Here is a 144,179-nt window from a genome sequence, read left to right as displayed (position 1 = left end):
AGCCTGGGACACTGGCTGAGGCTTAGAAGCTCTATCAAGGTACCTATAGTCCTCAACTTTCCCCTCTCTCCTGCAGCCACTCACTTGGCACAGTGCCCTGAGGAGGCTGGTTTATAACTCTCAAAACCTGGTCCTGAACTTCCCAATACAAAACAGCTCTCTTCAGCAGATGTGCAGACCCCAGAGTGCAGCAAACAAACCTCTGGAGAGAGGGGTTCCTGACTGGGAAGTAGAAAAGGAGGGGGGTGAGATACAGTTTAGAGACTAAATTAGAGACCAGAAATTGTGAGGTCTATAGGCGATAGAAGGAGATAAGACCAGGTGCCCACATCACATGAGCGGGCCCCAGAGGAGATCCTTGGGGTGTATTCTCCCATCAGGGACTGGCAAGTGCTATACCCCACTTCCAGACTCTCAGTTCCCAATACCAACCCTCCCACCCTAATAACCTTCACTATCCTGAGGGTGCAGATACCAGCACATAACAGACAATCCCACCTACTGGATGAGAAGGGAAGCAGGACAATGCTGATCTCCAACAAAAACAATGCTTATATCTTCCCTTGGGATTGTTTTTTTTTTTTCCCCTCTTTTCTCTCCCTCTCTCTTCTCCTGCCTTCACATCCCCAACATCTATGAAACCAAGTACTTTTCATGAATTGGGCTACTGAGGACTGGAATATCTGAATAGTATATTACAGTTGTGTTGAATATTCTTTTTATCTTTTATCTTTTTTTACATTTTTATTTTTACTTAATATTTAGGTTGTTTGTTTTTTGTAGCCTCTATTGTCTTCCCACTTATTTTTCTCCCCCAAATCATTTTCCCTCTTTTCTTGTGCTACTAACCAACTTCTTTAGATTCCTCTTTCATACTTCCTAAGAACTAATAATTCTATATCTTCAACAAACTTTATTTTTAGAACCACACACGCCAAACAAAACAGCTCCTCAGGAAAAACCCTCACAGCCCAACTGCCACCACCAGCTTCCCACAAGCCTCTCAACCTCCCCCACTCCTCCTGCTCTTGAGGCCGATTGGCTGGGTCATGTGGGCGGAGCCAAAAATGTCCCCCAATGAGCAGCTCTGTAGTCTGAAAGGGCGGGGAAACAGCCCAATGAGCATCACCACAGAGGAACCAATCAGCTAGAAGTTGCTGGGGCCGCTGTGAGCCAATCATCAGCTGGCAGTCTGAAAGGGTGGGGAAACAGCTCAATGAGCATCACTGTAGAGGAGCCAATCAGCTAGAAGTTGCTGGGGCCGCTGTGAGCCAATCATTAGCTGGCAGTCTGAAAGTTTGCTGGGGCCCCTTCGGCTGTGGCTCTCAACATCTCCCCCTCTCTGTTTAAACAACAAGCATGTGGCTTAGGGACCGTGCCTGCCTTAGGCTGTCCAATAGTACATATGGTCCTTACCCGTTGTCGGATGAGCTGACCTCAAGGCGTCAGCCTCCTGTCTTAGGTTAGTACCATTGCAATTGGATCTTACCCATCACGGACTACCAGTCCAGTATACAGCCACACCTGTGGATAGGTCTTTGTACCAGCGCGGGGGGTGAGGTTCTTTGCCTCACCTCTGTTGGCCCCCAAATTTTAGCTGAACGATCATGACAAGCAGAAGGGAGGAAGATACACCAAGACAATTGAGGGCTCCTTTTGGAAAAATTGTACCACCGATGACATCATCATCAAAAATACCCCAACACTACCACAAGTCACTGAACCAACAGATAGTTCCCAATGCATACAGGTGAGTTCACAATGCATACAAGTGATACATAGTCCAGGCAAGTTCTGCAAGCAGTTCAGTGATGGCTATTGCAGAAGCTGTAGATTGGTTTTATCTTTGTCTTCACCGGCACTGGGATGAAGATAGGAATTCTGGCAATAATGGCTAAAGAAAAAATTACGTAACATTCCAGAAGGCACTAAAAGAAAACAATTTTCTTAACAATTTACATTATCTTGAACAGAATTATTAAATATAATGAAAAGGAAAGGTGAAAGTAAACAAAAAGATCTGTTAACCTCCTTTTTTGTTCACATATTAAAACAATCCTCAACAGCTGTTTACCAATTTAAATTAAACCATTTAAATCACGTGAATAAAAAAAAAAATATTTGCATCCATTTTTTCATGAGCGCTCATCATATATGATATATGGACATACGTACATTCAAACATATAACACAAAACACAAGTGTGCACACATAACATAATACATATAACACATAACATAATAGTAAAGGCCTTATAACTTTTTACAGGTGAAATCTTCATTGCAATGTTTAAAAACTCTATAGTCAATAAAATAGAACTGATCAGCAAAACATTAACCTAGGTCTGTATGAGCTCAAAAACAAAATAGAACTTCATGATGTGGGAAAGGGCAAAAATAAAATAGATATTGAAAAAAGCATCCTGGTTCTGTCGCAGATGTAAGAAGAGCCAAACTGGAGTTTTGGATATCAGTTGTTATGGATTTGAGCCAAATCATCTTCTTTTTGGTCTGTAGAAATCACTTTAGTTAATCTTTCTGGAATCCAAATCTGCTGCTGTTCTCCCTGTGGAAACACACAAACAGACCCCCGACTCCAGACAATTACTGGGTCAGGACCTTTCCATTGTCCTGTTAGAATATCCTTCCAAAGTACTTTGGGCTTATGTACATTTTTTGGACACATATGCCTTTCCGCATCACTAAGCCCTGATGAATCCAAATTTAAAAAGTTTAGAGTAAAAAGGGTTATTTTAAGTTTATCTTTGGGGAATATATACCCCTTCCCAATTCCTTCTTTTTGCTTTAATAAGTACATTTTAATAGTTTGATGAGCTCTTTCAACTATGCCTTGTCCCTGTGGATTGTATGGGATTCCTGTTATATGAGTAATGCCAAATGATGAGCAAAATTGTTTAAAAGAGGTAGAAGTATAACCAGGGGCATTATCTGTTTTTAACTGTTTTGGAACACCCACAGTAGCAAAATTTTGTAAGCAATGAGCTATAACATCTTTAGTTTTTTCTCTGGCATGAAGGGAGCCCATCAAAAATCCAGAAGAAGTATCAACTGTAACATGCAAATATTTTAATTTTCCAAATTCTGGCAAGTGTGTGATGTCCATCTGCCAAATATGGTTAGGTATCAATCCTCTAGGATTGACTCCAGGATTAACTTGTGGTAAAAAGGTCACACAATTTTGACATTGTTTTATTATTTGTCTAGCTTGTTCCTTAGTTATTTTAAAACACTTTTGTAAAGTATTAGCATTGACATGGAACTTTTTATGAAAATTTGTAGCTTCTTCTAGGGTAGAGAAAATATGTATGTCATGTGTAGTTTTATCTGCTAAATCATTGCCCAAACTAAGGGCTCCAGGAAATCCTGTATGTGCCCTGATATGTCCTATAAAGAATGGATCTTTTCTGTCCCAGATTAGACTTTGTATAGTGGAAAGCAAAGAGAAAACAGTAGAGGAAGGGGAAATCCTACCAGCGTTTTCAAGAGATATTATAGCATTAACTATATACTGACTATCGGAAAATAAATTAAATACAGAATCTTTAAACATCACAAAAGCTTGTAATACTGCATTAAGCTCTACCTTTTGAGCTGATTGTTTGGGTACTAAAAATGTAAAAGTTTGATCAGGTGTAACTATTGCTGCTGTACCATTATTTGACCTATCAGTGAATATATTTGGAGCATTCATAATAGGTGTTTTTCTTGTCATTTTTGGAAAAATTACAGGATGCGATGACCAAAAAGACAATAAAGGATTAGATGGTAAGTGGTTATCAAATGAAACATTAGATTTGCACATGATTATTGCCCAAGTATTTAACTCATTAGCTAACTCATCAATTTGATTCATAGTATATGGAGTAATAATTTTATTGGGAGAAATTCCAAACACTCCCTTTGCTGCTTTTATTCCTTTGAGTATTAATTGTCCTACAGCCTTAGGATACCTAGTAAGAATAGTGTTAGGAGAATAAGATAAATGTATCCATAATAATGGACCTCCTTGCCAAAATACTCCTGTAGGAATATTTTTTGTTGGTAGTACAATAAATAATAAAGGCAAACTTATATCAATTCTATCCAAATGCATATTTTCCATATATGTTTCAATGATTTTTAATGCCTTTCTTCAGGCGTTAACATTCGGGGTGAATTTGAATCTGATGGACCTTTTAGGATATCAAATAAAGGTCCCAACTCTCCTGTTGGTATACCTAGATAAGGCCTTATCCAATTTATGTCTCCTAATAACTTTTGAAAGTCATTAAGTGATTTGAGTTGATCTACTCAGTGGACGGACCATGGTTGAGGATAATAGAACTCCTAAATAATTAATTGGAAAATTTAATTGTACTTTATATATTGCTATCTCTAGATTATAATTTTTTAATAAGTTTGTAAGTGTGGCATAACATTCTAACAATGTGTTTTTAGCTTTCTGCGCTAAAATTCAGTTATATAATATTAGACAAAGGTGCCAAAATCATATATTGGAGAAAAGATGACCTGTTCAACAAATGGTGCTAGGTAAACTGGAAAACCTTTTGCAGCAGAATGAAATTAGGCCTCTATCTGTCACCATGCACAAAACTCAATTCAAAGTGGAAAAACGACCTAGAAATTATACCAGAGACCCTATGCCTAATAGAAGAAAAAATAGGCTCAAATAATCATTATGTTGAATTAGACCCTGACTTCCTTAATAAGACTCCTATAGCACAATAAATAAAATCAAGAATCAACAAATGGGATGAATTCAAACTAAAAAGCTTCATCTCAGCAGAAGAAACATTCAGTGAGGTGAACAGAGAGCCCACACAATGGGAGCAAATTTTTACCACATGTACATCAGATAGAGCATAATTCTCTAGTATATAGAAAGAACTAAAAAATCTTAACATCAAAAAACAAATAACCCAATCAATAAATGGGCCAAGGAACTAAACAAACACTTTTCAGAACATGATGTACAATCAATCAATAAATATATGAAAAATATTCAACATCTCTAGGGAAATGAAAATCAAAACTAAGATTTCATTTTACTTCAGTCATAATGGTAACTATTAAGAATAGGAAGAAAAAGTATTGGCAAGAATATGGGTAAAAAGCACACTCATACATTGCTGGTGGGACTGCAAGTTGGTGCAACCAATATAAAAAAATAGTAGGGTACTTCCTTGGAAAACCTGGAATGGAACCACCATTTGACCCAGCTATCTCAATCCTTGGTTTATACCCAAAGGACTTAAAAACAACATACTACAGTGACACAGCCACATCAATGTTTATAACAGCACTATGTACAATAGCTAAGTTGTGGAACCAACCTAGATGCCCTTCAGTAGATGAATGGATAAAGAATGTGGTATATACACAGAATGGAACATTACTCAGCATTAAAAGAGAATAAAATCATGACTTTTGCAATGGATGGAGTTGGAGAAGTAAACCAATTCCCCTGCCCCCGCCCCCTAAAAAAAGCAAATCTGAATGTTTTCTCTTTTATTTGTATGCTGATCCATAATGGGGATTTGGGGGGAACTTTGGAGGAATGGAGGAACTTTAGAGAAGGCAAAGGGGAGGGAGGAGAAGATAGGGAGCATAGAGATTTGAAAGATGGTGGAATGAGTTGGACATCAGTACTCTAAGTACATGTAAGAAGACATGTATAGTATGACTCTACTTTGTGTACAACCAGAGGCATATAAAACTTCTACACTATATATGTACTATGCATTGAAATGCATTCTGCTGTCATATATAACAAATTAGAATAAATAAATAAATTTTAAAAAACATGCATATACATTGTTTGTGTGCCTGGAATATTTGCTATTTATGGAACTTAATGTACTTAGCATAACACTTCTCTTATTTTCAATGCGTACTAACTAGCATGTGTTATTATGTTAATTGTTTTATTATATGTAAAAGAATTCATCAACTTGCACACATTGTAAAATTAATGCTTTTATTAATTTTTATATAACAATATTAATAGTCTAAGACTTTTGAGATTGCTATTTATTCTTAGTCAATAGTGTGTGTTTCTTAATCTTTAAATTAGATCTCCACAGTATCATTTTAACAAAGGAACAATTTTGTTTGTTTTCAGATGTAAGATATAATATGTTTAATAAAATAAAATGAAAATATTAATCAAAATATTAATAGGAAAAACACATTCAGTGTGGCACAATAAGGATCTCCAAAAATCTGCTGCTTCATTAGAGGAATAAGATTATGGCAAATATGTCAAAATCAGCTTTTTCAGAATTCTTAAAATTAACTAACTAAAGGCTTAAAAGCGTCCCTGGGGTGTCTATTCTAGACACAGCTGAAACTAGAAAAGAACAGTGAAGTTTGTGGTATTTTAATTTACCCTGATCCCATTATGCTCTTCTGAGCAACATCCTTGAAAACTAGCAGTGTCACAGTAGCTGTGACAACCAACAGCCTATTATCTTTTGGGGAAGTGGAGAGTTCAGACTGTTACCGGAACTCCCCGAGTGTGGAGCTCAGAAAATTGTCATCATTTGACCTATCTACCATCTTCTTGGAGTTTTATTTAACATGATTTATAGATTGTTATGTAAAAACAATACTCTCCACATGATGTTTATTTTTTAAGTTTAAAATAAATCAAGGAAATTGTTTTAATTTGCAGATGCTTGAGGTGGCAATAAGAGTGGGGGCAAACAAGAAGTTGAGCTAAAAACTTAAAACAAAAAGATGAATATAGAAACGTCCATAGAGAATAGCTCTGACAGAAAGCTCAGACAAATTCCTGGGAATGTACGAGGTCAAGTCCATATGCATGGCTGTGTGAAACACTAGGAATACCAAACAGACACTAACACCTAAACCTTGGCTAACCATCAGTCTTCCTCTAGTAAGGAAGGCTGAGGTTTACATGTTGACTTACTGTTATGGGAGTCAGTCTGTAACACACAGGCATAAAGTCCCTGGGCAAAGGCTGAGATATGTATTAATCAAAGGCCTTTAAGGAGACTTCTCTCCAACTACTATTAGCTCATGTTTAAACAAGCAAGTCAAGACATTACTGGCCACAGATGAGAAAGAATATGGACCTTGTAGAATTAATCCAGAAAAGTCACTAACAATGAGCAACAACAGGAAACCTAGGAAAGAGAGATCTGATTACCAGAGTTATCATGCTATGTTATTTAAAATATTTAATTTGAGACAAAAGAAAATTGACACACAAAGAAACAAAAACACATAGTTCACATATGGAGGGTCCTAAGTTAGTCCAGACATTGGGCTTATTAGACAAAGTCTTTAACTCAGCTATTATAAACACATCCCTAGAACTAAAGAATATCCTTAAAGGAGAAAATGAGAATGACAACTCAGAGATAGAGAAAATTGAAAAAAGAGACAAATTATTTTAAACAGAACTACATAAAAATTCTGGAATTGATAATTATAGTAAGTGAAGAAAAAGTTTCACTGTAAAAATTGACAGATTTGTACTTGCAGAAAAAGAGAAAATGTTACTTAAGTCAATTAATACTATATATTTGTAGATATAGGAAGTCAGTGTGATAATATACTTAATGAAAAAAAAATCTAACAATAACTAAGAGAATTTGTATCTTTCAGGCTGGCCCAACAAGAATAAAAATTGCTGTCTCTCAGGCTGAAATGAAAATGCTACACAATAACTTAAATGCACATATAGAAGTAAAGAGACTAGTAAATGTAATTACATAGGTAAATGCAAAACCAAGAAAAAAATATATATATATATTTGATTATAGATCTTTACTTCTACATAATTTAAGGATAACTGCATGAAGTAATTATAAAACTGCATTGATGCACTTATAATGTGCAATGCTATAATTTGTATGAGCATGATAGCATGAAAGATGGAGGGAAGGAATGGAATAAGAGTGGAAATGTTTTCACATAATGTGGAAAGTAAATTCACATACTGTTTAAATTAAAAAAAAATAAATGGATAGTAATTTAAATCTTTAGGAGAAACTCTAAGAAACATGGATATTAAATGTTATAGTAAAATATCTGCTTAAAGAAAAAGAAGGCAGTAATGAGGGAATGAAGGAATAAAATGCATCAAAGGTGTACACACCCTAGAAAAATGGTGGATGTAAAATTTAATTCATTAATTAATGAAATTTCAATGATCTAAGCACTACTATAAAAGGCAGATATCAGAAGACATATAAAAAATTCATGATCTAACTATATGGATATATTTTAGAATTAAAGAAACAAGTAGTTTAAAAGATAGAAATATATATATACCACATAGATAGTAACCTAAGTAGAAATGGAAATGCAATACCAAAATCATAAAGAGACCCTTAGATGACTATTGTTACTAGAGACAAAGAAGAAAACTTAACAAGTAAAAAGAAGCAACACATCAGGAAGTCATAGCAGGAAATATAAATAAATAAAGAGCATCCAAATTGGAAAGGAAAGAAGCAAAACTATTTGCTTAGAGAGAACGTGATCATATGTAGAAAACTTTAAGGAATATACCAACTAACTCTTATAACTAATAAATGAGTTCAATGAGTTTGCAGAATACAAGATTGAGACACACCACCATTATTAATTGTACTTGCCATTCAGTGCTTTAGGTCTCTAGTACTTACTCATATCTGAAAAGCTGGACCTTTAGCCCAATATCCTCTCTTATCCCCTTCCACCTCAACCTCTGGTAATCACACATGTTAGACTTTTTTTTTAAATGATAAGCCATATTTGTCCTCTGTGTCTGGCTCATCTGACATAGCATAATGTCCTCAAATGTGTTGTATACATGAAATTTGTGGATAGTAGATCCCAGGTGTTTTCAACACACACACAAAAAAACCTAACTATGTAAATGATGGATAGTTAGCTTGATTATAGCAGTTATTTGTAATGAATATTTATATCAAAATGCCACAGTTTACACTCAAAATATAGACTTTTTTTATTCTTTATCATTCTTCAATAATGCTGAGGAAAAAAGTAAATATAGGAAAGTCCACTGTGTATATATTCACAAGCAAGTAACAATCTAAAAAATATTAAAACATCAAAAAGAACAAAATATATAATAATATTTTTGAAAAAGGAATTTCAAGACTTGTACACAGCAAACTAATAATAGTGTTCAGGGAAACTAAAGACTGAAATGAGGGCCCGCGGCGGGACAGAGCTTCCAATCACTCCTGCAAGGTAGGCGGGCCTGCGACTCACCAGCAGAAGAGGAGCAGCGGCCTGCTGAGAGGCAGAGCCGCCCCCCTCCCCCTGCGCCGGCAAGGTAGACTGAACTGTGACCACCCACAGAGCAGGCCCAGCGGCCTGCTGAGGGGCAGAGCCGCCCCCCACCCCCTGCGCCTGCCAAGTAGGCGGAACTGTGACCGCCGACAGAAAAGGCCCAGTGGCCCACGGAGGGGCAGAGCTTCCAATTACTCCTGCAAGGTAGGCGGGCCGGCGACCCACCTGCAGAAGAGGAGCAGCGGCCTGCTGAGAGGCAGAGCCGCCCCCTCCCCCCGCGCCTGCAAGGTAGACGGAACTGTGACCACCATCAGAACAGGCCAGACCTGCAACCGACAGACAGAACAGGCCCAGTGGCCTGAGGAAGGGTAGAGCTGCCCCCACGCCCGCGCCTGCAAGGTAGACGGACCTGCTACCGACCGGAAGAGCAGGCCCAGCTGCCTGCCGGCGTGGTAGGCACATTGCCCCAATTGGAGGAGGGGTAGAGCCGCTGCCCGCGCCTGCGAGGGAGACTTTGCAAGTATACAAGACCAATATAAATATATAGGGGGAAAATTCAATAGCACAACAGTTTCACCAAGTAGAAAGGAACGCGAACAGTATGAAGAGACAAGGAAAGAAAGGACCACAAGCAATGCAGGTCAACTCAATGTTAGAAGAGGTAATAGCTGCAGCAGATGGAATGTCAGATAAAGAATTCAGGATATACATGCTTCAGATGATCTGGAGTCTCAAGGAAGACATCAGACAGCAAAATCAGACAATGAAAGATCACTTCAACAATGAATTACATAAACAAATACAAGAAGCAAAAGATCAACTATACAGGGAGATAGAGGTTATAAAAAAACAAACAGAAATCCTAGAAATGCAGGAAGCAATAAACCAACTTAAAAACTCAATTGAGAATACTACCAGCAGAGTAGAACACTTAGAAGATAGAACATCAGACAATGAAGATAAAGTATTTCAACTTGAAAAGAACATAGACAGCTCAGCAAGACTGTTAAGAAACCATGAGCAGAACATCCAAGAAATATGGGATAACATCAAGAGACCAAATTTAAGAGTCATTGGGATACAGGAAGGGACAGAGTTTCAAACCAAAGGAATGAGCAATCTATTCAATGAAATAATACAAGAAAACTTCCCAGACTTGAAGAATGAGACAGAATCCCAAATCCTAGAAGCCTACAGGATGCCGAATGTGCAAAATTATAAGAGACCCACACCTAGACACATTATAATGAAGATGCCCAACATACAGAATAAGGAGAGAATTTTAAAAGCTACAAGAGAAAGGAAGCAGATCACATTTAGGGGTAAACCAATCAGGATAACAGCTGATCTTTCAACACAGACTCTGAAAGCTAGAAGATCCTGGAATAACATATTTCAAACACTGAAAGAAAATGGGTTCCAACCAAGAATTGTGTTTCCAGCGAAATTAAGCTTCAGGATGGAAGATGAAATTAAAACCTTCCATGATAAACAAAAGTTAAAATAATATGCAGCTAGAAAACCATCTATTCAAAACATCCTTGGCAAAACATTATAGGAAGAGGAAATGGAAAATAACAATGAAAACCAACAGTGGGAGGTAGGACAGTAAAGGGGGGAAAAATAATCAAAGAGGAAAACAAACCATGTTTAGTAACATAAATAAACAAATATGGCTGGAAGAACAACCCATATCTCAAAAATAACCCTAAATGTTAATGGCTTAAACTCACCAATCAAGAGACACAGGCTAGTAGAATGGATCACAAAACAAGACCCAACAATATGCTGCCTACAGGAGACGCATTTGATAGGAAAAGACATACATAGGCTGAAGGTGAAAGGTTGGGAAAAATCATATCACTCATATGGACTTCGGAAACCAGCAGGAGTGTCCATACTCATATCAAATAAAATAGATTTCAAGCCAAAGTTAATCAAAAGGGATAAAGAGGGACACTACATACTGCTTAAGGGAACCATACACCAACAAGACATAACAATCATAAATATATATGCCCCAAACAATGGTGCAGCTTTGTTCATCATACAAACTCTTCTCAAGTTCAAGAGTCTAATAGACCACCATACAATAATCATGGGAGACTTCAACACACCTCTCTCACTACTGGACAGATCTTCCAAACAAAAGTTGAATAAGGAAACTATAGAACTCAATACCACAATTAATAACCTAGACTTAATTGACATATATAGAATATACCACCCAACATCAAGCAGTTACACTTTTTTCTCAGCAGTACATGGATCCTTCTCAAAAATAGATCATATATTATGTCACAGGGCAACTCTTAGACAACATAAAGGAGTAGAGATAATACTATGCATCCTATCTGATCATAATGGAATGGAACTGAAAATCAACAATAAAAGAAGGAAGGAAAAAGAATACATCACTTGGAGAATGAACAATAGGTTACTGAATGATCAATGGGTTATAGAAGACATCAAGGAGGAAATTAAAAAATTCTTAGAGATAAATGAAAACACAGACACAACATATTGGAATCTATGGGACACATTGAAAGCAGTTCTAAGAGGAAAATTCATTGCTTGGAGTTCATTCCTTAAAAAAAGAAAAAACCAACAAATAAATGATCTCATACTTCATCTCAAAATCCTTGAAAAAGAAGAGCAAAACAACAGCAAAAGAAGTAGAAGGCAAGAAATAATTAAAATCAGAGCTGAAATTAATGAAATCGAAACAAAAGAAACAATTGAAAAAATTGACAAAACTAAAAGTTGGTTCTTTGAAAAAATAAACAAAATCGACAGACCCTTAGCCATGCTAGCGAAGAGAAGAAGAGAGAGAACTCAAATTACTAGCATACGGGATGAAAAAGGCAATATCACAGCAGACACTTCAGATATACAGAAGATAATCAAAAATTAATTTGAATCCTTATACTCCAATAAATTAGAAGATAGTGAAGGCATAGATAAATTTCTTAAGTCATATGATCTGCCCAGATTGAGTCAGGAGGATATAGACAACCTAAACAGACCAATATCAATTGAGGAAATAGAAGAAACCATGAAAAGACTACCAACTAAGAAAAGCCCACGACCGGATGGGTATAGAGCAGAGTTTTACAAAACCTTTAAAGAGGAACTAATACCAATACTTTTCAAGCTACTTCAGGAAATAGAAAAGGAGGGAGAACTTCCAAATTCATTCTATGAGGCCAACATCACCCTGATACCTAAACCAGACAAAGACACTTCAAAGAAAGAAAACTACAGACCAATATCTCTAATGAACCTAGATGCAAAAATCCTCAATAAAATTCTGGCGAATCGGATACAAAAACATATCAAAAAAATTGTGCACCATGATCAAGTAGGATTCATCCCTAGGATGCAAGGCTGGTTCAATATACGGAAATCAATAAATGTTATTCACCACATCAATAGACTTAAAAATAAGAACCATATGATCATCTTGATAGATGCGGAAAAAGCATTTGACAAAGTACAGCATCCCTTTATGTTCAAAACTCTAGAAAAACTAGGGATAACAGGAACATACCTCAATATTGTAAAAGCAATCTATGCTAAGCCTCAGGCTAGCATCATTCTGAATGGAGAAAAATTGAAGGCATTCCCTCTAAAATCTGGAACAAGACAGGGATGCCCTCTCTCAGCACTTCTGTTCAACATAGTTCTGGAAACACTGGCCAGAGCAATTAGACAGACGAAAGAAATTAAAAGCATAAAAATAGGAAAAGAAGAACTTAAATTATCACTATTTGCAGGTGACATGATTCTATACCTAGCAGACCCAAAAGGGTCTACAAAGAAACTATTAGAGCTAATAAATGAATTCACCAAAGTGGCAGGATATAAAATCAACACGCATAAATCAAAGGCATTCCTGTATATCAGCAACAAATCCTCTGAAATGGAAATGAGGACAACCACTCCATTCACAATATCTTCAAAAAAAAAATAAAATACTTGGGAATCAACCTAACAAAAGAGGTGAAAGACTTATACAATGAAAACTACAGAACCCTAAAGAGAGAAATAGAAGAAGATCTTAGAAGATGGAAAAATATACCCTGTTCATGGATAGGCAGGACTAACATCATCAAAATGGCGATATTACCAAAAGTTCTCTATAGGTTTAATGCAATGCCAATCAAAATCCCAACGGCATTTCTTGTAGAAATAGAGAAAGCAATCATGAAATTCATATGGAAAAATAAAAGACCCAGAATAGCAAAAACAATGCTAAGCAGGAAGTGTGAATCAGGCGGTATAGCGATACCAGACTTCAAACTATACTACAGAGCAATAGTAACAAAAACAGCATGGTACTGGTACCAAAACAGGCAGGTGGACCAATGGTACACAATAGAGGACACAGAAACCAATCCACAAAACTACAACTACCTTATATTTGATAAAGGGGCTAAAAGCATGCAATGGAGGAAGGATAGCATCTTCAACAAATGGTGCTGGGAAAACTGGAAATCCATATGCAACAAAATGAAACTGAATCCTTTTCTCTCGCCATGCACAAAAGTGAATTCAAAATGGATCAAGAAGCTTGATATTAAATCAGAGACGCGCTGTCTGATAGAAGAAAAAGTTGGCTACGATCTACATTCGGTGGGGTCGGGCTCCAAATTCCTCAATAGGACACCCATAGCACAAAAGTTAATAACTAGAATCAACAAATGGGACTTACTCAAACTAAAACGTTTTTTCTCAGCAAAAGAAACAATAAGAGAGGTAAATAGGGAGCCTACATCCTGGGAACAAATCTTTACTCCTCACACTTCAGATAGAGCCCTAATATCCAGAGTATACAAAGAACTCAAAAAATTAGACAATAAGAGAACAAACAACCCAATCAACAAATGGGCCAAGGACCTGAACAGACACTTCTCAGAGGAGGACATACAATCAATCAACAAGTACATGAAAAAATGCTCACCATTTCTAGCAGTCAGAGAAATGCAAATCAAAACCACCCTAAGATACCATCTCACTCCAGTTAGATTGGCAGCCATTATGAAGTCAAACAACAACAAGTGCTGGCCAGGATGTGGGGAAAAGGGTACACTTGTACATTGCTGGTGGGACTGCAAATTGGTGCAGCCAATTTGGAAAGCAGTATGGAGATTCCTGGGAAAGCTGGGAATGGAGCCACCATTTGACCCAGCTATTCCCCTTCTCGGTCTATTCCCTAAAGACCTAAAAAGAGCATGCTACAGGGACACTGCTACATCGATGTTCATAGCAGCACAATTCACAATAGCAAGACTGTGGAACCAACCTAGATGCCCTTCAATGGATGAATGGATAAAAAAAATGTGGCATTTATACACAATGGAGTATTACTCTGCATTAAAAAATGACAAAATCATAGAATTTACAGGGAAATGGATGGCATTAGAGCAGATTATGCTAAGTGAAGCTAGCCAATCCCTAAAAAACAAATGCCAAATGTCTTCTTTGATATAAGGAGAGTAACTAAGAACAGAGTAGGGTCGAAGAGCATGAGAAGAAGATTAACATTAAACAGGGATGAGAGGTGGGAGGGAAAGGGAGAGAGAAGGGAAATTGCATGAAAATGGAAGGAGACCCTCAGAGTTATACAAAAGTACATACAAGAGGAAGTGAGGGGAAAGGGAAAAATAATACAAGGGGGACAAATGAATGTCAGTAGAGGGGGCAGAGAGAGAAGAGGGGAGGGGAGGGGAGGGGAGGGGGGATAGTAGAGGATAGGAAAGGCAGCAGAACACAATAGACACTAGTATGGCAATATGTAAATCAATGGATGTGTAACTGATGTGATTCTGCAATCTGTATATGGGGTAAAAATGGGAGGTCATAACCCACTTGAATCAAAGTGTGAAATATGATATATCAAGAACTATGTAATGTTTTGAACAGCCAACAATAAAAAATTAAAAAAGAGGAATTTACATGCCACAATTAAAAAAAAAGACTAAAATGAATGGAAAGACATAACATTCATGGATTAGAAGATTTAGTATTATTAACGGAGCAATACTCTCCAAATTCATCTATTTATTCACTATATATATTATCAAAATACCACATTTTTGGTAGTATAGTTTAGCTGATCCTAAAATTCATACAGAAATACAAAAAAAAAACAAAAGAGTCAAAATTGTATTGAAAGAATAAACCTAAGTTATTTACACATCCTATTGCAAGACTTAATAAAGCTAGAATAAAAAAGAGTATGGTCCTAGAATAAATATAATTACTTGGGTTTATGGAACAGAATGATGAGTGCACAAATTAACCCTTATATTAATGGTTAATAGATACTCAACAGGTGCCAAAAGTTGCAATGGGAAAAAAAAAATGTGTTTTTAACATGATGGTACCAAGAAAACTAGATATGCACACAAGGAAAAATGAAGTTGGGCTCCTAATTTGCAACACATAAAAAAATTGTTAAAAATAAATAATGAGAGCTGGGGATGTACCTCAGAGGTAGAACATGTGCTTAACATACATAAGATCCTGTGTTTGAACCCAGTAGAACACACACCCACACACACATACACACACACATACACAAATCACACACACAGTCATAGACTTACATGTAATAAGGTAATATTATATAATAAATAACAGTAAAACTCTTAGAATATAACAGGAATAAATCTTTGTGGCCATCTATTTCTTATTTTTTAGAGATGGTTCTAAATTCATAAAGATAAAATAGATGTCCTGCTTTATCAAAATTAGAAAATATACTTCAAAGATAGCACTAAGCAAGTGAAAATCAACTCACAGAATGGGTAAAACTGCACAACATATATATGATGAGAGATTTTTTTAAAGAGAGAGAGAGAATTTTTTAATATTTATTTTTAATTTTTTGGCAGGCACAACATCTTTATTGTATTTTCATGTGGTGCTGAGGACTGAACCCAGTGCCCCACGCATGCCAGGTGAGCATGTTACCTCTTGAGCCACATACCCAGCCCATGATGAGAGATTTTATTTAAAACACATTAATAACATTTACAATTTAAAATAAAAAGTCAATAACTTAATTAAAACCTTGGCAAATGATTTGAGTGAATATTTCTTCTAACATGATATAAAATTGGCTAATAAGCTAAATAAAAGATGATCAACATCTTTATTCATTAGAGAAATTCAATTCAAATTCATAATGGTTTTGACTGTGGGTTCATAACCTTTATTATGGCTAACATAAAATAAGATAACACCAAGTGTTGCAAGAATACGGAATCATTAAATGTCTCATACAGTGACGGGATGGCAATAGAGCAGTGAATTTTAAATATTGCTTTATCACTCTCAGGAAGTTAAATATACAATTACCATGCAGTTTAGTAATTCCACTTAGGTGTACACTCAAAAGTATTGAAAACAAATATTTAAATGCAAGTTTATATATGTGTATTCTTAGCAGCACTATTCACAATTATCCAAAGTGAAAAAAAACTAATGTTCATCAACTTCTGAATGGTTAAATAAAACATCTGTATTCATGCCATGAAATATTCTTGACATTAAAAAGGAGTGATATACTGATACAACAACATGAATGACGTTGAAAACACGCTAAATGAAAATAGTAGTCACAAAAAGATGACTACTATTTTCATTTAGTAAATGAAAAGTAAAATCACACTATGATTTTATATATATATATATATATATATATATATATATATATATATATATATATATATACATACATACACATACACATAAACTACTTATATCAGGAACATCACAAAAAGAAAAGATACTATAATTTTATACACACACACACACACACACACACACAGTACTTAGATCAGGCACATCCAGTGAGAAATAAAGTAGATTAATGATATTCAGGGTTTCAAAGAGGACAAATATGCAGTCACCAATAATAAGTTTGGGATTTCTGTTTGGGGTGATGATGATGTCCTAATATTAAGAGAGTTTTGATTTGGGAAAAAAAAAATTATACACTGTTGCTGGGATTGGAACTCAATACAGAACTTTGGAAAGCAGTATGGGGATCCTCAAAAGATTAGAAATTGAACCACCACAAGACCCAGCTATAGAATTCCTCAGTATATATCCCAAAGTATCTAAATCAGCATATTATAGTGATACATGTATACCAGTGTTTCCAGTAGCACAATTCACAATAGTCAAGTTATGGAACCACGTAGGTGTTTGTAAAAAGATGTATAGGTAATGAAAATTTGGCATACATATAAAATTGAGTATTTTCTCCAAATGTGAATATGTTGGAAACCACTGAACTGTGGATGCTAGTTCATTGCTCTTGAAACTGGATCAAAACTTCTGAGTTTTGTGAAAACCAGTTTGAACAGTTTTGATTACATTATTATCTGAAAGAAGATCATTCATTTGCAAAATATGCCTTAAAATGGTTAATTTATATTTGGTTACTTAATGGCCGTATGTGTAAAATTAGAACCCAAAGAAACCCTTATTATGAAGGTATGATTTTTGGTGATACAATTTTCTTTCTTTATTTTCTTCTTTACAGTGTCTTTTCCATATTTAGTCTCAAAATCCCAATCTTTAGAGCAAATTCGACTTCAGAATGGAAATTCCACTAAAAAGTTGGTAAAACATGTTGTAGTTTTTCAAGAGCATTTAGATTGAAATCTCCTAACCTTGAGCAGATTTCCACATTGCTTTTCAGTCAAGAAGTTTCTCTAAAATAGGACAGGACTGCAAGTACATTATCAGCTGCAAATTCATTCTTGATGGAGTCCAGCTTTTCTATTCTTTTTCTAGTCATCTCCCCATGGGGATTGATTGCCAAAGTGGATTCCTAGCACTTATCTTACTCTTTGAAAACTTCCAAACCATTTCTGATTAAAATATATAAGACTGTGCTCCATTTTCTCTTTCAAATTTTAATGGAAAAAATTACTAGTAGTTGTCAGTACATAAGAAGTAAAGTAACTAAAAAGAGGTGTTTTCAACAATGTTTGCCCAATATTACAATTGTTGCTGTAATAATCCCCAAACATAAAGAACACATCTCTTCTGAAAAGGTCATACACTAATCTTCCAAACTTTAGACCTACTCTATGTTACCTCTTCTAGTTATCACAAAAATATATTATGCATAATAGTTTGTTAGCCTTTCTGATATTTAAAAAAAATATATTCTGGGAAACATATTGCACATAAATCCTGTCACTATCTTATTTTCACTTCATTATTATCACTTGAAAATCCTTTAAAATTGGAACAATAATTATGATATTGCTTATCTCTGTGTATTGTCTATGAGCAAAACTGCAATACAATGCAGGATGTAAAGTAACATCATTTAGAGAACATGTGATGTGGTGTTTGGAACACCCTGCTATCCATTACCTACTGACTATCTGGCTTCCTTTTCCTCATTTTTGAAATAGCAAGGGATATATCCAAAAATGTTTGGCATAACCACATCTGATATTCAACGTGATGAATTTGGTAAACAACAAAACCATCTGCAAGTGCCAAATCTCATTAATATTTTAATCAGAGCAGGGAAAATAAAGCAAAAAAACTGCAAATGTCCTAAATATGTATGACCTCTCCAATAAAAATTACTGTTCTCACATATCCTTCTTTTCCCAACATAGATCTTTATTTTAAAAAGGAACAACTGCTTTGATTTTACCTATTCTTTATTTTTTTATTTTTATTTTTTTTAATTTTTTATTGTGGGTTGTTCAAAACATTAAAATTTCTTGACATATCATATTCCACACTTTGATTCAAGTGGTTTATGAACTCCCACCTTCACCCCATACACAGATTGCAGATTCACATCAGTTACACATCCATTGATTTACAAATTGCCATACTAGTGTCTGTTGTGCTCCGCTGCCTTTCCCATCATCCACCCTCCCCCCTCCCCACCTCTCCCCTCCCCTCCCCTCCTCTCTCTCTACCCCCTCCACTGTATAACCCTGAGGGTCTCCTTCCATTACCATGCAATTTCCCTTCTCTCTCCCTTTCCCTCCCACCTCTCATCCCTGTTAAATGTTAATCTTCTTCTCCTGTTCTTCGTCCCTACTCTGTTCTTAGTTACTTTCCTTATATCAAAGAAGACATTTGGCATTTGTTTTTTAGGGATTGGCTAGCTTCACTTAGCATAATCTGCTCTAATGCCATCCATTTTCCTGTAAATTCTATGATTTTGTCATTTTTTTAATGCAGAGTAATACTCCATTGTGTATAAATGCCACATTTTTTTTATCCATTCGTCTATTGAAGGGCATCTAGGTTGGTTCCACAGTCTCGCTATTGTGAACTGTGCTGCTATGAACATCGATGTAGCAGTGTCCCTGTAGCATGCTCTTTTTAGGTCTTTAGGGAATAGACCAAGAAGGGGAATAGCTGGGTCAAATGGTGGCTCCATTCCCAGCTTTCCAAGAAATCTCCATACTGCTTTCCAAATTGGCTGCACCAATTTGCAGTCCCACCAGCAATGTACAAGTGTACCCTTTTCCCCACATCCTCGCCAGCACTTGTTGTTGTTTGACTTCATAATGGCTGCCAATCTTACTGGAGTGAGATGGTATCTTAGGGTGGTTTTGATTTGCATTTCTCTGACTGCTAGAGATGGTGAGCATTTTTTTCATGTACTTGTTGATTGACTGTATGTCCTCCTCTGAGAAGTGTCTGTTCAGGTCCTTGGCCCATTTGTTGATTGGGTTGTTTGTTCTCTTATTGTCTAATTTTTTGAGTTCTTTGTATACTCTGGATTATTAGGGCTCTATCTGAAGTGTGAGGAGTAAAGATTTGTTCCCAGGATGTAGGCTCCCTATTTACCTCTCTTATTGTTTCTTTTGCTGAGAAAAAACGTTTTAGTTTGAGTAAGTCCCATTTGTTGATTCTAGTTATTAACTTTTGTGCTATGGGTGTCCTATTGAGGAATTTGGAGCCCGACCCCACCGAATGTAGATCGTAGCCAACTTTTTCTTCTATCAGACGGCGCGTCTCTGATTTGATATCAAGCTCCTTGATCCATTTTGAATTCACTTTTGTGCATGGCGAGAGAAAGGGATTCAGTTTCATTTTGTTGCATATGGATTTCTAGTTTTCCCAGCACCATTTGTTGAAGATGCTATCCTTCCTCCATTGCATGCTTTTAGCCCCTTTATCAAATATAAGATAGTTGTAGTTTTGTGGATTGGTTTCTGTGTCCTCTATTCTGTACCATTGGTCCACCCGCCTGTTTTGGTACCAGTACCATGCTGTTTTTGTTACTATTGCTCTGTAGTATAGTTTGAAGTCTGGTATCGCTATACCGCCTGATTCACACTTCTTGCTTAGCATTGTTTTTGCTATTCTGGGTCTTTTATTTTTCCATATGAATTTCATGATTGCTTTCTCTATTTCTACAAGAAATGCCATTGGGATTTTGATTGGCATTGCATTAAACCTATAGAGAACTTTTGGTAATATCGCCATTTTGATGATGTTAGTCCTGCCTATCCATGAACAGGGTATATTTTTCCATCTTCTAAGATCTTCTTCTATTTCTCTCTTTAGGGTTCTGTAGTTTTCATTGTATAAGTCTTTCACCTCTTTTGTTAGGTTGATTCCCAAGTATTTTATTTTTTTTGAAGATATTGTGAATGGAGTGGTTGTCCTCATTTCCATTTCAGAGGATTTATCGCTGATATACAGGAATGCCTTTGATTTATGCGTGTTGATTTTAAATCCTGCCACTTTGCTGAATTCATTTATTAGCTCTAATAGTTTCTTTGTAGAGCCTTTTGGGTCTGCTAGATATAGAATCATATCATCTGCAAATAGTGATAATTTAATTTCTTCTTTTCCTATTTTTATGCCTTTAATTTCTTTCGTCTGTCTAATTGCTCTGGCCAGTGTTTCCAGAACTATGTTGAACAGAAGTGGTGAGAGAGGGCATCCCTGTCTTGTTCCAGATTTTAGAGGGAATGCCTTCAGTTTTTCTCCATTCAGAATGATGCTAGCCTGAGGCTTAGCATAGATTGCTTTTACAATATTGAGGTATGTTCCTGTTATCCCTAGTTTTTCTAGAGTTTTGAACATAAAGGGATGCTGTACTTTGTCGAATGCTTTTTCCGCATCTATCGAGATGATCATATGGTTCTTATTTTTAAGTCTATTGATGTGGTGAATAACATTTATTGATTTCCGTATATTGAACCAGCCTTGTATCCCAGGGATGAATCCTACTTGATCATGGTGTATAATTTTTTTGATATGTTTTTGTATCTGATTCGCCAGAATTTTATTGAGGATTTTTGCATCTAGGTTCATTAGAGATATTGGTCTGTAGTTTTCTTTCTTTGAAGTGTCTTTGTCTGGTTTAGGTATCACGGTGATGTTGGCCTCATAGAATGAATTTGGAAGTTCTCCCTCCTTTTCTATTTCCTGAAGTAGCTTGAAAAGTATTGGTATTAGTTCTTCTTTAAAGGTTTTGTAAAATTCTGCTGTATACCCATCCGGACCTGGGCTTTTTCTTAGTTGGTAGTCTTTTCATGGTTTCTTCTATTTTCTCAATTGATATTGGTCTGTTTATGTTTTCTATATCCTCCTGACTCAATCTGGGCAGATCATATGACTTAAGAAATTTACCTATGCCTTCACTATCTTCTAATTTATTGGAGTATAAGGATTCAAAATAGTTTTTGATTATCTTCTGTATTTCTGAAGTGTCTGTTGTGATATTGCCTTTTTCATCCCGTATGCTAGTAGTTTGAGTTCTCTCTCTTCTTCTCTTCGCTAGCATCGCTAAGGGTCTGTCGATTTTGTTTATTTTTTCAAAGAACCAACTTTTAGTTTTGTCAATTTTTTCAATTGTTTCTTTTGTTTCGATTTCATTAATTTCAGCTCTGATTTTAATTATTTCTTGCCTTCTACTTCTTTTGCTGTTGTTTTGCTCTTCTTTTTCAAGGATTTTGAGATGAAGTATGAGATCATTTATTTGTTGGTTTTTTCTTTTTTTAAGGAATGAACTCCAAGCAATGAATTTTCCTCTTAGAACTGCTTTCAATGTGTCCCATAGATTCCAATATGTTGTGTCTGTGTTTTCATTTATCTCTAAGAATATTTTAATTTCCTCCTTGATGTCTTCTATAACCCATTGATCATTCAGTAACCTATTGTTCATTCTCCAATTGATGTATGCTTTTTCCTTCCTTCTTTTATCGTTGATTTTCAGTTTCATTCCATTATGATCAGATAAGATGCATGGTATTATCTCTACTCCTTTATATTGTCTAAGAGTTTCCCTGTGACATAATATATGGTCTATTTTTGAGAAGGATCCATGTGCTGCTGAGAAAAAAGTGTAACTGCTTGATGTTGGGTGGTATACTCTATATATGTCAATTAAGTCTAGGTTATTAATTGTGTTATTGAGTTCTATAGTTTCCTTATTCAACTTTTGTTTGGAAGATCTGTCCAGTGGCGAGAGAGGTGTGTTGAAGTCTCCCATGATTATGGTGTGGTGGTCTATTAGACTCTTGAACTTGAGAAGAGTTTGTTTGACGAACATAGCTGCACCATTGTTTGGGGCATAAATATTTATGATTGTTATGTCTTGTTGGTGTATGGTTCCCTTAAGCAGTATGTAGTGTCCCTCTTTATCTCTTTTGATTAACTTTGGCTTGAAACCTATTTTATTTGATATGAGTATTGACACGCCTGCTTGTTTCCGAAGTCCATATGAGTGATATGATTTTTCCCAACCTTTCACCTTCAGCCTATGTATGTCTTTTCCTATCAAATGCATCTCCTGTAGGCAGCATATTGTTGGGTCTTGTTTTGTGATCCATTCTACTAGCCTGTATCTCTTAATTGGTGAGTTTAAGCCATTAACATTTAGGGTTATTTTTGAGATATGGGTTGTTCTTCCAGCCATATTTGTTTATTTCTGTTACTAAACATTGTTTGTTTTCCTCTTTGATTATTTCCCCCCCCCTTTACTGTCCTACCTCCCACTGTTGGTTTTCATTGTTATTTTCCATTTCCTCTTCCTGTAATGCTTTGGCGAGGATGTTTTGAAGAGATGGTTTTCTAGCTGCAAATTCTTTAAACTTTTGTTTATCATGGAAGGTTTTAATTTCATTCTCCATCCTGAAGCTTAATTTCCCTGGATACACAATTCTTGGTTGGAACCCATTTTCTTTCAGTGTTTGAAATATGTTATTCCAGGATCTTCTAGCTTTCAGAGTCTGTGTTGAAAGATCAGCTGTTATCCTGATTGGCTTACCCCTAAATGTAATCTGCTTCCTTTCTCTTGTAGCTTTTAAAATTCTCTCCTTATTCTGTATGTTGGGCATCTTCATTATAATGTGTCTAGGTGTGGATCTCTTATGATTTTGCACATTCGGCATCCTGTAGGCTTCTAGGATTTGGGATTCTGTCTCATTCTTCAAGTCTGGGAAGTTTTCTTGTATTATTTCATTGAATAGACTGCTCATTCCTTTGGTTTGGAGCTCTGTACCTTCCTGTATCCCAATGACTCTTAAGTTTGGTCTCTTAATGTTATCCCATATTTCTTGGATGTTCTCCTCATGGTTTCTTAACAGTCTTGCTGAGCTGTCTATGTTCTTTTCCAGTTGAAATACTTTGTCTTCATTGTCTGATGTTCTATCTTCTAAGTGTTCTACTCTGTTGGTAGTATTCTCCATTGAGTTTTTAAGTTGGTTTATTGCTTCCTGCATTTCTAGGATTTCTGATTGCTTGTTTTTTATAACCTCTATCTCCCTGTATAGTTGATCCTTTGCTTCCTGGATTTGTTTGCGTAATTCGTTGTCGAAGTGATCTTTCATTGTCTGATTTTGCTGTTTAATGTCTTCCTTGATACTCCAGATCATCTGAAGCATGTATATCCTGAATTCTTTATCTGACATTCCATCTGCTGCAGCTGTTACCTCTTCTAAAGTTGCGTTGACCTGCATTGCTTGTGGTCCTTTCTTTCCTTGTCTTTTCATACTGCTTGCGTATCTTTCCTGCAGGTGCGGGCGGCGGCTCTGCTCTCTCCTTATTCCAATTGGGGTGTCGTGGCTACCACGCCGGCAGGTCACTGGGCCTGTTCTGGGAGCTGGTGGCGGCTCTGTTCTGCCCCTACTCCAATTGGGGTGACGAGTGTACCACACCGGCAGGCCACCGGGCCTGATCCGCCGGTCGGTTGCAGGTTTGCCTACCCTGCAGGCGCGGGCGGCAGCTCTACTCTGCCCCTACTCCAAATGGGGTGACGTGTCTGTCGTACCAGCAGGCCACTGGGCCTGTCCCGCTGGTCGGTCGCAGATCTGCCCACCTTTTGGGCACGGGTGGAGGCTCTGCTCTGCCCCTACTCCAATTGGGGTGTCGTGACTACCCCGCCTGTAGGACGCTGGGTCTGTTCCTGGCAAGGGAGGCGACTCTGCTCTGTCACTACTCCAATTAGGGTGGTGTTTGTACCACGCCGGCAGGCTCCTGGGCCTGATCCGCCGGTCTGTTGTAGGTCTGCCTACCTTGAAGGCGCGGGCGGCAGATCTGCCCTGCCCCTCCTACCACACCTGCGGACCCCTGGGCCTGATCTGTAGGTTGATCACTGGTCTGCTCACCCTGCGGGCACGGGTGGCGGTTCCGCTCCGCCCCCACTCCAATTGGGGTCACGTGACCACCACACCGGCAGGGCCTGATCCGGGTGTGGGAGAAGGATCTGCTCTGCCCCTACTCGAGTTGGGTTGACGTGTGTACCACACTGGCAGGCCACTGGGCCTGACCCGCCAGGCTTTCACAGGTCTGTTTACCTTGCAAGCGCGAAGGGCGGCTCTGCCCTGCCCCTCCTACCACGCCCATGTATACTGGGTCGTGGGTCTGCCCACCTGGCGGGTGTGGGTGGTGGCTCCGCTCCGCCCCCTCTCCAATTGGGGTCACGCGGTCACCACGCTGGTGAGCCGCTGGGCCTGGTCCGGGGGCTGGCGGCGGCCCGGCTCCTTCCCTCTGGCTCGAGGACAAATTGAGGAGACTCGGTGACTGAGCCTCACCCCCCTTACCAGGAGACCAACTGCTTATGTCACCGCTGGTATTGATGAAGATCTCTCCTCCACCGCTTTCTGCTGACATCAGATCTCTGCCATGTTGGTATCCTATGCGAATGGCAGCATTTCGTTCCCCTTGCTGGGCAACCCAAGCAACGGGTGAGTCCTGACCGGCCCTCAGCAGGACCCGGACCGAGACGCAGTTTCCGCGGGCTCCTAGCCCCGGTCCAGGGAAGTTCCGGGAGCCGGAACTCGGCCGCTCCGTGCTCGGTGTAAGCTCCTATAAGTGTAAGCTCCAAGAAGCAGCCCCCGCGGGCTCAGTTCCGGGAGCCGGAATTCGGCTTCTTAGTGCTTGGTGTATGCTCTGATAGTAGCAGGGTCCAAGAAGCAGCCTCCGCAGGCTCCGCAGCCCTGAGCCAGGGCGGTTCCGGGAGGGTTCCGGGAGCCGGAACTCGGCCGCCCCGCGCTCGGTGTTCACTCCGATAAGATCATATTTTAAGAAGCACCCAGGTGCTGAACCCTAGCAATCTGTCTGCGAGCCACAGGCGAATTGCAGCCTGAAATTACCTGTTCTATGGCTGAATGAGCTGCGGTCAGTCAAAAACAGGTATGGTGACGTCAGTTTACCAACATGGTGGCTGCTGGCCTCCTCTGTGGTCTGACCGGTGTGGAGAACCGAGATGGACCGCTTCCTTCCCCGGTCTCGAACCCAGAATTCAGCCCTGAGTGCGGTGCTTGCGCGTCTGGCAGAAACTGCAGCACTGTAACCCTGCGTCTCTATCCCAGCGCGCGTTGCAGACTCTAGCCGCGGGGCGATTTGCTGAATAAGCAGTTTTACCCTCCGTGCGACAAACCTCTCACGTTTGAGTCCCCGTAGCCGATCCTCGTGTGATGGAAATCCTTCCTCCAGGTTCCGGTGCACCCCACTATTGCTGGAAATTCCTAACAAGATATCCTTTAGCCGTCCTGACTTGTCATACTCCCACACAGTGAAGCAGCACACGGGGGTAATGCACTCCCCTCGCCGCCATCTTCCTTCCCCCCCTATTCTTTAAATAAATACTTTTAGTAGCTTCTAATCAACAGTTACTTTTGAAATTATATTTGCACCCAATGACTAGTACGAAAAATAATTTTGAGGCATATTTCCATTGTCCTTTACAATGTATGAAAAGAAGCATATTATCTAAAACTCTGGCACTTATTTTTGATAGAATTAAAGGCATCTAATTTTTCATATGAAATCAATAAAGGAAACATAGTATCAATTAAGTTTTCTGATGGAAAATAAACACTGAAAATTGGGTACACAAATAAATTTCCTTCATTACTGGTATTTTTTTCTTCCTCAAATTAGTTTTCTGATATAAGGACCAAAAAAAAATTCCTCTTACCAATGTACACTTACATGGCACTTTTCAATATTTTAGTTTAACAGAAATACGAGAAATAAACTTATATGGGACAAATCTTCTAGATATTCAACTCATTTAAATGCAGACAGAATAATATTCAGACTATAGTTAACTTGACATAATCATGAGCAGGCATAATTGTAGATTTACTTTATCATATCTTTGCAACTTTTCTTGGGTGCATATGTTATTATCTCTATAGTTAGTGTTTCAAGATAGTATTTTATTCTTACGACTTTATGTACTGGAGTTTCCCATTTTCATTTCTTATATCTTGTCTTATGTGAATGTATATTCAAAACTTAATCTTATCATCTATTTAAAATGCTTTTACATCACCATGACTTTAATTTATATGTTCGTATACAATAATCAATTAACACATATATAATATAAAATAATCTGAAGTTATGTGAACATAAGACTTTAAATAACAAAAGATCAAGAGTTTTATCACTCTGTTGAAGACATGTGCAACTGGGTTTATCTGGGTTAAATCTTCAAGGCAAAGACTTTGTTGTTGTTTTTGAATGACGTTTTCCCAGTTAGAAATGAAATCAGTACCAGGAAGATCAGAATAAAGCAGTAGGAGATCATTGACCTAGAACTTGGCTCATATTCCAAAGACTGGGTTTGTTCACGGGGCATTGGTCACCATGTGGTGCTATTGTAACACAGCAGTCCAGGATCTTTTTTGCAGAATGAAAACTAGCATTATGCATTGGTGGAAATATGAAGCCTTCATTCTTTATTTAATGCATCTATAATAGCACAAGAAATAAAACAAGCCAATGAAAAATTATCAATAATAAATTGAATTTTTCTTCTAATGTTAATGTTCCTGATTTAACTTGACAACATATTTAAAATTCAAGTATATTAAGAAAAAATGACACCAGTTTTCCCCCCACACTCTCTTCATTTTCTTTTCTCTCTTGCTCTTACACAAACAGACATGGACACACACACACACATACATATACACACAGATGCAGACACAAATATGTATCTAATTAATTACTGAAATAAATGATCTCACTAGTTTTTTGAAAGAAATATTCAGCAGAACCTCTCAAATTCTCCAAATGTATTATTGGTAATGGGAATGTATTGTAAACTGGGATGTTTGATAATTTTAGAATTCTGGTTTAAGCTTGAACAAAAAGTTTATCAGAAGAAAATATTTTTCTCAAAATCTAGGTATTTCTTTTCAGAAATGTATAGTCTAGTGTCATATATAGCTTACTTTATTTCTGGTAAAAAGCAAAAATACTTTTGTGTTCTTGGATTCATTTTGGTGAATTGAAGAAGAAAATACCAGAAAAAAATACAAAGAAACAGACACAAATATTTTTTTATTCTGGTTCATTTGAACATCCTGATCATTATTATTTCTTTCACTCCATCCAGTTTCTGGATAATAATTCTTGCTTACTTGTGCAAAGCAGGAAATCATTTTTATTGCACCCATTTGCATAGTTAGTCAATGCATGTGTATATTAATACATGACATACATTCAGGAGAAAGCTACCAGTCAATTGTAGTATGAAGCTAAGTTAGAGAGAGAATTCTCCACTTTCTTGTGTGAACGAATGTAACAATAGAATCAAGTGACTCTTTAGGGCCTTTTTATGGCCACAAAGTCTATAATGGAGAATATATGATTATATGAGACTCTAGATTAGTTGTTTTAAGTGGAAGAGATATTCAGGAGATAGCTTTACAGGGGATAGGTACTCATTTGGAGTAGTGGTGACATTTATTCTTTTATTTATTTTGTATATGTTTATCCTATGAATGTAAGCAAGGCATTTGGACTGATTAATGACAAGGACTAAATAAGGCATGGGTGTGACCTACAGGAGTAGATTTAGTAGCTCTGTTGAGCTCTATCAGAGTGAGCATCTCCTGTTTATATTTTCAGTGCAACAGTTGTAAGAGTGAAAAGAGAGAAAATAAAAGAATCAGAGGAACATTCCCCTTGCCCTGGTCTCTGCAGTTGGCAGTGTGAATCCCTTCTGATAAGGAGAAATTAGGCATATGTATGTTCACTTCCATGTGTTTTGAGATTACTTATAAATGCAAACATAAAACACAAATACTCTATATTACAGTATATGTGATTATCATTTGTTCGAATTTTGGAAAAGCTTCAGAAAAAGCGAACATATTTTCTAGGTAGAAATAAAAACCTACTAATTTCAGACCCTCTCTGGTCCCCAAGATAGTCTGTCATTTCAACTTTTCTTTGCCAGTTAAGCCAGATGTTGGAAATATGAAAAAAAAGAGTCAGTGCACATAGTCAGAAGGGAACCCGAAGGCCCATAGCAACACCTTTTTCCAAACTTCCAGGAAAACATTTCAAATGTCTTTCAATTGTTTTGTATGCATTTGTGTGTGCATTTGTACAATGAGAATTCCTCAGGAAGTGAAAGGTTGACATTAAAAAAATTGGAGTAAAAGGGGATCTGATTAAAATTAGTCATTCAGAATTGCTAGAGTCCTCTATACAGGTCCCCAGAATGTGCACTATGTGTATACTGGGACACTCTGAATTTCTCCAGTAAATTGCTTGCATACCTGTAGCTCAATGTTGAGCCCTTTAGGATGGGAATAACATAGTTGTTTCATGTCCTTTATACTTGCAGTATTCAATATAAATTATCCCCTTACAGAAGTTTTTCTGACTACTATCTACTCCACACAAATTCCAAGCTGACACACTACAGTGATTTCCAGTGTTAAAAGAGGATCAAGGGTCTTCAAAATATCTCTATATTTTCATATCCTCGCTCTCCATTTATAAGCTCACTGATTTTGAATATATTATGTTCTGTGTCTTCTCATCTTTAAATGGAAACAATACAGTTAATGTTTAACTTCCTTGCAGAGTTCCTCTGCAAATTACTTGAAGTGTTATGCAAATTACCTAAGAAAACACAGTTTTAAACAAATGTTAATTTCAATGGAATTCTACATTAAAAACTTTACATTCTATTTTGTTGAACAAATATTAATTGAATACTACATTTGCTTATTATCCCTATTGTCTGGGTAGTCAGGAATCTATGTAAAGTGTTATTGATCCAACTTAAAAATTGCTTCTGGGGCTGTAGCTCAGTAGTAGAGCATTTGCCTACCATGATCATGGCACTGGGTTTGAACTCTAACACTGACAAAAAAAAAATAGAGGAGGAATGAATGAAGAATGAACCAAATTAAGAATTCCGTTGTACGTGCAATCCAGTTAGTATAGTCAGACTTTGCTTGTATTACAAATTGATAGATGCTTATGTGTTTCCAATTCAATATAATTAAGTCTTCGCATAGACCATTAGTTTCTACTTCTTTAGCTAATTTTAATGATTGTCTTCATTATATTGATAATGTGAATACATAAAAACTCATACTAAATTTTAGTGTCTTTTATATTAAAATTTATAGCTAATATTTTAATGAAAATGCAATTCATTTTTTAAACTAACAGAGATCTGGAAAACTTTCAAAATTACATTCATATATTTAAATGTATTATTTAGTTTGGTTTTATATTTTTGTGGGCTACATATTCCATCCTAAACACTTTATTGTCTTTTGATATCAAAGACTATAGTTCTGAAGTACTTGTTATTATCATTTGTTTAACTTATTTTTTACTTTTTCTTTACTTTCCTTACTTCTTTTCCTTCTTTTTGCTCCTTATCTCAGACATGTTACTAATTATACTCTACTTTAGAATGATATACATTTTCTTGTGGAAAAGATTTCCAGAATGGAGTCTTCATTGATATTATTATTATTATTATTATTATTATTATTATTATTATAGAGGGCATATCTTATAAATTCAGGTCATATTATAAAATATGTGACTGTATTTTAAAAATATATTTTTCATGAAACTATTAATACACTTATTATGATTCCTTTCTTTTCTTTATAACCATTCTAATATTATTTTACTTTTTAACTGAAGTGGAAATATGCTTATTAAAAATTTATAATTTAAGAGTATGTCGAAGCCCACTTTGGCAAGATGAAAACAAGAGTTGAAAATAATACTGATGTTTATGGCTGCCTCTCTGGAAGAAAGCTGATGTTCAGTTTTTCAGAGAGCCTATCACCCTCTCATTCATTCTGTGAAACAGGAATGTTAAATATGCATAGACAGAATGAAATTATATCTAACATCATGGGTATGGATGGTAGTGCATTAAGAGCAAAAACAGAATCTAGGTCCCATTTGATGAGGTCAGTACATTCACTAGAACATTGTTAAGATAACAATTCCATTGGTGATGATAATCTGTTAGAGAAACTTCTTCACTTTACAGGTAGCTCATATTTCTATACTTCTTCTGATTATGTTTTAAGTGTGAAGAGATAAAGTAAAACTCTAATAAATACTTTTGCCTTGCAGAATTACTCTTTCTATGTTTTATTTTAAATATTAAAATTATAACAGTAGAAATAAAATAAGGAACTAAAATTCAAATTTAAAAATGCAAACAGGACTTCAACACTATATATAATGTTTCACCTTATTTTACATTTAAAAAATTATTTAACACTATATATATTCAGACATATGTATATATATGCACATGTATATATGCACACAAAGATTTCATTTATTTATCTATATAATAGCTAGTGAAGAACTCTCTTAATCTTAATATTTAAAATATAAGTATGAAGGGAAGGATAAAACAAATTGTATAGTATTTGGAAAGAAGCAAATTTCTCTAAGGTTCAGTGTCTAGAAGTAGATATATATTTTTTATACTGAGTGAGCTGAACATAATGGTCTGTTTTACGCAGCATAGTCATGTGATCTATCGTAAACTTTAAGAAAACGTAAGATTTTTACTGAGTGGATATTCTATAGTACAAAGGTGTCTTGAGTTTAACTGAGGTGTTGAAGGTAGACATCTTGGGAAATGGTCACATTTTTCTCTAACCTGAGTATAAAACCCACAAAATATGCTAATGAATGTATTTGGAGAAAAGGAAAGAAGTCAAGATTGATAATCTGCATGAACAATGTAAGAATGGAGTTAATATTTATAGAGATAAGGTAGACTGTGGGAGATAGTTACTTGAGTATACACTATCAGATTTAAGGGGAGAAACTCATGTCTTATATAGAGTTCTTAGTTGTATTAGAGTATACTTCTTGGATTTTAGCCATAATCCCTAAATGACACATTCTTATATGCCATAATCCCAAGGGTTGAAATCTAGAAAGATAAAAATGTCTAATGCCTAAAATCATGAAAGATCAAAATGCAAAAAATATAATTCTGAAAAAATAATTTTGAAAGTTCTCTAAAAGATACTTGCTTATATTTTAAAAATGATAATTTATTTGAGAAACAAAAGACATCAGAGGTTATTTTACACAATAAAATAGGCAATATCATACAGACTCAGGCATATTTAAGACATTCACATGAGTTAAGAATTATGAGCTAAACTTCTTATAAGGAAATAAGTCAAAATATACAATATATAAACACATATCACTATGGTTGGTGATTATGTGCACACAGCTTTAAAACCAGTGTCATCTAAAATACTATGACAAGGAATCTAAGGTTTTTGCCAACATATGTCAAAGATGACAATGGATCACTTCCACATAAGCAGTTGTCCAAAGAAAATAATCTCAAAATTTTGTCCTTCACAAATGCAAATTTATGATATCTCTTTATTTATTGAGGAAGTTTCAGTGTTTTTACATACCTGTACAATGCTGTTGTAATTTAGATACAAAGTGTCCCCTGAAAGCTCATGTGTGAAACAACACAAGAATATTCAGAGGTAATGTGATTAGTTCACAAATGTAATCATATTAGATAAATAATCAAAGCCATCTAAACAGTGGATTTACCCATTTGATGGGTTAATAATTTGAATGGATTAATGAGTGGTATCTCCAGGAAGATAGGACCTGGTAGGATGCAGTAAGTCACTGGGGATGTGTCTTGGGTGTATTTATTTTGTCACTGGCAAGAAGATTTCTCTCTGCTTCCTGACTGTCAGGTACTAAGCAGATTTCTTTCCTGCCACACCTTCCATGATGTTTTGTCTTACAAATGTAGAGATATAGAGGTGGCAGACTATAGACTAAACCTCTGAAACTAAACCAAAATAAACTACCTTCTTTAAGTTGTTCTTTATCAGGTCTCATACAGTGAAGAAAAATTGAGAAACAGATACTTAAGCACAAAGTCAGTGTTGTAATAATGCACTTTGGCAGAGTCAATTTGCAAACAAAAGAATAAAATAATATTCTTTAAAAGTCTTTACATAATTTACAGTTATGTAATATTGGAAATGATGGGAAGATGAAGTATATGTCATAGCAAATTAAAAAAATAATGTTCACAATTTAAAATAGTGGAAAAAAATAAAAGAAACAAACCAAAATAAAATAAAGCTGAAAATAAAATTTTATCTGTAAAAAATATTACAGGGGTACATTATGGTCATATTTCCAGAGGTAATTCATTTTAACTGGTCAACTTTTAATGATCATTTTTAAATTTTGATATATAAGACCTTAATGATTCTCTGTTAATTTTTCTGATTTTCTGTATCATGCTTCTGTGTTTCTTAGGTATGCAGAAATCCATTCTACACACACATACATACACACACACATACACACACACACACTCTACAAATGTTTGTATGTATTCTTTTATTAACTTTTAAACAAATCATCTAGCATGATGCATTTACCTTAACTGAAATGCTGACTATTATTTTTAAGAGCAAGTGATATCATGGCACATAGTTATTTATAATTATTCAATAGTTTTCACTTTTTTTCAGAGGAAAATCCAATATTATTTTTATGGCATATACCATACACACTGCCTTCACTGACCTCATCTCTTTTAATACTAATAGTCTAATATTCTTACCTGGCAATTAACTGTATGTATCTCTATGATATATTTTGTAGCTATATTTTTGAATTTGCACATATTCCTATACATAAATAGATTCTAAGTTCTGTTAAATTAAAGATGCAACACTTCCTTGGACTTAGCAATAATAATCAAAGTATATACATAGCAGATATGCACATAAAATTTTCAATATATAAAGGAAATGACACAATGAAAGTAGTTGCTTCCATGATTTAGTATAATATTGGAATAATAGACATGCATTTCCAAGTGTTTCAGAAATATAATGTTTCACTGAACACCTAATATCACATTAGAGACCATGTAGGTTCTCAAGAGTCTGTTGGCTAATCCATCTTTTTTTCAACCACAAAATTAGTTTGACATTTCAGATTTTACTTCTGCCAAATAAAGTAGATGGTAAACTATGCTCCTACTAAAAATAATGTCTAGTGTATGTTTCCAATAGTAGGAGCCACTTGCTAATAGCTTAAAGAAGAGCACTATGGGTTCCACTGCAAATTACATTACCTGTAAAGGAGATTTCAGAAATATTTTTATAGGAAAATTAAACCATTTGCACGTTATAGGACAAAAGCAAACTAGGAGATATATTGTGAAGAACAAAACCAAATTCTTTATTTAACTTACATTCCAAACCACTTAGAGATTTATATTTTTATAAAAGAGCTAAAACAAAGGGAAGATAGATGGAAAAAAATCTGCAGGAATAACAAAGGATCAAAAATCTTATATAGAATTGTCAGATATTTTAAATATAATATCTTAAAAGGATTCAGCTAAGAATTATAAAAAGCAGGTGTTTGTTCTATAACCAGAATACCAGAACAATGAAAACTTCTAAAATAAAAATTAATGAAAGGAAATCTCATAAATGTGTCAGAAAAAGATAATTATTATCTCAGATATAAGCCAGATGCTCTCCTGTGAGCTGCATGTTAATATTCACAGTTCTGTTTACACCGAATCTATTTGATGGGTTATATATGCAGTATGTAGAGAAAGGTGATAATAACTGGACCATAGTAGAAGCATGATTTCAGATTTGTAGATGTATTTGGATACTGAGTATTGCATCTGGCTTTAGAATATGCTTTCCTTTTTAAGGCATGAATGATCGATCATAATTTTGTGACTTTTGTAAATTAGAGTTTTGTGGAATTCATCTTGCCTACAAAGTTCCTGCTTTTATATGAATGATAAAGTAGGTTATAGATGTATATTATATACAGCCTTGCAATTTGTTCAATTGATTCAAATTTTGTTATTAAAGGTAAATAAACAGTTATTTGGAATTATGTAAATTCTTTAGGAAATTAAATTCTATTCAATTAAATACCTATTTAAGTTTCTTAATATGTGGCCTGAGAAGGTGTTAAATAATGGTAGCTCTGGATCAGGCAAATGATCAGTGATCCTAGGCAAATTAACCCATCAAAAAAGAACAAGCTCCAAATACTGACCAACGAGATGAACATGACTCAATCAACATCAAAATCAATGAGGTGGAAACAGTCTGCCTTCAGTGAAAATCAATGATGGTGAAAATGAACTATCTTGAACTTGACTTTTACAAATTCAGAGCCTGTCTTGAATAAGTGTATGTCAGGCATAATGGATTCCTATCTCTTGCTAGTCCCTTTCTAATACCATAGAATTTAAGAATGATTCCTCATTATTGTACTTAGAACCTCTTATTATAGAAATCAACCAAAGCCATAGACCTGAAGAGTTGAAAATAAGAGCATCATCTATAAGCTCTGAAGGGCGACACCATTTAAATGGAAAGAATGAGCACATCATTAATAAATCTATAGGTGAACAGTTTACCTGTCATGTTAAGAATCTCCTTACTCATTTCCATCCTTTTTCAACAGTGTAACAATACAGCAAAATATCTGTTCACCAGGTGGCTTAAAACAGGCTTTTTAGATGACTAGTAATACAGCATTATTTTGGTACCCTAGGTTTCCCCCCAAAACAAAACAAAATAACTTTGTTTTGTTTAAGTACAGTCTGAAATTTCAATCTTGATTCTTGGAAAAGGGGTGATGGAAAGGGGTCTGCAAACTGTATTCATTACTTAGTCTTGCAGTCTAAAAAATTCCTGCCATTCAACCCTCTCACTTTCTCCCCTAATGTTGAATAAAGGAGTGCCTATGTTACTGATTCCAAAACCATATTACCTGTATACCCTAAGAACAATAGTTTTTTTTTTTTTTTACCCAAAGCTATCTATGTACCTCCCAGTGAGTTTTCTGATTTTTCTAAGATATCAACCTAAATAATTTTGTCACCAAAATACAGTAATTCCCAGACTGTATAAATTCTTTGGAAATTGTAGCTTATAATTAATATTTATCTGATGTAGTATAGAGGATGTGTTACTGTAAAGAAATAGATGGTAAATATTCTTGGTTTTGTTGTGTATACAATTTATCAAAGTGCTTAATTCTGATGAAGGACCCCATAGATACTGCCTAAGAATGAATATGGTTGTGTCCTAATACGGTTTTTAATTTTCATGTGTCAAAACATTATTCTTATTTGATTTTCAGTCATTTGAATTTGCAAAATTCAGTAAGTTGTGAGAAGTACAAAATGAAGTGGCAGGCCAGATTTGCCTTGCAAGTAGTTGTGTATTAACTAAGGTGTTCATATTGTGTACTGAGGTGTTCATATGGTGAATTTTTATATATTTATGGACATATATATTTTAAGTTCTTCTTACAAACAAGTGAAAAAATTAAACATATTAAAGATGCTGAAGCTCTGTTTCCTTTACTATTCCATACAAAATATTAATCTATAATTAACTAACTTTGCTGATTAAGATCTTCTCTGGAAACATTGGTTGAGTTTTCTTAAAATACAGATTGAGTATCCTGGATAAAGCAAAATAAATGATTACTGTTCTCAAGGGTATCAGTATTAAATTTTTGTATTTCAGCATAGATTGATTTAGATAGATTTTTGATTCTTCCATCATAATGAAGAGATTAAACTATAAACATATATGAGCTTGTTGTTATCAAGGTTATCAGTTTCTTTTTTTCAGCATACTGTTAGTGTTTTATGGTTGAATTTTAAACGAACATATCTTCTATTTCAGGATATGATATATAGCTATGAATTTCTACTATATTCTTTACTTTTTCTGAAGTGGATATAATTTTCTTCAACCTTATTTCCATTTAGAGCCTGTTGAAGAACTACTTAAGACTACTCAGTTGCCCATTCAATGGCCTGAACTGTAGGAATTTCAGATGTCATCAGTGGTGGGGCTTGGTGCTCTGGTTTTCAGAGGGGAACTACTGACAAGGCACAGAGTGTACCTACTCACCCACAAATCAGTCTGCAACTTCAGATTGATAGAAATGAACTCAGGGCTGGGGCAGCCCATTCACCATGAAATTCCTTCATGGTTGCAGCTTTCTCAGCAATGGTCTGCTTTTCCTTTCCAATTTCTTCAAGATTTCTGTATAAGTAGAGATCAGGCATAACCTCTTGTGATTATTCACAGGAGATAATATTATGGCTGCAAAGAACTTCTGGGGTCAATAGAGACCATATCAGACCTACTGAGAGAGCTCCCATTTTGTTGCATGGGATGACAATGTCCACACAGTGCCGAGGAGAATCTGCGATACACAGAGCAATGTTAGGCATGTTAACATGAGACTCCTTGGTGAGAGGCTGGTGAAGTTTCCTGGAGTTAAGTAGCCAGCAAAAAGAATGGTTCCAGTGCAGCATCAAGCTTCAGCACACTGGACTGGAATTCCTAGAGGATATGACACCAACAAAGGTAGGGGTTTCAACCCACAAGCTGCCAGAAGAAATTTCTCCCAATCCTCTTCAGATTCACGATGTAGATACCACCACTTTACATTTTGTAGATGTACTATTCCATCTGGAAATCAAGATTGGTGCCAACTAAGTTGGTTTTTGCTCCAAATAATTTGAGGATGTCCTCCTTCATTTCTAGGACATCCAGGGATCTGAACATTTTGAAAGTTTCCCTTTAAGTTATGATGGAAATTCAGAACAGTGACATATGGACCACTCTTTGGATAGCTATATTACATCATCATATTCATTTACTGAAAATGTAACAAATTTTATAATCTTCATTTTTTAAAACCGATAGGTCAATAGGATGATCACTCTTGTCTAATTTAAAATACTTTGTTTGGACAGAGTACCCAAAAATAACAATTTGAATTTCGATTTTGTTCATTTTACTTATAGTTATTACTTAATTGATTAATTCAACAAATGTTTTCTTGGTTCCTACAAATTATTAGATACTATTCTATAATATTGATGTACAAAATGGCTTTTTGTTCTTGTGTTGTTTGCTACTCTCTAGAGGCAGACTGGAGGTCAGAAGAATATTCATTGATGCACCAAGAAAAAATTTAAAAGTGCACTTTTAATTACAGAGTGATGACAGAAGAAGGCTTGATCAAAATGATCCCATTAACATTTTTAGATCCTCCCTTAGGGAAATTTTTTCTACCTGGGAAATGAGGAATGTAGAAGCTGGATTTGCTAGGGCCCAGAGCATTTCAAGGAGAATTCGTCAAGAGTAGTATACCATTAAGCAGAGTAGAATTAGAGATTAATGGTAGAGGAGAGCCAGAGGATAGAACAATAAATTGGGACTCAATTTTTGCTTCTAGTTGATTGTAAAGAAAAATTGAGCTCATATTAGTGTAAATGATTAAAATAATTTGTATACCTTGCTTCCCTTTATGTTTTTTTTTTTTAATTACTGTGTTCCAAGTATAATATTCTACAGGCTCTTCAAGCAACTTTCTATAAAGATAAAGAAAGACTCTTGACCCCCATGAATCCCCAATAAAATTCCCCTGTGTGTCTCAACCCCAGACTATATTTGATGTCTTTTTCTCTACTAACTCAATAACTATGAGAAAGTGGGCAGCCATTGGTTTAGGCCTGACTTTTCTGAATCAACCACTGGTAAGACCATGTCTCAACACTGGAGAACAGGGACAGTATGGTGACTGGATGATTACTTGAAACAAAACCCATATTTATCTGGCAATAGACAATGATGTGTGAGAAAGTGATTGCAATAATAAAATATCTGGACTTCGTCCTGTAAAGTGAGCAACAGAAAGATATCAGTTTGTATTTCATAGGGAGTGTTCATGTAATCACATTTGTAATTCTGTAATATTTTTGTGTATTTATCTTACTTCCTTTCTTTGTCAGTAGTTGCAAAAGCATGTCTAAATTGACCATATTTCAATTTTTTAAAATTTGCATATTTTAATAGCTTTATTAAATGAATACTCAAGTACAATTTATGCATTTAAATTATATAATTCAATGACTTTTACTATATTCACAGGTATGTCCAACCATTACCATAGACAAATTTAGAACATTTTTATTATCTCAAAAGAAACCACCTTAAGCTCTTCTTTCTTCCTTTTTCTCCAGCATTTATGCAGACACTGATCTACTTTCATCTCAACTCCTTAACTCCTGACTTTTCATATGAATGGGACCATACATATATGTGGCCTTTGAGACTGGCTTTTTTCACTTAGCATATTCATCTGAATTTTAGCATGCATTAGTACTTTATTTATTTTTGTGACTGAATGATACTTCATCGCTTTATTTTATCTATTTGTTAGTTCATGGACTTTTGGTTTGTTTCCACCTTTTGATGATTAACATTTTATAATTGGATCATTTGGTTTTATGATATTGACCTGAAAGTGTCTTTTTTAGATAGTCTTGATGTTAGTCTCTAATCAGATACACAGTCTGCAGATATTTTTATTTTCCATATTCTGTGTCCTACATGTTTCACTGAGGGAAAATTACATCATATTTTTGTAACTTAGGTTCCTTAAGGGTATAATTTTTGTAATTATAGTACTTATCTCATAGAATTTTATAAAGATTGAATGAGTTAGCACTTTTAAATTGCTTAATTGAATATTCATGACAGTACAATGACCTTAAAATATCATACATTTGAATCAGATGGGATATAATATCTCATTTTTCTGAGTATATAGGTTGCAGAGTCACATTGGTCATGCATTCACCATATATACACACAATAACAATAATGTTTGTTTCATGTGTAACTAATTAAAACAAATAAAAAAATAAAAATTAAAAAAAGAAAGAAAAAAAATCTAAAATAAATAAATAAATAAACGAATATCCAAGTCATATGGAGTACCAAGAATTTTTTTTTTTTTTCTTGAAGCCCAGAAGGATCAAGATGAAGTTATTTGTTCTGGAATTGTAGTGGAAGAGCTAATCTAAAACTAGAAAGTTCTGTACTCCAGACTGTATTAAATACATTATATTGTTAAACCCTCCTTTCTGATCTGCTATCAGTCTTAAACATACTACAATTCTCAAAGTAAAAATGTATGACATCTCTCTGAATAAAGTCTTTTAACCTGGTCTAACATTCACATAGTGGCTTTAATTAACAACTTCTCCTGAAGAGTTACAACTATTTTTTACCCCAGATCTCTCTACTAAAACTCCCAAACAATTATAAAGTTGTCTATTGTAATCACTACTTTTATATCTGATCAACCTAAAAGGTTTCAATCTTAATATGTGCAAAATTGAATACCCTCTTTTTATCCTTTGTTCACTGTTTCTAAATTTGTATTTCTGCCTGGTCATCCAACTCAGAGATCTAAGAGTTCTCCAGGAAATTCTGACCAATGTCTAATACAGTGTGGGTTTTATGTATACATAATTTCCTCAAAAACTGTAGATAATTTTTAAAATTGTATTCTAATTTATGTCTAAAATACAAGTCTGACTTCTTTTTTCAGATCTAGCCAAAATAATAACTGTTCTTTATTAAGATTATTAATATGTTGTTGTTGAAGTGCATTTATTTATTTTTGTTCTTTTTAGTTATACATGACACTAGAGTATATTTTGAAGTATTTATACAACCATGAATTATTTTTTAATACTTTGCCTCACTTAACCATCCCAGTGTTCCATTACAAATGGGAATTACAAATGTGTATATCTGGCAGGAAGACACAAATCAAGCACAGATTTTTAATCATGAAACCAGAGTTACAGGAAAGCCAGAATATAGATCTAGAATTTGAAACCAGCTCCATCTCATTTCTAAAATAGTCCATATAACATTGTTTCTCCTCTTAAATTCTTCTACTGACCATTCTTCAGAGTTTCCTGTGGAATCAAGCAGAAACCTAGAAACCTCTCGGTATGACTTACAGCTAAGGCCTTCTGAGTTGTGGCTTCTCTCCAACATAGCCTGAGAACCTTTACAGACTGAGTTCTTCTCATGTTAAAGTCTTGCCTATATCCTTTCTTGGCCTTTGTTTCCTCCATCTACAATCTTCTGACCACCTGCAGAGCCAGCTACATAATTTACCTGGATCGGTGCAAAATGAAAATTCAGAGCCACTTCTTCAAAAAGCAAGAAAAAAATGCTATTAGTAGCACTAACACATAAAGGTTTTCTTTCTTCTATGGCCTCTGTCCATACATTTGAAATCATTTTAATTTTCTATTAGACATCATTTTAAGTAACGAAAAAGTTAAATTAAAAGTTAGTAAAAGGAATTTTATGAGTCATCTTTCTATTGTACAATATTAATTCTTAAGACTACTCTAAGGAATTACCAAAAGGGGCTAGGGATATACCTCAATTGGTAGAGTGCTTATCTTGAATGCACAAGGCCCTGGGTTCAATGGCTACTATCTCAGAAGAGAGAGAGAGAGAGAGAGAGAGAGAGAGAGAGAGAGAGAGAGAGAGAGATATCAGCAAGATTACACAATTTGTATTTTGTAGCTCATGTATCTCACTTTTACTAGAATAATGGGAAAGTTGCATGAAGGTAATTTAGCTGTTTTTATTTTTCTCTCTTTGATATGCACAGGTTCTACTAACATTCTGCCTTTGGCTTACTGATAACTAAGGAAGCACTGAAAGAAATAGGAAGTATGATTGCTCTCTTTAAGTTTTTCCTTATGCCAAGTTGGGTATTACTGAATAGTAACACATGTAATAAATAATGTAGTGTTCTCTGATAATTTGTGTTTCTTGTAATACTCTCTCTTTATGCATTTGAATCAAGCTCTGGGTTGGAGGGAAAGCAAAGTATCAACATAATGTGATTACCTTCATTTACTGAGTCTTGCTGTATTCCCACACAACATAGTTTCACCAGAATATTGTGTTCTGGGGGTGTTGTGAATGCTACATACAAATATAGTTACAAGGAACAATGGACTCACACGCTCTATGTATCTCTGACATCCATGCTCTGAGGTCCCTTAAAAAACACGAGTTTAGGGATAAAATGATAAAGAATTTCAAGGTGGTCACACCAGAGCATTAAATAAAATGCAGAACTTCTACATTGGCTCTGGCTGCCTGGTTAAGATTAGTTCTCTTTAAAAACTCTGCTTAGCTCAAGCTTTACATTGTTGAGCAGTCCCTCAATTCCCACTTATTGAATTCTCCATAATTTCTCTGAGCACAGGCTATACCTCAGCAGTCATTTATTTTAGAATCTGTCACTTATTTTCTTTATAGATTTACTAGCCTCTTATTTTATAAGAGTGTAACCATTTGACAGCAGAAAACTTGTTTTACTTCCTTTTGAAATTTTCCTCATAGCAGAGTAGGAAAATATATACTTATTAATATATATTATAGAAGATGAAAAAATGTAGGCATTATATATATACTTACTATATAAGTTTATAAACTTATAAAATAAATTTATATATAAGCTACTATGTAAACTTATATATAATAAAATATGTATGTAAAACATATACTTATATATACATATAATAAGTAAACATCTAAGTATAGCTTCCAAGCTTGTTCTTAATTCCTATCTCAAGACTAAATTATTCAATCTACGCTTTTCCCTATATTTCTTTTTAATGCTCAGCTGTTAGTAAACATTTGCAAGAATATTATGAAAAAATATGCCATATTATAGAATGAAAATTTAATGTCTTCCCAACATTCACACGTTGAAGCCCTAATCCCAACAAATGATATTTGAAGGCTTTGTAAAGGAACTAGTTATAGATAAGTTATGAGGGTAGACTCCCCTTGATGAGATTTTTGTCTCTTACAAAAAGGGGAGAATAGAAAATGTTCATATTCTCTCCCATAGGTGAAGACACAACAAGAAGACAGCCATCTGCCATTTGCAAGTCTGAAGGACAGCCATCACCAGGAACTGAATCTGTTACCACTTGGATTTAGACTTCTAGCCTCCAGAAATATGAGAAATTTTAACTACCCAGTCTATAGTATTTTGTTATGGCAATCTGAGCTAAGTAATAGAATATTTAAGCTATATAATTAGTTATGTAATGAGTTGGAGAGTTTACAAATAAATATCATTGTTATTCCCTACGCTTCTTACTTTATTATCTCAATATGCTTAAATACCATGTTTTCTAGTCATGTTTAACTGTAAGCATCTATCTAGTCTTTTTCCATTTTGTCATTCAATGTATATACAGCAATAAAATGGAGAAAAGTCAATTTGAAAGCACCATAAAAGTTGTTAAGATTTTATATGCTATACAATTTTAAATCTGAAAATATTCAATGCTGATCTTTATGATAAATTTTTAGTTGTGGGTTTCTTAAAAATTATTCAAATATATAAATAACCTAACTTATTTAGTTCCAAAAATTTTATAATTCAAATCATCTTTAGTGGAATATATATGTCAGCATTCATATTATGTTTTATATATAAATATATGACATATACATCAATCTATCTCTCAATCCATCTAGAGGGAGAAAGTCATAGTATGAATTACTGTTAAAATTAATTATTTTTCTTTAATTATAATTTTTTTTCAAGACAATAACATGTTCAGTAAGATCTTTATTGGGATATCTTACAGAAAAATGGCCCAAATGATTTAAGAGACATTGCTTTACCCTATTCTCAGAACTTTTAGGTTTGCTAGAGTGTCATTATGCTGTCATTTATTTACCCTCATAGATATAATAAAAATATACATCACTTAAGACAATATATGGAGATAAATATCCCTTTGGGTGGATGTTTCTCTTCAAAGACCCAAAGATGAATTATTTTGAAACATATCTTACCCATTTCACCAAAAACCTGGTCCATTTTGAATGACATATTTTTCCACACATAATTTTACAATTAGAGGATAAGTATAAATATGTAATCTCTTAACAGATTGGATACATTTTTTACACAAAATATTTCTTTTAGCAGGAAATTCTTTTCAAAGTAAAATAAAATCTCACCATATTGTGGGAACACATTTTTAAATACTGTGTCAGACAAATATTTTCAAAACACATTGGGCTGTTAATTTAAAATTATGTCTGGCCTGCTAACTGTGGAAAAGCACAGCTTTCATTATTCCTCTCAGAGCAAGTCTGTGAGCTCAGCTCTGCTGGCCCAAGGACCTTGAGGGCCCAGCCAAACTTTCCTCCTCCCTCCTTTGAAATGGAACAGTTCCCTCTGCTCAAATGGAATTTATGTTCAGATTCTTTTAAGTTCACACTAAATATCTCATTGAAAATCAAGTGAACACTTCATTAATTGGAGTATTGGGTAACTAAATTTCTTTCTTCAAGGCCATGCAACCGTATCGGAGGAAAAAAATGCAACAATCATTTGCTGACTTTTCTATAACCTGGAAAGGGAGGTGGAGGTGTGTGGTGATGGAAGCCTAAAATCCCAGTGACTTGGGAGGCTGAGGCAGGAGGATTGCAAGTTCAAAGCCAAGATGTGTTGAGAAAATAGAGATGACAGGACTTGACGTTACACGTGAAATTGCACAGGGTTTGATATTCTCAGCAATTTAGCAAGGCTCTAAGCTATTCCTTGAGACCCTGTCTCAAAATAAAATATAAAAAGGTGTGGAGATGTGGTTCAGTGTTAAAATGTTCTTGAATTCAATCCTGGCACAATAATAAATAGATAGATAGATAGATAATAAAAAAATAAAGTGGACATTGACTTACTTCATATGACAAGAAATATGTGACTCTGATGAGGGAAAGAGTGATGGAAATTTATATATTCCCAGTAAAAACATATTATTATTGTTTGGAAATGAAGTATACCCCAAAAACTTGTGGAAGGCTTATTTCCCAAAGCAGTGATGTCTAGATGTGGGGGCTTTGGGGGAGTGAATGGACCATGAGGACCCTGACCACATCAGTGAATTAGTTCACTGGTGTATTAATAATTTGATTCAATTTGAGAGATGGTGGAAATTTTAGAATGTGAGGCCTAGTTAAAGGAAATAGTTCACTGTGGGTTTACCCAGTAAGTGCATTTTTTGTTTCTGGTCCTTTCTGTTTTCTCTCATTTTCTGCTTCCTGGCTGCCATGAAGTGAGCAGCTTCCCTCCAGTTAGCCCTTTTACCATGATGTGCTGCTTACTCAGCCTGGCTGACTACTGAGTACCCTGAATCCATGAACCAAAATCAATCTTTTTTTCCTCTGAGTTGTTTTTCTCAGGCATTTGTCACACAACAAAAGCTGACTACCACACAAGTTGATAGATACACAGATGTGTAAACTGGTAGGGTTTTTTTTAATTGTTTTTTGACAAAATGGAATAAGATAGGGACTTTACATTCAAGTTTCTAAAAGAATGGCCAAGGAATTATATATGGCAAACTTGGTATGCTCTGGGCAACAGACTCAAGGATTCTGAAACATAGAAGGTAGATATCCAGGAAGTTAAAAATCATGGACCCTGTAAGTCAAGATCTCTTTTCTAACCCCCTTTTGCAATATTCCAGATGAAAACACTCCTAGCATTCTCCCTCAAGTATTTGGATCTCAGCTGTGACTTTAACAAGTTGGTTAGTGACTTTAATAGTGTAAACTGACATGGCCAAATGACTGTGTGTGTAAATCTACAATGCAAAATTGTTTAATAAGTGTGTTCATATTTGGCAGGACAAGTAATCCTAAGTTATCTCTTAATAAAATTAAGAATTCCATTAATTTACAGTCCATGTTAATAATATATTATCCTATAAGTAATTAATCTGTCAGATGAAAAAATTGAATAAGTTTAAAATTCTGGATGCTATTTGACCATGTCTCAAAGGATGGTTAGACTTCATCCAATTGAGTTTTAGTGTTTAGTTTATTCTAATTTATGGTAGTATGAATATAGGAAATTGTCATTTAGTTGGATTAAGTGGATGTTTTCTTGCATATTTCTGCACTAGTAAGGGTCCATATGGTATACAAAAGAACAGTGAATAATATTCCAAATATTAAATATTTCCAAATAATTTTAAATATAATAATTCTAAACATTAAAGCGATGCAAATATATTGAGCCATAATAACACTAACATATGTAAAAAGTGGTTTGGTAGGATTATACATATTATTAGGATGAAATACTAAATCATCCTGTGATTACTATTCAAAGCCTTTGGAAAATTATAGATCTCCAAAGATATTTTTAGTTCAGTTTCAGTAGAAACATATCTTCACACCTACACATCATTTTTCTTGTATCTAAATGTTTCTTGAAATTATAGGGTGCAAAAAAATTATAACAGTAAAATCTTAGGTTCATGTTTTAATGGAAATGAAAACACACACTATAGAACATATATGAGAAAAAATTAATTTTATATAAATACTGAAATTTTTTATATCAAGAACATCTGTGCACTTAAAATTTCTATATGGGTCATATATGTATTCAAATCAGACTTAAAACATCAGAAAATTAATATTCTCTAAACTACCCTAAGATTTTTTTTCTCCAATGGAACAAATTAATAGCCTTGATTAGAATAATTATCTGATAAAGTAGCATAGAATGGCCTTAGTGTACTGTATAAAATTTGCATCTCAAAGAATAATGTAATATGGTATTGCAGAATTTTGCCTGATGCTTATCTTTTATTATGGGATTTTTCAACTGGTGAATAAGGAAAGCTGTTTTAAAAAGATTTCTTAAGATAATATGTATTGACAAGATAATTTGTCTACAACATAGTTAAACCACCTGCTTTACTCCCTGGTTTTCTTTTAGGAATATAACTATTCTGCATGTGCTTTAAATTATTCTGAGGGCAAATGCTCTTTTCATGAATACCAGCTGTGCTGAGTAAATGCAAATATGTGTCACATTACAATTTACTGAAGGGACAGAGCAAAAGCAAAACCTTTTGCTGTACTAATTAATTGTGAATCAAAGCTTCATCAGAGACTATTGTCTGTTGCTGTATGAAAATCTTCTAGGTACAAGGAACAGTTTCACAACATGCCAATTATATAAATCTAGAGACATGTAAGAGCTAATAAAGCACTAACAAACTACAACACACTGAAAAAAATGGTCATTTTTAAAAACCAAAAATACTTCAATCAAGAGCTTGCATCATGGTAGATTATATACTAGTGCACATCAGTACCTACTGCCTTGAGTGGTGACATCATTAAGAGTACATATTCATATTGGCTGGTAAATACTGCTTTTATAGATTCAGGAAGTCATTTCAGTAAAAATTCACTATTGTTGGCATGTTCTACAAATGGACAAAGCAGTCTTTTTATACGGCGAGTTCACATTTTGTGGGAAAATATTTTATCAGGGTTGCTGAAAATCTTTAGAGGGCATCATTTATATAAATTATGATTAGCACTATATAAACATAACATAGACTCTTCTCTGAATGGAATGTCCTGAATCTGTGTAGCACTCACTGCATAGCAGTATGATGTTCTTTTGCAACAAGAATAATTGCTTAGAGATGACTAAGAATATATGGACTCGGCAATTAATAATGCAAATGTTTCTGAAAAAAAAGTTAGGTAAAGGCTTTTAAATGGTATAATTATTTTGCTGGTTCTTGAACTGTAAGGAGGGACTTTTTACCATGGTAAGATGAGAAAGGCATTTCAGGAAGAATGTGTAATATGTGCAAAGGAAACAGAACTGAGTTTATCATATGTTCAGGAAGTGAGCAGAGATCAAGTATGACTCTAGCGGGGAAGGGTAGAAACAGATACAGGCAGGAGTTAATATTGAGGGATTTTTATGAAAGACAATTAGGAGAATGAGGTCATTATTTTGTAGACTGAAAAAAATATTCAGTCTGATTCCACTGTTAAAATGGAATGAAGACACTAGATGGAGGGAAACCAATCAAGAGGTTGTCATAGTTGAAGCAAGAAATGATAAGGGCAGGAAACTTGTCTCTCCCTTTCATCATTATATTCCCAGTGACAAGAGTAGTACTTGGAACATAGAGCTGAACTAATGAGCAGACAAGTGGAGGGATCCAAGATGTGTCGAGAAAATAGAGCTGACAGGACTTGACGTTCCAAGGGATAAGATCAGAATCCTTCAAATTACATCCTTTAATAAGCAATATTAATTTAAGGGAAACTAATATGCTGCCCAAAGTTGGATTATTATTTTTGGTCAAATTTTGATGACCTGAACACCTAGATTGATCAAACTGAATCACTTCCCATATGGTTTGCAACGCATTTCTGAGAGTGTACAATGGTTTTTTTAGGCTTCTATATGTTGCGGTTCATCTGCAATTGTAAGGACTAGCTGTGTGTGTCTTGTATTGATTTGCATGCACTGATTCTGTGAATCTCATCTGAACTCTGTTGGACAACTTCATGCCTCTAGCAACCACAACTTTACTCTGTCTCCATGAGGTTGACTACTTAGCCTAATGTTCAACCTATTTTTTAGTTTATTTCCTGTTTTTTTAATTGTTTTTCTTATTTATTGTTACATATCTTTTTGTTCTTTTTATGTATTTTAAATATCTTGTTCCCTCATTTTAGTAGTTTTGTATTTAATGGTGACCAATTCAACAGTTTTCTTTATGGTGAATATTTTTTGAGTCTGACCACTTCACAGTTAAAAAAAAAAAGTTTCACTATATATAGGCAAATAGATATTTTTGATTATAGGACCTTGATTATTCAATTTTTCACTTTTTGATCAATAATTCCCCTGGAACTGATTTTTTACATGGTATAAACAAGAGTTGAAGCTCTTCTTTTCTTTTCTTATGTATCTAATTAATTTACCCAATGCCAATTACAGACAACACAGTTCTTTCACAACCAACCTGAATATCTATCAGTGTATCTGTTAGTGTTTGAACACTTTTTTCTTTCCATTGGTTTAATTTTTATCACACAATTTGTACTAGTGCCCAAAGTCATAATTACTGTTGCTTTACAAAATTTTGTATCATTATAATTCATACTATTTCTTCAAGATTGTTTGACTATATTTTTCCATATAAATTTTAAAATCATTTTTTTTCCTAAATAGCACACACAAAAGATGCAGGCTTATCACTAAATCTCTGTAAATCTGGGGACAACTGACAATTTTGTAATGTGAATCTTCACAAATATTGACATGATTTATCACTATATTTACCAAGGTCTACTTTAATTTCTTTTAATATTTTATAGCAGTCTTTAGAAAGGACTTATATATTCTTTACTAGGTTTATTTCTAGAATTTTACAGCTTTTATTCTAGTATAAAATCTACTTTTATAAATTATAATTTGCTAATGATTTCTTCCTTGTATATAAAAATATTTCTATGTATCAATCTTGTATCTAGTAAACTTGCTACAATAAATTACTAATTCTTATAGTTTATCCATAGGTTTACATAAATTATCTTCATAGACACTTGAGTTTTCTGTACATAATTACAGTTAAATCTTTCCATTTCCTGTTATTTATTTAACTGATTGCAATGTCTATAATGTCAAAATATAAAATAAAAAGATGGTAACAGACATTAACAATGAGACTCATATTTTATCTTAAAATATTATGTGTGTTGGAATTTTAAAAATTGTTTAAGCAGATTATGGAGGGTACCTTTATTCCCAATTTGAAAACAAATTTAATAATACACAGGAGTTTATCATTATGTTTTTATGAACCTGTGGAGATAATCATATATAGTTTATCTTTTAATCTATTAATGTGATTAATTAAACTGACTAATTTTGAAATATGAATCTACCAGTTTAAATAAATATTGATGGCATTAAAATATTCATTTTCAATGTTATTTATTTGTACTTAGTTATGATTCTAGCATTAAATATTAATACTATTAATGAAATTGACAAACAAGCTTATATTCCAGAGAAATCATTACAAATATCTGCCTGAATATTGTTCAGAATGGAAAATAAAGCAAAGGGAAAAAAACTACACAAGAATAATGCCTCTTCACTGGGAGCTGTGGCACATGCCTGTAATCTCTGTGGCTCAGGAGCTGAGACAGGAGGATTATGAGTTCAAAGGCAGCCTCAGCAAAAGCGAGGTGCTAAGAAATTCAGTGAGACTCTGTCTCTAATTAAAATACAAAGTAGGGCCCCGGGATGTGCCTCAGTGGTTGAGTGCCCCTGAGTTCAATCCCTGGTAGCTGCCCCCCTCCCCCAAAAAAAGAATAGTGCCTCTACTTTTCAATTCTGTGGCACCAAAGCCATTACTAATAGACCATTGTTTCAGGTTTGGGCCTTAAGAGATATTAAATGAACTTTAATATAATTAAAGTTTAAATTTAATTTAAACATAATTAAACATAATTATCTATAGAAATTGGTGACTGACTATATGCTAGGAATGAGTAGAAATGAAGAATCTGGAAGTGAGTGGAAATGAGGCATTCATATTTGGTTAGATGCTAGAGAAGAGCAAAAGCTAGTTCCCTAGGTCTTTGTCCTCAGCAGTGGCAAAGAGAGTGAAGATCTGGGATGTGCAGAAGGGAAAAAAGGAGCAGAGAAAAAACTAGTTTTTTTGAGATATTTAGAAATGAATGTGGTTTTGAGGCATGAAAAAGTTATTTTGATAGTAGACAAGTACTTTTTCATTGTTTCTTACTTCCCAGTACCATTTAAATTCTAAAATGAGCCTAGAAACATAATGAATTGTTTTATAAATGGAACATTTGAGAATGTCCATTAATTCCTATGGATTATAATTTCTATTACCTCTTAATCACTACTAAAAATAATTAAATTGTTAATATAGTTATTGAAGTAGATATTTAAATAACATAAAAATATTGAAAGCCAGTTAGAATATTCTTCCTCCATTACATACTAGCCATGTTGTCTTGGAAGTCCACAAACTTCTTAAAGCACTGATATCTTTAATATTTGCCGCAGTCTGGCTGGGCACAAATGCCGCAGTCTGGCTGGGCACAAAATCACGAGCCACCACACAGCTTGTAGATTCAAACAGCAACTCTTTATTCCCGAACTCACACCAGCCGTCTACAATCACGTTCTGGGGAAATCCACATTCTCTGCCCAAATCCACATTCTCTGCCCAAATCCACCTCCTCTGCCCAAATCCACCTCCACTGGGCTTCTGTCTCCCAAAGAATACTGTCTCAATCCCATGAGAACTCAAGGGGAACTCAGGCAGCAGGATATGCCCTATTCCCAGGAGGAATAATCTTAAACCTTAAACCTGGAACCTAAACTGGGAACGCCCTAAACCCGATTATCTTAAACCGGGAACACCCTAATCCGCCCTGGTCCTTGAGCAAGGTCACCTGCATTCAATGTCACTGCAAAATGTCAGCAACATGGGGTATGCTGGCAAGGAAATTGTCATACCTACTTGGCTAATGGCTCCCAGCAAATATTGAAGAAATAATTATATTGCCTGCTTCTGATAATTACTATAAAGACAGTATCTGATTAAACCACAGTGATAAGTAATTCTTCATTATTGACTATTTGGTATTTAATCAGAAAAATGGAGAAAATAGTACAAAATAAACAAAAGGAATATTTCTAAATTACCAAAAAAAAAAAAATGCCAATAGTTGTTAAGAGTAATTGCTTAAAAGTGCTTTAAATGTTGGATATTCCTTAGTAGCATCTAAGTTCCTGATCTTCTATTGATTATCTTTTTTATTGTTGGATTAAAAAAATTATAATCAATCAAAGTTAACAATGATTGAGGAGGTTGAACATCATTTTAAAAAATAACTATGGGTAGATTGCAGAAAAATCAATAGAGGGAAGGGAAAGGAGACTGATTTAGAATAAGATATATTCCATAATTATATCAAAATGGATTCTACTCTCATGTATAATTAAAAAGAACCATTTAAGAAAAAAAAAAACTATGAAAATGTCCTATTTCTATGGTATAAGAAAGACTTTATTCCAGTGTTGGGCCATTATACATATTTCCATACTAGTTTCAATTGATTTTTATGTGAGATCCTGGATTCAAAACCTAGCACCGAAAAAAATAAATAGATCTTCAGTTTTAAATCCCAAGAGATACTTCCCTGTCCTAAGATTCAATACAGAGATGTAGACTTTCAGCTGCCAATATGTAGTATCTTTTACACTGCCATTTTTAAACAAAATATTCCTATTTCCTTAGCTAAGATGGCATATAATTACTTAAGAAATGTGTGTTGAATCTAAGCCAAATTTTGTAAATGATGAAAAATAAGAAAATGCTTCCAATGTGAATTTAACAAATTTAGAATATTAAAAGTTATCCCCCAAGCTATACTGAATACATTGTAACTTTTTGCTTAAATTATACTTCTTGGAATTATCAAAATAATGATAATCATTTTACTATAATTCAATTAGAACATTTAGTTGAATGACTTTTATAGTATACCACAGAACCTGGGATTAACATATTTTGTGACTTGAGAAACATTATTTCTTTTTAATTTTGAAATAGTATAAAGTTCAAATAAAAGGGCTGGGTTGGGGAGCACAGTACAACATAATAGTCTATGTGGTAGGCTTTGCAGCTGTCCTGTCTGGTCTTCTGTGCTACTAGTTCTACCGCCTTGTACAAAAGATTCAATCTATTTCTCTTCTCTCTCCCTGCCCTCCTTCCCTTCCTTAATGTTATAATTTGTAAAGCATTAAAGCATTTATTAATTCAAAATATGCACTTAACACATTTCCTGGCAGAAACTCCTTGCCTAAATTGAAATTAATGTTCATTTAGCAGATGAATAAAGGAAAGTCTAAACTTTGGGTAAAATCTTTGCAAAGATTTCACAAGGCAATACAGATTTTTACCTTCATACAGTGTTATATTCTTCCAATCATTTCCAGACATGAACCATTTCTGCAGCATTTACCACTCAAGTAACAGAATTCTGATATTGGCATTAGGTTTAGTCAATATATGTAATGTACACTTAAATATTAGCATTGGCGTGGATTCTATTAATATGTGTTACACATTCATGAGATGCATGAATAGAGCTTTGATTTTTCACCTCTGAATTTCAATAGTGAGTTGGTAATGGAGATCTGTTATAACTTTATAACTAATTTGATACCCAATATCCTATCACTATTGTAATCTTAAATAAAATGCATATAAGCAATTCAGTTCAATCTAAACAGTTTATGGCAGCGATCTTTAAAATACAAATACGTAAATACATGTGAAATGTTTCAGTTGTATTCATAAAATCTACAACATAGCTATAGATGAAGAGATAAATTCCATGATATTAAGCAATTCAACAAGGTTCCTTACGTCGTAAAAAGTAAGGATCGTGCTATTGGGTAGCATGTAATCTCTTTTAAAATTCTGTCAGCTGAGGAACTTGCAAGAAATTCATGATATATTTACAGATAATCCGGGAACCCAAAAGGAAGGGACTATTTACAAATATGAGGATGGATGAAGAATAATAGTGAGGATGGGTCAATAACCTCTGTCTCCTAATATGGGATGAGATAGGAGTTGTAGCCATTAAAAGAAGAAGCAACAAACCCATGGTGACTGGACTGGGAGGCAGCTGAGAGAATAAAAATGGCAGCCATTTTACGCAATCCAAGCTGAGATGTGGATCCAGAGCACAGTGTATCTCTTCAGTAGATAGGAAGTATTTGAGAGGATCCCTTGAGAAGAGAACTTTGTTTCTTATATCATTTGTTGATTATCAAGCATACCTCTTTTGGTTCTTTGGATAGTGAATAAAAGGGTTAATTTAATGTGAAATTAATAGAATGTAATGAATTTACTAATTCATAAGTACAAGTGATAATGTATTATAAGAACTGAAATGAACAAAATTCCAGAAATCAACAGATTTCAACATACTCTTAGGAAACAATAGTTACTTTCCACTTGTTGCCATCTGATACCCACTTTCATCCATTTCTTTCTTATTTTCTTCAGAAACTACAAACCCTATGATGCTTCATTTTATTGGAACAGGGTAGTAAAGTCTCAAGACAGTTCATTCAGAATGCTTTTTTATTTCAGGAAAAGTTATATACCTGGTTGGATAGGAAGCAGACAGCAGCAATCCAAACAGAATGCTCATTTTCTTTCATATACTATGTTGCACTGTGACCACCTAAGGGTGGAATTACTCTCCCTTTAAAATATTGAAATACCTAACAGATTGGGACATGAAACTGTCACACTTTTAAAGCTTAAAAAAATAATTTCAGTGTCCACCCTTGAACTACCTGATGGTGCTAGCTATACTGTATCTTTGCTGGGAACAAGATAAAAAAAATAAATCACTTCTTTAAAACATTGGAAAAAAACCCTGTGATGTAGACAAAGTTTAAACAAGAATCAGAAGCTATGAGAACTTTCCTGAATAAAAAGATAAATATCTTTGACAATATTTTATCATAAAAAATAAAAGTTCAGAAAAATCACAATTGCTATCTCTAAAGTTTAAGTGCTTATGCCTTCTATAAATCTACAACAAAGAAACTGGGTGAGGTTTATAATAAATGGATGACTGAAATAAAAGAAAACAAACTAAATATAAAATTTAATGGTAGAACTAAAATATATAGTAAATAAGAAATATAGAAAAGACAAGTCTATGCTATGGATAATAAACATGAGAAACTCTCAATAGTAGATGAAAAGCAAACACATTTTGAAAATAATACTTTTTAAATAAAATTAAACTAGGAAATAGAGAACTTGGCTAAAATTTAGTCATGCCTATAAAATATATCGAATAACAGGAAACATAATTTTCAACATGTATGAAGAAAATATTAAATTAAAATGTCTAAGTCAACAACCCTAAAGGGGATACTTTGTTTAATTAATAAAATTGTTGAAGCAAACACAGATTTAATGAAAGTCTATTAAATTAACATTAATGATAAAGTTTGCAAATATCTATACATAAAATTACTCATATTAACTATCAAATAAATATGGTTTCCTAGTTCTCCTGTAACATAATAAAAAATACTCTATCATACACAAACATATAAGGAAGAAAGATTTTGACAAAATAATTCTGAACTCAGTGAAATTTTAATAAATGAAGATAGCATTATGAATAATGATATCTTTGCATACTTGACAATTCAGAAAAATTAATCTCATTATAATTTTGAAGGATATTTTACTTTGTTAAAAATAAATAATAATCCAGAAATAAAAAAAGTCATACTTTAATGCAACTGCAAGATTTGAAATTAACTAGGCACAAATTTAAATATTGTCAGGGTTTATGAATATAGTTTAAGTCAATTGTACATCTAAAACATGATAAAATTTTTATAAATTAAAAAATGATTGATGAAAATATTTACAATCTTAAATGATTTATATAATAAATTTATATAATAAAAATCTAGTCCATGTTCCAAATTTAAAATTTCAAATACCAAATATTTTAACACATGACAGGTATTAAATTTCTGTTTAAACTAGCTATCATGTAAAAATCAGTTTTTATTCCAAAGTTGTAAATTTAGATACAAATCCACTATATACAAAAAATTAGGAATTAATGAAAACAAATTTAGTTCCATAATGAACACAGAATATGGAAGCAAATAATACATCATATATTGAGTAATTAAACAAAATAAAACCACAAAAAGTAAATAGCATAAAAACAAAGGCATGGAGAGGTAGAACTATTAAACTGCTAAAGCCAGACAGTTGGTTCTATTTAAAGAAAAATGTATTTTGATTTTATTTAAAGTTGAATTTAAATTTTTGCTATTTAGTGAAAAACTTTGATTTTAACAAATAAAGCAAAATAGTCAAGAATAGTATATTGCCTTTTAAATGAAGCAGAGGGGGTGGCCACAAAATATCACAGAATAAACAGAAGGCTCAGAGAAGTGCATTATGTATTTCCCAACTTCATCATTTTCACCAAAGTGATTACAAAATATTGAAATATATATGTATTTTTAAGCTTAATGAAAAAAGTAAAAAAAGCCGAACACAAAAATGGGAGGCAGGATTGATAATAAATACCCCCAAAACAGTTTATTGAGGCAAATAAGGCATAACAAAGTGAAAGAAATGATTAATCTTTATTTAAATAAAACTTTTTAAAACTTTAGCATATGAATGGAAATTTTAAAAGTATAACTATATAAACATTTTATTGACACGTTAATGTATTGTTGCGAATCTATGAGCTCAAAGACTATTCATATAATAATTTCAAAGTAGATAGGCATGTAACTGATATGATTCTGCAATCTGTATACGGGGTAAAAATGGGAGTTCATAACCCACTTGAATCAAAGTGTGAAATATGATATATCAAGAACTATGTAATGTTTTGAACAACCAACAATAAAAAATTAAAAAAAAAAATTCTAACAAGATTTTATCCTAATAGTTTGAGAAGAAATGAATATATTCCTCTTGGCAATTGTTTTTCTTCTCCTTGAAAGAAAGCTCAGTAATAATTGTTTACCTTTATTTAGGTCCTTTTAGCATAATAATTCTAGGTATATATACAAATGCAATCAGTAAGACTGTAGAAAGCAATTTAAACTTGAGTTGTTCTTCTAGAAGAAACTGGAAGCAGTATACCAGTTTAACAGTAGCAAAACTAAGAAAATTTTAGTAAAACACCCAATATAACATCATGACTAAAATTATGCATTAAAACAAAAAGTATTTAATGACCTCATACATGATTAAAAATAACACCAGGTGGAAAGTCAGGATGTCACAATGTTGTCTCACCTACATAAAGACAAATTCATACTTATTAAAAAAAACTGAATTGGGAAGAAATTACACTGGCATATTAATATTGATATTAGCCAGTTTTGAGATTTTTACACTTGTTGTTGCTTAACATCTTTCCTAATTTCCTATAATTTAAATAAAATATCAAAAATCTATAATAATAATGAAAAAGAAATTTTAATGCAATAGGGCAATCCTGATTTTTAAAAAATTCCATAGAGATATAAACAAATTTATGTATATTTGTTTCCTACAAGGAAAAATGTAAGAAAAAGCCTCATTCTTTTAACATAATATCTTTCTCCAAAACTCAGTTCTAAAGAGAGAATTGTAAAGTTCTATGAATGCTACAGTTTGAAAATTTTAAGGCTGTTTGTTCCCCAAAGGTTCATGTGTAGGTAGCTTGCATCTCAGGGTGAAAGTATCTAGATGGTATGACCTTTGAGAGGTGAGGCATGGTAGGACATGGGTGGGTGGGGACTGTCTTCCAAAGGGATTCAAGGTGGTTCCCCATTCATTTCCATGACTAAATTATAAAAATGTGAATCTGGCCATGAATTCATTCTGGCTTCCTGTCTTGCTGTCTAACATTTCCACCTCATGTGTGTTCCACTATGACATTAACCACCATGATATGGGATGAGCAAAGGGTCCCTTGCCATACTAGAGGCAGCACCATACTAGTTGGATTTCCAGCCTGCAGAACTGTGAGCTTATTATTTGTGACCTTTAATTTACTCTCTTTTATATCATATTTTCAATATAGGTAAGTCCTTAATAAATGTTGACTCAACAGAATTTGTTAAAGAGTAATAAATAATAGTCTTATTTTTGGTTTTGAGATTAGGAACAGTACTTTGTTGTACTCATCAATCCTCACAATATTTATCCAGTTTCACGGTTAGAGTTCAATAAAATTTTTTGAATAAATGAAATAAAAAATTTAAAATATTGATACACTGCTGTTGTGTTTTGCTAAAATTTATGTTTTTTAAAACCTTAGATACAACAGACGAATGGAATAGGATCATACATGTAGTGGTAAAAGGACATGGATGAATGTATCTTTTCATTGTGTTTTCTTAAGTGGATCTATAAAGTAAAATAAATAATGTACTACATTTTATTTCTGAATATAAAATACCATATGCATTTTAAAATTTTGGCAGAGTGTTTTAGATTATATGTGATTATTGTCTCAATTTACCTTTCCAAAATCTTTCCGTTTTGTCTATAACTAACAATGTGAACTGTGTTTACAATTGACAATTCTATTTTAATCTCACTAAAGCCATAAAGAAAACATTTGTATAAAATGTTACATAATCATCAAGACAGTTTGATTGCATATCCTCTTCAAATTCCATATGCATGCACATTTTCTATTACTGCTAATGACAGTTCAGCTTGTGCTTTGGGGATGACTAGCATCCAGTAATTTTCAGAAAATGCACATATTGTTAAGTTCTACTTTTCTCCTTGTTCAGTCTTTTGTTGGTTGTTGAGGAAACAAATTCCTAGGGTATCACTATATTCAGTCTTACAAAGGGATTCTCTCAGTACTTTCAAAGTCTAATTATGTAACACATCATGGACAAAAATCTTCTTGTCTGGTAATGTAGCCTATTAAAAAACAGTTGGTTTAGTGGCTTATGTTTACTGTATGATGATGAGCAACAGCATATTATTATCTTTTTAAAATTCAGAACCTCATTAAGGACATTAGCAGTACTCATATTGAAAACTTCTTTAAGAATTACTTTTTTGTGTAGGGTACCAGGATTGAAATCAGAGGCACTCAACCACTTAGCTAGAACCCCAGCCCTATTTTGTATTTTATTTAGAGACAGGGTCTCACTGAGTTGCTTAGCACCTGGCTTTTGCTGAGATTGGCTTTGAACTTGCAGTCCTCCTTCCTTAGCCTTTGAGCCACTGGGATTACAGGTGTGTACCACTGTGCCCAGCCTTAAGAATTACTTTTAACATATCTTTAAAAATTTTAAAAATTTACCAACACTAAGAAATTTTATTTAGGGAAAGAATCAAAGTTTTCAATTATGGCTGCAAATGAAAGAAACTAAAATTTTATGTAAGTATGTATCAATTCTCCCCACTTCCCAATAATCAGAAACATTTGAGAAGCTTAAGCAAAACACTAATGCCTAGCCCATGCACCTAGTTAATTAAACCTGTGTCTGAGTCACACTTTGCATGAACAGACTGTTTAGCTCATGAACATTCAATAATCTAGCCAATAACATACATGGCAAAAAAATTAGACTGGTTTATCCACATAGAGTACAAAATTGTGTAACATGACCATAATATAACCAAATATTTTTATCCCTGACTTGCATTTTCAATTCACATATTACACATGAGGAGTGAAATTAAATAACCAACTTTGGGTTTACACATTAACCAGGGTTGGAGCTAATCTAATATAGATGTCTAACACAAGAAAAACACATTGTATCTAGATTTGAATACATTTCTATTAGATAATAAATAAATTATCAAGATGACAAAGATATTGTTTCCTTTTTACTTTTGTAAAATTATAACTTGTAAGCCTAGAATTGAGTATAAAAAGAATTGTTTACAAAAACCTTGTGTTCAATCAGAGATATGAAAAATCATGTTCTATATGTGTAATAAGAATTGTGATACATTCTGCTGACATGTATTTAAAAAATAAAAGCAATTTTTTTAAAAAAGAAAACTTTATGTAACTCCTTCCTCTTTCTAAGTCTTTAATTAGCTATTTCATTATATGTCTTCCATAGAAATCTTGGAATTATATCGGCTTATCCTTTCCTTTTTGTTCACAATGTAAGAATTGGTAATCATCAATTCCAATTTAAAGCGAAAATTGCATACATTATTTAGGATTGGTTAATTAGTTATGATGGTCAAAATGTTTTCTTTTTCCTTTTACTGTATTTTCAATTGACATGCCAAGTATGAAACTTAAATTTTCTTTCTTTTAAGACCACATAAGGGTTAGAAATGTTAGTGTTGATGGAAGTTGTCATTCTGTGCTCATAAAGCACTTCAGTAACCTTTAATTTTGATATGAATAAAGTTTGTTGTCATGTTCATGAAGACAAAGAGGCTTATGCTGTTGAAAATGGAAGTTTGTTCTATATTTATCGTTAAAATGTGACTTTCTCACAGTGTTAAATTTAACCCATTGTTGTTTAAAACTGATTCAATCCATTTTCCTATGATCAAAAGTGATTAATTCTATTTCTAACTACTCTCAATCAAACTGGCATAATCCTCAAATATTTTAATTATTTTTTAACTTCCTGGTAAAATTTATGGGCAAGTATTCTAAGTTTTCAAGGCCAAAATCAATAAAAATGATGATATTTTATGTTTCCAACAATTCAGTCTGGAGAAGATGAGAACCATTAGGAAGTCTGTTAATGGAGGAGTATTAGGGTTTAGAAATGAGGCATCTCCCAAAAGCTCATGTGTGAGACAGTGCAAGGTGTTCAGAGGTAAATAATTGGATGATGAGAACTGCAACCTAATCAGTGGATTCAGCCACTTGAATGGAATAACTGGGTAGTAACTGTAAGCAGGTAGGGTGTGGCTGCGGAAGTAGGCTCCTGGAGGTATGGTTTGGGGGTTTATTTTGTTCCTGGTGAATAGAGTTCTCTTTCCTTCTTGGCTATCATAATTGAGCTGCTTTCTTCCCTCTGCTGTTCCTCATGATGTTCTGCCTCACCGGGGGCTCACAGCCATTGTGTCAATCATACATGGACTGAACCTCTGAAACTGTGAGCCAAAATAAACATTGCTTCCTCTACATTCCTTCTGTCAGATCTTTAGGTCACACCATCACAAAGCTGACTAAAACAAGGGGTTGACCCAAACCAGTCTCAGGAGGTTTAGGCATCAACCACTGTGCCTCGGGAAATTTGCCTTCTCTTTTTATCTTTCCTACCTAGACTGTAACTCGTTGCAGTATCAAATAGAACTTCTTTTCTAACCTACTTTTATTTTACACCTTGATGAGAAATGTTCACTTAGTCTTTCATTTCTTCCTCTGGATACTGATTGATTGCATTTCTCTATACCTTCATAGCCTATCTCTGTTCCTGAGTCTTGGTATTATCTTGATTGATTAACATTTTTCTCTCACAAGACTCAGAAAAGTCTTTATTCTTTAATTTTAACATATGCATTAAAATTAGAAAATTATACTATAGTCTTGTGTAGTGCCAACTCACACTTAAGTTGTGATGTTGTTAGGATGGAAACCTGTATAGCAGTTTTCTTCTGTTAGGATCACAACATTGGTACTAGAATAACTATCAATACTTTAAGTACAGCACCTCATAAACCTGTAGTTTATTAGCAGATTAAAAACTTCCTATATTTTATCCTCCAGAAGCCTCCCAAATAAAGCAACTTATGACACATGTACATGAAATCATTTTTTAATTTTTAGTTTAATTTGTCAAGATCTGGAGTAAGTGCAAATAAACAAGCAAGAAAGCCCTATAGAGCATTACAAGGCTACATGCTAATATTTGAAAATTAATGATTATCTGAAACACCAAACAACAAACACAAATTGATTCCTGAAATAATATGAAGAGAAAAAGTAAAAGCAATTTCCTCAGCAGAACAGAAAACAGGAAACCAAGGAAGAATCCATAGTATATATTTCTAAATGTAAATACAGGAAATTGAAGGTTATATTGGATAATTCTAATGTCTGGAATTTTTAAACTTCTATTTGTGAACTTTAATGAAAAAAAATGAAAATGCAAAGGCCTTATTTACTATGTAAAAAAAAACAATTTATGAATGAAGGTACTGTTACCATGTTAGCCTGAAACTCCTGGGAATTATGTTTGTAACTGCTACTAATACTATTTACACTAATAATTACATACTTTACAAATAGGGTGCTATCAGCATATGTTTTCACCTTTTAATTTGATTGTGCTAATCATATAAAATTAGAGAATAAATCTTTTAATGATAACAGGTGTGCTTGTTAGCATGCTTAATGGGTATTTTGATTAGTTCATATCCAAAGTATGCAAACATTTTTGATTACCTGTATACAGTACAGCTTTATAGCAAAACTCTAAGATGAAGTCATAAAGAAATTCTGAATTGCAATTTGCAAAAAAAATCCTTCAGGTTAAAGTAATACCTTTGAGGAAAGGGAAAAAAAATAAAAACTTCAGGCTGTTTCATACAGTTTAAATTCAGATACTGATTACCTACTTAGAAAAATCTGTCAATATTCTCAGCAACCATAGATAAAAGTTTAGAATCCTATTTATTTATCTATTAACAATGGTATTCACAATACTTTGCATGTTTAACTTGAAAATGAGTGGTAAATTCAACAGGATTTTCAGAGTCACACAATTAGGCAATACTATTAGTTCCTGTTGACAGTCAAAATTCTATAATGATTGGCTTTTCACTATGTTATATGAATAAATACTAAAGAAAATAAATACTCTATTCTTAAACATATTTCTATTTTATTTAAATAATACACTTTATACATTAATGTTTCTAAGCAATTTTGACTTTTTAGAAATATTTGTTTTTATGTCTTATGTGGTTATGAAATAATCTATAGAGGGAAGTGACAGGCTGACTGCTATTATAAAGCTATGCCTTTATTTCTATATTAAGCAACAATAGCTTTGCTTATTCTAAAACATCAATCTGTCAAATTCAGAAGTAAATTATTGCTGAAAAGTTATTTTTCCTTTTCTTTTCTCTCAAAAGCAGCATGTTAATTTTAAAAAGGATACAAAAAGTATATTACAAATGTTAAAACACACTGTATAGTGAATTGAACCACAGAAGAGAAACCTCTAATCCTATAAATAAGTACTCTTGACTGAGCTCTTACTTTGCACTAGATAATGCAAGAAGATTTAAATCATTATGGAAAGTATATGAGATTGACTGTGATCAGATCCTGTTTTAGATTTCATTAATGATATGACAGTTGAGGTCCAAAGACATTGCCAAATGAAATCTCATTAATAAAGATCAAAAATGTGTTTTGATGTCCTAGTTATGTCTTTACTTGCTTTGTGACATGTAGAACTTTTCTCTCACATAAAATTCATTTACATAAAGTTTCTCAAATGTTAAATGAGCATAAAGTCGTCTATCTTTATTTCCAAAATTAGCAAACGTGTGGCTGAAATGCATAGCATGATCATGCATCATGGTTGAAGCCATTACTAGTCTCTTCTCGAGGAGAATTTTCCTAAGTTTTATAAAATCCCTAACCATGCCATATCTGCCAGTTAGAGATGAATTACTTTATCTCTAAAATTAAAACAAATTGCAAACACATTTTTGTGCTTTCTTAAGCGGGGGGCAACAGATCATTTTCTAAATCAAAAGGGTTAAGTCCTTTGCCATAAAGCCCTACTGATTATACTCTACATACATTTGAACTGAAAATGTATGTCCTTATCACTGGGTTTTGTCTCAAGTTAATATTAGTTATCACAAAATGAAAATATACTTACCATTATTACCACATGTTTGAAACCTGCTTATATTAAATTGTCAACTTTGAAAAAAGAATATTAAACAAAAAATCAAGTCAACAAAGTGAAATCCCAAAGACCTACACCAGGCAATTATATGCAGCAAAGCTCCAAACATTTGAAAGACGACCTAGGCCTGGAATTTCCACCTGGAGACTTTTGTATCAATGGTCAGGGCTTAGAACTTCTCCCCTTTTCCTCTCAGCTTCCTGGATTTATGGCACTTTGTAATTCCAGTCTATCTCAAGAAATCCCAGGGTCTGCCGCTAACATTACATAAGTGCTGACAGCCTGAGAGCTATTTTTGAAATAAATGTGATACCTGGAGGCATCACAATCTCTGTCAAAGAAGTCTTACCAGGTTCTAATGGTAAGATGAGTTGTTTTTCTGATAATACATATGAAACTTTAGTGTCTAGATGGTATTGCCATTGTCCTAAATTAAAGTTTTATGTACTCTTATAAAATTTAAATGAATAATAAAAGGGAAATCTGTTCTAGGAAAGAGCTTCATATACAATCAACCTTATGTATTTTTGTATATTTATAGGTAAATGAGTGGCAAGAGAGGAATTTGAAACCTGATTGTGTTTTGTAAAGTTGCGAAAAGATTCAGGCCCTTTCCAAGATCCACTTAGCCTAATATGTTGCCTGGGAATTACCTCATGTGGAAAATCTCTTCCTCCCCTTGCTTACAGCTAGCTCTTCTTTCCACTCTCCCCCAGTCAGGCTTCCATATCTTCCATTTACCCGCTTGTAATTCCTGTGTTAGTAGAACTCATAATCCCAGAAAAAGTAATTTATCGTTGCTGGCTTCACATTAGGAAGAAACTGCCTCCTAGAACAACTGTGGATGGATAATAAGCTCAGTTTTGACTTCCTGGGCAGTATTGATTAAGACTTTTATCAGAATTGCTATTCTTTATGGGCCTAAATTGATAATTTTTTAAATGAAGTATTGCATTTCCTTCATTCATTGCTATAAGAATAGTGTTGTATGAAATGCTGCTTTAGTAATATATTTCAACAGGAAGTTTATGTCCTAATAAAACGATGACAGTAAGACATGAATATCACATTGCTGAGTTTAACATGTCACAGTAAAACTAGAGATAATACACTTGTCCTGTTCAGAAACAGAACAGAAACATGTGGGCAGACTTTAACCATTAAACTGTATTTATAATATTTTCTCTAAGAAAATGTGATGCATGTTTTAATAAGAAACAAGAGAGTTAACTTTTGAAAAATAAATATTTTATATATTGGAAATTGCAGTGCTTGAAAAAATATGTTATTTCCAATATCATTAAGTAAATTAAAAACATATAAATATATCTTCATTATTTTTTAAATGTTTTAATTTTTCATAATCTTGTTTCCCAATTAGTTAATTAAAAAACTTTAATATGGCTAATATAGATATATTGCGATGTAAAAAAATGGTAGCACTGAAACTATTATGGCTTGCCATCTAGCCATATAAGAGCAAAAGAGTAAAAAAAATAAATAAACATTTTATTAATTGTTATACCAGGATTATTTTTTTAAAAATATTTTTAAGTGAAAGTCTCAGTTGTTGAAAGTCACTTAAAGTCAGAAAAAGCCAAAAATGTTACTTATATATTGTTTCCTTTTTATGTTAATGTCTGCCTCTATCATTACAACTACAGATTGATTGATTGATTGATTGATTGATTTTGGTGGTGCTGGAGACTGAACCCAGGGCCTTGTGTATGCAAGGCAAGCACTCTACCAACTAAGCTATATCCCCAGCACCCCCAACTACCAATTTTTAAAAGGAATTCTGAATCTTCTGATCTATATATCTGTGTACATACTTAATATAGTTTATAAACTCACCAAATTTTCATACATATTAAAATATTATGCTAATAAAAGTGATTGATTTATCTGAAATAATCATTTATATTTTGATAGGAAACTCATAATGGATATTCATAAGTACATATGTGTGTGGTTACATGAATGCAATCACATGCACAGATGTATACACACAAAGCTCCCATTATAATTTACAATGTTGTACAATGGTTTTTCTTACTTGTTTCTCACAATGATATTATTGAAATTTCTCCATAATTGAAAAAAATAATAATAACAATCTAGATACTAATAGTGAAGTAAAGTGAAAGGCTTTCCTCAATAACAGTGATCTCACCATGATCATTTTGCTATTCTGTGATAAACTTTTAAAAAAAAATAAGGCATTTAATGAATTATGTTGAAATATTGTAAGTAGCTTATCTACTTGCAGAAAAATTCAAATGAAACACTATAAATATGTTCATCAAGTTTAAAACAATGAAACAATGAAGTGAGAATTTAAACAAAGTGATGGATGAAAAATGTTACCAAACTGATATTGGGGAACTGATGGGGATGATCACTGAACAGAAGAACTGACTAGAAGGATTTACTGGCAATCTATTTCAAGAATTGGTAAACTCAAAGGCAGGTTATCAAAAACTATTCTGAAAGACTTCCCCACCTTAGCAAGACCTGAGGAGTTTGACACTACTAGACCTGCATTACAAGGAATGACACTGCCAGCTAAATATCAACATAAAAGCATGGTAAGTGAGTAAATATAAAACTCACAGGCAAAGGCAAATGTATGTATAAATACTCTAATAGTGCTAAGTAAATAACTTTTAATTATTCTACAAAGTCAAAACACAAAAGTGGTTAAAGAATTATCTGAATAGACGAATTGATATACAATATAAAAGGATGCAAATTGCATATCATCAACATAAAATGGGCAGGAAGAAGTAATATTGTAGTTTTTAAATGCAATGGAAGGTGTTATTAACTTAAAATGGACAGTCATCACTACAGGTTTCCTTATACAAGTCCCATAGCAAACCACAAAGAAAATACCTATAGGAGATTCATAAAAGAAAAACAAATGAAAGCACATTAACATAAAACATCAATGGGGCTGGGGATGTGGCTAAAGCGGTAGCAAGCTCGCCTGGCATGCTCGGGATGCTGGGTTCCATCTTCATCACCACATAAAAATAAAATGAAGATGTTGTGTCCCCCCAAAACTAAAAAAAATATATATTAAAAAATTCTCTCTCTCTCTCTCTCTCTCTCTCTCTCTCTCTCTCTCTCTCTCTCTCTGTGTGTGTGTGTGTGTGTGTGTATTTCTCTCTCTAAAAAAAGTCAGAAAGACAGCAAGTGAGCAAAGAGAGAAAAACAGACTATCAACCAAATGGAAAATGATTAACAAAATGGCAAAAGTCTGCTCCTAACAATCAAGAATTATTTTAAAGGTAACTGAATTAAAATTCTCAATCAAAAGACAAATAGCTGAATTGAGTAACAAGAAAGGAAACCCAACCATATAATGTATACAGGAGACTTCCTTAAAATTTAATGCCATACATGAGATGAAAGAGAGGAATGGAAAGAGACAGAATATGCAATTTGTAAACAGAAAAGAGCAGGTGTGAGTAGACCTTTATGACACAAAACTTGAAAATTGTAACTAGAATCAAAGAGTGATCTCATATAATAAAAGGGTCAATTCACAATTAAATGGACAAAATATAAATATTTATACACCTGATATCACCTAACAAACTATATGAAAAAAACCTGATAAAACTGCTGAATAGACAGAAATACAATAATTGTAGGAAATTTCAATTCTTTTGATTATGTGTGGATCAACTAGACAGAAAATTAAATAAACTGCAGATTTGATAATACTACAGATCAAATGGACTGGATTGATGTAGACAGCATTTCAGGAACAGTTGCAGAATACACAATCTCCTGGAACACATGGAACATTCTTTAGGGATAAACTACCTGTTTGGTCACAAAACAAGTCTTGTTTTGTTTGTTGATTTTGGTTTTTGGTACCAGGGATTGAACTCAGGGGCACTTAAACACTGAGCCATGTCCCCAATCCTTTTTTGTATTTTATTTTGAGACAGGGTCTCACTGAATTGCTTAGGGCCTCCCTAAATTGCTGAGGCTGGTTTTGAACTCTTGATCCTCCTGCCTCAGCCTCCTGAGCCACTGGGATTACAGCAATTCCATGACAAGACAAGTCTCAACAAAGTTGTTATAGAAATGATGCCTACTCTCAATTATGACCAAAATTAAACAAAGTGATAAATTAGTAACAAAAGAAACATGTGACAGTTTGAAATATGTGAAAATTATGCAACAGATGGTTAAAAAAACAATGGAAATTAAAATGAAAGTTAAAAATGTTGAGGTACAAAAAAACAAAAATGCAACTCACAAAAACTTACAGGATACAATAAAGCAATGCTAAGCAGGAAGTTTATAAGAACACTTCCATTAAAAAAGAAAAGAAAACAGGATTGAAAATAAACAGCTTCCCTTTTACCTCAAAATACTAGAAAGGGAAGACCAAACTAAACCCAGTCTTAGAAGGCAAAAAAATACAGATTCTAGCAGACCTAAATAAAGAAAATGAAAAACGATAGAAAATGTCAATGACATTGACAGGTTTTTTGACCCCAGAAAACATCAAAAAAAGTAGCTAGTATTATTAATAAAAAAAAAAAAAACAAAATAAATGGAGAATTAAAACTGATGCCACAGAATAAAAAGGACCTTCAGAGACAAAGTGCATGACCTAAAATCAATACATAAATTCCTTGAAATATTCAACCTACCAGACTGAATCATGAAGAAATAGAAGACATGGACATATCTATAATGAGTAAGGAGACTGGATCAGAAATCAAAAGCCTCCCAAAAAATAATTCCTCAGGACTAGAGTACTACAGAGTACCAAACATTAAAAAGCAGAAGTAATGTACATTAATCTGAACCTCTGCACAAATAATTTGAAACTCATTTCATGATAACCTATACTGAAAACCACAAAATGATTCTTTTAAGGAAAAAAGAAAAAAATAAAGAATATGTGTGTGTATGTGTGTGTGTGTGTTTGTGTGTGTGTGTATGTGTGTATGTGTATCACTGAAATGAAATTCTTGGTGAGTTTAGGTGCTATACTACATTAACAGAATAAAGGATATGTACTAGATAATCATATTCAACAGACACAGAAAAAACAAAATTTGATAAATATGACTTGTTTCATAATAAAGTCTCAACACTGGCAATAGATGGAAATTACCTTAACATAATAAAAGTTGTATATAACAACCCCACAGGTGATAGTTACCATGGTGAAAAACCTAAAGCTTTTCCTACAAATCAGAAGGAGGTAAGGAAACAGACTTTCTCTACTTTTGTTCAACATTCTGGCAGTACTAGCAAGAACAATGAGGAAAGAAAACGAAGTAAAGCATATAAAAAATTGAAAAGAAGGAAGTATGACTTCCTTTCCCTGCAGATGACATATCTTCTGTGAAGAAAACCATAAAGACCACACACACACACACACACACACACACACACACAGGAACAAAATAGAAAGTCTAGAAAGAAACTCATGAATAAAATGTCAAGTAATTCTTGACAAGTTTGCCTAGGATACAAAATGGGGAAAGGACAGGATCTTTCACAAATGATGATGAGAAAACTGGTTGTCCATATACTGAAGATTGAAACTAGACCTTATCTTACACCATATGTAAATATTAATTCAACACAGATCAATGACTTGAATAGGTCTTAATAAAAACCTGCAAAACTATTTGAGAAAACCTACCAGAAAAGCTTCATGATATTGGTCTTGGCAGTTATTTTTTGGATATGACACCAAAAGCCCAAGCAACAAAAATAAAAGCAGGTAAATGGGTTTATATCAAACTAAAACGTACCTGCACAGCAAAGGAAAGAATTAGCAGAGTGAAAAGGTGATCAGTGTAAGGAGTGAAAATATTTGCAAAGCATGTATCCAATAAGGGATTAGTATCAGAAATATATAATTAACTTATACAAATCAATAGCAAACAACTAAACAATTCAATAAAAAATGGCAAAAGACCTAAATAGATATTGTTCAAAAAAAGACATCCGAATGACAAATACATGAAAAAGAGTTCAACATCACTAATTATTAGGAAATAGGAAATAAAACCACAGTGAAATATCACCATACTGTTATAAGAATGGCTATTTCAGAGTGAGGTGGTGCTGGTGTAGATGTGGAGAAATTTGCTGTCCACACACTGATAATGGGCTTATATTACTATATTACTATGCTTATATTACTATGTTAAAATGTATTTTACTGTCATGAATATCTAAAAAATAACCAATAAAAATAAATTTAGAAATATGTCCTGATGGATTGATGGTTGATGTAAAATATAAAAAAAAGAAGGATCTGAAAGAGACACTCCCGTTCACTGTATCACTTGTCTCAATCACCAAGATGTGAAACAGCCTCAATGCTCATTTAGATGAATGAATAAAGAAAATGTGATGTATACGTACCAAGTAATATTGTTTAGCCTTTAAAATGTAGGATTTTTCTGCCATATATGTCAACATAGATAAATTTTGAGAATATTATAAGTGAGAGAAGCCATCTCAGAAGAACAAACATATGATTCTACTTACATGATTATTTTAAATAGTCAATTATATAGAAGTAAACAGTTGAATCATCATGCAGGTGGATGGGTGAAAGGGGAAACAGCAAGTTGATATGCAAAAATAGAGTTTTGGTTATGCAAAAGTTTAAGTTTTAGAAGTATACTGTTTTGGTCAGCCTTTTCATTGCTCTGACCAAAAAAAAAAAAAGAAAAAAAACCTGACAAGAACTATTTTAGAGGAGGAAAAGTTTATTTGGTGCTCAACTGTTTCAGAGATATCAGATAGCTGACTCCATGGCTTTAAACACAAGAGGAGGCTTTGCTGAAGTGTGTGGAGCAGAAAAGCAGCTCAGGACATGACAATCAGGAAACAGAGAGAGATTTGACAAGACAAACAAAACTGACACCTTACCACAGGCAAAATACAAACCCAAAGACAAGCCCCAATAACCCTCCTCCTCCAGCCACATACTATCTGCCCACAGCTACCACCCAGTTAATCACTATCAGGTGATGAATGCACTGATTAGGTTCAGGTTTTCATAACCCAATCTTTTCAACTCTAAGCTTTTGTGCATTGTCTTAAGCATGAGTTTTTTTGAGGATAACTCATATGGAAACCATAACATATGCTGTATAATATAGTGTCTACAGTTAACAATACTGTACTGTAGGCTTGAATATGTGAGAGAGTAGATGTTAAATTGTTTTCTCACCATAATAAGAAACTCTGAAAGATGATCATGTGGATTTTTTTCCTTCATGCTGTTAATGTAGTGTATGACATGTGTGGATTTTCATATGTTGAAACAGTCTTGTATTCCTGACATATATCCTGCTTGATTGCCATGTTTAATCCTCTTACTGTGCTACTGGAATAGGTTTGCCAGTATTCTTTGAGGATTTTTGCATCTAGATTCATAAGGTATATTCATCTGTAGTTTTCCTGTGATATCTTTATCTGATTTTGATATCAAAGCACTGATGGCCTTTCAGAATTAGTGAGGAAGTGCTCCTTCTACTATTATGTTTTGAAAGAGTTTGTGAAAGATTAATGTTAATATGTCTTCAAGTGATTGTTATAATTCACTAGTTACATCTATTTATTATAATTATTTTCAGATTTCTATTTCTTCAGTATGTTTTCAAAGTTTGTTTATTTATAGAAATGTGTTCATTGTGTCTTGATTATCTAATATTATCAGTGTACAATTATTAAAACTACTCTTCTATTATCCTTTTTTATTTTTGTGACAACTGTGATAATCTCAATTTTATTTTAGTAATTTGAGTTTTTTTCTTTTTTCAATCTACCTAGCTTGTCAACTTTGTCTTTTCAAAACACCTATTTCTAGTTTCTCTATTCTGTATATACTTTATCTCTAATCTTTAACACTTAATTCCTCCTGTTAACTTCGGGTTAGCTTGCACTTTTTCATTGTTATTATTTGGTTTCATTTTCATCATTAGATGTGAACATGTTTATGATTATTATCTTTCTTAATTGACACTTTTATAAACATATAATGTCTCTCTTTGTCTTCCATAACAACCGTTTGTGGGGGTTGGGTACCAGGGATTGAACTAATGGGTACTCCACCATTGAGCCACATCCCCAGCCCTATTTTGGATTTTATTTAGAGACAAGATCTCACTGAGTTGCTTAACACCTTGCTTGTGCTGTGGCTGGCTTTGATCTCACAATGCTCCTGACTCAGCTTCCTGAGCTGATGGGATTACAGGCATGTGCCAATGAGCCAGGCTGCTTGTAACAACTTTTAAATCTAGTTTATTATTCCCAGTTCAACTGTTTTGGGAAGGATTTTTTGTCCTTTCATTTATCTTTGCATCTCAAGGAAATCTCTGGTATCATGGAGTTAGATCTTAGTTATTATAATATTTTTTTAACTCTGCCTTTTTATTAGAAAGATTAGACTACTTATATTTAAAACAATTACATAGAAGGAAGGAATTATTTTTTCCACTTTGATATTTGCCTTATACTTTTTATTGTCTCAATTTCTTCATTAGTAGATCCAACCACACCTACCTCTGCAGGGCCCAGGCATAGAGCAGGCCGGATCCACCCCTTTCCCTGCAGGGCACACACTCACCAGAGCCTAGTCTTTGGTGCAGGACTGCCCATTCAGACCAGTGGACTACAGCAGGAGACGAGATACATCGCAGATGACTCACAACAGCTCACACAGGATCCAGGATTTCACTAGGCCCAGTTCACCTCTCCCCCAGCAGGGCAGACACTCCAAAGCTTAGCCTTTGGTGCAGGACCACCCCTTCCTTCCAGCAGACTACCACGGGAGGTCAAGCCCAGCAGCCCAGATCTACCTACTCCAACTTACTCAGATCCCAGACACAGGATGCAGTAGGATCCATTGAGGGATACCAGCAGAGTTTGGAAGTCCAACATCAAGGTAAGGTACAGACAATCTGCACAGGTACTTCAATAATACAGGAAACAAACTGTAATATCTCAGGTTCACACTGTAAGAAAGGAAGACACATAGACAACATGAAGAAAACAAGGGAGGAAAGTGCCCCAAACAAACCAGGACACTATAATAACAGAACCCATGGACAACAAAGTTGATGAAATGTCAGAGAAGGTGTTCAGAGGTTCATAATTAAAATAATATTTGAATTATAGAATCACCTAAATGAGCAAATACAAGCAAAAATTGATCACTCCAACAATGAGATAAGAGAGCAAATACAAATAGCAAAAGATTACTTCAAGAGAGAGATAAGACTCTCAAAAAAAAGTCAGAAATCCTTGAAATGAAGGATACATTAAATCGAATAAAAAACTCAATAGAAAGCATAACCAAGAAACCAGATTACTTGAAAGAAAGAACATCAGATAATAAAGACAAAGTATACATCTGGAAAATAAAGTTGATCACACAGTGAAGAAAGTTAGGAACCATGGCAGAACATCCAAGGATCATGGGACAGCATCAAAAGACCAAATGTAAGAGTTATTGGGATAGAGGAAGGCACAAAGTTTCAAACCAAAGGAATGTACAATCTCTTCAATGAGATAATATCAGAAAAATTACCAAGCATGAAGAATGAATTGGAAAACCAAATACAAGAGGCTTATAGAAAACCAAATGTACAAAATTACAAAGATCTACACCAAGTCACATTATAATGGAAATTTCCAGCATACAGAATAAAGATAGAATCTTAAAAGCGGCAAGAGAGGAATCAGATCACATTATAAGGGGAGACCAATTTGTATCTCAGCAGATTTTTCAACCCACACCCTCAATGACAAGAGATCCTGGGAACACATATACCAAGCTCTGAAAGAAAATGGATGACAACCAAGTTTCTTATATCTAGCAAAACTAAGTTTTAGATTTGATGATGAAATAAAAACCTTCCATGATAAACACAAGTTAAACAAATTTACAACAAGAAAGCCTGCACTACAGAACATCCTCAGCAAAATATTCCATGAAGAGAAAATGAAAAACAATGATGAAAATCAGCAGAGGGAGGGATTACACTAAAGGAAAATCTAATCAGAGGAGAAACCAAGTCACGTTAAATACCAAAAATAAACAAAAATGGCTAGAAATACAAATCATGTATCAATAATAACCCTAAAATCATCAATCAAAGACATAGACTAGCAGATTAGATAAAAACAAAAACAAAAACAAACAAACAAAAAACAATATGCTGCCTCCAAGAGACTGATCTCATAGATAAAAAACATTCATAGACTAAAGGTGACGGGTTGGGAAAAATCATACCACTCACATGGACTGCAGAAGCAAGCAGGGGTTTCATCCTCATATCAAATAAAGTAGACTTCAAACAAAAGTCAATCAAAAAGAATAAATAAGGGTATTACATACTGCTCAAGGGAACCATACACCAACAAGACTTAATAAGTATAAATATATATACCCCAAACAACTGAGCAGCTATGTTCATCAAACAAACTCTTCTCAAGTTCAAGAGTCAAATAGACCAAAACACAATAATTTTGGGTGACTTCAGCACCCCTCTTTCATCACTAGATAGATCTTCCAAACAAAAGCTAACAAAGAAACTGTAGGATGCAATAATACAATCAATAACTTAGACTTAACTGACATATATAGAATATTCCAACCTTCATGGAGAGAATATACTTTCTCTAAAATAGACCATATACTATGCCACAAAGGAACTCTTAGTAAATATAAAAAAGTAGAGATACTGCCCTGCATTCTATCAGATCATAATGAGATGAAATTAGAAATCAATGATAAAATAAGAAATAAAATCCACTCTAACACCTGGAGACTAAGTAATATGCTACTGAATGAACAATGGGTTACTGAAGACATCAAGGAGGAGATTAAAAATTTTGGAAGTGAGAACACAGATACAACATATCAAAATCTCTGGCTATGAAAGCAATTCTAAGAGGAAAATTCATTGCATGGAGTTCATTCCTTAAAGAAGAAAAAGTCAACAGATAAATGACTGAACACTACATCTCAAAGCCCTAGAAAAAGAAGAACGAATCAATACCAAAAACAGCAGAAGACAGGAAATAATTAAAATCAGAGCTGAAATCAATGAAATTGAAACAAAAGAAAAAATTGAAAAAATTGATAGAACAAAAAGTTGGTTCTTTGAAAAAATAATTTAAAATTGACTGACCCTTAGCCATGCTAATAAAGAGATGGAAAGAGAAAACTCAGATTACTAGCATACATGATGAAAAAGGAAATATCACAACAGACACTACAGAAATACAGAAGATAATTAGAAATTATTTTGATAACTTGTACTTAAATAAAATACAAAATAAATTTCTAGAGTCATATAATTTGCCCAAATTGAATCAGGATGATATACACAATTTAATTAGATCAATTTCAAGTGATGAGATAGCATATGCCATCAAAAGTCTACCAACCAAGAAAAACCCAGGACCAGATGGATACACAGCAGAGTTCTACAAGACCTTTAAAGAAGAACTAATACCAATACTCTCAAATTTATTTCAGGAAATAGAAAAAGAGGCAGCACTTTCAAACTCATTCTATGAGGCCAATATCACTGATTCCAAAACCAGGCAAAGATATGTCAAAAAAGACAACTTCACACCAATATCTCTGATGAAAATAGTTGCAAAAATTCTCAATAAAATTCTGGCAAATCAAATACAGAAACATATAAAAAAGATCATGCACCATGATCAAGTGGGATTCATCCCAGGAATGCATGTTTGGTTCAACATATGGAAATCAATAAATGTAATACATCACATCAATAGACTTATAAATAAAATCATAGAATCATCTCAATAGACACAGAAAAAGCACTTGACAAATTAGAGTATCCCTTTATGTTCAAAACACTAGAAAAACTAGGGATAACACAAACATATCTCAACATCATAAGGGCTATCTATGCTAAGTCCTAAGCCAACCTCATTATAAACAGAGTAAAATTGAAGGCATTCCCTCTAAAAACTGGAACAAGACAGGGATGCACTCTTTCACCACTTCTATTTAACATAGTTCTTGAAACACTGGCCAGAGCAATTAGACAGATGAAAGAAATTAAAGGGATACCCTTAGGAAAAGAAGAACTCAAATTCGCACTATTTGATGATGATATTATTCTATACCTGAAGACACTAAAAGTTCCACCATAAAAATTCTAGAACTAGTAAATGAATTAAGCAAAGTAGCAGGATATAAAATCAACACCCATAAATCAAAGGCATTTCAGTATATCAGTGACAAATCCTCAGAAAGGGAATTGAGGAAAACTGCTACCTACATTCTTAATAGGCTCTAAATACATACATACATACATACATACTTGGGAATCAACTTAATGAAAGAGGTGAAAGATTTATATAATGAAAATTACAGAACCCTAAAGAAAGAAGTCAAAGTAGAACTTAGAAGATGGAAAGATCTACCTTGCTCTTGTATAGACAGAATTAATATTATCAAAATGACCATATTTCCAAAAGCACTATACAAATTTAATGCAATTCTGATTAAAATTCCAATGACATTCCTCATAGAAACAGAAGAGGCAATCATGGAATTCATTAGGAAAAATAAGAGACACAGTATAGCTCAAGCAATCCCTAGCAGGAAAAGTGAAGCAGGTGACACCACTATACCAGACATTAAACTATACTACAGAGCAATAGTAACAAAAACACCTTGTTATTGGCACCAAAAGAGACTGGTAGAGCAATGGTACAGTATAGAGGACACAGAGACTAACCCACAAAACTACAATTATCTTATATTAGACAAAAGGGCCAATAACATGCATTGGAGAAAAGATAGTCTCTTCAACAAATTGTGCTGGGAAGACTGGAAATCCATATGCAACAAAGTGAAATTAATTCCCTATCTCTCACCATGCACAAAACTCAACTCAAAATGGATCAAGGACTTAGGAATACAATCATCTAACAGAAGAAAAAGTAGGCCCTAATCTCCATTATGTGGGATTAGGCTCCAACTTCCTTAATAAGACTCCTGTGGCACAATAATTAAAAGCAAGAATCAATAAATGGAATGGATTCAAACTAAAAAGCTTCTTCTCAGCAAAAGAAATAATCTGTGAGGTGAATAAGAAGCCTACATGTTGGAAGCAAATCTTTACCCCTCACACATAAGATAGAGTACTAACCTCTAGGGTATATAAAGAACACAAAAAGCTAAACACCAAAAAACCCCACAAATAACCCAATCAATAAATGGGCCAAGGACCTGAAGAGACACTTCTCAGAAGCGATATACAATCAATCAACCAATATATGAAAAAAAGTTTATCATCACTAGCAATTAGAGAAATCCAAACCAAAACCACTCTAAGATTTCATCTCACTCCTGTCAGAATGGCACCTATTATGCATACACACAACAATAAGTGTTGGCGAGGATGTGGAGAAAAAGGTACACTCATACACTGCTGGTGGGACTGCAAATTGGTGCAGCCAATATGGAAAGCAGTATAAAGATTTCTTGGAAAATTGGGAATGGAACCACCATTTGACCCAGCTGTATCTCTCCTCAGTCTATACCCAAAGGACTTACAAACAGCATACTACAGGGACACAGCCACATCAATGTATATAGCAGCACATTTCACAATAGCTAAACTGTGGAATCAACCTAGATGCCCTTCAATAGATAAATGGTTAAAATAAATGTGGCATATATACACAATGGAATATTACTCAGCAATGAAAGAGAATAACATCAAGGCATTTGCAGATAAATGGATGGAGTTAGAGAAGGTAATTCTAAGTGAAGTTAGCCAATCCCAAAAAACCAAATGCCGAATGTTTTCGTTGATATAAGGAGGCTGAGTCATAGCAGGATATGGAGCAAGAGCATGAGAAGAATAGACATACTCTAGATAGGGCAAAGGGGTTGGAGAGGAAGGAATGGGGCATTGGGGTTATTAATGACAGTGGAATGTGATGATCATTATTATCTAAAGTACAGGTATGAAGACACGAATTGGTATGAGTATACTATGTATACATCCAGAGATATAAAAAAAAGTGCTCTATATGTGTAATAAGAATTGTAATGCTGTCATATATAAATAACAAAAATTTCTTCATTAGTACTTTCTTTTGAGTTAAACTGAGTTTTTATAAAATGCTATATTAAATTTTTATTTATTTATTTTAATTAGGTATATATGAAAGCAGAATGCATTTTGATCCACTGTACAAAATTGCAGAACAACATTCCATTTCTCTGGTTGTACACAATGTAGCATTGCACCATATGCACAGTCATACATGTACACAGCGTAATGATGTCCATCTCATTCCATCATCTTTCATGCCTCCATGACATTTCCCTCTCCCCTCTCTTTTCCAAAGTTTCTCCATTTTTCCCATGCTCCCCATTATGATTGAGCATCCACTTATCAGAGAGACCATTCCACCTTGGTTTTTTGGGGATTGGCTTACTGTGCTTAGTATCATATTCTCCAACTCCATCCATTTACCTGCAAATGTCATGATTTTATTCTCTTTTTATACTGAGTAATATTTTATTGTGTACATATATGACAGTTTTTTTTTACCCATTAATCTATTAAAAGACATCTAGGTTGCTTCTACAGTTTAGCCCTTGTGAATTATTGAGCTGCTATGAACATTGATGTGACTGTGCTATTACAATGTGCTGATTTTAATTCCTCTGGGTATAGACCGAGGAGTGGAATAGCTGTGTCAAATGTTGGTTCCATTCCAAGTTAGGAATCTCCATACTGCTTTCCAGATTGGTTGTACCAATTTGGAGTCCCACCTGCAATGTATGAGTGTGCCTTTTCCACCACATTCTTTTCAACACTTATTGTTGTTTGTGTTCTTGATAACTGCCATTCTGACTGGGATGGGGGGAAATCTGATAGTAGTTTTGATTTGTATTTCTGTAATTACTAGAGATGTTGAACATTTTTTCATATACTTGTTGGTTGATTGTATATGTTCTGAGAAGAGTCTGTTCATCTCCTTAGCCCATATATTGATTGTTTTTTTTTTTTTTGGTGTTAAATTTTTTTGAGTTGTTTTTGGAGATTAGTGCTCTATCCGAAGTGCATATGGCAAAAATTTGGTCTCAAAAAGTAGGCACTCTCTTCACCTCATTGATTGGTTCTTTGGCTGAGAAGAAGCTTTTTAGTTTGAGTCAATTCCATTTATTAATTCTTGATTTTATTTCTTGCACTTTCAGTGTCTTGTTAAGGAAGTTGGGGCCTAACCCGACATGATGAAGATTTGGGCCTACTTTTTCCTCTATTAGGCACAGGATCTCTGGACTAATTCCTAGGTCCATGATCCACTTTGAGTTTTTTTTTTTAATTTTTTATTGTTGGTTGTTCAAAATATTACGTAGTTCTTGATATATCATATTTCACACTTTGATTCAAGTGGGTTATGAACTCCCATTTTTACCCCGTATACAAATTGCAGAATCACATTAGTTACACATCCATTGATTTACATATTGCCATACTAGTGTCTGTTGTATTCTGCTGCCTTTCCTATCCTCTACTATATCCCCTCCCCTCCCCTCCCCTCCCCTCTTCTCTCTCTACCCCCTCTACTGTCATTCATTTCTCCCCCTTGTATTATTTTCCCCTTTCCCCTCACTTCCTCTTGTATGAAATTTTGTATAAGGATCTCCTGAGGATCTCCTTCCATTTCCATGCAATTTCCCTTCTCTCTCCCTTTCCCTCCCACCTCTCATCCCTGTTTAATGTTAATCTTCTTCTCATGCTCTTCGTCCCTACTCTGTTCTTAGTTACTCTCCTTATATCAAAGAAGACATTTGGCATTTGTTTTTTAGGGATTGGCTAGCTTCACTTAGCATAATCTGCTCTAATGCCATCCATTTCCCTGCAAATTCTATGATTTTGTCATTTTTTAATGCAGAGTAATACTCCATTGTTTATAAATGCCACATTTTTTTATCCATTCGTCTATTGAAGGGCATCTAGGTTGGTTCCACAGTCTTGCTATTGTGAATTGTGCTGCTAAGAACATCTATGTAGCAGTGTCCCTGTAGCATGCTCTTTTTAGGTCTTTAGGGAATAGACCTAGAAGGGGAATAGCTGGGTCAAATGGTGGTTCCATTCCCAGCTTTCCAAGAAATCTCCATACTGCTTTCCAAATTGGCTGCACCAATTTGCAGTCCCACCAGCAATGTACAAGTGTACCCTTTTCCCCACATCCTCGCCAGCACTTGTTGTTGTTTGACTTCATAATAGCTGCCAATCTTATTGGAGTGAGATGGTATCTTAGGGTGGTTTTGATTTGCATTTCTCTGACTGCTAGAGATGGTGAGCATTTTTTCATGTACTTGTTGATTGATTGTATGTCCTCCTCTGAGAAGTGTCTGTTCAGGTCCTTGGCCCATTTGTTGATTGGGTTATTTGTTACCTTATTGTCTAATTTTTTGAGTTCTTTGTATACTTTGGATATTAGGGCTCTATCTGAAGTGTGAGGAGTAAAGATTTGTTCCCAGGATGTAGGCTCCCTATTTACCTCTCTAATTGTTTCTTTTGCTGAGAAAAAAACTTTTTTAGTTTGAGTAAGTCCCATTTGTTGATTCTAGTTATTAACTTTTGTGCTATGGGTGTCCTATTGAGGAATTTGGAGCTCGCCCCCACAGTATGTAAATCGTAGCCAACTTTTTCTTCTATCAGACAGCGTGTCTCTGATTTGATATCAAGCTCCTTGATCCATTTTGAATTAACTTTTGTGCATGGCGAGAGAAAAGGATTCAGTTTCATTTTGTTGCATATGGATTTCTAGTTTTTTCAGCACCATTTGTTGAAGATGCTATCCTTCCTCCATTGCATGCTTTTAGCCCCTTTATCAAATATAAGATAGTTGTAGTTTTGTGGATTGGTTTCTGTGTCCTCTTTTCTGTACCATTGGTCCACCCGCCTGTTTTGGTACCAGTACCATGCTGTTTTTGTTACTATTGCTCTGTAGTATAGTTTGAAGTCTGGTATCGCTATACCGCCTGATTCACACTTCCTGCTTAGCATTGTTTTTGCTATTCTGGGTCTTTTATTTTTCCATATGAATTTCATGATTGCTTTCTCTATTTCTACAAGAAATGCCATTGGAATTTTGATTGGCATTGCATTAAACCTATAGAGAACTTTTGGTAATATCGCCATTTTGATGATGTTAGTTCTGCCTATCCATGAACAGGGTATATTTTTCCATCTTCTAAGATCTTCTTCTATTTCTCTCTTTAGGGTTCTGTAGTTTTCATTATATAAGTCTTTCACCTCTTTTGTTAGGTTGATTCCCAAGTATTTTATTTTTTTTTTTGAGGATATTGTGAATGGAGTGATTGTCCTCATTTCCATTTCAGAGGATTTGTCACTGATATACAGGAATGCCTGTGATTTATGCGTGTTGATTTTATAGCCTGCCTCTTTGCTGAATTCATTTATTAGCTCTAATAGTTTCTTTGTAGACCCTTTCGGGTCTGCTAGGTATCGAATCATGTCATCAGCAAATAGTGATAATTTAAGTTCTTCTTTTCCTATTTTTGTGCCTTTAATTTCTTTCGTCTGTCTAATTGCTCTGGCCAGTGTTTCGAGAACTATGTTGAACAGAAGTGGTGAGAGAGGGCATCCCTGTCTTGTTCCAGATTTTAGAGGGAATGCCTTCAGTTTTTCTCCATTCAGAATGATGCTAGCCTGAGGCTTAGCATAGATTGCTTTTACAATATTGAGGTATGTTCCTGTTATCCCTAGTTTTTCTAGAGTTTTGAACATAAAGGGATGCTGTACTTTGTCGAATGCTTTTTCCGCATCTATCGAGATGATCATATGGTTCTTATTTTTAAGTCTATTGATGTGGTGAAAAACATTTATTGATTTCCATATATTGAACCAGCCTTGCATCCCAGGGATGAATCCTACTTGATCATGGTGCACAATTTTTTTGATATGTTTTTGTATCCGATTCGCCAGAATTTTATTGAGGATTTTTGCATCTAGGTTCATTAGAGATATTGGTCTGTAGTTTTCTTTCTTTGAAGTGTCTTTGTCTGGTTTAGGTATCAGGGTGATGTTGGCCTCATAGAATGAATTTGGAAGTTCTCCCTCTTTTTCTATTTCCTGAAGTAGCTTGAAAAGTATTGGTATTAGTTCCTCTTTAAAGGTTTTGTAAAACTCTGCTCTATACCCATCCGGTCCTGGGCTTTTCTTAGTTGGTATTCTTTTGATGGTTACTTCTATTTCCTCAATTGATATTGGTCTGTTTAGGTTGTCTATATCCTTCTGACTCAATCTGGGCAGATCATATGACTTAAGAAATTTTTCGATGCCTTCACTATCTTCTAATTTATTGGAGTATAAGGATTCAAAATAGTTGTTGATTATCTTCTGTATTTCTGAAGTGTCTGTTGTGATATTGCCTTTTTCATCCCGTATGCTTATAATTTGAGTTCTCTCTCTTCTTCTCTTCGCTAGCATGGCTAAGGGTCTGTCGATTTTGTTTATTTTTTTCAAAGAACCAACTTTTAGTTTTGTCAATTTTTTCAATTGTTTCTTTTGTTTCGATTTCATTAATTTCATCTCTGATTTTTATTATTTCCTGCCTTCTACTTCTTTTGCTGTTGTTTTACTCTTCTTTTTCTAGGATATTGAGATGAAGTATGAGATCATTTAATTGTTGTTTTTTTCTTCTTTTTTTAAGGAATGAAATCCAAGCAATGAATTTTCCTCTTAGAACTGCTTTCAATGTGTCCCATAGATTCCGATATGTTGTGTCTGTGTTTTCATTTATGTCTAAGAATTTTTTAATTTCCTCCTTGATGTCTTCTATAACCCATTGATCATTCAGTAACCTATTGTTCATTCTCCCAGTGATGCATGATTTTTCCTTCCTTCTTTAATCGTTGATTTTCAGTTTCATTCCATTATGATCAGATAAGATGCATGGTATTATCTCTACTCCTTTATATTGTCTAAGAGTTGCCCTGTGACATAATATATGATCTATTTTTGAGAAGGATCCATGTGCTGCTGAGAAAAAAGTGTAACTGCTTGATGTTGGGTAGTATATTCTATATATGTCAATTAAGTCTAGGTTATTAATTGTGTTATTGAGTTCTATAGTTTCCTTATTTAACTTTTGTTTGGAAGATCCGTCCAGTGGTGAGAGAGGTGTGTTGAAGTCTCCCATGATTATTGTATTGTGGTCTATTAGACTCTTGAACTTGAGAAGCGTTTGTTAGATGAACATAGCTGCACCATTGTTTGGGGCATATATATTTATGATTGTTATGTCTTGTTGGTGTGTGGTTCCCTTAAGCAGTATGTAGTGTCCCTCTTTAAACCTTTTTTTTAACTTTGGCTTGAACTCTATTTTATTTGATATGAGTATGGACACTCCTGCTGGTTTCCAAAGTCCATATGAGTGTTATGATTTTTCCCAACCTTTCACCTTCAGCCTATGTATGTCTTTTCCTATCAAATGCATCTCCTGTAGGCAGCATATTGTTGGGTCTTGTTTTGTGATCCATTCTACTAGCCTGTGTCTCTTAATTGGTGAGTTTAAGCCATTAACATTTAGGGTTATTATTGAGATATGGGTTGTTCTTCCAGCCATATTTGTTTATTTATGTTACTTAACATGGTTTGTTTTCCTCTTTGATTATTTTTCCCCCCTTTAGTGTCCTACCTCCCACTGTTGGTTTTCATTGTTATTTTCCATTTCCTCTTCCTATAATGTTTTGCCAAGGATGTTTTGAAGAGATGGTTTTTTAGCTGCAAATTCTTTTAACTTTTGTTTATCGTGGAAGGTTTTAATTTCATCTTCCATCCTGAAGCTTAATTTCGCTGGATACACAATTCTTGGTTGGAACCCATTTTCTTTCAGTGTTTGAAATATGTTATTCCAGGATCTTCTAGCTTTCAGAGTCTGTGTTGAAAGATCAGCTGTTATCCTGATTGGTTTACCCCTAAATGTAATCTGCTTCCTTTCTCTTGTAGCTTTTAAAATTCTCTGCTTATTCTGTATGTTGGGCATCTTCATTATAATGTGTCTAGGTGTGGATCTCTTATGATTTTGCACATTTGGCGTCCTGTAGGCTTATAAGATTTGGGATTCTGTCTCATTCTTCAAGTCTGGGAAGTTTTCTCCTATTATTTCATTGAATAGATTGCTCATTCCTTTGGTTTGAACCTCTATCCCTTCCTGTATCCCAATGACTCTTAAGTTTGGTCTCTTTATGTTATCCCATATTTCTTGGATGTTCTGCTCATGGTTTCTTAACAGTCTCGCTGAGCTGTCTATGTTCTTTTCAAGTTGAAATACTTTGTCTTCATTGTCTGATGTTCTATCTTCTAAGTGTTCTACTCTGCTGGTAGTATTCTCAATTGAGTTTTTAAGTTGGTTTATAGCTTCCTGCATTTCTAGGATTTCTGTTTGCTTGTTTTTTATAACCTCTATCTCCCTGTATAGTTGATCTTTTGCTTCTTGGATTTGTTTATGTAATTCATTGTTGAAGTGATCTTTCATTGTCTGATTTTGCTGTCTGATGTCTTTTTTGAGACTCCAGATCATCTGAAGCATGTATATCCTGAATTCTTTATCTGACATTCCATCTGCTGCAGATATTACCTGTTCTAACATTGAGTTGACCTGCATTGCTCGTGGTCCTTTCTTTCCTTGTCTCTTCATACTGTTCGCATTTCTTTCTGCTTGGTGAAACTGTTGTGCTATTGAATTTTCCCCCTATATATTTATATTGCTCTTGTATATTTGCAAAGTCTCCCTCGCAGGCGTGGGCGGTGGCTCTACCCCTCCTCCAATTAGGGCAATGTGCCTACCACACCGGCAGGCCGCTGGGCCTGTTCTACCGGTCGGTAGCAGGTCCGCCTACCTTGCAGGCGCGGGCGGCAGCTCTGCCCTTCTGTGGGCCGCTGGGCTTGTTCTGTCGGTGGTCGCAGTTCTGCCTACTTTGCAGGTGCGGGGGAATGGGGCGGCTCTGCCCCTCAGCCGGCCGCTGCGCCTGTTCTGCCCATGGGTCGCAGGCCCGCATACCTTGCAGGCGTGGTTGGCAGCTCTGCCCCTCCGCGGGCCACTGGGCCTGTTCTGTTGGTGGTCACAGTTCTGCCTATCTTGCAGGCGCAGGGGGAGGGCGCGGCTCTGCCCCTCAGCAGGCCGCTGGGCCTGTGCTTAGGGTGGTCACAGTTCCGCCTACCTTGTAGGCGTGGGGGGGAGGGCGCGGCTCTCTGAGTTTATTTTTGTGCATGATGAGACAGGGTCTTATTTTCATTTTGCTGTATATGGATTTCTAGTTCTCCCAGAACCATATATGGAAGAGGCTATCTTTTCTCCAATGTATGGTTTTGGTGCCTTTGTCTAGTATGAGATAAGTGTATTTATGTAGGTTTGTCTCTGTGTCTTCTACTCTGTACCATTTATCTACATGTCTATTTTAGTGCCAATATCATACCATTTTTTAATTATAGTTTTGTAGTTTAATTTAAGATCTGATATTGTGATGCCTCCTCCTTCACTCTTCCTGCTAAGGATTGCTTTGGCTATTCTGGGTCTCTTATTTTTCCAAATAAATTTCATGATTGCTTTTTCTATTTCTATAAGGAATGTTGTTGGTATTTTAATTGGAATCGCATTGAATCTGTATAGTGCTTTGGGTGGTATGGCCATTTTGATAATGTTGATTCTGCCTATCCAAGAGCAAGGGAGATCTTTCCATCTTCTAAAGTCGACTTAAATTTATTTCTTTAGTGTTCTGTAGTTTTCTTTGTAGAGGTCTTTTACCTCTTGTGTTAAGTTGATTCCCAAGAATTTTATTTATGTTTTTTTTGAGGCTATTGTAAATGGTGTAGTTTTCCTAATATCTCATTTAGAAGATTCATCATGTATGTACATAAATGCATTTGATTTATGGGTATTGATTTTATATTCCTATACTTTCTGAATTCCTTTATTAATTCTAGAAGTTTCCTGGTGGAGTTTTCTGGATCCTCTAAGCATAGAATCATGTTGTCAGCAAATAATGATAGTTTTAGTTCTCCTTTTCCTATTCATATCCTTTTAATTTCTTTCATCTGTGTAATCGCTCTGGTAATATTTGAAGGACTATGTTGCATAGAAGTGGTGAAAGAGGGCATCCCTGTCTTGTTCCAGTTTTTAGAAGGAATGCTTCCAATTTTTCTCCATTTAGAATGATGTTGGCCTTAGGTTTAGTATAGACAGTTTTTACAATGTTGAGGTATGTTCCTACTGTCTCTAGTTTCCTAGTGTTTGGAACATGAAAGTGTGTTGTATTTTGTCAAGTGCTTCCTCTGTATCAATTGATAGAATCATATGATTCTTATCTTTAATTCTATTGATGTGATGAATTATATTTATTGATTTCCATATGTTGAACCAAACTTGCATCAGTGGAAGAACCCCACTTATCATGGTCCACTATCTTTTAAATATATTTTTGTATGCTAATTGTCAGAATTTTATTTAGAATATTGCATCAATGTTCATCAGGGTTATTGGTCTAAAATTTTCATTTCTTGATGTGTCTTTGCCTAGTTTTGGAATCAGGATGATACTAGTTACATAGCATGAGTTCAGAAGGGTCCCCTCCAGCATACTATTTTAATTCTCTTCTCCATTTTTTTTCTCAAAGTATATTTCACTTTTTTAAAATTACTCCCTGGGGCTTAGGATTAGAATGATTTTTATTACCATCAAATGGAATCCATATGAAATTATCAATATGAAATATCTGTTCTTTTACATTTTCATCCCTACTACTCACATTGACATTCTCACAAATCATATCTTTACATATTTTCTGATTATTGATATTGACCAATAATTATTTGTATGTATTTGACTTTAGATCATATAGAAAAAATACAGAAATTACAAATTAAAAAATGTAACATTGTTGGTTTTATATCTATCTGTGTAGTTTCTTTATTACTGATTTGTCTTCCTTGGATGGGTACACATTACTCTATAGTTTCCTTTCCCTGATCCTGAAGGATGCTTTTAGTAGTTTTTTGAATAACAAAACTAGAGATGCTCTCTTTCTGTTTTTGTTATCTAAGAATTTCTTACTAATCACTATACTTTTGAGAGATTGTCTTGTGAAATATAGTATGTATTGAGTGTGATACTTTGTGAACTTAAAACAATAGTTTTCTTTAATGCCAATACATACCTCAGGGGGTTAATTTTATTTTCAATAGATTATTAATATCTTATATAAAATAAGTGACACACACACACACAAAAGACACACAGATATATATATATATATATATATATATATATATATATATATACTGAGATATTGTCATTTCAAATTGATAATGATACATAAATTAGTCAAAAATGTCACAGCATTTTGAATGAGTATTATGTGCCAAATTTTGCAGTCTTATTAATTTGATAATGATACATAAATTGATAATGATGATGACATTTTGAGTGATTTTTGTGTGCCAAACTTTATACTAAGTTCTCTTAATGTATTTGTACATTCTCACAACAACCCTTCTGGATAATATAATTAAAAATCATTTTTTATAAATGAGGATATTGAGGTATAGAAAGATGAAATACTTTACTTGAGATCAAATATTGCAGTTCTGTTAGAGTGAAGATTCAACTCTCAGCATCTAGTTTCCAGGATTGGTACTCTTTAATTTTAGACCAGGTTGAAATGACCACCAGTGATATCTCTGATTATACAATCATTTATTCTTGATTGAATGAAAAAATTGAAAAAATTTTAGGTCATGTGCTGAGATGTAGAAGAAATATCTATATTGTCAAGTCTCTTAGACAATATCTTATACAGAATTAACTCTCTAATAACTTTTGGAAAAATTAAAATTGAATGAATAAACTTCAAGAATCAAAAATGGTGTACATGACTCTGAAATCAGACTTGTTTTAGAAGCTAATCTGACAAGTTTTACTTTTTCAGGGATTTTTGATGGCTCATTTCCTCCTTTCTTATTCTTAAATCATGTTCTTATTGTCCACAAACATTCACTGACATTGATGATATCTATCATTTAAGTCCCCTCATTAAAACAAACAAACAAATATACATACAAAAACCAAACTAGTACATTCATTTATCTCCAACTTTTCAGAAACTTGTCTGTTTTCTGTAATTCATGAGAAATAATTCAGTAGTGTTGAGTTTTCTCAGTACTCTGGGAAATAACTCATATGAACCAGGAAACAAGCTCACTGAGAGCAGATATTTGGTATCTTATCATCTCCAACTTATTTTGGGATTTGGTTTTCTCTTTCAGATAATGACATTAGATGGCTATCTTCCTTTAACATCTGTTTCCATAATTGTCCCTGCCTTTGTGTCTGTCTTGTTGTCAACATTTGTCTTTTTCATAAGAACAGCACATGTATATATTAGGGTTCCTATTTATATATTTATTTATTGCAGTACTAAGATTAAATCCAGGGGAACTCTACCATTGAGCTACATAACAGAAATCTTCCACTTCTTTTAAAAAAATTATTTTGATACAGCGTCTCAAAGTTGTGCAGCTGACCTCAAACTTGTGTTACTCCTACCTCAACCTCCCTTAACACTGGGATACAGGTGTGGGACCAAATAGGGCTCATTTTCACTGGATTGCCTTTGCAAAGCCCCTATCTCCAATGATGAATGGACACATTCTGAGTTAAGAGTGGTAAGACCTACAACATACCAATTTTTTTTTGGGGGGGGAAGAAAATTCAAACAATATAAACAACCATAATTGTCCTGGTAACTTTATTTATTGGGGTTTAGATGGTTTCTGATTCTATCAAAAATATTGCAAATATTTCTGCTCATTTTATAAATTTGAGGTCCTGCTTCAAATCATTATGTCACTGTAGCAGAAAATATAGAACAATAATTAAAAAGAAACAATCATGGAAAAGGACCAAATATCAACCCCTAACTGAATCTGTTGCCAAACTTTCCTTGATTTTTACATCCTTTATGTCCTTTACTGTAAAAATAAAGATTGTTGGGGCCCATCTCAAATCTCTTCCTAGAATTGCTGCTACTTGACACATGCGTGATTGGCTTCAAGGTTACTTCTCAGAGCCATGCAGGCCCTGAGGGCCCGCAGTCCCAATGGGGTGGCACCAAGCACTCCATGGCTTCTCAAGGTGGTATTCCTACTGATGATGAGCAGATCACTGACTGGGCTGGAGAGGGAGGTGTTGATGGCTGCAAAGAAGAAATTGGACCCATACAATATACTTCCCTCAAAGACAGCTTCAGGCACCAAGGAAGACCCTAACTTAGTCCCATCCATCACAAACAAGGGAATTGTGGCTTGCATCTGTGCAGAGGACAAGAGTGCTGTCATCTGGTCTGGCTGCACAAAGGTGACACTCAGCAATCCCCAAATTGTGGAACCCACTACAAGCTGGTTCCCCACCAGTTTGCCTACTGAGCCTCTGCACTCACTCACTCAGAATATGCTGTAAAGTTTCTCCTTTCCAATAAATTCTAGCCATTTATTCTTTTATGTAAGAACAACATATTCAGCTGCATTCTATTTTCCATCTTACAAAATCATGTACTATTGATTAAAATTTTGTCTTTTTTATTTTCAAATCCCACATTCTACTTGTCTCTTCTTTTTAGTCAGTAAGCATGCTGTGCTCTAATATCCCTTATTAAGACATAAAACCTCATAGTTAACTAGATGTCTTTAGCTTTTTCATTAATTTATTATATCACATATATTACCCTGAAATTTTCAATCTGGATAACATTTGCACCACTTCTCAAAACTTCTTAAAATTTTCAGTGACCACTGTCTTGCTGCATCCTGGTACCAATTTGCTTAAGCACCCATCAGCATTTGGCACATATCATCACTCTATCATTTTAACACCCCCAAGACACTTTTCTAGTTAGTATTCACTTTTAATTGAAATTCTACCTTATATAACCATTTTTTAACCAACTATAAATATTTTACTTATTTTCAAAATATCTTCCTTGTTCTTTTTGTCTTCCTTAGATTCTCTTTCATAATGTAAGAGGAATGATGCATCATATTCACTCCATGGCTTCATTTATCATCAATACATCAACCCTACTCTTGGTATTGAGCCTTCTTAATGCCTCCTCTCATATCAGAGAGATATCTACCTATCTCATGGGTTTGTCCACTCAATCTGTATATAACTTTACCTCTGAAAAATCACAAAACTCTTTCTTGTTTCTCAGAACTGTAAGGGCATCACTGTTTACCAATTGGTCAAGTAGAATTTATTAATCAAGAGTTTATTTTGCCTCCCCTTATCTCTCCTTGAAATTTTAGAGAAATTTACCCTATAATAACAGTATTTTCATCATTGGGAAACAAAGATGGAGGAGAGTCAAACATATTCCCCTTTTCCCTCACTATTACAGAATATACTACAGGAATTTCTCTTTGCAACCTATTGCAGAAGGTTTTCTAAATGCATGTACAAATTTATATCATCTTTCTTATGTTTCTTCTGAGATCCTCCTAAAAAGCATTTAATGTTATAGCATATCCACTTCCCAGGGAATCATATCTTTTCTCACCTCAGTTCAATTTGCATCATCTGCATTGAAATTGTACTTCCAAAGAAAAGCACTAAACTGTTAGAGTCTGTAAACAAGTCAGGATGGCGAATGTTAGAGTCTGTAAACAAGTCAGGATGGCGCCTGGAAAATGTTAGAGTCTGTAAACAAGTCTGGATGGTGCCTGGCAAAATGCCAGAGAGAGTGGTTTGAGAAGTAACAAAAGTGAGCCATTAAGTGTGGAGATTCCTGATTGGTTGACTGCTGTATCTAGTTTATGCTAATTAAGATAAGCTGTGTAAAATGTATAAATACCTCTGTTGTCCTGCAATAAATGGCTTCCACTCCTGCTGTATCAACGTACACAAGTTGTTGGTTACCCCCCGGTTATTTTGCTGCAGCTGGACTGTGGCACTAAACCATTACATCTTTCTCAGATTTTATTTTCAAAAGAATTGGGGATAAGACATCTCCATATCTCTCATTTTCTTAAACATTATTCTTTGGCTTCCCATGTAAATGAATCTATCCAATTTTATCTCTTCCAACCCACATCACTGCTTGAACCCCTTACCTTTGCTTGTGAAGGATTTTGCAAGGGCTTTCTTACAGCCTATTATGTTTTCGACATTCTCCTCTTTGAAGTGTTTCCAAAAATCTTGTTAGAATGTTATCGATAAACTTCCAAGTTGATTTTGCCCATTTCTCTGTATAAAATTTTTCAAATGCTCCTATTGTGTTTAGAATAAAGTCTAAGCAATGGAGAGCTTTACTCAACCATAGACAAGAATGATATCATATTATTTTCTGGTAAATGGATGGAACTGGAGAACATCATGCTAAGTGAAATAAGCCATACTTGGAAAGCCAGATGTTGAATATTTTCTCTATATGCAGAAACTAGAAAGAAATAAGGAAATAAATATCATGGATTCCATGAAAATAGAGGGGTGATCTGCAGAGTAGAGGATGGGAATGGAGGGTGGGGAGAGATGGGAAAAGGGAGGAATTGGGAAATTAAATTGACCAAATTATGCTATGTACATATATGAATAAACCACAATGAGTTCCACATTTACGTATATCTATAAAGCAACAATTAAGGGAAAAAAATAAATAAATGGAACAAACACAAGTGTAGTAGGAGAATGGGAGCAAGCCTGGTGGGGTGGGGGTGGGGGGAGTCTCAGTATAGAAGGCTGAAATGGAGTGAATTATATTTTATGCGTATATAAATATGTCAAAATCAACCCCTATCATGTATAATTATAATGCTATAATACATTATGAAATCATTTAAAAACAAAGCAAAACAACAATAACAAAAACTCAAAACCATTTTAAAACTGTTTATGGCAAGACCTTGTTCAACCTTGCCTCTTCCAGCTTTATGTCCTTCTTTCTTACCATTCTTTCTTTTTACCATTATAGTTCAGCTTCATTGATCTCTCATAGGTTCCTGCAAAATAGCATTATCTGAAGATCTTCTCTGCTTCAAAACTTTCTTTTTGTACTAGAGCATTTTTCTCACCTCCTCTCCTAGGTAATGCCACACCTAACTTTTATATATTTATTCGTAGATGATTTCCACAGTGTTGCCTTCCTTAATATGCCTTTTACAATTTCCACTGGTTTTATAAGAGGATTATTGAATCTCATGAGTTTTCAAGCTCACAGAAGAGTTCTCTTGGCATGTACATCAGTCTTCCCTTCTTATTGGAATATTTGACTTTAATACTATCTTGAATTATCTTTTATATGTAGTTTGGAAGAATACTAATAGCCAATGTTACCTTCTCTGATTCCACCAGCTTTAAGAAGACAGAGTCATTTTCTCAATTGTTCTCACTTCCATTCAATCAAGAAAATTCTAGCCAGGCATGGAAGTGCACACCTGTAATCCTAATGACACTATAGACTGAGGCAGGACAATTTCAAGTTAAGCCAGCCTCAGCAACTTAACAAGACCCTACTTCAAAATAAAATAAATAAAAAGTGCTAGGGATTTGGCTTACTGGGTAAGAGCCTCTGGGTTTAATCCCTAGTACCAAAGCGGTGGGGAGGAGGGGGGAAAGAAAAAAGAAAAATTAAAAAAAAATAAAATAAAAAGTATTTCTCTTTTCCTATCAGCAGCCAGCATAAGTATTTTGGTTTAATGTTTTTCTGCTTTCTGAGAGATTAAACAATCTCTTGTTAAATATGATAGGTTCAGAGAAAAAAAAAAGCTTCTAATCTTTATTCATCAATTACTTGTATGGTATCTATAGATTAGATTTATGGTGATTTAAAAATAGTCTATTTCTTGTCAATATTGTGGCATCAAGAAATACTGAAACATTCATTAGGGTACCTTCAACTTTATAGTTCTTAAAGATTCAGATAAAGAAAGTGCATATGAAATGAGTTAATATGTTATGGAACTGACAAAGAAGTACAGAAGCAAGCAAGTGAAAGATTTAAAACAGCTTTGCATTGGCACAGCAGTCCCTAGGTGGTCTAATTCGAGCAGAACATCGCCACAAGGCATAGGACCCCGGCATTGTTAGAAACCTCTCAAGTCATCTGCCATTTTGTCAGATGGAGAGCTTCCCCACCTCGTAGACGAAGCTCATCACAGCCTTGACAATGTTGGGTTCCACATCATTAGTTTCCATTTGATTCTATAGCAACAAAATAAGAGAAAATTAATTATAGTAGATGCTGGAAACCAAATAGTGGAATTAAAATCCCAGCATTCTCATTTAATGGCCAAGAAACAAATTACACTATTACAGCAGAACAGCTTTTTTAACCTCCTGTGCTGGTTTTTGTATTTTGTACAAATGTGGATCTTATACTCTGAAACAAACAACTTTCTTAAACATGAATTCTAGGACATTACATTGGAGAGTTTAGTCAGTGATTCCCTCCAGTATGTGTACCTTCATGAAGAAACCACTTCCACATTTCTGGGGGAAAACTACTTACCTCCTTCTGTTTGCTTAGTAAACAGAGTAACCCCTTTACTTCAAAAATCATCTTTTCAATGGACTCAAGCTGGTGAGACAGACTGGAAAACACTGGCACCATCAGACAATTATACATTCCATTCCAATTTCACTCTAAGGCTGATTGAAACAGGGAATTGTAAACGGATCTCATTTTAAATGGAGCTGATCCAAATTGCTGGCTCAGAATAAGGTCAAAATCAGAAAGAGTGTGAAAGAGAAAGGCGGTAGGTAAATAACATAAAGAATCTCTGTTATCCTAATTCTTCCACCATAATTATGAAACTGCAAAATGACAACTCTTGCAAGAAAGTACTTTACATAAATGACTTGTTTTCATTTCCTATCCTTCATTTGCTAATAACAGTCTACATTAAGAAACTGCATTATAAGCTTTATTAGCAATTTGAATTCAAGGGTATGCTAAATTGCAAATAATATACTCAACAACAATTTCAAGCCTGCCATACTTTCTTCTAGTTTTATCTTTGATAGAAAGGGTAACATTTTCCAAATGACAAAAATATTAATATTTTTTATTTTCCTTACATATGTGGTATGGTGGTGATTTCCTTCAATTTGTTCTTGAATTCTCTGAAGAATGCCTATATATTCTAGCACCTCTCTGAGAGGGTTCCAGGGGAGATGGTCATGGATGTTCATAGTGTGCATTTCTTTGACAAGATATTTTTACCTGGTAGGTGGCCTATTATCTAAATCCCCAACCTGTTACCAGGTGATCCTCACATGGGAAACTGGTTTATAATAGCAGGTGCCTTTGGAGCTCCTTTTTTATTTGTTTCTAGTTTATTGATAACACTATAATGACTCTTCAGAATAATCCTACCTGGGAGAAGAGTTAGGGTGAGGTGTGTCACTCAGGTGAGAGAGCAGAGGAAGCAGCACATCCAAACACATGAAATAACAGAAGCATTTTCTTAACAATATTTTCTTTTCAAATTTTATTGTAAATTGACAATGCATAATTGTAGATACTTATAAGGTACACAGTATTAGCTATGAAAATTAGTTGAAATAATTAAATTAAGCTAATAAACATATCCATTGCCTCAAATATTTTTTGTTAAGAACATTTGAAATGTACTGTCAGTGATTTTGCAATGTAATGATATACTGTTGTTAAATGTTTTAACCACACTGTGCAATATATTTCAAAACAAAACAATACTCCTCCTGAGATTCCATACCATTTGACCACCATTTTCCTCATTCCTTCCACCCCAGCTTCTCCATACAACATTCTAATGCCTTCAGAAGCATTTTCATTGCTTATAGATTCCAGAGAGAATAGAACAGTATGTCTCACAAGGCCAAGGGGAAGCGTGGAGCTGTCCAGAATATGCATTCACATGTTGAGGAAAAGCAGGAGACAGAGACAGAGATCTGAGGGCCAAAGTCTGTACTGGGATCTTGGGTATTAGCCAAGCAGCTTTCCTGAGGGAGTTCTGACTGGTGGGTTAGGAGCAAGCATCAGCAGCTCAGTGGAGTCATGCTGTGACCAGAGGTGGCCACTGCCATATCTCTCAGTCCACAAAGGACATGGGTGTCAGTGAGAAAATCAATTAGCTTGTTTCTAACTATTCCACAGGGAAATCATCATCATCAGGCACTTACATAAGGAGATTTCTGGATCCATCACCCTGAAGAACCTAGAGGAGGTAGAAGCTGCCTCATGAGTAGCTGACCCTTATTTCTTATATGAAGAAGTCTGCTTTATATTCAAAATGGATTCTGAGTCAACATAGAATTATAAGAATTCAATTATATAGAGAAGATAAGATGTAATTTGGATGCTCTAATGTAAAGCATTTTTATAAAGCCTTGAAAAATACTTTTAATTTCTAGAAGTCTCTTATTTGCCATTTCCTATCACATTTGAACTACTCTATTTCTTTTGTTTCACTGTATGATTTACCTTCCAGATGTGAATCTATTTGTATATAACTTACAGAATTTCATCATATTGGAATAAATAAATCTGTTTCCCTGCGACTTCCTGAAGAGATTTTTTTTTCTATTGAAGATCAGCTATCAAGTGTTTCATTCTCTTTCTTCATCCATGTATTAAAATTCAACCTGCTTTCTTTGCTTAGTATTTCACAGACAAAGAAAAACATAAGAATTACTTTATGCATTGATCATGATTATTGCATTGTTATTTACTCTATGAGTAATTCTGAGATGTGTTTTAACTAAGCTCAAGAATCAAGTGGCCTCATATCAATAGGAATGAATATAAAGCCAAGGTATTTACAGGTAAGCATTGTATTGTAAAGATTAGAGTGTGTGAAAACTGACTGAAAATATCTAAAACAGAGAAATCATGAGTAAGTTACCTTGTTATAAGAAAAAATAGATAGCATATATAATTAAAGGAAACTGGGGCTGGGAATATTAGAAAATTGAGATCAATGTCCAAAGGAATATGGAATAGGCATTATTTTCAAATGTCATATCCATTAAGCAACTTTATCTTCATGATAAACCTATATAGTAGGTACACTTATTCAGAATTGTTAAATAATCTATCAGTTGTCACTTATGACCTATTTTTTATCACTGTGTTCTCACTAAACAATAATATGATTGGAAAATAGTCTTATAGAAGAGCATTTCAAGTGTTTCCCCATTAATATTTTGACTCCTTTTTCCTTCAAGATGTACAAAAATGACCATGGCATACTAGAGCTTTAAGTTTACATATTGTCCATTGCCTTTGTTGCTTTTTACTGGTAATCTACTTCCAAGTAAGAAAGTAACTTAGGCAGAATAAAACAGACCTGGGAAAATTAGCATCTGGGAAAAATATTATATATAATTCTTTGGAAATACACACTCTGTCATATGATTAATGGTATTTCCTGATGAAATCCAGGTGACTTACATTCATTTGGACTATATGATTTTTATTAATAAAACAAGCCAATGACTACATATTTCCTTTCATCCAAAGTAAGCTCCCCCCAAATAAAATCATGGCTGGTATTCCTGTCTTGATGGAGAACACACCAAATTTTAATATATGTAAATAGAGCCAGGGAAAATACACTCTCAACAAACTATTTAGATCAATTAGAAATGTAATATTTCTGACCTAATATCTAAATTCTTTTCATGAAGGGTTTAAGGGTTTTGATTTAGAAATTTAACCCAGAGTTTAAATGATGTGATCTACTCTACTAAAATAGAATGAAATTTCTAAGTGATACCATGACACTGCTCAGTGTGAACAGCAATGATGTATGTTCATATGTTGAATATTTCCTCTCAATGGGAAGAAGAGAGCAAGGTCCATAAGAAAGAGATTCCAGGAGAAATGGAGGCTTAGGCCTAGCACCACATAATGTGAGATTACACTCCTATGTGGAAACTAGACAGAGAAGAGAAGGTCTTTGGAGGTATAACTGCCTACATAATCTTACCAACAGTTAACCTAACTCTATCAATACCTTTAAGATTTTCAAAAAGCAAAAGTAAAATGTTTTCATATAAATAGTTCTCTTCACCTTCACACTAAAATTTAATGGTAGTTTGATAATATTATTTTTCTTGTTTTCCCATTAAAGAAACAGAAATTGTGTTTAAATTATTGGTCTATTTTTTGCTAGTTTTTTATTTTGTTTCTTTGTTATTGAGTCATAGGGTTTCTTATATATTTTGGAGAGTAACCCCTAATTAGATGTAAATCTTTCACAAATATTTTCTCCCATTCCATAAATTCTTTTTTCACTATTTTTATTATTTCTTTTGTTGTACGGTAGATTTCTAGTTTCCCTTTTCCCATTTTTTTTGTTGCCTGTGCTTTGGACACATGTTTTTTTCCTCTTTGCATAGAAAATATACAAATGGTCAACAGATATATGAAATATGCTTAATATCATCAATTATCAAATAAATGCAAATCAACATTATAATGAGTACAATGAGAAAAAACCTGACACCTGTTATGATGACTATTCTCTATTATACTCTCTCTTTCTCTTAGTATATATAAATATATATGTGCATGTTGAGGGCTGAAATCAAGTCAAGATGGCGCCTGGCATTTTGCCAGGAGGAGTGGTTTGTGAAGCAATGCCAGCGAGCCATTAAGATGATGAGGATTCCTTATTGGCTGACTGCTGTATCTAGATGATGTTAATTGAGTTAAGCTGTGTGTAATTAGTTAAGTATATATACCTGTGCTGTCTGGCAGAGAAGTGGCTCCTGCTATCTTGGGTGCCCGCTACTTTGAGTTCTCGCTCAGTTCCTGCCGAGTTCACTCGCAATAAAGTAGTCCCCGCTTGAACCTTCAAGTTGCTTGTCACCTCCCGGTTATTTAGCCCAGCTGGACTACGACACTTGCATATATGTATATATAGTATATATCAGTGTATTACTTTTATGTATATATAATATTTACAATATATAATATATATTTATATTTTACATGTATAAATACACTAAATATAAATATGTGTGTGTGTGTGTGTGTGCACGCAAGAGCATGCTCACTCTCTTCCTTCCCCTTCCCTTCTTTTCTATTCTCAGAAGAGACCATAGAGTTCACCCCTAATGCTAACCCACCATGTAAGGACACAGAAAGAAGACAGTTGCCTAAGTTAGGATGGGAGCCCTTGTGAGGAAATTAATCAGCTGAAAACCTTAATTTTTGACTCTAGGATGCAGGACTGTGAGAAGTAATTTTTTTTTAAGTTACCCCAGTCTCTAGTATTCTGTTATAGCACCTTGAGCTAAGATTGCCTGGGTACAAAATTTGTGAGAATCATTGCAAAATGAAAATGGAAGGCTCCTTGCTCAAAAAGCAAAGAGAATGTGCTATACTAATACTATATACTAAAATATAAAATATTTTTGTTTTCTTTTCATGCTTCTCTGCCAAATTGTCAAGGTTGTGTTTTATTTGCTAAATAATATTCTAATGGAAGAAAATGCAGAATTTTAAATTAATACCATAAATTTTATTGTTCATATTTATATGTTGTGAAATACTAGTTATAAATATAAATATAAGAGCATTTAACTTGTATATGGAATCATGTATGCAGTCCATTCTAAATGCTCTGCAAAACTATTTTCATTTTACTTTTTGGTTAGCACATTTTACCCTAATACTCTACTTTCAACTGAAACAAAAAAAAAAGAGTCCAATGGATTGACCTATTTTTCTCTTTCCTTATGTTATCATTTTCAACATGAATGATTAGCTAGGGTAAAGTAACATGGATAAGAAAGGACATTACAGGGTTTATTGGACATCCATGTTTCTCAAAATGCTATTGTCTTCTGTCTATCTTCAAAATTGCTTCTGGATCAAATGAAAATTATGATCTTCTAGGATTTTCTATGTTTCTGGTTATACAATCATAGGCTTAACACAGTTAGTGCTTTTTCTGAGTTTGATTAACTCCCATACAGTGTGCTCCACTGAAATTTTATGATCATGGGATATCCCAAAGACTACTTATGGATGGATCAGTAAAGAATGGCAGAAACAAACACACTGTTTGTAGCTCTTGTGCTCATGTTCCATCATTAGACTTCCCTTATAAAATAGAACTTCATTGAAAACTATCAGATGCCACCAGTAGAGTATTAACCCAAGCATGGGGCTTTTCTGAACCATGGTCCTCTGTATAATTGAAAGCCTATGACACACACTCTGCTTGCAGCTGATTCATTCCTTCACTTGAGTGTGGTTTGGTATGAACATTAATCTCATTAGGAGCTTCCAAGTCTCATCTACAAGAAAATTCTCACTGTCTTGACAAATCTGGTACATTGCAACCTGTTTAGAGTCATCTCTGGCGCAAGTGTTACATTGAAATTCCAAAAAGACATTTTAAAAAAGAATCTTTCATTTTTCTAAAAGATTGAGAAGACAAGAAGATTTCTGATTAGATTTAGTTCAGTGTTGAGCATTACAGTCTCAAAAAACTTGATACAAATCTTGTGAAATTGCATACATTATTGAATTTCCTTAATTTTGGCAAAATGTAGATAATGCACCAAATTTATTTGGTTCCTGTAAGAATTATTTCTCAGCATCTGTAAATTACCTAGCACAGTATTTAGAATATAGCAAAATTTAAATAATCATCTTCATTATTATTATTTAAAATCAACCTGAGGATTTTTCAATCCATCCAAGCTTTTTTCCTCCTGTTTAAATGACAAACAAGGACCATTGAAAATAATGAGATACGTGTGGGGAAAAAAATCTCATAGGAATTTAACTAAATCATTGAAATCAAATTTGCAAAGGATTCAACCACAGATTTAACACAGCTGAAATGAACATTAGTAAACTATCAGAGTTGAATACGTCACACAGAATAGAGACCGCAGTAAGACACATTTCCTGTGAAGGCACACTGGATTTGCCATCTGTTTAATTTCTTCTGCTCAATTTTCCCTTACTCCACACACATAATGCTTTAAAAAACAAAGTGTCCTTTTGTTTTATTTTTAGACACTTGCAGATTTCTGACACTGGTCTTTTTCTCCATCTTAATCATTTTTATCCTCCCATTGTAATAGTCTCTTTCTGTTCCTTATACTAATTCTTTTGAATAAAATTTTCATCTTGCATATTCTTTCCCTTCTCGTCTAACTTCATTTTAGTGGTTGTAAGTGGGCACTTCACAGGGGTTTTTCCTCTATCAAGAATGTTTGTGTCCCTCTTTTTTCATCTAAATGGTTTTTCCTCAACAAGCAATCTCAGTTAAAATATAATTTCCTTAGGGAAAGTTAACCCTATGTGGCAAATGAGATCAAATTTCCCTTTTATGAATTCTCAAAGCAAATAAGAATTTTATCCTTCTGTCATGAATCTTATAATATTATTTTAACTGTTTGTCTAGCTTATTAATGTCATCTGTCTCCACCAGACCACTACCGTCAACATTAAAGACAACTTCCATGAGACAGGGATAATTGCTACTTTTTATTTTACTCCTGAAATTTATTTGCATTTCCTGAAATATAATAGATCTTCAACAAATGAGTTGATTGAATTAAGAAAATAAAGTGTAAAAGAAAATCAGAGAAATAAAGATTCAGAGGAATAAAGACACATTGTCAAAGCTGCCATTTTAACAAAAGCAATTGTTTTAATAAATGAATGCTAAACAAGAAAATATATGATAGAGATTAAAATAAGTTTATAAGGAAAACATATTGAATTATAATGTAACAAAAATACCCTTTTAAAGAAAATCTGTAGAGAATTTTTTCCAGAACTTACTAAAACAATATTTTATTCATATACAAGTGAAGACTTTGCACATTTTTTAAAATCCCAGAAAAGCACAGTGTCCCTATAATAGCATCTTACTAATATGGTTGAATGTACCAATGAGTTTTTTATATTTTTGATTATAAATCACCATATATCACTTTTGTTCTTGATATGCAGCTAAATATGTTAAACCCTGGATATACATAATACACAACTACTAGAATTTTATAGCAGATAAGCACAGTTATACCACAGTATTAAGAATCTTCATTTGGTGTTTCTACCATATATGCATATATCAAAAGATGTACTATAAACACACACTATTTTTGTCAATTTAAAGTTTATTTTTAAAATTAATGTATTAATAATTTATGTTGAAGTCTTCTGGCAGGGTTGTTTAAGGTGTATCATCATAGACATTCATGTCCCCACAACCACACACAGCATACAGAATCATTGTGTTACTCCAAAACTATATTTTTTTCTGTCCCTGAATTCAGTGCCTTCCTCCACCCTCAAAATCCTGGGTTGCTGTAGTTGTGCCTTTTCTGTATTCATATGGCTTGTGGGGTTTTGGCACTGATTTCATTCCTTCATCATGGTGTCTTTGATATGTTGGTGTTGTCAAATGTTCCAAGTGTCTTCTTTTTATTGTATTACTATGTTTATACTTGAGCATTCAGCTATTTTGGAGAATTTTGGATCATTTCCTGGTTTTGTAGTTTACAAATAGAGTTGTTGTAAGCACTCACATACAGGTTGTTGTGTGAACATAATTTCTCATCTCTTAGAGTAAATACTTAGCAATATCATTTTCATTTTCCCTGATGAGGATACTTTAATGTTGGTAGAAAATGTTTAAAAAAATCTTTCAGAGTTGATGGTCCATTTTATTCCTATTGGCAATGTAGGATAGTTTGGGTTGCTCTGCATTCTGGTTAACATGTAGTACTGTATTGATTATTTTTTAATCATTTTAATAGATGTGTAGTAATATCTTACCACAGTGCTAATTTGTGTTTCCTTGAAGGCTAATGAGGTTTAAATCTATTCATGTGCTTTTTTGCCATCTGTATTCTCTTTGATTAAGTATCATTTAAGGTTTTTACTTATTTTTAAAATTGTATTGTTTGCTTCTTACTGTTATGTTGAGAATTTTTTTCACATTAATTCCCAAATATGCAATACTACAATCACAAATAAGTTAAAAAGTTAAAATGCATTATTCCTTTCATTCTTCAAGTAAATTGTATTGTAAATTTGGTTTCTGGCTTTATAAATTAATACATTCCAAATACTAATTTAATTACTGTCTTTAAGGAAATGCTAAACGGGAATTTGTAATATGTTTTTTAAAAAGTCATCAATTCCCCAAGCTCTTAATCCATGAAAGAAGATGGAAGACTGTCCTCTTATAAGTCCAAAAAGTTTCCAGTTGCTTAGAGAGAACTTTATAGCCTGTCTATGGACAAATTCATGAGTTTAAAGTAGATCAAGGTATATACTTCGATCAATAAATTGTGGCAACATTGGACAGCATTATACCTTCTGTCTAGAACACAAATATAAATGTATATTGGTTGCAAATAAAATAATTTTCCCAATTTAAAAATTGTTTGAAAATAGAATTCTAATGGCAGCATCATATTTTTATGCTTATATTATTTATGTATATAAATCCTATTACTCAAGCATTAAAGTTATTCCCAGTTATTTCGCTTGTTTGTTATTTTAAATAATAATATAATAAACATTAAATTAATAAAATTGTGCAAATCTTATTTTATTTTTCCATATATACTCAAAAGTAGAATCACCTTGACAGAAAGGAAATTCATCTAAATAATCTGCCACTACACAGTAAAATAGAGTATTTCAGTGAAGCTATCTTATATATCATATGTCCTTCTTTCAAGTCTCATGAGTAATTAATTTCCGTTAGGAGATCAAGGATATTGGAGATGGGTAAGATATCCAGTTCTTTACTTTCTGCTAGAAACAGACATTTTGAGCTTCTTTACTTACTCTACAAATCCCTTTAACCAGTAAATGTCATTGTCTACTTCAGAGGCAGTTTAGAAACTGCTTAGTAAGATTTAGTGATAGCCTAAAATGGATTTGACTTTCTCCCATAAGAAAAAACATAAATACAATAAATAATTGCTCTAATGCTAAAGGACAAATGCTATGTCCAATGCTCTGTTCTTCTGAGACAGTGGGACTGCAATTAGGAATGGCTATTGGATTATTTTAGATAATCCAACAGAGGTACAAATGGCACTCTAGAGTTTGTATATACATGTTTCTTGATATTACCTCAAAACCTTGTTTTAGTTTGTTCCCACACACAAAAAAAAACTGTCATTGTTGGACTGCAGGACCTGTAATTGATGCCTATGACTCTTTGATATTTGTTTCTGATAAGTACATAACATTTTTCATATTCTTTCCTCATATTGAAAGTTCTTAGGTTGTAACAGAAAAATGTTATCTACATGGGTTAATTACTTAGATAAGTGCCCAATTTATTAGAAACTACATCTGAAAGCTGAGATCAGACTTGAAAGTTTCAGTATGCTTGTTTGACTGAGGTATTTGAGCTTCCACCTTGTCCAACATTGGTTGTAAATCTTGTCCAGAGCAGATTATACTATTTCAGCTCTTAACTCTATTAGTTCCTTTTGGAACACAGAAGTGCAAAGGAAAGCACAATTTTTTTTTAATTAAAATGTCTGCTGGACATTTTCAAACCTTCAAAAAGGTTCTTGTCAGCTTCTACTCTATAAATGTGCAAGTCTACTTTTTGATCATTTTGTTGGCAGCTGTTTTTTCACCTGTAATTCAGCATATGATTTCAGAAGCACCTGGGATCCCTAAATCTATCTGGAGATTCCTGATGTATGCAAACAGATGCCTATCTGATATCTTCCCTGATGGGTGTGTATTATGAAGAGATGTATTGTTGTTGTCTGGTTTGGATATATCCATTCTGTACATCACTATGGAGAAACACATATAATTGAAATAGGCACTTGAATACCACTAATACTCTTGTTTTCTGAACTCAGTGTTAAATGCAAACATTAAAATATCAGCATACATAATGGGGAAAGAAATATATTTAAATATATGCATCCAATACATTACCACATAAGAGAATCTCTTATTTCACAATGGCAGGCTCCAATTTACATTAGTTACTTCGAGTTTTAGGGAGAGAGTCTGTAAAAATTACAACTATGTTTAACATTGCTAGTGTGACTGACTTGTAGGAGTCTGTTCACTGTTCTAGAAGTCATGGTTCAATGTATTTGTTATGTGCTGGAGGAATGAGAGATACCTGCATTAAAAATAATGCCATTTCTCTAAGCCTGGCTGTATTTGATAAGCTCTTCATTTTCAGGAATCTGTCATCCCTCACCCCAGTGTAGCTCTAGACTTTCTCTGTGTTGGTTAATTAGGCATTACCTATGGAATTTGTTTTTAAAATGTCACATCCTCAGATGTTTTGAAGTAGTAAAAGTCAGGTAGGACCAAGAAATGTGTCAGTTTTATAAGATACAAAGTTGATTCTGACTTTTAAAGAAATTAAAACTGAGGAGAAAGCCCATGTTAAAAAACAATTTAATTTAGAATTTCTTGTAGTAGTGAAACAACTGAAGTGTACTTCTGCTTTTAATTCTATCCAAATCCAATGGTTTTCTCCCTGTTTAGGATAGTCATCAACCTGAGAGCCTTCACCTCAGCATGATCCAATGCTCCCTAGAATGTGTGTCTTTGATAAGGCACATCGAGTCACTTGCTATTGGACTTCCGCCCCCCTGAGATTCCTCTTTCCCCAACAGCATCTCTTTCCTTCTGCCATTCTCAGATGAAGGCTATTTTTATAACCATGTTCTCCGCTTCTTGAGACAGGAAGACTAAATGGAGCCAACAAGTGCTTCTTTGTTTGTTTATTTCCAGTGGTAATCTCAGGCCATCGTTCATCTAAGGTCACTCACTATCCCTAGTACTTGAAACATTCTCAGAAAAAGTTGTTGTATGCCACTGATAAGTATTGATAATGGATTGAAAGCAAACATGTTGATACATTGACGAGTAATATCTATCGTAATTAGTATATACTTTACTAATTTGCTGATAATGATCTTGTGAGTGTACTCTAGCCAAATGTGCACTTTTATAAACACATTAAAGTCTAAGACCTATTATTTATCTCTTTGACTGGTTACCCATTGCTAGATATATAAAATTTGTCTAGCATAGTTTTCTTTTCACAAAGTCAAGTTTAGTTGATTAACCGATGTTTATCTAGGTTGATACAAATTGACTGCTTCAGATATTCTCTAATAACCTCATGGTATCAAAATGAACATGTCTTTTTGGTTATTGAAGTCAACATTTTCTCCCCTTTAAAAATATGACAGTAAATTATGCCTTCTTCTGGTTTTCATGTACATTTGTCCCTTACTATTTTGTGTTGAAAATAGAATGATAGTTTAATAAATCCATCTGGGAATTTAGCAAATTACTGGGGATGAATGCTGATTGCTCGTCTGATTTAAATGAGCTTGTTTTCTTTAATGAAGAATCTCTGTCTTCTTTTTGGTTCAGTCCCCGTCTCCTTTGTTATTGGAAGAAATCTCTGTGATACATAATCACAATTGAATTATTCATAGCAGTTTTAATTTAAAAGATTAAGTGACTGTTGCTAGAGAAAGAAAGAAAAGGAGGTAGAAGAAGAGAAATAGGAGGAGGAGCAGAAGCAAGAAATAGGGGAGAGGAGAAATGAGGAAAACAACACCTGTGCTTCTTTAAACTCGTTAATAAGTACCTCAGAATCCAAAATAAACTACACATGATAAAAGATTTGTTTCCATAATGTACTACTGGCAAAAACCATTAGAAATCAAAGTGTGTTCTAGGATGTGCTTTATCCTCACTGAGATATATGAGTTTGACAGTGGCTAGAGAGTGAGTGATGAGATTTTCTGGGAATCCACCATGTGCCTGGCACTGCACTGTGTTGCTCGTGCCATCTGTACAGTGACACTGCAATTTTGGCCCCATTCTTCCCATTTTATGATTAAAGAAAAGAAGGTTGAAAAAGGTTTTGCAAATTGACGAGCTATGTTTGAGATTTGAAATCAGATGGAGTGTATTATCATCTTATTTTCTCACATTCTCTCCCTTGCCAGACAACTTTACTGTTATTTATTGTGTGTGTGTGTGTGCATATTTACTCGTTTAAGTATAATTCATACACAGTAGAAGGCACATATCTAATGTGTTCAGCAGGATGAATTATGACCTTTTACACATCTGAGTAACAGCCATCCCCAAACAAGATAGATGCCATTTCTATCACACCAGAAAATCCCTTGGTGCTCTTTTTGAGTCATCAATTTCACATTTTTAGGAAGTAACTACATTTGGGTTTCTGTGTTCATAGATTAATTTGGTCTGTTATTATATTTTATTTATACATTATGAAAATATGAATGTCCTGGTCTGCCTTTTTTTGAAACATAATGGTTTCAAGATTTATCAATGTGTTTTCCTTATTAAACATTTATATCTTTTTTAGCTGAATTTTAAGTCGTTTTATGAATATGACATTCTCTTATGATCATTTTTTTCCATTTGTGAGTAAATATAAGAAGAAGAATTGTTGGGCTATTCAAGTCCATGTTTTGCTTTATAATAAATTAGCAAATAGGTTTCCAAGGTAGAGGTTAACATTTTACACTCTCACCCACACAAGTGCATGTAGAGGAGTTTGCAGTATGGGAGAACTCCAAAGCTATGCACCATACATTTCCCGTATTTAGCATGCCTCATTCTGGAACAGAGGAATGTACACAATTTATTCTGACAGGTACACAGTTCTCTTTTGTGTAGGGAGAATAGAGTGTCTACTCCCAAATGTAAGAACTTAGATATAGGTGAGATAAAATTAATACCCTTGGGAAGGAAGCAGTGAGCTTCAGGGAAAAGAAGACAAGCTATTCTGCATTCATCACTTTAGACTCTGAAGAACAAAGAGTTCTTGGGAGAATTGAGACATGAGCTCCACAGCAAGTCAAGTCCATTTTTCAGAAGGCCCAACAAGTGTTGAGAAATCCAGGAATAATTTCCTTTCAATGCCAATCTACAAATTCAACACAATCCTAATCAAATATCTAGCAGTCAATTAAGACATTGAGAAGTTAATTCTAAAATGTTTATGAAAATCATAAGAATGGGAATCCCCAAAATTATTTTGGGAAAAATGACCAAGATTAAAGGAGTTTGCATGCATGTAACCCTCAGTAGAGCTAAAATAATCAAGGCAAGATGATATTATTGGAATATAAATATCTAAATGAATAGTACAGAATAATGAATCAAAATAGACTCATATGGTAAATCAACTTCAATAAAAATGACAAGGTTTTATTTTTGAATTGGAAGGAAGAGATTATTTTAAAAATATGGGTGGGGACAGCACAATAACTGTTTTTGTTTTGTTTTGTTTTGTTTTTAGTTTTGTTTTGGGGGTACCTTGGAGCAAAACCAGGACTTCACACATGCCAGGTAAGTACCCTTCCACTGAGCAACACTCCCTGCCCTACAACTGAATATCCAGACAAAAAAACAGCAAAAAATATCTCTTTGCTTTTTTAACTTTTCTCATTTCAAATTGTTATTTTTAGATCTACATTTTAGTAGAGTGTATTTTGACATATTATACATACATAGAGTATAACTTATTCAATTAGGATACCATTTTTGTGGTTGTGCATGATGTGGAGTTACAAGGGTTGTGTATTTATGTATAAAGATAGGAGAGTTATGTTTGATTAATTCTACTGTCTTCCTATTCCAATCTCCCCTCCCTTCCCTTCATTCTCCTTTTTCTTATCTGGTGAAATTCTATTATTCCCCTCCATATCTTACTTTGTTCTGGGTTAGCATTCACATATCACAGAGAACATCTGGCCTTTGTTTTCTGGCGGTGTTGTCTTATTTCACTTAGAAATATATTCCATCCATTTACTGGCAAATGCCATAATTGTGTTCTTTATGGCTGAGTAATATTCCATTGTGTATATATACATTTTTTTATTCATCAGTTGTAAGGCATCTACATTGTTTCCATAGCTTGGCTATTGTGAATTGAACTGTTGTAAACATTGATATGGTTGTATCACTATAATATGCTGATTTCAATCCTTTGGGTATAAAGGAATGGGATAACAGAGTTAAATGGTGATTCCATTCAAAGTTTTCTAAGGAAGCTCCATACAGCTTTCCATAGTGATTGTACCAATTTGCAATTCTCCACATCCTTGCCCACATTTATCATTACTTTTATTCTTGATAATTGCCATTCTGACTGGAGTGAGATGATATCTCAGTGTAGTTTTAATTTGTATCTTTTTAATTTCTAAAGATGTTAAACATTTTTTTCATATATTTTTTGACCATTTGTATTTCTTCTTCCGTGCAGTGTCTGTTTAGTTATTTGAACATTTATTTATTTAGTTACTTGTTTTTTTTGTTTGTTTGTTTTTGTTTTGGTATTAGGTTTTTTGAGTTCTTTGTATATCCTGGAGATTAATGCTCTGAAGTGCTGATGATAAAGATTTTCTGCTGTTCGGTAGGCTCTCTGTTTACATTTTTAAATTTTCCTTGATGTGAAGAAGCTTTTTAGTTTGATAGCATTCAATTTATTGATTCTTGATTTTACTTCCTGCACTTTAGGAGTCTTATTTAGGAAGTGGGTTCCTAGGCAACATGGTGAAGATTGGGCCTACTTTTTCTTCTAGAAGATAAGGGGTCTCTGGTCTAATATCTAGGTCCTTGATCTGCTTTGAGTTGAGTGTTGTGAAGGGTGAGAGATAGGGGTTCAATTTTATTCTACTACATATGGATTTCCTGTTTTCACGGCACCATTGTTGAAGAGGCTATCTTTTCTCCAATGTATGTTTATGGCACCTATGTCTAAAGAGTATGAGATAACTGTATATATGTGAGTATATCTCTGTGTCATCTATTCCCTTGGTCTTCATGTATGTTTTCTTTTTGATACTAAACAGATATTCACACCAAACCTAATCGAAAACATTAAAATATCTAAATTTCTACTGGAAAACTAAGAAAAATAGACTAGCCTTGAATCCTTTTAAACAGGTAAATTGCTTGAAAATAGGACAAAAAATACAAATCATAAAAGAAACAAATTATAAAATGGGACATCAAAATTTAATATTCCATTCTCTAAAAGGCACACTTAAGAAAATGAAAAAGCAAGCCATAGATCAGGAAAAAATACCCGCAGAGCACATATCTGGGAATGAACTTTAAAAGAAACCTATGTCCTTTATCACTTTACCAGCTTTCTCATTATTAGGGCAAGAGTGATGGTTTCTTAGAGAGTTCTACATCCTAATTGAATGCAGAATTTAAACTTTATTTCAGATAAGGGCATTGAAAATGTTTTGCCTTTAGCCTATACAATGCTGTTCAAGTGGAGGAAACAGGATCTAGTTGCTATAGTTTGGATATAGTTTAAATATGTTCCCACAATTTCATATACTGGAAGCATGGGTCCAATTCTAGCAATACAATGAGGCAGTGGAAGAGATAGGGTCAAGTGGATTATAACTAGGTAATGGTGGCACCATCCTCTGAAGAAATCAGTTTTGGTCTATGGAGTGAGATTGTTTTCCAGAGCAGGTTGTTATAAAGTGAGACTATATGTATACTTCTCCCCTTCTGCAGGCACCAATTCTCTTTCTGTTTCTCCATCACGGTGTAATGCAGCCAGTCTATTCTCAACAGGATGATGGCATTATGCTGTTTGGATCCTCCAGCCACAAGAATTTTCAAGCCAAATACACCTCTTTACAAATTAGGTAGTTTCAAGTATTTTGTTATAGCAACACAGACTGAGTGTTAAAATAATGATTTCATTATTTGCACATTTACTAACTTGGGAGTCAAAGTTGAAGATCACCAGGAAATTCTAGCATAAGATCATTTTTAAGATACATGAAAAAACTCATTCTTGTTTAAACTTTGGAAAAAAATCTCTTTGAAAATGTATTTTTTTAAAATTTTTTATTGTGGGTTGTTCAAAACATTACAAATTTCTTGACATATCATATTCCACACTTTGATTCAAGTGGGTTATGAACTCCCACCTTCACCCCATACACAGATTGCAGAATCACATCAGTTACACATCCATTGATTTACATATTGCCATACTAGTGTCTGTTGTGCTCCGCTGCCTTTCCCATCCTCCACCCTCCCCCCTCCCCACCTCTCCCCTCCCTTCCCCTCCTCTCTCTCTACCCCCTCCACTGTATAACCCTGAGGGTCTCCTTCCATTACCATGCAATTTCCCTTCTCTCTCCCTTTCCCTCCCACCTCTCATCCCTGTTAAATGTTAATCTTGTTCTCCTGCTCTTCGTCCCTACTCTGATCTTAGTTACTCTCCTTATATCAAAGAAGACATTTGGCATTTGTTTTTTTAGGGATTGGCTAGCTTCACTTAGCATAATCTGCTCTAATGCCATCCATTTCCCTGTAAATTCTATGATTTTGTCATTTTTTAATGCAGAGTAATACTCCATTGTGTATAAATGCCACATTTTTTTTATCCATTCGTCTATTGAAGGGCATCCAGGTTGGTTCCACAGTCTTGCTATTGTGAACTGTGCTGCTATGAACATCGATGTAGCAGTGTCCCTGTAGCATGCTCTTTTTAGGTCTTTAGGGAATAGACCAAGAAGGGGAATAGCTGGGTCAAATGGTGGCTCCATTCCCAGCTTTCCAAGAAATCTCCATACTGCTTTCCAAATTGGCTGCACCAATCTGCAGTCCCACCAGCAATGTACAAGTGTACCCTTTTCCCCACATCCTCGCCAGCACTTGTTGTTGTTTGACTTCATAATGGCTGCCAATCTTACTGGAGTGAGATGGTATCTTAGGATGGTTTTGATTTGCATTTCTCTGACAGCTAGAGATGTTGAGCATTTTTTCATGTACTTGTTGATTGACTGTATGTCCTCCTCTGAGAAGTGTCTGTTCAGGTCCTTGGCCCATTTGTTGATTGGGTTGTTTGTTCTCTTATTGTCTAATTTTTTGAGTTCTTTGTATACTCTGGATATTAGGGCTCTATCTGAAGTGTGATGAGTAAAGATTTGTTCCCAGGGTGTAGGCTCCCTATTTACCTCTCTTATTGTTTCTTTTGCTGAGAAAAAACTTTTTAGTTTGAGTAAGTCCCATTTGTTGATTCTAGTTATTAACTTTTGTGCTATGGACCCAGAATAGCAAAAACAATGCTAAGCAGGAAGTGTGAATCAGGCGGTATAGTGATACCAGACTTCAAACTATACTACAGAGCAATAGTAACAAAAACAGCATGGTACTGGTACCAAAACAGGCGGGTGGACCAATGGTACAGAATAGAGGACACAGAAACCAATCCACAAAACTACAACTACCTTATATTTGATAAAGGGGCTAAAAGCATGCAATGGAGGAAGGATAGCATCTTCAACAAATGGTGCTGGGAAAACTGGAAATCCATATGCAACAAAATGAAACTGAATCCCTTTCTCTCGCCATGCACAAAAGTGAATTCAAAATGGATCAAGGAGCTTGATATCAAATCAGAGACACGCCGTCTGATAGAAGAAAAAGTTGGCTACGATCTACAGTCGGTGGGGTCGGGCTCCAAATTCCTCAATAGAAAATGTATTTTTTAAGTATGTTTTTTTAAATTCAGCTCCCTTAACATAAACATCTATGTTTACATTTTTTCTCATCTTCCTACATTTTTAAAAATCTAATAGTGTGTGTGTGTGTGAGTGTGTAATGATATACAAAAAACTAAGATATCTTTCTACTTCCTATTTCCTAGTAATTTAGTTTTGTAATATAAAACAAGACTGGAACAAGTTCTAAAAGTGGTATATCTAACAATTTTACACTGGGGATATTAGGAAAGAGAATTATGGTAGGTTACAAAAAAAAGTAATTTTAGAAAATTTACAAAAGCACTTTATAAATTCATTCTATAACTTTTGTTCCAGAGAGCCCTTACTCATGTAGATCATACATGTCATTATTAATATCACCGAGCCTACATTTAAAAATATTTGAGAAAAACTGGTCTATTCACTCCTGTAACCATTTTTTTTTCTTCAAATAAATAGTTTAAATAGTTACCACATAAAAGCAATAAGAGACTTTTAAACTAAGTACCATTGGACACTGCTGGGAGTGCTTGTCCACCTTCCTCTATTAGATGTGAATAACTTTTAAGATTTAAACATAGACCCAGGAAGAGCTCTTTATATGAAAGAAATCAAAACTAGCAACTAGGATCATCACCCTCAGGAATTTTGAAGCTCAGATAATTAGTTTACTACAGCTGTTGAATTTCATATTTTTGAAGGCAATGGCACTGATAACAGCTGCAAAACGTTCACTAGTTAAATTAATTAGCTACTGGAATGTGAGTGGTAGAACAAAGACATCATCTTGACCATCCTAGTTGTGCTATCAGGCAAACCAGGGATCCTAAGGCCTTGTAAAGACAAGTGGGGCAGAATGGTTTTAATTAGGTGGTGAACATATTCTGCTTATAATATAGTCTATAAATAAGGAAAATATTTAAAAACTTTAACCAGAGAAGGTAGCACATTTAGGAACCTACAGTGGTTCTCATTCTGGTTATCATCTTCCTCTTGTGAGTTTGTGTCTATATTGATATTTCTGTCAATGTTATATAATATTTAGTTATTTTGGGAAACCATGCCATTTGAAGCATATTTGGGATGTGAGAAGTGATAGAGTTGAGAAAGTCAGGAGAAAATTAAACCTTTTATTTTAAAGTTTTTTTACTATACTAAAATAAGATGTTTTATTTAAACTAATCTTAAATGATGAATTATTTGAAATTTTATAAAAGCAATATATTTAATGCAGTTTGGGTGACTTTTGGGGTAAGATGATCTTTAACAGCTTTGATGACTCTCATAATGCCTATGTATTATGCAGCAGAGAAAATCCAAATTAAAGACACATTTCTTCTGATTTCTCCCTAGCTCATGATAATCCCTGAGTCCAGTAGGATGAGTCTGACCATCTCCTTGTGTCTTCTGTGAGTAAGGGTTTATAACAATGCATTGCTCTAGACCCTCTTTCTTATGCAGAGCTGTTTTTTTTTTTAATTCCTTTCTCTCAGAGTCCAAAAACTTATTGTAGACAACTACAATTCCTGCTCTCCTGACTTCAATCTACAATTTCATTTCATCAAATATAAATGCTGAATGAACTACATAGTTTTCTGTATGCTGAACAAACAAGGGTTTGGGAAGTCCAAGAATCCTAGGATCTCAAAGTAAGTCTTGCATTGTTGAGGATGGTAGGAGGACACTGTTGCAACTGTGGTCCTGGATTCTGGTCTGAGCAGAGATGTCACATTAATCAGAACCAATCCCATAGTATATAGTTGGTTGGCATCAAAAGTGAAATGGCTATTATCCTTCTTTACAGGTGATGAAACTAGAGATAGAAAGGGGAAAAAGTGACTTATTCAAGGTCCCATGATTATTTTGAGGCCTCACTTTAAGGAAAATGTTAAACTAAGTGAATGTTTTAGCTCACATTCTATATTCTAAGAATATTGTTTTTCACATACCCTTAAATATACTTTCAGATTCCATCTATTTTCAGGTCTGTGCATTATTTGTGAGCCAGATGTGTAGTTAAAAGTTCTTTTGGGGCATATTATGTATGTTTCAGTTAGAACTGATCTAGACGATGCCTGTTTTCGTGTTGTGAGAATTTTTCTTCTATATTTGTACAGTGCACAACAACTTTTCCTTTTTAAAGTGGGATCCCACTGATCTTAGATTGGGCCTGATATCCATCGTTTACTCTCATGCATTAAGGAAGGAGATTGCCCTTCACAGAACAAACAGGTGACATGAGATGAGTTACATCACTCTGAGTTAGCTGTCACCTAAAATTGAGAGCCACTAAAGAACTAAATTGGTTAGGTGGTCAGAGGGTGAGAACAGAGGTGAACAGATGAGAATACAAACAGTCAGAAAACATTAAGATTGTATTGGCATATTGATGTTAACATATTCGAGAATAAAGAAACTTTGAAATTCTGTCTCTGTCTCTCAAAGACACTCTCAATTTATTTGGTAAGCTTATCTCATTTAGAAAAATTCTAACCACTAACTGTAATAGCATTGAGTTTTTGTGACCTCTGGCTCATGGGTACTGTTAGTGTTCCAATATTTTGCAGGCATTCCATTTAGAAATGATTACAATATTCTCCCAGGTCTATGTTTCTGAAAGTATTACAAATATAATTTACTAAAAATAATACTTTTATCTTTATTAATGTATTTGTATAGAATGCAATGAGTTTCCAAGAATTGTTAATAACTGACAAAATGTTGTGGTAAGTGTCAATATATTTAGCATAAGGCTCTTTTAGAAGTAATGTACACATCCAAATAAAAATCAAACTGAATTTAAAATAGTTTTTTTTCATAGTATTTTAGGATTTTAAATAATAGCTTTCTTAAGATATAATTTACATAATGTTATAAAAAAGGCTAAAGATAAACAGGCAAAGAAATTTTATTAAGGACCAGTGCAGCAAGAAAGATATTTAAAATAAGATTTTCTGAAGAAAAAGAGGGGAGTGTTAAAGTGCTGAGATGAATTAGTTGTAAAGTTCTAGAGGACATGATGGAGGAACTTGGTCCTCATGATTAGTTCATCCATTAATTGCTTATCAGGGTACCCTATGCTACCCACAGAGACTGGTAGAGGGGCACTATGTTTCTTGATGATGACATTTCAAAGACATGGCTCTCAGATCCTTGAGAAAGACACTCCTGGGGTGTGAAACTATCAAGAGGTCCAGGGAAAATCTACATCTCAAAAAGTTCAGAGATAGAATTCACTGCTGAAATTTTTCTAAAGTAAGTGCTCTAACAGCAGAGAGCATAGGACTAGTGTCAGGATCAAACCTATCTAAAGTTTTGTCAAAATGAAGTGAATATCATTAAGTGCATCTTGGTCGGGATCTCTTAGTATCAAATATATAATGACAGGAAAGGGAAATATGATTAAGTGATTATGGTAAAAATCATGTTAATGTGTGTATTGGCTAATAATCATACCTTTACATGATCTGAGATCCAGTATATATTCAGTCTACAAGGAAACATACATACACACACACACACACACACACACACGAAGACTCACATGATGCTTTTAAAAATTCACCTGCCTGTCCTAAAGCTCATTGCATCCTGGTTTGTAACTGCTAAACAGAAGCTTTGCCCTCTGCCATGCACTTTAAGATGAGGCTGAATTCACAGGTATTCTGTGGGCTGTTGAAACAACCTTAGTTGTATTGAGGAATAGCATGTTCCTAATTAAACTTCATCCTAACTATTGTAAATATTGAAGGAAGGGGAATTCCACTTTAGATCTGGTGTGTGTGTGTGTGTGTGTGTGTGTGTGTGTGTTACTAGAAACTGAACTGAACTTAGGGGGTCTGTATACCACTGAGCTATATCCCCAGTCGTTTTTATTTTTACTTTGAGGCAGGGTTTTCCTAACTTGTCAAGGCTGCCCTCTAACTTGCATTTGCAGTCCTCTTCCCTCAGCTTCCTGAAAGGTAGATGCTACAGTTGTATATCACTAGATATGACTTAAGGTCTATTTTTAATATGCAAGGTGTTTCTGTCTATTTTACAAAAGCTAAAGAGTAGATTGGACAGATTATTATTTTGTGAATTAAGAAGGCTTTTTGAAAATTGTAAAAATGACTCCTTTCCCTGAGTTTGAAATATTCTTACTGCATTTCAACTATTTAGATTTGAAAGCCATTAGTTCTTACTAGGAAAAGTAAGTTCCAAGAAAAATAAGACAAAACTACCACAAAACTGAAAAATAATTATTTAAAATAATTTGTTTTAAAATAATTTTGCTATCTTAGCAAGATGAGGAAATAAATAAATCCCTGTGTATTTATAGACATTGTGTGATATAATAATAGAGAGAACTTAAAATATTAAATTTAAAGTTTAAAATGGAATATGAGTGTTTGGCAATTCAGTAATTTTGGAATCCCTCTCTCAAATCTATCACATTGTCCACAATTCTTATAGAAATCTTACGTTCATGTGCCACCAAATCATCTTTATTATGGCTTGAACATATATTCATTTTATAATTGATATTTGGCATTATATATTGAAAATGCAAGATTCTCCAAAATTACTTAGAGCTATGTCTGCATGGATAATAAAGAATGCTTAATACAGGGGAGGAAAAAGAACCTCTCTCAGATTCTGGTAAAATTCAAATTAATATTTTCATATCCTAGTGGATATTCTATCTGTACTAGCTACACAAAAGGGTCAACTCCATTCTTCAATTTATTCTTGATGAACTCATCTTCATGGGAGACAAAATTTGTCTGATTCTCACTCTTCAGTTATATCTAAATCATGTTTTTCTGTCAGCACAGCTCCTGTTAGCAAGATGAGAAGTTAGTAGCTATCCTGATGTATCAGACAGTAAGTGAATCAGGATACAACAGAGGAAGAAGGTGAAGTCTATGGCAGGTACAGCATTGACCCCAGCTGATTGCTGTGGGAGTTTGGGATCTGGAAGGTCCCTTCAGGGTTTTACCGGGTAGACAGGGTTTCCAGCCTGTGGGCTCTCATAGGAACCAGCTTTCAGATGCAGACTTTCTGTAGAGAAGGAGCATAACTTTAAGGAATCCACTCCCCCCGCAACCCCCCGCCCCCAGTATAGTCCAACTCCTGCAGAGTGATTGAACTGTGAATTTTCAGTAACCAACACTTTCAGTAACTGGGAGAATGAGTTACTCATCCTGATGAAAGGATAGAACTGTTGAATCAGGCCATCCACAGCAGATTTTCTCTCAGCATACAACTAAGCTATCTAGTGATCTTCAATATTGAACCTTATCTTTTATAACTTTAGAAAGATAGGCTTGGACAGAAACTGTCTTTTCCTTGAATTAGAAATGACTTTAACAGGTGGAAATTATTTTAAACCAACATTTCTTGCTAAGAGACATTTTTCTTTGAAAAGAGCTCTATATTCAGAGCCAGAAAACTAGCCTAAATTCTTTTGCTTATGTGTGTCTGTCTGCAGATGTATAAGATGTATCTGTACATTTCTAAAAATCCAGACCTAATGAGATAAATAAGATTAAAATAAAAGGTAGCTGCTTATGTTAATCAACTTACCAACCAACCAACTCAACAAGTGAAATGCAAATGCAGTAGTTCTTTGATACAACAAAGTAATCAATAATGAAAACACTCGGACCAAAATAATTAACACTTTCAGCAAAAATCCCATAATGTATCTAGATAAAGCTAAAATTATGCAAGACCTATAGGAAGATAACTATAAAACATTCTGAAGGACATGAAAAAAAATCTCAGTAAGTGAAAAAGCATCTTATGTTCCTACATAGTATGTTGTAAAGATGCCAACACTTGTGAGCTGGGGATTTAGCTCAGTTGGTAGAGTGCTTGCCTTACATGCCCAAAGCCTTGAGTTCAATTCCCAGTACCACCAAAAAGAAGTGTGTTGTAAAGATATCAATACTTTGTAAAACTATATAAACCAAAGTTTCTGCCTCTATTTGCATCACAAGAAATCATCCAAACAGAATTTTACCAATTGTGAATGTTTAACTTTGGGATCTACTTATTAACAATACAGATATGAGCATATGTCTGCATATGATGGAGTAACCATTGCAATGAGAATTATTCCAAAGAGACAGCTGAGAGTTGAAAGTTATTCTTCTAACAGAAAATTGAGTGAGAAATGCTAAATCTCTGCTTGACAAAATAGAAAGAGAAAATAGTCATTTCAAAAGTAAAGAAAACATCATAAGGAGAGTGATTATTAATTTTAGAACTGATTGTTAGTTAGGCTGTTTCTTACATATGTAACTCTATGACCCACTCTGGTGTGAATATTCACAGGTATTTACATATTTATATAAAGTACATTCATAATATTTGGAGAAATGGCAGTATTGAGCAATCTAGATAATCTATGCATTATATATAACACCAATGAAACTCTTACCCCAATTTTGAAGATATCAAGATTGCCATTTCTCAAATGACAAGGTTTCCTTTTGGGTTGCATGGAAATGGGCTTACTTGGATCTGTCACTTTCTGTTTTCCCAATCAAGGGGGCTTCACATGGTCTCTCATTCTCCAAGTGTCAGCCCTTGTACTATGATGATGTATCTTGCATGCTGTTTGTGATTTTTTCTTTGTCTAATTATCTGACATAAAAATTCAGACAATTTCTAGCCCTTACATCTGACTACTACCTAAGAAGCTATAGGAAACAGGAAAATATGAGAATTGTTCCACTGCTGGAAGGCAGAACCACAGTACATATGGCTGCATTCAGGGACAGGTACCTCTCTGCAGGATGGAAGATACATGTCTTTTCCTTATGCACTTCTTCTTCAAATCTTTCCTAATAATATCATACTTCTCTGTGTTCAATATTTTATATTAAATAAACTATAATTTGTCCAAATAAAAAGCCTAATAGAATAGCTATTTTTTAACATGGTGGACTTTATTATTAAGTGAAAAATACTTCCCATATAAGAAAACCTCATCTTTGAAATAAGATATTCTATAAATACAAAATTTATCATTAGTTTTGTGAGTTCATTATGCACTTAATAGTTCGAATAATCACTATCAGTCAAGCTCATGTAAGCACGTACTCCTACATAGCTCATAAACATTCACACTCACTCTCATATACATACCATTGCATTTACACAAAGAGTTACACACACTCACATACCCACAAAATAAAATTCTTAATTTCTATTAAATCTAGTTGAAAAGAAGCAAAGAAGTTTAAAATATCTGAGGTAAGGGCATTTTTTTTTTGTAACTAAAATCTTAGCACTAAATGATTATGTTACTGAATAAATCAAGTTTGTTTTAAAGAACACTTAGTGAAGAGGGCACTACCTTTTAAAAACACACTAGATTCATTTATGAACATCCAATTATCTATTTGTCTTTTAAACTTCTCAAATTAAAAATAAAGAAAAACAAAGTCACTGGGAGTAGAACCTTGCTTGTCATCCATGGACTATACAAATTAGACACAAAAGATCATTTCAAAAATACCAGAGCTCTCCAAAGCATTCCATCACAAAAATATTTAAAAATCAGCAGCGATTTAAATCAATCATCCTCCCCTGTAATGCTGATGAAGGAATTGTATGCTCTGTTTTCATGACAAACACATCATTAGTGTACATACATTTAAACTGATGATTTCATTCAGTGGAAGGGACATTAGGGTTAGAGTTATATAAAAAATCAAATCACATTTGATGTTTCCCAAATATCATGCTTTCTGTGGCCTAATCAAGATTTCATCAAATGTTTTATTAAGCTCTGTCATAGGAGCCCAGCTGAAGCTGGATGATCCCTTATTATTAAGCAAAAGTAAATTGCGTTCATTTTTGGTCTGAATTTCAATGAAATGATTCCTAAAATACTTGGGAAATATGCAGAGGTCACTGGTAATACCTCGGAAATGCTGCAGTGCATTCATGTGGCAGCAGAACTGAAATAAATGATGAAGTTTAAAAGTGGTAGTTCAGCAAAAGAAACAGAACTATTATACATACACAGGCATCTTATTGTTAACATGATTATTAGGCAAGGATGGATGAAGACTTAGGTTTATTACAGTTTGGAATTTATTATATTTTTCCATGTCACCAAGAAAAATCAAAAAATAGTGGACTGGCCAAGTTTCATTACAAATATAAATATCTGATTTTTAGGGCAAATCCAGCTACTGTTATACTATGAGAAACAGCTTGAAATTCAAAACATGTTACAACATCAAAATACATCATATTGATGTCAAAAAGACATAATTTGAACGAAATCATTCTGAATTCTTTAAAGTCTGTATAAAATCCCGAAAGTCAGGATGGTACCTCATACCCCAGGGGGTAAAGTCTTAATATTCTCAGGAAATCTTTCTTGTCCTTTTTATTCTTACATTATGCTAATTTTACTTCATCAGTAATAAAGTACATGTCCCTAGATACTTTCATAAGAAGTATGCATATGACCTGGGGAAAGATGCCCTCCCACCTAATTTCAGTGGATAGAAATAGGAACCCCACATGAACACTAACTTATCATCAATAACTAGAAAGCAGGATAGGGTCCTGAAAACCAAACACACAATTACAAGATTACTAACAGGAGCTCTGGGTCAGACAGATGGACAAATAGACAATTAACAAAGAATATGTGTATCACATGAATGTCCTGGAGATGGCTTCTGCTATAGAGGCACGCTCTATAATCAGATGGTTTAGATGACCCACTGGGTGAATGTAAGCCTTTCTTCCAAGTCACTCCCATATTTTATTAATTAACAAATGCCTTGGCTACAAGAGTAGATGACATAAAGGGCTGCAGAAGCTTGGAATTCCTCTCATCAGAGCTAGTCTTTGCATATGTATTGCTAAGTGCTTGTCCTTCCACAGGAAAGGTGAACACTGAGCTGTCCTAGGGAATCATCATCAGAAAGATTCATCAATCTGATGGCAAAATGCTTACATTGAATTATTCCTATCATGCAGGGGGAAGTGTTCTGTTTTATTGCTCATGGTAATAGAGACACAGTACAAGTGTGGAGTTGCCTTTCTTAACAATAATTTTGTCAGAAAATATCTGCAGGATTTTAGAAGGTCTTAAAAAACACTTTGGTGTTGGTCATAACATTGCTCTGACAAACAAACTCATTTCACAGCAAAAAAAAAAAAGTGTGACAATAGAATCACACCCATAAAATTGATTGGTAGTACTAAATATCATGGATCTCAAAATCAATTGGTTTTACAGAATCATGTACTTGAGACTTATTTACAGTGATGCCTGGGACCTAACACCTTGTAAACTTGGGTTACTCATCTATAAGACACACCTACACTTTATATCATGACCAATATGCTATATAATTTCTCCAAGAGCCAGTATTTTTGTCTAAGCCCCAAAAGGATAGAAGTAGTAGATTTACTTTTGCTTTCTCACTAAAGTATATGAAAGTCAAATTACAGAAGTCTGTTTTTCTTCTCATTTCTCTACCCTTGGGTTCAATGGCCCTACTGCCTAAAGAGGGGAAAACATCTTTCAAAAAATCCAGCCACAATTCCACTAAATTTTAAGATGACCATTTCCCTGGCTGATTAGGTCTTCCCATACCAGTGTATCAATGGGCATAGGAAGGCCTCAATCTACTGTCTCTGGTGATTGATCATAATTACATAGGGGAAAATGGGTTGACATTACATCAAAGATTCATGAGAACCATGTCCAGGGTGACTTCTAGAGCTCAGGTTCAATAATGCACATCAATGAAAAAAAAATGCTTTTCCTTGCTATGTAGTCAGTGAGTGGAGCTGCTGTGCATATTTTACTTTGTGTTTTGTCTTCCTGCTAGCTTGGGCAAGAATGGTAAGTTGTAATTAAGGTTTTATGTAGGAATATTACTTAACTGACATCATCCTTGTGGAAAAGTTGGTTATCCTCTGTACTGAGATTAGACAGATTTTTCTTCTGAGCAAAACAAGAAAGGAGACTCAGTCACAAAAAAAAAATGGTAACCTCTACCTGAATTATTTGGTTGTTTGGGTAGTCTCAGAAACATTAAAGTGAATGATCAGAGTATAAATTTCTTCATTTTATATAAGTATCTTTTTAATATGTGAATAATTTAAGATACATGTCAAAGTCATTGTACAGGATAAAAGTGAAATTGAATTACTCAATGTTACAATAAGTTTAGGGTAAAGTCTAACTTACTTATTTAACTTGTTTATTTATTTATTTTTTCAGTATTGTGGTTTGAACCCAGGGGTCTTCTATCACTGACCCTTTTCATTTTTCATTTCAGGAGAGAGTTTACAATGTTGCCCAGGTTGGCTTGGAACTTCTGATCCTCCTGGGTCAGGTTCCTAAGTTGCTGGGGTTACAGGTGAGATCCACTATTTCCAGATTATTTATTTATTTATGGCAGTGTGGGAGATCAAACCCAGAGTTTTGTGCATGCTAGTCAAGGGCTCCACCATTGAGCTATATCTCTACACTTCCAGACCTAATATTATTCTATGTTGTTCCTTGGAAGACCATTGTTAAACACTTAAGTAGCCACTTAACTTTTTGATCTCTCTCCACATTTTTTGGTGCAGTATAATTATATATAACGATGATTTTTGGTTACATATTCATAAATGCACCCCATGTAACAATACAATTTTAACCATATCATTGTCCTCAACTTTCCTCCCCTTTGTCCCCTCCTCCCACCCCTCTTTTCTCTACCGATCTTTCTTTGATTTTCATGAGATACCCATGCCCTCCCCACCAAATTTTCCTTTCTATTTTCCTCTCTAGCTTCTCCATATGACAGAAAACATATGTACCTTTACCTTCTGGGTTTGGCTTATTTCACTTTACATAATTGTCTCTAATTCCATCTATTAATGCAAATGACATAATTCCATTTTTCTTTGTGACTGAATACAACTCCATTGTGTAAATATACCACATTTTCTTTATCCATTCATCTGTTGATGAACACTTAGACTTGTTCCATAGTTTGGCTATTACAAGTTGTGCTTCTATAAACATGAATATGCATACACTGGTGTAGAATGATGAGTATAATTCTTTAGGATAAATATTTAGGAGTGGTATAGTTGAGTGGTATGGTGGATCCAGGCCTAGTCTTTTGAGGAAGCTCCATACTGATTTACAGGGTGGTTGTATTGATTTACAAACCCACCAACAGTGTAAAAGTGTTCTTTTTTCTCTACATCCTCCCCAGAAATGTGGTAATCTTGAGGACTGCAATTTTGACTTGGGTGAGATGAAATCTTAGTGTAGTTTTGATTTGCATTTCCCTAATTGCTAATGATGTTGAAATTAAAAAAAAATAATTGTTGAACATTTGTATTTATTCTTTTTGAGAAATGTCCATTTAATTCATTTGACATTTATTAATTCAATTATTTGATTTTGTGGTATAAGTTTTTTTAGTTCTTTATATATATATTCTAGATATTAATCCTTGGTCAGAAGAGTAGCTAACAAAGATTTTTTTTTTTCCATTCTGTAGGTTTTTTTTCTTTACATTCCTAATTGTTCCCTTTGCTGTGCAGAAGTTTTTTAATTTGCTGCCACCCATTTATTAACTTTATGCTATATTAATTAATAATATCAAAATAATGGCTATGTATGAGACTTGTGTATAAGTGAAAAAGTGTTTAAAGATTTCTCAATTATATATGAAAAGTGTATGAAAGAGAGAAATTGGATCTAAATTGAGCATTCATCTTAAAGCAATGGTAAATGCAGCAGACAAGACATGTATCTCTGCATTCAAGTCTGTTCTGCAAATTTACACTTTGGGACTCTGAAGTCATTGTATACATTTCATTATGGGCACCTCAAAATGAAGGGATATTACTGTCCTTTTTTGTAGTAAAGAATAAGGATCATGGATGTTTTGTGATAAAATGTTGTAGAAGATATTCTAATTTCCATGGCTGGTAAATAACATGCTAGTGTTTTCCTAAACAGAGAAATCAATCTGGCCTACTATTTTAGAAATAGTGGGGAAAATTTTCAGACTTAAATAATAGTTACATAGACCATAAATTGTTAAATGTTAGAGTCTGTAAACAAGTCAGGATGGCGCCTGGCATTTTGCCAGAGAAATGTTAGGGTCTGTAAACAAGACTGGATGGCGCTTGGCAAAATGCCAGAGGGAGTGGTTTGTGAAGTAACACCAGCAAGGCATTAAGTGTGGAGATTCCTTATTGGTTGACTGCTGTATGGAGTTTATGCTAATTGAGATAAGCTGTGTGGAATGTATATATACCACTCCGGTTCTACAATAAACGGCTCCCATTCCTGCTGTATCAATCTACACAAGTTGCTGGTCACCCCCCGCCCCCGATTATTTTGCTGCAGCCGGACTGCGGCAATAAATAGTTAATTTTCATCACTGTCACTGGTCAGTCAACTGGTCTTAATACAGCAATTGTAGTTATATTACATAATTTACCAAGGATTTTAAATTTAAACTCTGGCCCACATAAAAAGTTCTAGAAATTGTGAAGCTACATAAAAATTTCTGTAGTATATTATTTAAATTGTAACAATAAACTCAATTGTTATTACATCTCACCTCAAATTTTCATTATACTCTGCTTTCTAATACTATAAACTATAGAAACTGTATTGATTTCATATTCTGTCTGTTTCGGACACTGCTACTGTGGCATTTTTGTGATGTTTTCAATATTTCAACCATTATGTTCAGCTGGGTATATACAATTCATTATGTTCTTATGGCAGTTTCATATACATTCATGTAGTATGCTTTATCAAATACAGGGAATCAAAGTATAGCATCAGATTTATTATTAGCACCACTCTATGAGAATTAGCCTACTACAGATGATTTATGCACCAAATAAAAAGAAATATGAAGTGGATTGAGAACCATGAACTATATCAATGACTATGCTCATTTATTCATTAAATAATATCTTTAAAATTCCCATTGCTGCAACTCCTTCCATTTAAAATTTGACTTTAAATGAAAAATATTCAATGTCATATAGAAATCAAAGGCAGATAATTTTTAGTTTTGACAGAAGCAGTTTTCAACATGTCACTTAAAATCTTGAATCATAATGAAGAGTTTCTAAATGAACTGTTTGTTTATATTTTTAGGAATCATGCAATCAATTGGAAGGAAAGATTGACAATATAAATTGTAGGAACAAATTATAGAAAATTACTTAATGTTTCCAGTGTCTTTCAATTTTTTAAAACTTTTCTGTAGGACATCTATATATCTATTGGATTCATTTTAAAAGATAAAGCTTCACAAATCATTGATTTTTGTCCCTTTTTAAAAATAATCTTTTGTTCTAAGGATTTCAGAGATGAAAAATCAGATTACGGCTGGCATTATATTTTCTTGGGTATGTTTTAGGGTCAATGTCTGTACATGGAGACTTTTTTTGAGAGTCAATGATTTATTGAACCAATGTATGTTTTCAGCAAATTGGTGTAACATCGTGTTTTAAAGAATCGGTTTGGTTTATGTAGCTACTTTAAAATTCATCATATAATACTAAAGTAAATATTCTCGTTTCTTTAAGTGCTTTTATTTACAAAAAATCAATGTCACTTATATGGGCAGATTTTCAGCTTTTGTCATATTTCTGATATTTACTTTTGTATGTATTTTAAAAAATAAAGCAATGACTTGAAAATATATTTCATATGCTATTTGGTTATGGGTCCCCCTCACCCTTGAATGGAAGTTAGGTTGCTCAAAATACACAATATTCTGATAATAACTTCCTGAATCAAGAAACTGTAGCTATCAAATAAAACTTATTGACTCAAAAACAAAACATTAACATTTGATTTGTTGACTCCTTGTCTATTTAACCTTATCTCTCTTTAGTTCCTAAGATATACTCTTTTCTCCTATCAGGTGACTATTCTCAAGAAAATTGTTATTCTAGCCTGAATCAATTTCTCCTTATTCCTTTCTTTTACCCAAAATGGTCTGCATGCTCACTGCCAATACTTCAGATTTCATCAGTGAAGCTTCCTCATAGAACCATCTTTTCAATAAAGCTTGCAACAGTATAAATTCTTAAAAGTGTCAGAGAAATGACTACCATCTAACTATTGACTTACACTTGACTTTGGCCAGGAATTTTAACTTCTACATGTTAACTACAGTATCCTTTAGAATCTCCAAATATGGGATATTCAGGTTCACAGCACTGCAGCTTAGGGTCCACTCTCTGGAGAACAATGAGAAGCTTGGGTATTTACTCACCAATTACTCGTGGGCTTAATCAAAAATAAATTAACACACTGCACCTTCCTCACCTTCCTCAGTCTGAGCATACTCCTCTGATTAGGGAATCCCTCAGGCAAAGAACTAACAACTGCTAAAAATAAGAAACTATCAAGCAGCCTGCAAACCTGATGTGGGCTGGCCTCTCACATGGATATTCTGAAGTAGTTTTTATCCATTCTTCTAAAATTATTAGGGATAAAACATATTTAGAATCAAATGAACCAAAATAATTTCAAATTTCCTTCTAATACTTGTGGCCTTTGTTCTTACGATATTAACAAACTTAGTCACTGAATTTATAGGATTTTTGTTTTTGCCCTCTGCATATAAACCTGATTCATGATTTGACAGAAGTAGCTACTGCTGTGAATCTTCTCTAAATCCCTGAAACTATTCTTCCTCTTTCCTACTTGATTTTTCTAAACTGAAAATGCGTAAGTTGATAGCATAACTTGCAGCACTTTAAGCTGAAATATCATCACTTTCTGGGCTTTCTTAGAATGAATATCCACCTGAATTGAATTTCAAGCAGTCACTTGAGGTGGGAGCATGGAGTATGATTCCCTTCTTAGCTGAACTTCTACCAAAGTGACCTTCAATAAACTCATCAACCTTTTTATTCATTAGTTTCTCCTTTGTCAAACTGAGTGGCTAAAATATATAGTTAACAATTGTGCATGACTACAGAGAAGAGCAATGAAAAATGATTACCCTAAAAAACTTAGGTTTTCCATAGAAACATGTGTATGTAAAATTTTTAATTGTTTTTAATGTTTTCTTTGCGATTTAGCTTGAATGACTGATGCACAGGTATTTTGTAAGTTTGGGTTTGTTGCTTACTTTAGCCTCATCCAAGATGGTTTCACAAAATATATTAGGTTTTATATCTTTCCACCTAATGGAAGCAGATAGTTACATGGCTGGTTTCACCTAATGGAGAGATTTATTGTCATGCTGAAGTGAAAATGTGATAAATGTATTTCCTAATTCAACCTTTTCCCAATCTGCATATCTCACATTTCAATCAGACCCAAATGACTGCCAAGCAATAATTTTATGCACTCGAATTATATCAAAAGGGTAGAAATATAAATATTAAGATCAAATATGAGTAAAATGGTTCTTATTAATTCTGGGAGCCAATTCTTGACTCTTCATTATTGCATTGAAATTTTTAAAATAAAAGAAACTGCCAATTCTTTCAAAGAAGAAATCTGACATATATCAACTCTAAATAAGGAAGTTGACTCATACTTTATTTTTAAAATAAGGAGAGAGATTATATAGGTTCAAGTATTATTAATTTATTGCATTACTTCTTTTACATATTTTACCATACCTTAAATAAATCATCAATTAACATTGCTCAAAACTCAGACTATTGATTCTCTATTAAAAAAATTATTTTATGATGGGGAAGTCTGAACAAGAAGTAAGGTAGTGTCACTAGTATAACAAGGAAGGATGAGGTTGGCATATACATTGTAGACATAAAGGAAGAATCTATGTCTCCCATTATTAATTAAAATACATTGATAAACTATAGAATGCTGTTACTTAAGAAAAATTGTTTAGGGAATTAGGAAGTTGGATATTTTCTGAGTTCTATTAATAGCTGTTTTCTGGGGTTACTTCCTTATTATATCAGACAGTGCTCTCCAGGGAAATAAAATTATCAGAAAATAAATAGAGGTAGATACATAGAAAGATATTTATTATAAGAAATTATATCATGTAATTTTAGAGGAAGAGGGATCTCATAATTGCTATCTGCAAGCTGAAGGCCCAGGAAAGCTAGCAGAATACTTGAAGTTTGACCCCAAATTCCTGAGAACTATAATGTTGGGGGAAGATGATGGTTGTATAAGTCCAGTCAGAGAATCAGCAAAACTTATGTTGGAGGAAAGGAGAAGATGGATAGTATACCATAAACAGTGAGAGTAAATTGGCCCTCCTCTCCCTTTTTTGTTCTATTTAGTTCATCAAAAGATGTATTAAATGGATGAATATCCATTCACATTGGCAATCTTTACTAAGTCTACCACCTAAAGAATAATCACTGCTGGAAACATCTTCACAGATGGACACAGAAATTATATTCTACCACCAATTTGGGCATCACTTTTTCTGTCAGGTTGGTAACAAAAATAGTCATCACATTGATCCTGAAAATAAGGTTGAGCTTAAATGGTCTATGAGGTTTATGCCAGCACTAAGATACTGTGATTCTTCCATATTGTTGTTCATTGGCTATAGCAAATTTGTGATCGTACTCCTTGTAACTTAGCCCTGTGAAGTCCTAAATCTGTCTATATTTATGAAGAGGATAGAATGAGTGAACATATGTTCTTTTGTGGGCTTCTTTTGGTTGACTATTTAAATCTGTACAAAAGATATGCAGTTTTTCTCACCAGTAAAGTAGGTATTCTCAAAGGGTATCAAAAAACAATGGAATTCTGGGACTTAACATGTCCCAGGTCACTCTTTCAAATCCTAAATATATCAGAAATAAAACAAATACAACATTTGTTTTGAGATGTTTATGGCCAAAACGAATTACTTTATATCATATTTGACCATTTGTAGTTCTGTTTTAAGATGTTTTCCTCCAAATAGGGTTCAATAGCATTGTTTTGGTAGATATATTTGTGTTTGTTCCCAGAAAAGAAATCTAGATGACCCAATGTGTGAAGTTAGTTGTTAATATAAAGTAAAAGTTTAAAATTATTTTCAAATGATGACAGGAATTATCTTATTTGACTTTTGTGAATACATTTATAAGTTCATAAAGTTATTTGAAAATTTTTAGCTTTATTTGAGTTATATAAACACTGAAATAAACAGAATTTGATATAAAATATAAGATATGAAATTTTCAAATCTCTTAGCAATCAAAATTCAAAAATAATCCAAATTCACAAAATCATATCATTTCTTACAATACCACCATGATATCAACAATCATAACATCATATGTTGTTTTCCATTTAAACAATTGGATGAACTAAATTGGTGTCAAGTAAGCTTGGAAAACAAGATGAAAGATTAAGAGAAAAATGAGTCAAGAAATGTTATATAAAGTCAGGTATACTTTTAAAAAATGCCACAAGAATGGGAATCAGATTCTTTTTAAAATTTAAAATAAATAAGGCCATTATCAAATAAAAACTAAATATTTTAATTTGAAGAAAACACACGAGAAAACATGTAAACTTATCTCTTTAGTCCCCTTTTATTTTGTTAATTGAAATATAAACACTGAGAAGTTCTGAAACGTGTAAATAATGAAAAGTGCTAATTTGGCAAAGTCAGTGAGGAGTTTTTAGCCATTTTATAAGCAAGCTCTCATTTCTCACCAGTTTATTGTTTACTTGACCATTTATACAACTGGACTCAGGTCCATGAACACAAAAGAAAAATCAACCAAAAGAAAGATCTACCTAATATGATATTAAAGATTAGTTTAAACTATTAAGTGTGAGAATAGGAGAGAAATCCAGAAATTATGAATTAAAAGAAAACAATTTTACCTTCTACTTCAGGACTAGCAAAATACAAGGAAAAAATTCTTAAGAGTAATTGAATTGTATTTCTTCATTTAAAATCTCAAATTATTCAGAGAGTGATGCTAAGAAATTTCAAAAAGTTTAAATTTATATAATAGATCCTCATTCATATGGGTACGTATGTAAGTCTCATTCTAAACTTAATACATAAAATGATAAAATAATTTTCAAAATATAAATTAGGATTGAAAGATTGTGTGAAATTTAATAAATTGTTTACAGATTCCTTGAAAAATGTCTAATTTGATAACATAAGCTGATACTAAAAATTAAAATTGGAAAAAAATACTGAGAAGACTAAATTTTCTTTTCATCTCCTAATCTATACTGGAGAATAGACAAAAGGAAATGGATATTGATCTCTTGGGTTTCTGAAGTAAACAATGTTTTCCTAAACTTTGGTCCAAAATTTGAACTCTATGATTATGACTAAGAGAAACACCATGGGATAGAGGCAGAATAGATACGCACAGTTCTCAATATACTCAGAATTATATGAGGATGACTAGCCTAAAACAAATAGTTTCTGGAATAAAGGTTTTGGGGTTTTGATTTTACACAAACTATAAATTGAAATAATTGTAGTAAACTAGCATTGTTACTTTGTATGTACCCTTAAAAGGAACCCTACTAGCTTTGCTTGAATCTAGTTATGCATTTTAGAATATTTCATTGTTTGCATTACCATGAGTCTCCAAGAATGCCCAGACTGTTGATTTAGTATTCATCTGACTAGTAGGACAAGTATGATAACAATTTTGATAACTTATAATTACTTAGCTGTCCAGCATTGTGAATTTCAATCCACTACTGCAGAATATCCTGAGCATGTGGGGTTCTAATATAAAGCTTGTAGGAAAAAAAAAAAAAAAAAAACTTCCAAACATTCTGAAAAAAAAGAAAGAAAGTTTAGAAGTTTCTTAAAAGATCACATGTATACTTACGATATGTCTTTACAGTTAACTTATTTTTTACCTAGAGAAATTAATTAATATACTGATAGAAATATGCAAACATGAATTTTAACAGCAGTTTCATTTGTTACTTCCTCCAAATTGAGATAAGTCAAATGGCCTTTATGAGGTGAGTAATCACATGGAATAGAACAGAACAATAAAAAATGGATTGCTGATTATAAGCAAAAAATGCAGGAATCTCAAAAACATTGTATAAGCTAAATGTATTGGCACAAAAGATTATTTACTCTTTGAGTTGATTAATTTCAAAATCCAGATGGAATAAAGAGAAAACAAACATGTCTGTGGCTAGTGATCTTGGAAGGATTTGCTGCAAACAGAGCAGTGAATTCTCTGAGGCTGGAAATTATATTGTATATCTACATTCGATCAAGCTTGCAGGATATGTACCTTTGCTGAAGTTAATGGGAAAGTTCTTAACTTAAAAAAAAAAATATATATATATATATATATATATATATATATATATATATATATATATATTAGATGTAAATATACCACCACAAATATGATTTGAAAAAATGGGACTTAAAACAATTTTATGCAATTTTCTTTTAAAAAAGAGAAATGTGACTGTACTAATGTGTAGTATTCATTGAAACTAATGATCCTGAAATTTGCAGATCATACTAACTGAAATCATATATTATTAACCATATTTGCAAAAGAAAAGATAACTAGTGTAACCACAAACAAGATTTCCTCACCATTTTAATGTTCCAAGGAAATAGGTTCACAAATTCAACATATCTTAAAAATTTTGATTATTTAATTTATCTAAAATTAATATACAACATATTAATATACAAGTTATTGTGTAAATAGGAGGGTAAAATCTACACAATAAATCTATGAAATGATTCTGTTGCATACTTTCTTTGGCCTCTTGATCCCTGCAATCTCCCACTATTTGTGTAATCATAAAGCCACAAATTTTTATTCATTTTGTTTATAATAAAAAAGTCATTAATATACACTTTTTTGTTTTCTGTTGTATGATGCCAACAAGTTATTCGACAATAATTACTAAGATTCATGTTGTATTCCTAAATATTAGACACAATTCTCTTGCTTCAAAATATTATTTTAGATAGAAATAGTTTGTTGAATGCCAATCAACATTCTGTGAAATTTTGAACAAAAAGTACACATCAGATTCACTACAGAACTTCTTTTGAGGGACAGTGTTAAATCACACTGCTCTTATTTCTGACAGTAAAAGTTCTAAATTTCATGAGTTCAAAAATCAGGCTACCAAACATTCTTATATAAAAAGGATACTTAGTCAATGCATATAAAACACACACACACACACACACACACACACACAATTTAAGACTGCTCAAAAGCTTAGATAATTGAATCCTGATATGGTTTAATATTACTATGTTGAAATCCAAGATGTAATATATTTGGAGGTGGAGTCTTTTGGAAGGAATTAGATCTTAGGACCAGAGCCCTAATGAATGCCAACCGAGCCCTTATTAAAAAAAAAAAAAAAAAAGCTTAGGAGAGACACCTTGCTCCTTCGGCTAAGTAAGGGCACAGCACTAAAGAAATGTTTGTGAAGTAGGAAACAAGCCCTTAATACACACAAAATCTTTCAGCCCCTTGACTTTGAATTTTCCAGCCTCCAAAGTATAAGAAATGAATTTCTGCTGTTAAGCTACTTAATAATATATAATAATACTTAGATTATTGTATTTTGTTATAGCAGCCTTAATGGACTGAGATACATAATTATCACATTGTAGCCTGTCTGAAAATTAGGATATGTCTTTTAACTGATGCTATCTCATAGTAACTGAAGATAGGTGATAATAATGATGAGGCACACAAAGTGAATAGAGCACAGTACATGATGACTAAACTAGGGAAGAAATGAATATGTATATAGCTATACACTTATATGTAATCTATAATATAATATATTTTTATATAGGAATATATCATAAGATAGATTAAAAAGCACAAAATAGATATGAGATAAATGCATAATATTGAAAGTGTATTTTCTTAAAATCATATAATTCTAAGTATATATAAACTGAAAATATCTCAAATATATATTGAAATGATAATATTAAAATAACAACTTAGAAATCAACAAATAAATCACAATGTCACAATGGGAGGAATTAGAAATATCTCTTCAAGAATTTCCTGTGAAAATAGGGAACATTAATAGGGATATAGAAGAACTGAGCAGCAAACTTAGCAAGCTTTATCTAAGGTTGATTAGAATGTTGCATTAAAATTATGTGGTCAGGGGCTGGGGTTGTGGCTCAGTGGTAGAGATCTTACCAGGTATGTGTGAGGCAGTGGATTTGATCCTCAACACAACATATAAATAAAACAATAAATAAATGATAAGATCCATCAACTACTGAAAAAAATTAAAAAAAATATAGAGGTCAAATTTTTCTTGTGCACACATGGAATATTTATAAACATTTATGTCTTCAATCTGCATTATATATGCTGTATTTTGATATGAAACATATGTTAAAAATAACATATTAAAAATCCCTCTAAATTTAAAACTTTAAATAGCAAATATCTGAATAACTCATAGTAAAGGATAAGAAGAAGAAAAAGAAAAGTAGCAATTTTAAATAAAATGAAGTAAAAATAAAATAGGACAATTAGATTATTAACAATTTATCTAAATTAGAATTTTTGGTAACATGTAGCTTTAAGTGCTAATATATGGAACAGCAAGAATAACAGCTAAGTGGGCAATCTGAGTAGTTAGACAACAATAAGACAAATTAAGACTGGAAAAAACAATGATAAGAGAACAAAAATTAAGGAATAACAATTTATCATTAGAAGGAATAGAACTAGGTATCTAGTATTAGGCATTGTCTTATTGTCTATTATTTTCACTACAATCATTTTTTTCTGGTGATAATATACATCTACCATACTGGGTCTTCATTTATTTATTACTGATGGAATTAAGTTGACACCCTTTTAAATCATATTTCTTTCCATACCGATTGGATTGCCTTTTTTTTCATTGGTAGAGATTCTTTATTTCTGGATAAGTGCCTTTTAGTGTGTGTATGCACACATACATATTACATATAAAATATAAAATACACACATATTTTTCATATCACCCTCTTAATTGTATTGAAGATAAATTCTTGATTTTGTCATAATCTTTTTTGTCATTACTTTATTATTGTGGAAGTTGTTTTGTTAAATATATTTTGCCTACTGAAAGATCCTACAGATATTCTCTTTGTTTTCCTCTGTGACTTTTATTGCTTTCATATGCAGATTTACCTTTGCAATCTACCTGGAATTACTTATGCATCGCATGTGATAGTATATCAAAACTTTTTTTTCTGTTTATAAACTCAGTTTTCACATTACCATTTAATGATATGGACATCATTTTTGCCCTTTTCCATTTGCCTCCCCTCTTGTCAATAACACATCATCCTAATTTCTTTTGTGGTAGATTTTGGTATCTGAGAGTGTAAGACCTTTAAGATTGTTCTGCATGATTACCTTGCTATTCTTAGTTCTTTTTTACTCTCCATTCACATATTTAACTCAATTTGCCAACTTCCCCAAGATATTGCTAGAATTCTGATGAAAATTCAGTTAATCCACTAGAATAATTTTCACAGTATTAACAAATCTCTATTATTTAGCCTTCCCTTCTAAATACTATTATTTATTTTTCAGTCATTTATTTAGTTTGTTTTATTTTGTTCTCAATGATATTCTTATAGGATTCATACAAGTTGTACACATTCCTTATATTTATTACTAGTGTAAGAAGCTATTAAAAACCATAAAATATTTTGTAGCAATATGGTGCATTAGATACGTTTGGGTTTTATATATTACATATCCAGTGACCAGATTACTACCCTTATTCATTGTAAATGTATCTATAGTTTTTATTAGAATTTATTTGTATACAGTCATTCTATATGCAAATAATTAGTTGATATCTTCCTTAAAATATTTAACATGTTTTAATGTTTTATTGAACTGACTGGAATATTCAGTAGACCTGCTGAACAGAATTATAATGAAGGTCATTTTAATTTCATTCCTCATAATAGGAAAAATGTTGTTAATGTTAATAGTTCACAAATACATATGTTCTATATTATAAAATTTTTATAAACATCCTTTCAAGAAAAAGTTATTATCTACTACAGCCTGCAGAGATGTTAATTCAGAAAACCAGCGAGGAGTTATGGGGAATTAGAAAAGACAAACAGACACACAGAGAGAGGAAGGTGAGACCAGATGGGACATTACTTTCTGATGGAGAGTAATCACACAGAGCTAGCTCAGCACATTTATTATATAAGTTTTAACATCAAAATCATTTTCTGTAAGACATTTTTTCAAAGCAAGCAGACTGAAGGATGAAGCTCTGATAGGCAATTATAATTATACTTATTGAGCTCATAATTCTCTACCACCAGCAGCTGGTATCTAAATTCAAGGTCAAGACTGATAGTGCCATGGTATACACAGAACCTCCTTTGAGAAAGTGTCACCATAGCAACTGAGGAGTCTCAACTTGTACCTTTGCATAAGGAGTTCCCAGCACAGGAACACTCCTGTTGAAGAATAGTCAGAGATCATAATTTAAATCATCACTCTCAACAATTGCCATCATGGTAATTATCTTACAAGTTTTTAGCATGAATGAGTTTTGAATTTCATCAAATGTTTGCTCATTACATACCAACATTTCCTCACCATGTTAATTTGGTATTTTTTCTTTGAATCTACTAAGCAATGTCTTTGGTATAGGGAGTGATGGATCCTTCTCCATTCTTAATATTTTATATTTTGTGTGTTCTCTATTTCTCTCTCTTGAGGACTCTTGTGATTACACAGATCCCATCCAAATGATCTGGGATAATCTCTTCATCTAAAAATACTGAATTTAATTACTTCTGTAAAATCTTTTTTCTTTTATGTATGGCAATAGATTTTTTAAAAAATATGGGAAGTGAGGCATAAATATCCTGGGGCCATGATTTTGCTCACTACATGGATCTTGATATATATATATATATATATATATATATATATATATATATATATATATATTTTTTTTTTTTTTAATTTGCCTTAATTAGTTATACATGATGGTAGAATACATGTTGACACATCATACACACATGGAGTATAAATTCTTCTGGTTATACATGATGTGAAATTACACCAGTTGTGTAGTCATATACGCACATAGAGACAATATCTGATTCATTCTACTATCCTTCCTACCCCCATAACTCCTTACTACCCTTTACTCCCCTCTGCTTAATCCAAAGTACCTCATTCTTCCATAGCTTCCCCTTATTGTGAATTAGCCTTCTCATATTAGAGAAAACATTTGGCCTTTGGTTTATTGGAATTGGTTTATTTCATTTAGATATTCTCCAGCTCCATCCATTTGCCTGCAAATACTATAATTTCATTCTTCTTTAAGGCTTAGTAACATTCCATTGTGTATATATACCACATTTTCTTTATCCATTCATCTATTGAAGGACATCTAGGTTGGTTCCTTGGTTGGCCATTGTGAATTGAGCTGCTGTGAACATTGATGTGGCTGCATCACTCTAGTATGCTAATTTTAAGTCCTAGAAGTGTAGCTTGGTCAAATAGTGGTTCTATCCAAGTTTTCTAAGAAATCTTCATGTGGCTTTTCATAATGGTTGCACTAATTTGCAGTCCCACAGGCAATGTAAGAGTGTACGTTTTTCTCTACATCCTTGTCAACACTTATTGTTTCTTGTATTCTTGAAAATTGCCATTCTGACTGGAGTGAGATGAAATCTTAGAATAGTTTGATTTTAATTTCTCTAATCACTAGAGATGAACATCTTTATATATATATATATATATATATATATATATATATATATTTGTTGATCAATTGTATTTCTTATTCTTTGAAGTGTCTGTTCAGTTCCTTACCCCATTTATTGATTTGGTTATTTGGTTTTTTGTTATTGAGTTTTTGAGCTTGTTGTGTATCCTGGAGATATAATACTGATCTTCTCCCATCTGTAGGCTCTATCTTCACTTTATTGATTGTATCCTTTGCTGAGAAGCGGCTTTTTATTTTGGATCCTTCCAATTTATTTATTCTTGATTTTACTTCTTGTGCTTTGGGAGCTTGGTTAAGGAAATCAATTCCTAAGCAAACATGGTGAAGATAATATCTTAAATGCTTTAGTTTTTAAAGTATAGTATATTTACTGAATTTACCTCTTTTTCCTTAATTTACTAAGAACAATGTGGTTAAAAGCTCTGATTATGACTTTACTTTTAGTGCCATATTTTGAACTTTATATGGTGTAAGTCTATATAATTAGTAAACATAAATCTCATTTTATGATAGTTTTACTTTTGCCTCTGATGAGAACGTATGTAGATGTAACAATACTTTAAGTCCTATAATTTACACATTACTTTTATGCTATCAATTTTCAGATTATTATTTACCCACTAGTGCATAATTAATTTAAACAGTTCTCATTCCTTCAGTTCTGCTCATCTGCATTTCATTTCTAGTGCTCTTTAATTCTTCTTAGCTATGATTCTTGCTCAAGAATTATTGTCATCTATCAAGAAATTCCTTTGGTGTATTTTTAAAGTTTTTGTCTCATGATGATAAAATCTCTGTATTTGTCTGAATATGTCCTCACTTTAATTTCATATTTGGAGGATTTTTTTTCTATGGATTAAGAGTTTAAAATAGACAATTTCATTTCAATAACTTGAAAGTACTTATTGGCTCTATTTAATGTTACTAAATTCCTGTTAACAATATATGCCAATATAAAACACTCACTAAGAACTATAATGTGTGCTTTTAAATTTATTGTTTTTGTCTGGGTTTCAGATATTTTTAAGATACACGTATATCTAATTTTCTTTTTAGTAATTCTGACAATTTTCTCTCACTAATTTTATTTTGTATTTGTGTTCTATATCTTCTATTATTGCTCTTATATTTTTCACTTTTCCCCTTTTTTGAAACTAAAATAATTTACATTATAAGTCACTTTTCTAGGTCTCATATGTGTCACATTCTTTTATAATAATATTTCTCTATATGCTTCATTCTATATATTTTCTTACTGCATACTTTTCCTGAAACAAACAAACAAAAACATCTTTTCTGCTGTGCCCAATGGCTTTTAAGATTCTTTCTTATTTTTTTTATTATTTTTTGTCATTTTATACTTTATTGGTCCTACTTCTTTATTTTATAAATATTTTCAAAAATCCGCACCTTGCTAACTCTTTCATTTTACATATTAATAACAGTTTTAGTTTATTTTTAATTTTTTTTTTTACCTAACAACTTCAATCACTATCATTTTAACTTCTGTTTTATTGTCTCTCTTTTCTCTTCATTTTCAGTTATGGCAAGTTTTTGATCAAATGTTGGACACTGTCAAAACGAACAAAAAGATTAAAACTAAGGAAGCTCTGATAATATCCATTTTTTTTTTCTTAGCAGGCAAGTACAATAAGGGAAAAGAGTTTGTTTGGGAATATAATATTTCAGTGCTAGATTTCAGGATTTGTTAGGACTGTATTTTCTAGTTCACACTAAATATTAGAATATGCTTTCAGATATCTCAAATACAGGCCTCAGGTGTTCTCCAGAGCCTCTCCTGTTTAGAAATGTATGGATTTAAATTTTGTATGTTTTCTCTCCTAATAATGATGCATGTCATAGAAAAGAGAGTTATTTTAGATTTCCATATCTTAATAGTCCAGCGGCAAAATGCAAATTGGCAAAGAAGATCTCAAGCTCTTACATGATTTTCCTACTTTCATGGAGATTTGTCTCTAATATTCTATCAGAAAAGATGCTCCCAATTGCCTTTCAATAGTTATTTGGATATGATGTCCAGATATCGAATTTGTTTTGAATGGCAAGGTTCACCTAATACATGCTACAGGACATAACCACAAGTTGCAGTCTCCTATCTTTATGGTCCATAATGTTGCTAAAGAAAAGCTGTAATGATGTGTAAGAAGCAATTTGTTATTTTCCTTACCCAGTGATATGTGTTCATTTTTCCCCAAATAGAGCAGACTCATTCCACTGTTAACATTTCCCAACAGTGAGTGAACAGAACTGCTATTTAGGACATGGAAAAAACAACAATAACAAAATCCTGCACATATCACTGTTGCCTAGCTGTACAGATAAAACAGAAAATATGAATTTTTGCAATGACTCTTAAGTAAATAAAACTGTTCTAAACAATATATATTAAATAAATATATGATTAAAAAAATAAATCACTTGTCAGTAGTCTTTGCAAGTGGCACCAACAGAGAAAATCAAGTTAAAAAAGCATTATTAATATTATTATTGATAAAGAAAAGTAAATCAAGTAAAGACTAAGGATGCAGTTAGTGTTAGGAGTGATGTGAACCTGAATTTCAAATTCTGTCAGAAATTTCTCTCAGCTTCTCTTATCTTTCTCAGAAGAATCCTGAGAGATATCATTCTTGGAATATATATATATATATATTTGCATATATATATATGCAAATTTCCATTACTTAATACCTGAGATAATTAACTTAAAACCAGGAAAGGTATAGTTAATAGGTTTTGAGGTTTCAGTGCATGTTTTGTTGGCATCATTGTTTGAGGGTACCTTAAATGGCTTGGAGCACATGGTAGAATAAGGAGCTCACCTCCACCTCATGTAGCCAGGAAGCAAAACAAGAGAAAGAGGAAGTGGTTTGGGTCCTTTATCCCCTTCCAGGTCATACCCAATGACCTCATTTCTTTCAGCTAATATCCTCTTTTAAAAAGATTCACCACTTCCCAATAGTGCCAGGATTGGGGCTATTTTAGCACATAGGCAATTTGTAGGCATTTAACATCTAAACTATAGAACATGCTCAACACTGAAGCAATCACACTTAAGAGGAAATCAGAATATTTTAGGAAGAAAGCAGCTCCCTTGGTAGATATAAAGCATGTGTATTCAATGCTCTATATCTGCCAAATGAGCTGCTTTTAGTGGATGGCCAGTGTACAAGTTATCAAAAGATATCTGTTCATCAAAACGTCATCTACAATTAGTATGTAAAATTATAGCAATTTTAATTAAATCAAGATCATATGACATTACTCAATTAAAATATATTGAAAATTTTACTAAAATGTTTATCGTATAATATAAAGAAATGACAACAATTAGATTAAAAAATAATAATAAATAAAATTTATTTGTTATTATTTTTTAATCTAATCCTTTTTTAGGTCATCCAAGAATTGATTTTGTGATCATTACTACTTAGAGTTTTATCATTGTTTTCTATAGTGTATATGCTTATATACTTTAAATGCTTATTATTTTCTTTTACAATGGATATTTTTAATAATGCTATATATTAATACTCATGGAAGCAATCAACATAGAATTCATTTTTAGTCAAAGCCAATTTGGTTTTTGTACTTTTTTTTGATTGAATTGTTTCTCTTATGGACATATTATTAAAACACAAACAAGTTGATTGTGCTAGAAGGAAGTAGCTTTGAACATAGGTATAGATTACTTAGGTTAAAGACAGAGCACATGAGCAATATAGATTCTGAAGCCACTAAAATACCTATGCAGATACAAATTAGTCATATAGTTATGTATAATAAATCATAAGGCTTCTCTTTCCCATGAACATTAATACACTCAGTGTCCCTAAATTTGTCATAGTTTAAATGCAAATAATTTTGCTTCATAAGAAAGACAAATCTACATTGATAAAAGATAAAACTCTTTTAAAAGCAGAGCATAAATTGAGGGGGAAAATGGGAATGTGTAAACAACAACAATAAAAATTTTATAAATGTGAAAATACTTTGAAAATATCAGGACAAATTCTAAATAATTAAATTCATGCTTGATTATAATATTATTAATTTAAGACATCTATTCTTTCTACCAAAAGTCAAACTTATATTCCAACATATAATGGGTATTTTGATAAAATTATTGAAACTCACAGGAATTTGCTATGCAATTATAATAGACAAAATTTAAATTTAGCAGTGGTAGTGACAGAAGAGGAAATAGTAATAAATTTCATCTTTGCATAAAATAAAAATTAAAGACTCGAATATATAAAACATTAAATGTGTCTGAGTAAAAAAAATCATATAATGTAGTAATAATACACATCTAAAACTTTTCCTTCTGGGGGAATTTCCTTATCAATATTATTTTAAACAAGGAATATTTTGTTTAGTATATGTACTGAACAGTTATGAATCAAAATGAAACAAGTCAAGACTGTCTTACTACTAAACATTACCAGAGGAGATTATATGGCAAAAGCATTTTGGTTTACTTACTTTTATATTTTTACAAAACATTCTTCACTGATCTGCCTCTGTGTCCTGGAGAACCACCCCCAAAATACCTGTTCTATTTTAAATAGTGCAATACAAGCTTCATTATAGGCAAAAATAATCCCCTTTGACCTTCAAAAGTACTTCATCACATACAACTGCGTCAAGGTTCAGACTACATATTGTAATATTTATAAAGATGATGGTGATGTTAATTATGATAACATTATGGAGTGTTTATTATGTGCCAAGCTCATTCTTAAATGCTTAACATTCATTACCTATTATTCACAATAGACCTATAAAATACTGCAGCTATAGCATATTAAGTATCTTGCCTAACATTACTTTACCAATCATAGGGAGAAGTTGAGGTTTCTTGCAGCCTTGCCAGGGCCTAGACACATTGTGAAACATTTCACAATTTGATTCCTATAATATTTACTATTTATAGTTAAAAAATTAATTCTTCATCAAAGAATATGTAAAAGTAAAGCACAGGATATTTAAGAGAACTCATACTTGGTTTTCTCATATCCCAACAGTAAAAATTAAAACACTTTTTCTGAATATGTAATGTTACCAAACATGAACAACTAGATATTAAACAGAGAGCAATGATAACTATATGAATTCAGTAATCATCTTAAGAAAACATTACTAAACTGAATCTATTATATGAAATATTGTTCTCAGTAATTTTTCAATGAATCAAATCAGATTTAACCTACTAACTATTTTTTTTTTAATTTTGTGAGTTTTAGAATGACTACATAATATTATAAATAACTTCACAAGTTTGAATGAAATCTTCAAATGCATCTCCATTCCGATTACATTTGAATTAATAAAATTATAAATGTAATGTACTACATTAAGTTTTAGAATTGTATGACTGAAATTGTTTCAGGCTAGTACCATCCTCCAAAGCACTTTATTGTCTGTTCTTCAGCATCCAAATATGTCACCTCAATATGAAACCAATAGTAAATGCTGGTTCTCAGAATCATTTAAAAAATTTCATATTAGTTTTTGACATTCGTACTTTGACCAAGACAGAATCAAATAATGTCTACATTCTTATTATTATTGACCAAAGTTATTACTTCACATAATATCCACAGATGTCATGAAAGGGTTCAGCTTCATGAATTTTCAGCCTGACCTAGGTTATCTTCCACCTTCTGGAGATGTACAGAATATTTTGAGACTATATATGAGACTCTGATGTGAAATGGTAAGGTATAAGAGAGTACTCCACAACAAAAGTAATACAACAGAATAAAAATAATATATTTGCACATTAAATGTAAACTCATATTGTCAAAAATTAGTGTATATATGTTGAGATTTAATTCCTTCATATGTTGATACTTTCTCACAGGTATCTTGCCAAAAGTTCTAAAAAAAAAAAAATTACTTTCCTCTTTGTCATGATTGTCAAAACATAAAAGAGATATTTTCTAGGCAGAGATGATATTTTTTTCTACAAAATTTTCTTTATGAACAAAGGAGTTAATCATATTTCAGAGGCACAATAATTTGAGAATTTTTTTTTTGACTAACCTACATTTACTTCCATAGAAACTAGCACAAAATGGAATATCACAAGAGACTTTTGTCAGGTGAAGTTTTGCATAAAAGTTTTACATAAAAACTTTTAAAGAATTGTTTTCTGCCCAGTATGGTGGAAGAAATGACCAAGGTCATGGCACAAATTTTATGAATAAAATCTTCACCTTGAGTGTTGAAACCTGCCTAGAGATAGAGAAATGTTTGGGCAAATATATCTTTGCATGTGAAAGCCATGAATATCAGGAGATATTATAAATATGTTATAATCCACTAAAACTTACTACTGAGAGTTAAAAGGGTGAGTGTCACTATGTTTTTTTTAATGTGTCTATTAAGCTTTTCCATGATAAACTTTTGTTCTGTGTCCATAGTCTCCCTTTTCTTTCCCAGAAGGACAGGATGAAAAAAAAAAATCCAGTAAATTAATATAATTAAATTGTTAAGGATTTACCTTTAAAAAGCCTACTTGAAATATAACTGTTTGCTGCTGTTATTTATGATAGAAAATTAAAAATTAATTTATTATTTTTTCATTTTGAATTTATTTGAAATATATATTATTTGAACTTAAAAATGAAATTCACACTAATGGGAAAACTTAGCATACTGTTTGGTTGGAATTTCAGGAATCAATGTGGCAAAGCCTTGACTAATACTTCCGGTCCTGATTGCTCTGCATTGCCTATGCTCCATCTGGAATTTGCTCTTGAAACTGGTCAGAAAACCCAATTAACAGGAAGGCTTTTCTCTCTCCTATATTCTGAAACAAGAATATTCCTCTACTTAATGACATGAGCAGGAAAGTTCTGAGTTATAAAAATGTAAATGTTCTACTGGCATATCAATAACGTTTATACTTAAATGTGAATTATACCTAGAAGCAAATGCACCTATTTCATATGGGATCAAAATCAGTGTTCAGAGGAAGTGACTTACAGTTTATTTCAAAGATCATGAATTACCACAAAAAATAAGTGAAGAGAAAAAGAATTTAGGATTAGATCATTGTAGCATTACAGTGAATTTTAGGAACAGAGTTAAGTTTTTCAAATAGACTTCATGTTTAATGCATGGCAGTCATATTTACTTTATAAAATACTTTTTTTATTTCTCTTATAATGACAAATTTGCTTTACCTCTTGGCCAGAAGTGTTATGCTTCATCCCAAAAGTGATTCTATCCCAGCAGACTGTACAGTTCAAATTGAAATTTTAAAACACAGTGTAAATCAGCCTGCTACTGGCATGCTATAGAGGAACGAAGTTAGTTTTGTATAAATAAGGTAAAATCTTTGTGTTGTTTCCAAATATGTATAAATGACTTTAACAAAAACATGTACAGGAAATTACTATAATTAATAAACCGTATAATTTCCCATATATATTATAATTAGCAACATTGCAAAAGATCCTATATTATTTTGCATGCAATATTTTATTGAAATTTGAGGAAAAGAATATTGCCTAACTCATTTATTCAATAAAAAAATCATATTTTGTGTTACTTTTGATGTGATTTATTGTGCTTTGATAGGTAACAGATGCAAACAGTTGGATAATTTCATAAACTGGGTTAAATGGCCCAGTCATACTTTATATTATAAAGTCATGAGGATTGGGAGATTGAGGAAAGAGGACTACAAGTTCAAAGCCAGCCTCAGCAAAAGCAAGGTGCTAAGCAACTCATTGAAACCCTGTCTATAAATAAAATACAAAAATAAGGCTGGGGAAATGGGTCAGTAGTCAAGTGTCCTGAGTCCATTTCCTGGGACATCCCTCCCACACCAAGTAGTAATGGGGAAAATCTTAAGAATCTCCCAAATTTGCACTATGCAAAACCAGAACTAAGACTCCTTATATTATTGCTGATGTCCATGATATTAATAAGAAACCAGGGCTATTAATTATAGGACTTTTCTATTTTTTAAAAACTGTACTAATTCTAAAATCACCTTATAAGAAAGACATATGGTATTTTAATTTTTAAATTTAAAATTTTAATTTCAGAAAATTGATTTATTTAGGATTTACAAACTCAAAAATGAGTTTGTCACAGTCCTAAAAAGAATGAATAGGAAGCCAGAATTCCAGGCAATGTTTGAGTGCTTGCAAGGAGTGTGCTTTTTTGACTATAATAAATGAAACAGTGATTATTTATGTTTGACCAAAGACATACTCAGTCACAACACTCACTTTTGGAGGGAATGTGTGTTTTTTCAGTAGTATGTAGTAAAGTGAAAAGAATATCAAAGTTCTTTTGAAGCTGACAAACTTTATGCAGCACCATATTAGCATTTTCTCATGTCTGTATTTTAATAGAGATCCTCTTAGTTAACAAATATGTCATTGGCACATATGTATTTTTTCCTGGCCTGATGTTTATATTGTTTCTGGGAACTA

Source organism: Marmota monax, unplaced genomic scaffold (genome assembly GCF_021218885.2).
Source record: "Marmota monax isolate L192 unplaced genomic scaffold, Marmota_monax_Labrador192_F-V1.1 WCK01_AAM20220418_F8-fsc00144, whole genome shotgun sequence".
Taxonomy (NCBI): domain Eukaryota; kingdom Metazoa; phylum Chordata; class Mammalia; order Rodentia; family Sciuridae; genus Marmota; species Marmota monax.
The sequence above is the reverse complement of the archived record's forward strand: the minus strand, read 5'-3'. Positions refer to the sequence as shown.